Raw genomic sequence first — 144179 nt, 5'->3', positions numbered from 1 at the left:
CAGGGAGGTGTACATGCACGCACTACACGCAAAACTCACTTTCTTTCTTATTTTAAACAAAACGCAATTTTAGAATTAGTTAGTATCAGTGTTTGAAAATATACCCTCATTTTTCTAACAGTGAAAGTAGGAAGCTCACAGTAAGTGTGAAAATGTCATGCCATTATGAGGCCTTCGGTTTCCGAGCTAAACAGGCCTGAGTTATCCCCCCTTAGATTATGATGTTACAAGCTCCTTCCCAGCGCGTGTCACCTTCGTTACACTCTCAGTATAGAGAGCTCCGCGAACGGGATATCGCTGTGAGGAACTTGATGACGTTATTGTGCCATTTTAACTGGGTCACTGTCTTGTGACAACGCAAAAGATATTAAGTACCAGTTTAGGATGATACACCATGACATCCGATATTATGGCCTGATCCGAAGAAGTTCTCTTGACCCATCAAGAAATCGCAAAACCATACGCTTATGAACAAACAGAGCAGGTTCCGTGGTATGGAAACGATGAAAATCAAGTGGAAACAAGAGAAGACCCACATCACCTGATGTGTCACCCGATACCGACTCGACATCTACACAATTAGGCCTACCAGTGACAACGTGGTAAGAATAACACTTTGATGTGTGTAAACCTAAATTACCTATATGCTCATCAGGCTATTACATTTTCAGAAGCGGGAACGTAATATTCTAAAAGATTTTTGTCACGCCTGGTGACCCGCATGCTTCGTCAGCTGGCCTATTCATCCTGTCCCACCCTGTTACCACCCTATCGCCGGTATCGGCATTGTCGTCAATCTGAGTTTGTCTGTATTAGGTAGAGAAGGTATAACTATTCCCACCACCTATAGGCTACAGATCAGTGCTACTTGCCAATATCAAGAAACAAATACGAGCAGTCGCCAAACGTTGTCACAACAAGATTACACATTACCAGCTGATTATGAGAGCATATGCTTTGAGTAACACGAAAATGGGTACGTCCCAGTACGTTTCTAAAGTCGGTTGCCAAGAGGAAACGTACAATGGAAAAAAAGATTCTCTTTGATTTTTTCCCCATCCGAATTCAAATTAACTGCCATATTTTATGGATAAGTAACTGAATTCCAGCACCAGCCGAGCAAAACCGTCCCCATTTGAAAGTGAAAGGAGAGATTACTGACTCCATTGATGTGTGGGTGTTTGAAACCAGTTACTGCAGTAGGCCTATATATATTTAATTGATAATCGGTTTTTGGTTTGTTCTGACAACCATTCATAGAAAATGCATTGCAACTTTGCAGGAAAACTATTATATCATCCATTATGAGGCCAGATTTTTAAAAAAAATGTTTACAAACTAACATAAATATATATGAAAGGTTTAATATAATTAATTAGTGGGTGAGGTGGTGTCATTTTATAGATATTTAGGTATAATATTTACACCCAGACTAGTTTGGACTAAAGCACAGGTCTGCCTTGCATCACAAGCAAATAAAGCACTAATGGCAATATACAGGTATCAAAGGAGAGTAGGTAGTATTAATTGTATTGATCTTTTCAGGATTTTTGATGCAATGGTTACACCAATATTGTGCTATGGGTCAGAAATCTGAGGAACAACATATTGTAAAACTACCGAAAATGTGCAAATATTTCCTGAAAGTTGGTAAAAGTACATGCAATAGTGGTAGAGCTTCACTTCAGCTAACATACATGTCACAGGCAGTTAAGTACTGGTGTAGACTATATCACTCTAGATAGAAATAGGCCACCTCATCAATATTATTTAATGTTAAACTAATAAAGTCTCTTGATGATGCTGGCTATTGTGGGTTATTGGTGTGCATGTGTGTGTGTGTATAATAGCGCGAAGAAATGAAATCTTTATATGTCTATATTTTGGACCACTTGCCTCTATAATGTATAAATTGTCTTGTCTTGTCTTAATTATTAAAAACAGTGGGTTGTTTAATTGAGTTGACCAGATATATGTAAAATTTTTACAAAAAGCTCATTTACTGTCACTTTCAATATATATAAAATATTTAAGAAACTATGTTACACACTTGTTGAAAATTAATAAAACATATTTGAATTGTAAATTGTTGTTTGGAAATTTAGACCTCCTGACGTTTTCGGTAAATCATTTGTAACAACCACCCCCTTAAACTTTTTACGAACTGACTGGATATAATCGCATGCAGAGAAACTCCATAACCTGTGTTCAGTGTGTTCTAAATGTTAACATACCTTATATCATGTGGTAAAAATACAATTTCAATAACAAAATACAGTATGTTGGCCTAATGCAATGAGTTGTTTACACCAGTGATGAACCAGAGCTCAAATTTCATATGAAAATATAACCTGAAATCTTTGATTAAATTCTTTGCTTTGTGAATGTAATGCTGCGACTCTAAAGAAAGGTGGAAACAGATGTAAATGTACCAAAGGAATTACTTTAGAACCCCACAATCAAGGAATGGGTAAATCATAATAATAATTATTTAGTGTTGTTCCCTTCAGCAATCATCTGGAACAGTTTCAGATTAAGATAGTTTTGCATCTTCAATGAGTTCAGATATATGAAATCTGCAACATTTTTTTATATGAGTGAGTAAGTAGGGTTTTATTCTGCTTTAAGCAACAATCCAGCAATATTACAGTAGGGGACACCCCAAATGGGCTTCACACATTGTACCCATGTGGGGAATCAAACTTGAGTCTTCAGCATGACGATCAAACACTTTAACCACAAGGCTACCCCACCACCCCATTTTATATGAACACTTGAAATAAAGTAGAAAATATATAACATGATTTGCTTTCATCAATATATTTTATTATGCATTTGAAGATCTATCATGCAAAACAAACAAATCTGACATGTAAAATAAATCTCCAGTACCATAAATATTTATTTGCAAGACAGTTATGAAAACATATTATTGAAACATGTCTACAATATTTCAAGAAGTATTCAAAGCAATAGTAATAAACACATCATGTCTACATGATAGAAAACTATAAACTGTTTGGGCTATTATTGAATTATTAACATGGTATAAAAATTATGCATACATCATCAATATTAGTTGCTTCCTCTATAGGCTTCCCTCCAGATTGAATGATAAAAATATATTTAAACAGTATGATATCTTTGTAATGTTTTGTACTGTGCGACTAATAAAAGACACTTTTTTATTTCAGAATCTATCTACACCTCATAAACGAGAGGTTTACCTTTTGGGTGTGCAGAAATAGTTGAAGAATCAGAGTTATTCAATCTTGTGTTGTCGAGGTGATTCGTGAACGATTTCCATCTGATGTATGTACTGTTTTCTCTATGTTCACTAAAATAAACTTTTTTCATTGAAATTTTGTTTTATGGTCTCTGACAACAATCAGCCTTTGTCGTTTCTTTTGTTAAGTTTCTGTAATACAGGGTGGCTGATGCTGGATGAGGTAGTTTTGGGCAAGGGCGATGGCTGGGGAAAAAGACTGAAGAAAATAGCACAAGCACTGGCTAAATGGTCAGTAGCAACTTGTTAGTGCACTGGTTGACTATTTCAAAAGCACAGTTCTCTTGTTGTCTGAAGCACTGTACCTCACAAGACACACGAATATTTTATGACTTGTAGCTCTGCATGAAAATAAACACAATTTGCACACAATGAAAATGGATCTCAACACCAGGAACTTCTTCTGACACCGGTGGGGCAGGATACTCTAACCTTTCGCAAACACCTGGTATCATCACTATTTGATAGCGATTCATTAACACATGCTCATGATTTAGTCCGAATCGTAAAATGGACTGTTTTTGACAGAGATTTCCTATGAATATGGAAAGGTTTTTGTCGCTTTTATTTTTTTCCAAATTATCATTGAGGGACCTGAAAAAAAAAAAATTAAGATAAATTTGTCAAAATAATATTTTTGCTGACTAAGTGATTGTAAAAGTAGGTGGTAATAGTCATCAGCTGTGTAGGGCATGTCCTGCTCACTTTCGGCCTCACTTGGTGCTTAAATACAAATGTCATCAGTTAACTGTGTACAAATTGTATCAGATCTATACTTTTATATGTCATTCACACTACACTTTTACATCAAAAGACAATCTTGCTACAATTTAGAATAGAATAGATATACAAAATAATTCATGTTGGTGGAGTAAGTTGTGTTACGTAATTTCCATGTATTTTTAGTTTTACAGCCATTCCCATCTGGAATTGACACAAATCATCTCATTTCGGTAATTAATAAACTTCATGATAACACAGTAAAACAAATTATATAGACTCATCAATATTCAGTCATATGGAGGTTATGATCTTTAAATTATCATGTATATTCATTATGACTCAGACTGTTGAAGCAAAAAACCACAAAATTACATTGTTGCAACATGTTGTTTATTTTTATTTATTTAGGCCTTATACTTATCATATAAAGAGATATCAGGTTTTGCTGCATATAAATTGTATATGTATGTATGTATGTATGTATGTATGTATGTATAATTATACCATCCCACATACACATTGTGCAAATCATCCCCTATCTTACCATGGCATGATTGTATACTCCTACGTATTTTACTCATGAATATCATGGGGCGGTCGGGTAGCCTAGTGGTTAAAGCGTTCGCTCGTCACGCCAATGACCCGGGATCGATTCCCCAAGTGGGTACAATGTGTGAAGCCCATTTCCTGTGTCCCACGCCGTGATATTGCTGGAATATTGCTAAAAGCAGCGTAAAACCATACTCACTCAACTGAATATCATATTTTTTCTCTGTAATGCATATGCATGCAAACGACATATATCTTACATTAATCAATTCCCGCAAAAAGCATAACAAATATCCTAAGATTTTATATTATCTATACGAATCTTTTTAATCCAGAACATTTTTAAGAAATATTAATTAGAGAATAATTTGATTTCCTTTTATTTCTTGCTTTTTTAAAGAAGATTTACTATATTATTACATATATACTACTGTATCCAGAAGGAGGTCAAGATTGCTATTTTTTAAGAAAAAAGTTTCAATATTATTTACACATATCACATCCTCTATGTCTCCAGGGATCACATGTCAGTGGGCGTAGGTACATGTGTACCGAAATGTGAGCGTTGGAGATATCGGGGAGACATATATCACCACCTCGTGCATTTTGGACAAGTTTTCCAGAATATCTTGTAACACCTTTATAGTTAAATTAAAAACTTTTATGTTTTATAAAAACATATATTGTATATCATTCACATCATATATATTTTCATCTTCTATTTCATGAGAGGGCACGGATAGCCAAGTCGTCTGAAGACACCGCAATTCGCTGAGCAAAGTTGCGTCCCTTTGGCACGCCAGCATTGCAGGACTCAGACGTTTGCCACTTTGGTGAAACCCACAAGTATGGAGCTGACAAACCAAGAAACATAATCGGCGAGATTTTAACCCACTATCATAGGTTTCTGACGTGCCCAAAGGACGCAACTCTGAACAGCGAATTGCGGCGCCTAAGATTTGTTATTGTTGTTTTTTGTTGAACTCCGCACTCAGAAATATTCCAGCTATATGACCGCGGTCTGTAAATAATCGAGTATGAACCAGACAATCCAGTGATTGACATAATGAGCATCGATCCACGCAATTGGGATCGATGACAAGCGTAGTCAGTGAGCCTGACCACCCGATCCCGTTAGTCGCCTCTTACGACAAGCATAGTCGTATTTTACGGCAAGCATGGGTTGCTGAAGACCTATTCTACCCCGGATCTTCACGGGTCCACCAAATTGGGATACCATGACATACATCAACCAGGTACACAAAATTATTCAGCAACAGATTATTTTTCACAAACTTTTGCAGGAATGAGTGATGGTTAAATAGACATAATCAAATTTAACAACAGTTCTTTCAATCATTTTCAATTTCATAAAAAAAACATCTCAGTATACTCTCGTTTGACCCTCAGTTAATACGTTTTTGCTCGTGTGGTACTTTATACATATATTGTTCATAATTCCTTGATATTTTTTTTTCATAATCATCATTGTAATTAAAATGCATTAAAATGTTAAGGCGCTTGCCAACTGATTGTCGACCATCCACTGTATTATATCTCCATTCTATTATGATGAATACCGCTAAAAATTACCATTTATTATTACAAAATCATTTGCGAAATTTGGAACAAAGTTCAAACCATATTACAGAAAGGGGCGTCAAAATCATCTCTACATGGTGTGCCAATGTGGTGAATTGGTGTGACGACTCAACGCTTTGACCTCGCTAGACAAACCTCACCGCCAATGGCTTTGTCGGTTAAGATTATTTATATAAACAAATGTCAAATCAGGTTAGAAGTGTTGTATATTTCATGCAGGTGTTCACCAGAATAGTCACGTGATGTCGTGGTTTCGAGTTTAGCCAATCGGGAAATACTTCCGGTGCACGAGTTTTTCCTGCGCGTAATCTAGACTCTATGGATCGAAGCAGACGACGCTTACTACATCAAATGCACCGGTACATGTTAAATTAATTTCAACAAGCTGTTCAGAATTCATTTATAATCGAGATTACAATGGGCTTAGACCCCTTTTTCTCATGTTTACGTCATTCACGCGCTCCTTTAAAAGCTGCGTTTAAAACTTTGGTATGTATTATGAAGACTTTTCACGAAGAAACATTTTTCAGCTTGATTTCCTGCCTTGCCGTTTGTTTTCACTCTGGATAGGACGTTGAACCAAATTACAAGGTAAGTGCAGCCATATGTAATTAAACAATCTGTTGGTGAGCATATAATTATGTAAACGAAATAATCGCAGTGGCTATAACGATTCGCAGATGATGTGATGTTATATTCGATACAAAACAGCACGTAAGAGCGTTTCTCTGTCAGTGTGTGTGTGGGGGGGGGGGGGGGGGGGGGGATTGTCCCATGTTGTCAATGAATAGAGCATATTATTTAATGTAAGAATACAGCATGTACATGAAACATATTGATTCTAAATTCTGTTTATGTTCTTACACCTATGTCGTTGGTGTTTTCAACTTGACCAATTACACAATTATAATTGTATTTCAACCGCATTACGACGGGAAGACCAAGGATGGGTTTCACACATTTTCCCCAATTTGGGCACAAGCCCGGATTTTGGTCACAGGAGCGAACGTTTTAACATGGTTTCTCCATACAGCACCAGTGATGTAAACAACAGTTGCGTTGCCGTCATAACGGCTTCCTCAACACAATTGTGCAGTGTTAATATACCATTTCTAAACTTCACCCGTACGAACAAGTATATCATTTATCAGGTTTTTTAGATAATATAATGAATGAATGAATGAGTATGGTTTTTACGCCTCTTTTAGAAATATTCTAGCAATATAACGCGGGGGACACCAGAAATGGGCTTCACACATTGTACCCATGTCGGGATTCGAACCCGCGCGTGCACACTATAAACACACACTATAAACACAAAAGGAGAATTTTGTCCAACGCCTCCATACATTGTCCAACAACATATGCATACATACAGAGTATTCGCCGCGAAATGACCGTTTTAACCATTCATTGCAGCTTTATCTTGTCCAGCCCCCCTATGAAAGGTGTAGTAACATCAATACATGCCGTTTTCTTTGTGAAACCTGCAAACTGTTGGTTTAATATCAAACTTAGTATTAATTGCAATAAAACGAGTTTAGCTCCGTCGATTCAGCAGTCTTACTCCGACTAGGGTAGTTGTTTGGTCGGCTGTAAGCAACCGCAAACGTAGTATCAGTGTCTAAATAGGGAGGGGTGAATTTGGGTGTCACTTTTTTCTTCGGAATTTTTATCAACAAATCTTTACAAGGTTAGACTTTGCTAAACCACAGCACCCACTGACCGACATCTACATACAAAGATTTTTAAAAAACCCGAATTAAATTCAATGTATATGGCAATTGGGTTTTTTTAAATTTTGTCTTGTCAAAGATTAATCTTAAATATTTGGTGTATATTACAATTAAATTTGAAATTGCCGAGAATACTGTCGATGCATTATAAATGGCCTGAAGTGTACAGGTAGATTGTTTTTATATTTTGATGTATAGAACTCGAACAGAAGTTTGTTACTGTGATCGTGATATAAAGATCAGTTGTCAAGGTCGTCGGTTGTTTTGCAGTGTGTACATTGATCACTGTGGTGTTTATAGTTGCAGAGTTTACATCTGCAATGGCTCTGTGAACTTATTTTGTTAGAAAACAAATGTGCCCTTTAGTAATACTTTTAGTGTGAAGATATTTATGTCCATATAAATTTACAATTTGGAATATATATTTTGAAATTTTGAAATTAGATGCTATATTACATTAATGTTTTGATCCTCTTGCTAAGTTTAAGAGTTTTGGAGTTGGCGGCGGAAGAAAATAGGTCAGATAATATAAGTAATGTGTTGAGGGAGGTTCCAGTTCTTACCCTCAGGGCTACCTTTAAGGATTACTTAAGAAAGGACTTACACTTTGTGTGAGTTCATTGAAGTATGAACCTTCATAGAGTGTGGTCCAAACTGAATGAACGTCAGGGCTCGACTGGCGCCAGCAATGGCGGCGGGTATGGTGGCTGGGGTATGTTCCCGTCTTGTTTCAGGTGAACAGTTAACTTGCCTTGACATGTGTTTGTGACGGGTGCCACCGGTGGTGCAGGATACGCTCACCTTTTCGCGAACACCTGGTATCATCACTATTCTCGAGTGATTCATAAACACATTCTCATGACATAGTCGTACAATCGACTCTGCTTTAAGCAGAGATTTCTATTGAATGTGATAAGGGTATTATAGCTTTTATTTATTTGAAGAAGAAAGCGGGCAGGACTTTGTTGGATTGTGGTAGGGTCGGAGGCTTTAGGTGGAGACTTTAGTGGTGGAGGCTGAAAGCTGTTGGCGAGTCGGACGTTGTGCTGATGTTGATGCCGGGATGTTGCTGTCGCTGATAGTACTCTTGCTACGGCCGATTATACCATGAAATAATGTGAATGAATGAATCATAATGAGTGCGTCTTTTAATGTTTTGGCTACAGCTCAGATGCGTGAAACCCTACCATGATCAGTTCGTCTCGTATGTTTTAGTTCAATTGTGACATCCCACTTCCTACAATAACGAGTTAGTCTTTTAATGTATTAGTTCCATTTAAGACGCGGCACTTCCTATTAAAATGAGTTGTACTTTTCATGTTTTAGCTCAAGTTGACATCCATCTTGATCTCTTAGACGATGCAGATACAGACATTATCGTTTTCAATTTTATGGTTATTGAAATGAACTGGTCTTTTAATGTGTCAGTATCAGTTGAGGCACCCCATTTTTTATTGAGATGAGTGGATTTTTTTGCGAAACGATCGTAGCCCTAAAATCATCGTAAAGTTATCGTAAGGGAATCGTAGGCTATCGTAGCTTATTTTCGAAACTACCGTAGCCCTAAGAAATCGTAAGATTGTCATACATCTAAGATAGCCCATACCTGTCGTAAGTTTATGTTATCTTTATCCATACTTTGTCAACAAGTAACAACTCGGAGCTACTAAGTATGGGTATGTTGTCGCTAGGAGCAGGTGTAGATGCAACAGTAAATATTAATCCAAACTAACTTTTATCAAGCCTTCCACCGGTTCAACCGGTACGCACCCTACTTCAAATAACGAGGTACAGCGCGTTAGCTGTTTTATCACAGTTCGCGGCTCACATTCGGGTAGCAATCAACACCAAATTCCCTTTGCGCCTTGTTCCTTGCTTACTCACAGAACTTCTGCTCAATTTGACAAAAGCCCGCTGCATTCAGCGCATAATGCAATTTTGGCAGCTACCGCTGAATAAGGATATTGCGAAGCATATTATTGATATCTTGAAAAGAATTGCTGATATATTAAATTCGATTAATGATATCAAATATGATTTAAAGATATCAAAAAGTCATGTTTTGTTATGTCAGTAATTCAATTCCTGATATATTGAAACTTATATCAATATACCATTTATGTCGCAGTACACTTTCATTGAGAGTTTACCGTGGTTAATGTTTACTGGTCACCGACCAGATATTTATTTTCATGTTGTTTCTGACATATACCGTGTACAAAGTTTACTGTACCAATAACTTTTGTTTTTGTGAAACTATAAGTAAATGCACTCATTTCAGTCCGTGGAATAAGATTCAGTTGATTTATGTTATAACGTTACGATAGTGAATCAAAACAGTGGAAATGGAACTTTCCCGTCGACTTACTGCACCAGTTATCGCCTTAACAGCACGTGCCACGTGATCACGCGCACCGCTTTAGTTATACAAATTGCATTTTTTAGTATCTCATCAAAATGAATAAGAAATGCTATTATCAATTTGTCGTCTTCAAACTGACAAAAACCAATATTCCCCCAATTCGATCCAATTTAATGCACCATCAAACAAATATGGCGGATTGGTGTCCCGTATAATGCAAGTGTGCCCACATAGGTTTCAGTATTGTATTTTGGGGAAGAAATGACAGGTAGATAGAAAGCAATGACAGAACTGAAAATGCATCATCGTGTTGTTTGATTTATATTTTTGCATGAAATACTCACGTGACACAGCCCAAGCGTCTTTTCTTTAGTCGTATTTCAGCAAGGTGATTATGGTGGTTTTTTCTAATCATTTCCTCACAAGAGTCAATTTTATTCATCATTTTCGGATAAATATTTCTCTCTTCTAATGAAAACGAGCAAAAGAAAAATAAGATTGCGCGTTATAACGGGGAGCTGGCAATAATTGGTCCTCAGCGATAACTGGTCAGTACCGATATAAAATCCGATGACATTGTCAGTGTTTTTTACATCAAAACAAAACTGACGGAATAGGTCGTGATTAGTTCGTACGCAGACTGTCAAAGAGAATGTTACAATACGAATGACAGTTTGGAATGCATATCTTGAAGAAATCCCGATTACGTCCATGTAGGTTTCCTTTTGTGTTCTCTTTCATTAGTGATAAAAACAACTTCGGGGTAATTGACATAGGACATTTCAAAGGACAAAATGTGAAAGATCGCTAAAAGATTCGTCAACGTACCAATATTAAAAAAAAACGGCCCCAAATAATCTAACAGTGTTAGTCTAGTGATAAAACATACACTCATACACTCGTCGGATCAGCTGTTTGACGTGACGTCATCCACGTCACAACACGCGAGGTCAAATCACGCGCACCTGTCCAGACGACAAAATCACCGACCGTCTATTTAGCCTACACAAATAAAATTGAAGATTGTAACGTCATTAAACGAAAAAAAATTAAAGCGTTTACTCACTGCTGACTTTTCAGATAACATATCAAATAAGAGTTGAAGACTTGCAATAGATTATCATACGTTAATCGAGAGTACAGTCTACATCAATAATTTGTAACTTATATCCATGACAAAATGTTGGAAATACGAGCAGTCGTCCTATGATAATATATTCCATTTTCTGAGGAGATTTATGATATGTATTTGATGATGTATATATATATACATAATTGGTTATCAATTATCTTGCACAATCACAGCATCAACCATGACTCACGGAAAATACTATTTCAGCAAACCAATCATTGTGCCATTATCACAGTTTCAATGAAAGGAAAAACTACGGAAGCCTCTTAGGGCCATTTTAAAAAAAAAATAATTTCGATACTATCTTGAAATTTCAAGATATTAAGTTGAAATTTCAAGATACTAAGTTGAAATTTCAAGATACTAAGTTGAAATTTCAAGATAGAGAAGTCGACAGAAACGAGGGCCGAGCTACCACATGTGAAACCGACCTTAACACAATTTGTTTAGAACATTACGTCGACTAACGTTAGATGCCGTGGCCACAGTAAATCTTTCTGGCCAGTTACACATATTTCTTTTTCAAATTGGCTGTCTGATATAATTATAATAGTTACGTGTATGTGGCATTGGTGCATGCTAAAAAAAATGCGTCATTCGCATGAAGTTCAACATGGCAGAAAAGGGACGAGAAGCGCGGTAACCACTTCACTAATCTCGCCATATTTCGCAATCCGTAGCACTGTATGAAATGTGAGTTACACGATGTTAAAGCTGATTAGGGTGATGATGGTTATAATTTTGATTGTGCGCACTCAGTCTTTGACATCTTAATTTACAGTGGAAAAGTGACATTTTCACGGGACAACATGCGGTCCCGTGGCACCAAGAGGGTAAGGACGCCCTTCGACAAAAGATAATGGTCGATTAATGTCGATTTCCGTTCACTGTTGCCGTCAGATAACCAACCGCTTGATGATCAAAATCCGTTGAGGTTAGTATCGGACAGTTCAGGCCAGGTTATATTTAAACTTATGGTTTGTATTCTACCCCTTGAAAGCCATAGGTATTCCACACGCACGATGATTTGTCATTTCAGTACTGTGGAAGCAGTGTCTGAGAAGCTGTAGAGTTCTGAATATCGGTCTAGAACACTTTACATGCGTTCTAAACGTGTTACATCGTCAGGACACGATGAAACGTTCTAAATATGTTTGTAGAACACTCATGTTCTGGGTCGGGAACATCGACATTCAGACACATGGACGCGTTCTAAAAGTGTTTTACATCCATGTGTTCTGTCTAGTGCAAGTAGAACACTTAGGTTTAGAGTGTCCTGGACATGGTGCCCGTACCTGCAGTTCCTTTCGTCCAAGACAGTCAGCAGACAGCCAAGTAAGCGGCAGCAGAGGAAACAATGCAACGCCAGGTAAAACGCTAGCAGAGCACTTCATATCACCCGTGAAGATCCGGGGTAGAATAGGTCTTCAGCAACCCATGGTTGCCGTAAAAGACGACTATGCTTGTCGTAAGAGGCGACTGACGGGATCGGGTGGTCAGGCTCGCTGACTTGGTTGATGCATGTCATCGATCCCAATGCCGTGGATCGATGCTCATGATACAAATCACTGGATTGTCTGGTCCAGGCTCGATTATTTTACAGACTGCTGTCATATAGCTGGAATATTACTGAGTGCGGCGATAAACAACAAATTAAACCAAACAACCAACCAACCAACCATTAAGGATCGGGTTCAGAACGCGAAATTCCACTTATCCATTATAATAACGTAGGACATCAATTACCCAGTCAACTGTCAATGTCAAGGACATAATAACACCGCTCACTGCCATCAATCGCCTACCTACCTCGCCACCACGACTCCCCACCCTAGCGATTATAGACAAAGGCTAGGCTCTTATTCCCCTTTTCTTTCTTTAGTAAGCCCCATATCTAATTAGGGTTTATCTGTAATACTTTTGTAACTCATTATGATGTACTTTATACATATAGCTGTTGTTCTCATATGTTTCAGATCCAGTTGTGACGCGCCACTTCCAACTAGTATGAGCTGTTTCTTTTACATGATTTTGTCCAGTTGAGCGCATCACATAGACGAAGCAGATTATTTTTCCAGACAGAATCATTTTTTCATTATTATTGTTGAAACTCGGTGATACTTTAACTCCAAATAGTTTCTATAGTCACCGTGAATTTGACTGAATGTAAGCATGTCCTTCTACAATTGTACGTTATACCTAGACGACCAAGGTGCCTGGACATGGGTTACACATTGCAACTGTCCGTGGTCATGTGGGCTCCATTCTGAGAAAGCCATGCTGTGCTGGACTTTCTCTATGAAGAATGTGGTCAGTAGATATAGGGGTGTATTTTGCTGGTCCGAATGTTCCGAGTAGTAGGGAAAGTATAACCTTCCGCATTCATGGTGAAGTGTAAGAATGAGTTGCGGGTGCTGTCCACACCCAATGATACCCCAGTTACCGTAGAAAGGCAGTTGCAGTGTCAGCTGAGGTCGTCTGGAAGTCTGATCTGAAGAGCACATATACTGATAGACATTAACAAGCTTCAGGCTAAAATGAAGCCCAACCGTTTGACCAATAAGTTAGCACAATAGTCACTGCAAAGATTTGGAGATTATGGAGTTATATAACGATTTGCGTATCACTAACAAAGGATCATTGTGAAAACAAACAAACAAACACTTCATATGATGTGTGGGTTTAAAATGTTACAGCTCCGATTGTGAAAAGCCACTTCCTATAAAGAGTTGTTCTCTTATGTTTCAGCTCCAGTTGTGAGCACCACTTCATATAATGAGTTGGTCTCTAATGTTTCAGGTTCAGTTGAGATGCACAACTTTATATCAGTTGGCCTCTAATGTTTCAGCTCCAGTTGTGAGCACCACTTCATATAAGTTGGTCTCCAATGCTTCAGCTCCAGTTGTGAGCACCACTTCATATAATGAGTTGATCTCTAATGTTTCAGGTCCAGTTGTGAGGCTCCACTACATATAGTTGGTCTCTATTGTTTCAGGTCCAGTTGTGATGCTCCACTTCATATAATGAGTTGATCTCTAATGTTTCAGGTCCAGTTGTGTGGCTCCACTTCATATAGTTGGTCTCTAATGTTTCAGGTCCAGTTGTGAGCACCACTTCATATAATGAGTTGATCTCTAATGTTTCAGGTCCAGTTGTGAGGCTCCACTTCATATAGTTGGTCTCTATTGTTTCAGGTCCAGTTGTGATGCTCCACTTCATACTAGTTGGTCTCCAATGTTTCAGCTCCAGTTGTGAGCACCACTTCATATTAGTTGGTCTCCAATGTTTCAGATCCAATTGTGAGCACCACTTCATATAATGAGTTGATCTCTAATGTTTCAGGTCCAGTTGTGAGCACCACTTCATATTAGTTGGTCTCTAATGTTTCAGGTCCAGTTGTGAGCACCACTTCATATAATGAGTTGGTCTCTTATGTTTCAGGTCCAGTTGTGAACAGCCACTTCATATCAGTTGGTCTCCAATGTTTCAGCTCCAGTTGTGAAAAGCCACTTCATATAATGAGTTGTTCTCTAATGTTTCAGCTCCATTTGAGATGCGCCACTTTATATCAGTTGGTCTCTAATGTTTCAGCTCAAGTTGTGATGCTCCACTTCATATAATGAGTTAGTCTCTTTGTTTCTTCTCCAGTTGCGATGCACCACTTCATATAATGCGTTGGTCTCTAGTGATGTAACTGCAGTTGTGACGAACCATTTTATATTATGAGTTGGTCTCTACCTTTTCAGCTCCAGTGGTGACGCGCCACTTCCAACTAGTATGAGCCGGGTTTTTTATGATTCATATCCAGTTGAGATGCATCACATAGACGAAGCAGATTATTTTCCCGAGACAGAATCATTTTTTCAGTATCATGGTTGAATCTCGGTGATACTTTAACTCCAAATAGTTTCTATAGTCACGGTGACTTTTACTGAATGTAAACATGTCCTTCTACAATTGTACGTTATACCTAGACGACCAAGGTGCCTGGACATGGGTTACACATTGCAACTGTCCGTGGTCATGTGGGCTCCATTCTGAGAAAGCCATGCTGTGCTGGACTTTCTCTATGAAGAATGTGGTCAGTAGATATAGGGGTGTATTTTGCTGGTCCGAATGTTCCGAGTAGTAGGGAAAGTATAACCTTCCGCATTCATGGTGAAGTGTAAGAATGAGTTGCGGGTGCTGTCCACACCCAATGATACCCCAGTTACCGTAGAAAGGCAGTTGCAGTGTCAGCTGAGGTCGTCTGGAAGTCTGATCTGAAGAGCACATATACTGATCGATATTAAAAAGATCTCAGCTTCAGGTTCAAATGAACAAATACATTGACTCCGTTTGGTCTTTATTAAGCACAATAGTCAATGCAATGATTTCGTGTTATGGACCTCTGTTGTGCTTACCCGTTCCGGCAAGTAACGTTTGTAGAGTTTTATAACGATTTGCGTATCACTACCAAAGGTTCATTTCAAAAACAAAATCGAGAGTATAGTCTATACTGAAATGTACCACCGATGATTTAGTCTTTTAATGTTTCAGATCGAGTTCAGACGTGCAAAATCCTATTTTAATGAGTTGGTCTCTCAATGTTTCAGAACCACTTGAGAAGCGCCACTCCCTGGTATGATGAGCTGTTCTCTAGTGTTGTAGCTCCTGTTGTGATGCGCCTCTTCATGTAATGAGTTGGCCCTCATGTTTCAGCTCCAGTTGTAATGCGTCACTTCATATGATGAGTCGGTCCCTAGTGTTGTAGCTCCAACTGTGATGCGCCACTTCATATAATGAGTTGTTCTCATGTTTTCATTGCATTTTTCTTGCGATGTACCACTTGATATAATGAGTTGATCTCTAATGTTTCAGGTCCAGTTGTGAGGCTCCACTTCATATTAGTTGGTCTCCAATGTTTCAGCTCCACTATCCAATGTTTCAGCTCTAGTTGTGAGCACCACTTCATATAATGAGTTGATCTCTAATGTTTCAGGTCAAGTTATGAGGCTCCGATTCATATTAGTTGGTCACTCTCGTTTCAGGTCCAGGTGTGAGCACCACTTCATATAATGAGTTGGTCTCTAATGTTTCAGGTCCAGGTGTGATGCTCCACTTCATATTAGTTGGTCTCTCACGTTTCAGCTCCAGGTGTGAGCACCACTTCATATAATGAGTTGGTCTCTAATGTTTCAGGTCCTGTTGTGAGGCTCTACTTCATATTAGTTGGTCTCCAATGTTTCAGATCCAGTTGTGAGCACCACTTCATATAATGAGTTGGTCTCTAATGTTTCAGGTCCAATTGTGAGGCTCCACTTCATATTAGTTGGTATCTAATGTTTCAGGTCCAGTTGTGAGCACCACTTCCTATAATGAGTTGGTTTCTTATGTTTCAGCTCCAGTTGTGAAAAGCCACTTCATATAATGAGTTGGTCTCTAATGTTTTAGCCCCAGTTGTGAGCACCACTTCATATGAGTTGGTCTCTAATGTTTCAGCTCAAGTTGTGATGCTCCACTTCATATAATGAGTTAGTCTCTTTTGTTTCTTCTCCAGTTGCGATGCACCACTTCATATAATGCGTTGGTCTCTAGTGATGTTACTGAGTTGGTCTCTACCTTTTCAGCTCCAGTGGTGACGCGGCACTTCATAACACATGTGAAGTTCCGGGGTAGAATAGGTCTTCAGCAACCCATGCTTGTCGTAAGAGGCGACTAACGGGATCGGGTGGTCAGGTTCGCTGACTTGGTTGATGCATGTCATCGATCCCAATGTCGTGGATCTATGCTCATGGTATCAATCACTGGATTATCTGGTCCAGACTGGATTATTTACAGACCGCCGTCATATAGCTGGAATATCGCTGAGTGAAGCCTTAAACAACAAACAAACAAAACAATTAAAAAAGAACTACCCAAAAGTCAAACTACTGATCACATGAATCACATCGTGATTGACATCGTGAGCATCGATCCCGCAAATGGGATACGATGACAGGCATCCCGTTAGTCCCCTGACTACAAGCAGGGGTTGCTGAAGACCAGTACTAACATTATATGAATGGATCAGTGGAAAACCACAGAGATAAACATGCCATTGTAAAAGTTCAAATATACTACTACTCTGTTGTAGATGCCAGACAAGAACCTTTGGTATTTCCTGTCATCTAACTTAGACATGGCACGGAATGTATGCTAAATCATACTGCATGCATATATGTTAGGTACATGCATATCAACATGTTAGAAATGAATTGTATCAATTTACCTTCTTTTCCCTCTGCATTGTCTTTCTCTGGAAAGTAAAATGTCATTTTGGAAATGAAGTATGACGCTTTTGCGTACTAACTGGCGTAAATCGTCAAAATAATATAAACCTATTGTATTACCTACATGGACAGGCTTGCTGACTTGGTTGATGCATGTCATCATATCCCAATTGCGTGGATCGATAATCATGGTGTCACTCACCAAGTCTTGGTCCAGACTCGATTATTTACAGACCGCGGTCTTGTAGCTGGAATATTGCCGAGTGCGGCGTTAAACAACAAACAAACAAACATTTCATATAATGAGTTGATCTCATATGTTTCAGCACCAGTTGTGACGCACCACTTCATATAATATTGTAACAAGCAAACAAAACCCATGTGGGCGAAAATATGCAGTGTAATAACTTCATAATATTTGCACAGTGTGCAATTACTGATTCCCGAAGCTGATTGGTCAGTTTAACAAAGATCAATTTTCATTGGACAACGGGACTAGTTTTCTCTCATTCCATACATTCACAAATCCACGCCATTTCTTCAAGTGTTTTACGTGCTGCAATCTCACTGATTCGAGATTTTTAAGACAAGAAACAGCTTCATATCAGCAACATGACTTCACGTGATTTTTTTCCATTTATTTCACATGATTTTCTTTTTACAGTAAAACCTAAAACTACGTCTGCGTCGTTTGTAAACAAACATCGATGACCATTTGACACCTGTCGAAATAAACGACCTCGGTAAAATGGACGCAGATCTGACTGACATGAAGAGTTATTCGTATAAATACACCTCTGAACACATTTAATGTCTTTGTTGTCAAAAATGCATATGGCCAGATAGAAGTTCCAAGGTTCAGATTGCGAGTGTTGCCAGAAACTGTTTCTAGGGCGTCAAGATCAACACCACCAAGTCCGGGTTTGCGTTTGTGTTAGAATTTTTCGACCACCCGAATCCAAAAACCGGACTTAGTACAGACAGGTTTGCCTTTTGTGAACGACGATGACATCGATAAGAATCTTAACTGAAAATGAAAACACAACAAAAAAGACTAAACTTGACAAGTTGACATGAACTTAGTTCACAAAGTTTATACAGGAAAGAAAACCACGAAATTTAAGACTACTCACACTTTCAACAATGCCATCAGAATGTAAACAAACTCATTTTGCAACAACCTTTAGACATTCCGAAAGACAATATAAAGATCTATTATTCAGTTGAATTTTGTAACGCTGTGTGAAGAAATAAGAACGGTGTGGCCAGTTTTATACGGTTTTGTAACCACGACGTCAGCACAGTGCGGCACTGAGCGATATGCAGGCTGACTGACGTCCAGGCACCATGAGGGTTAATTACACAGACGTTTCAGAATTCGAACTGTCTACTATGAAGGGGATCAAAGGTAGCATAGAGCGTTACCTTAGCGACATGATTACGAACATCTCGCGAAAACGATGCGCTTTGCTGAACTCGGAGAGGTTTTGAAATAAAAACAAATATAATTAAAAATACAAGGGAAAGGAAAATTACCCCAACAAGCTGAACCTGTGTCCGATATTGAACTAAATAAACTTCGTGAATGCGGACAGCTTGGCACCTAGTCTCCAGATATAGTGTTAGTCTATCAATAGCTATTCGACCATAATGCATCGCGTCAACATTTATCTTCCAAAACTGGCTCTCACAGGAGATATCGCGTGGGTGAGATCTACATTGTAGATATCGCTGCAATGAAATCGCATCACAATGCTTTGCAGACCATTGTGACGTCTTTGTTACATGACATCACTAATAGCTCTGCTACTGAAGCTGTGAGCAGTACCTTTTACACTTAGACACTGCTTATTACTGTCTACAAACTGAAAAAGTTGGAAGAATGATGTTGGATGATAAATAAAATCTCACTCTCGAGTCTTTTGATATCAAATATATCAACTCGTGCTGATATATTTGATATCAAAAGACAATCGGGTCAGATTCTCTATATCAACAAACTCCTGTCATCCACTAGGATGTGTCCACTCCACAAGTGTGTTTGACAAGTCCTCCTAAAATCCCACATGCACATGTTCCCCATCAGTCACACTTGTCTCAAATTACACACGATGTTCATTAAACTTGTTGTCCGGATTAAACTGTAACGCCGGTTCTCTTGTCATTCCTGGTTTCGGCTGTCTCATATCTCCCGTCATTCATTCCGACACTGTGACAGCAATCGTACTTTTCTAAAGTTTACCTACTTTTCGTTACTTTCCTCTAACAAACATGACTTCTGTACATTCCGTCTATGTTCTTTTTTATAGAATTTGGCATTTTTGTCGAATGACACATGAAAAAATTGATAGGTTTTCCGTGTCCCCCGACGCGACACTGCTGGAATATTGCTAAAAGCGGCGAAGAACCGTACTCACTCATCCGTACTCGCCAAATATGATCATGTCATTGAGAGTCATCTCTAAGTTCTCACATGAAAGGCGCAGGCGGCCAAACTTGTCATGGAGAATTTCACTGTACGAAATGTTTGTGTTCAGTTTTCCTTTCTTGTTGTTTCTTGATTGTGCAAATGTAGTAGCAATTACAGGACGAACATGTAGTTTCCGGGCGACATCGCATCTAGGAAGTAGCTGTTGAGGTTCATCTCCCTGTGTAATTGTTCTTCTACTTGCGAATTGTGCCTTTCATTTCGGGAAAAAACATTATACGCCTAAGCAGATCCTCTTCCGATTTTGTATTTCCTCCATGAAATCTATCAAACAAACAGAACGTTTCCTTTGAGGGTGAAGATCAGGGGTAGAATAGGTCTTCAGCAACCCATGCTTGTCGTAAAAGGCGACTAACGGGATCGGGTGGTCAGGCTCGCTGACTTGGTTGATGCATGTCATCGTATCCCAATTGCGTGGATCGATGCTCATGATGTCAATCAGTGGATTGTCTGGTCCAGACTCGATTATTTACAGACCGCCGTCATATAGCTGGAATATTGCTGAGTGCGGCGTTAAACAACAAACAAAACTCATAGAAGATAAAGAATACCCGATTCTTTAAAATTATTGCAGTTATTATGTCATGTCTTTTGAGTAGTATATTAAGAAAACATCAATAGCATTATATTTCCAAGAATCTTTGGATACCGGTATATCTGAGGGAAATAAAGATGTAAATTCATGAACTCTCCTGCAATGAATAATGCACAGATGTGAAACACTTGATTATTGTGAATCATGTCGCTTACTGGAACTTTGACGTGTATTACCATTATGGACATTTGGATTCATTTGGATTCAGCACATGACCATATGTTGATATGAAGTTATCTGAAACAGCATAGAAGTAGAATTAATTTTAAGAATATGTATACTCTTCAATAGCCAGTTTGAATAAAAGTGACTGAATACTTATTGACTTTGAATATTATTAGGAGCCTTTCTACTGCGTTACAAAATTCATTTCTGGTTCGTTAAGAATTGCATAAATGCTGCATTCATGATTTGCAGTTCTTCAAGCTTTTTCCTTTGAATTGCCATGTTTTCATCATGCATTTTGTTTTAAATGCGTCTAGTCTTGCCTCATTTTCTTCTTTTTTTGCTGATCCATGTGTTCCTGGAACCACATGAGTGGTGTTGATTTTCGCTTACCTGTTTTTTCTAAAGGCTTTGTAGGAGTAGAGTGGATCTGATTTAAATACAACGGTGTGTGGTATTGTTTGCAATTTTGCATTTTTTGAAGCTCTTAGCTTTTGGGAATCCGACACCATGGTGCTTTTTGGTGCCTGGGGAAATATTGCATGATCATTTTTCAACAAATCAAACATCTGATCAAAATATTCCCACTTACTCCTCGAATTGCCACTTTTGTTGTTATGCGCAATATTTTTTTTAAATGACGTTTCAGGTTTCTAAATTTACGTTCAGCATCCAAAACAGAACTTTATATCCAAACTCTCGCATTTCACGAGCTATGATACGCCAAACAGATGTTTTCTTCACAGGTTTATTAAACTTGTCTTTGTGCTCCCTGTACTTCTCCAAAAGCAGCTTTGTCGATTGGCAGTTCCATTCAAATCCTGTGTCTGTGAAAAATTAGTTCATCAAAGCATAACACCAAATTAGAGCTAGAATACTGGTATTTTGTTTGTTTATTGTTTAACACAGCACCCAGCAATATTCCAGCTATAGGATGACGGTCTGTAAATAATCGAGTTTGGACCATACAATCCAGTGATTGACAGCGTATGCATCGATCTTTGCAATTGAGATACGATGACATGAATCAAACTGAGTCAGCGAGCCTGATCACCCGATCCTGTTAGTCGCCTCTCACAACAAGCATGGGTTGCTGCAGATCAAAGAATTCTGTTACCAAAAACAAATCTGATTATATGTGATCATATTCTTATCTTAATATGTTACAGTAGGTTAATCTATGGTCTCTTAGCATTTGAAATTACTTGACACACTAAATGGAGACTGGAAATTGTTCTGCAAGAGTAATGTAGACTGTTACAAGTCTCATTTCACTCACTAACTGCAGGCCTACATAATCTATTTATCTTACGTTGACAAATTGCATGTATCATTACTGGGCAAGTGTACGAGTCTTAACTAAAACCTGTGCTCAAGAAGAACTGTGAGAAAAGTATATAAACGCGTGTGTGGTTCTTTAAGGTATAAAAAAACTAAAACACACTATTCTGTGTGCATTCCAACCTTGTAATTTAAAAGATCTACAAATTGTTCACGTCTCAACCGTTTGCGGCAACTTTGCTAAACAGAAAAAAATAAAGTGAAGGCGCACCTGTCTCCGAGGCGCGTACTCGAAACGCTCGTTAGTATGCTTTAGAAAAACAGCGACTTTGAGCCGCGACGTTAACAGCTCGACAAACAGTGAAGCCATGCATGGGCAAAGTCTACATGCGGCCATATTAACTAACAGCATGTCAACGCTTATTGGAATAGCATGGTGATGCGGCGTTCTTGGTTAATGGAGAACACTCCTACACATGGTGGGTCTGTTTGGGAGCAGCGGTGTTTGGTTCGTGTATGCTCACAAGAGGAAGGCGTCGTGAACGACTGTTCGATGCTTACTGATGGAACTAGGTTTAATCCAAACTTGAAAGAAGTTAATCAATTACGCGTTTGTCCGGCCTTGAGAGATATATCGTGACTTATTGCTAAATAGAATGGAACTAGTTGATAAACTGACTCTGTCGAAAGGAAACAGACATACCACACAAATTTATATATCAAGAATTGGAAACTACAAAGTAGTAGTATTAGGAGATCGTGTCAAATTCATTTGTTATATTAATGAATGTGTTTGGAAGATCATAGAGGCCGGATTAAGGGAGACACAAGGGGAATATGTGACAGCGCTAACACAATCAGAGGCGCCCAGGTTAGTTCAATACAAAACATCCAATAAAAGGTGAGGTGTGGTGAAAAGTACTTAACGTCGCGTTCAAGATTATTGCACCCATATAGCGACTGTGTGTGTGTGTGTGTGTGTGTGTGTGTGTGTGTGTGAGGGGCCTAGCTAAATTACAATTTGAAAGCATGCATTTTTTGGAGAAAGGTTATTTCTCTCTTTTATATATAGTTGCATTGTCAAAAAAGTAAAGAAATGTGTTTCGCATCTGACTGGTTTTTAACCTTTAATGAATATTTCTACATTTGGTTGTGAAGTTTATTCATAGATTATACCACTGAATGTATCATACCTCCATGTCAAAATGATGAGATCTGATTGGTCCACATGATCTTGATAAAATACTGCGTATGCCCTTGGAGGGGAATAATTATTCAGCGGGGGAATAAATCTCTTATACCCCGCCACGAGCAAGTCAGGCTGCACGTGGGTTTCTGAGAATCAGAATAAATCCCTTATATCCCGCTTCAAAGCAAAAAGCAGCACATGAGCATCGATCCACGCAATTGGGATCGATGCATCATCAACCAAGTCAGCGAGCCTGACCACCCGACCCTATTAGTCGCCTCTTAAGACAAGCATAGTCGCCTCTTACGGCAAGCATGGGTTGCTGAATACCTATTCTAACCCGGATCTTCACGGGATTGTAGCTTATTGTAGTTGAATACTATCTCACCGTATGCGTATGACGTTCTGTAATGCACACCTTTGCAAGTAATACTATTCGTTTAACGTTCGGCTCTGTAATGCACACCTTTGCAGGTAATACAATTCGTATAACGTTCGGCTCTGTAATGTACATCTTTGCAGGTAATACTATTCGTATAACGTTCGGCTCTGTAATGAACATCTTTGCAAGTAATGCTATTCGTTCGGCATATGATATATTGACAGCAACAATTTACAGGAGAGGTGAGGCAAAATATTGCACAAGTCCTATTGTAAAATATGTATTTTGAAGCAAGCTCCGTATCGCCACGTGTATTTTCACACCTGTTAGGAGTTAAGCAAAAAGAGCGTAACACAATGCGCATTATCGGGCGACGGTGACCAGGCAGTCACACACAATATAGTCTGTTTCATGGTTCGAGTAGCTGGGTCGTATTTTTCCATTTTAAAGTGTAAATGGTATTATTTTTATTTTTCCATCAGCCCTTCGGCTAATACGCAGACGAACACAATCATATATAACTGATTTCTACAGGGTTTATTTGTTTTAGTATTGTTTAGTCACAAATACGACTGGTTCATTTTGACATACTCATTGGACCGAAAGATTCCTTCATTTCTTTCCTTCCTTTATTTATTCATGAGACTTCGTGTCGTTTTTTTAAAAGTGAGTCCTAAAAACACATGGCAGCGTAATCTATTGCATGGGACATCACTCCGCTAGTCTACGATATTAGAAACGTCCTTCAAATGGCTGATGAAAACATTTGCGAACCATACTGGACCGGTCACCTATATAATAACAAAACGACAAAAAATAACTTTTCTGAAATAAGTACGAATGTACGAAAAATACATAACATCTTTGATTAGAATTGTACATATAGCCTAAAATAGACTAGACATTGTCATCAAAGATGAATTTCTAGTCGCGTTGATCTGTGATTTTTGCATTCACTGCCCGCAATGAACCGGATACTTTTCATATCTCTGCCCATTATATATTCCTTATTGATGTCGAATAATCATCGGGAATAGAAAATAATAGCCAAACAGCTTCCTCTACGCCAACAGACAGGAAATTGGAGTCTTTTAGGCTAGGGATATCAGCATTTTGTTATACCATACCGATGAATGAAATGTACCATCTATATACATGGATGCACTAGACAATCACCCGGTCTCTGGAGGCCAGCCGTCTCGAAGTACCGGGAAAAGAACTTAACTAGCAGTATGAGTGTGCGGCGGGACGCGGAGGTGACAGTTGGGATACTCAAAGTATTGACAGTATCTATGGTATCTAACTAACGTGGAATTCTATATGAGTTTTAGTTAACCCTTTGTGTTTGGCTGTCTCCAAGGGCTCATCTTGGTGTATTTATTTATCGTAGGGTTTGCCTTTATCTACTAAAATGATCGTGTAAAATGGCTGACGTATAACGCGAGGCACATTCACTCACCCAGTAGACTGAAGTGAGTGAGTGAGTTTGGTTTAACGCCGCTTTTAACAGTATTCCAGTTATATCACGGCGTGTCAGCTTAATGTGGGAGGAAAGCCCGAAGTGATGCAGGTATCAGACGTTTACCACTTCGGTGAAACCCACGAGCACGGGTATTGTCCTGACAAACCCAGAAACATAATCGGGGCGAACCGGGATTCGAACCCACAATCATAGGTTTCTGGCGTGCCCAAGGGACGCAACTCTGCACAGCGAATCGCGGCGCCTAAGACGACTGGGCCACCCGTGCCCCCGGTGGACTGAAGATATTAGATGCGTTGTGATCATGGTTGTTGTCAGGTCGACAGGTTGTTTCGGATATTTTTATGGCATGAATGTTTGATGGTTTAACTACGTTTCGACTTTGAGGAAGCATGAAGGGTGTTAAAATTGAAAAAAAACACAAACCCAGTTTGCGTTTGTTTGTTTGATGTTTAACGCCGCACTCAGCAATATTCCAGCTATATGACGGCGGTCTGAAAATAATCAACTCTGGAGCAGACAATAAAGTGGTTGACATCATGAGCATCGATCCACGTATTTAGGATACGATGACATGCATCAACCAAGTCAGCGAGTCTGACCGCCCGATCCCGTTAGTCGCCTCTTACGACAAGCATAGTCGCCATTTACGGCAATGTACTAATCGCATTAAAACCAGATATTTTACTCTGGTTGGGTAGCTCACTCCGTCAGAGGTGACGTAACGACGTAACGTAAGTCAACCACACTATAATTGAGTGAATAAGTTTGGCTTAACGTCGTTTTGAACAGTCTTTCAGTAACATCACGGTCGAATCCGGACCAGACAATCCAGTGATTGACATCATGAGCATCAATACGATGACATGCATCAACCGAGTCAGCGAGTCTGACCGTCCGATCCCGTCAGGCGCCTCTTACGACAAGCATACTCGCCTTTACGACAAGCATGGGTTGCTGAAGACCAATTCTACCCCAGATCTTCACGGGTCGGATGGTGATGTATTTGATACAGGTATCACAGTTGTGTCTTGGACCTTATACTTGCAGGTTTTCAGCCTGTTGATATTTTGATGAAGTTTTCATCAAATCCTATAATCCAGTTTATACTTTCTTTGGCCTGCAGTCTATTACAAACCAAGCATGGTGGTCTTTTACAAGGCAGTGTTGGTGCACACAATGACCTGTATGCTACATGTGGACCAAATGTCTATCTGCCATTCTTGATGCAAGTAATTATTAAATCAGTAACACAATACATAATGGTTTGGTGGGAATGTTACCATCACCGTCGGTGCTTTGTGTCTTGGAAGTAGGTAAGGATTGGTGACATAAGAAGATTAGTCCTGCACCATGACCGTGGAATATATTTATTTTATGGAGAAAAAATATATATCTAGAAATGCATACAAAAGCAAGTCTAGCCAGCTTAAGCTAGTTCTCTATTCCACAGCATAGGGAATTTTTTTAATATTTTTAGTGTCAAGAAGGATATTGTGTAATATAAGATTTCAGAGACTAAATGTTAGTCTATAAGAAGATATCCTACACCGGATAGATTCCATAATACCCTAAAGGGAGTGTTGGACAAATGTCAGGAGGTAGGTGGGCACCCTACAGACTGAGGTCACACACACACACACACACACACACACACACACACACACACACACACACACTCTCTCTCTCTCTCTCTCTCTCTCTCTCTCTCTCTCTCTCTCTCTCTCTCTCTCTCTCTTTATGTCTACACTGAGGCCACAGACCCATAATACACAGATATTTCAGTGTAGTAGAGTCTATAAAAGAATGGTTCTCCTATACATCATGGCAGATCTACAGAAAAAATACCCTTGTAATACTTTTTCTTTTCGCAAAAGTAAAAACTATCTGAAAACGTACTAGTTTAAGTCTTGTATTGTTTGGGTTTGGTGTTATTTAAATAAATTGAAAAGAAAAATAATATAGCGACTATTAAACAACCAAAAAGTACCGCACGTTATCAAGAAATCGTTTGTAATTAATATACCTCTAATTATTTTGAAGTTCAATAAATCGGCATCTAGCGATCTGCGCCTATTCATTGTGTTTCCTCTGGTCCAGGCAGTTAAAGACACTGTAGCCGCGATAGATGAGTCCACTTTAAACAGTTTTAAAAACCTATTACACACAGTTCAGATACATTAGGAAAAAGGAAATTTAAGACAACGTGTAATTGCTTTTGCAAGTAGCTGTCTAACAGGCCCCTTTGTAGATAAATGTCATTGTTAGCAAAAAACGCGGCGGCGAAAGGAGCGCAAATTGGTTCACAGCAAAGCCGCCATTATTTCAATACAAATAACAGTTGGGTATTTCTGCCTTTTTCTCACAATTCAAAACCCTTCTTCCTTCGTGGTAGTCATCAGTGCGTGGGGTATAAATCCAGCGTTCACGAAGACGGAGATTCTGCCTGAAATCTGTAAACAAAGACGAGTCCCCCGACAACTTGGGCCATCAAGGAAACCTGACCTGCCAAATATTGTCAAATTCTCTAGACGATTCAGCGAATTGGCTGCGTTGGTTGATAATGCCATTATCAACCAACGCATGGCTGTAGACCCGCGAGCTGGTTCAATACGAGAACGTCGCCTGTGCAAACGAATTTCGTAAATGCGGATTTAATTTGGACTGTTCTAATTTGAACAGTAACCGTGAATTTAAAATGCGACACTGTTGAAGGGTTGTAGAATGTTGCTACGGAGGAAGTCCGTTCAAATAACTGATCTCCACCAAGAGAAGGAGCGACTTGAGAAACACTGATAGTATTATTGTAGCAGAAAAGCACCCACGTAAACGGAGACACTACTATCGTAGGCGGGGAGGACGTATCTGGTTAAACATGGGTTCTGCTATTTTAGACAAAGGCACTCAGGGTTACAAGAAAGGTAACAGTCCTCATATCAAGGGTGTCAGGAGAGGGTCTTTCCATCCTGTCCGGGTGTGTGTGTGTGTGTGTGTGTGTGTGTTCATTCCATCTTATCCGGGGGTGACAGGAGGGGTTCATTCCATCCTATTAAGGGGTGACAGGATAGGTTCAGGCCATCCTTTCCAGGGGTTATAGGATAGGTACAGTCCATCCTATCTAGGGGTGACAGGGGAGGTTCAGTCCATCCTTTCCAGGGGTGACAGGATAGGTTCAGTCCATCCTATCTAGGGATGACAGGATAGGTTCAGTCCATCTTATCTAGGGTTGACAGGAGAGGTTCAGTCCGTCCTATCCAGTTAGCAGGGGAGGTTCAGTCCATCTTATCTAGGGGTGACTAGGGGAGGTTCAATCCATCCTTTCCAGGGTGACAGGAGTGGTTCATTTCATCCTATAGAAGGGCATCTTCCCATGGCAAGGGAGTTTACTGACTAAAAAAGTCCAATTTCAAACCTTGCCGAACTAGGCTGGTATTATGGAGTTACATTTTGGCTGGACTAACGAGTCTATGCATAGTCCAATCAAAATCGTGCATCGAAATCGAAATCCGGTTCGTAAACTGTCCTGCAGATTTCGGTCGATTGCAGGATTTGCAAAGCATGTGCACCGCCAACTAGTTGTCAACAGATATTTTCCAAATCTTTTCATGTTTTTAATCAAGGTGCTCACGCATTGCGCGACGTAAGACCCGTTTTATCACAACATAGACCTTGATTATCGATTAGATCGTCTTGACTGGGCGCCACTGTTTTGTTTCAAGCAAATGCAAGTGACACGAGAGGTGGAATCTGATTGGTCTAAAGGAGAGGCTCAGAAGGGACATAACTCGTCATAGCCACTGGTGGCGCTACGATCGAGCCCAGGAATTCCAGCCTAGTTCGGCAAGGGTGGAAACTGGACTTTTAAAGTCAGTTAACTCCCTTGCATCGGGAAGATGATAGAAGGGGTGACAGGAGTGGTTCATTTCATCCTATAGAAGGGGTGACAGGAGTGGTTCATTTCATCCTATAGAAGGGGTGACAGGAGAGGTTCATTTCATCCTATAGAAGGGGTGACAGGAGAGGTTCATTTCATCCTATAGAAGGGGTGACAGGAGTGGTTCATTTCATCCTATAGAAGGGGTGACAGGAGAGGTTCATTTCATCCTATAGAAGGGGTGACAGGAGAGGTTCATTGCCAATTAATATACAACGACTTTAATCTAATATTAATGAAATACTTACAACATGCACATATATCACGGCACCGCCTATTGTCTATATCATAAACCATTTATACGTATAAGAATACACCTAGTCAAAAGTATCGCACGGTCATGTTTGAAGTGGATATGGAGTTCAATTCCAATGTAGAGATTTTCAACCTCAACTGCCCAACCGTGTGGGTGCTTTTATGCAAGTCGTATGCACACCTAAGGGGTCTCTATAGAGAAATTCATGTTTGAGACAGAAAGTTCATACGTCTTTACTGCTATTAATTTTGAAGGAAGTTCTACCAATTTGAAAGTCTGTCTTTGGAACGATTGTAACTGAAATGCCTGGTCGAACCTGCCAAGAACATCAGAGGTGCAAATCATTGGCGTGCACCAAACCGGCATGTCATGCCGGACTTTTGCCACTGCGTTGAACATTAATTATACTGTAACTAGTTTAAAACATACATTGAATCTGTAGCGCCAGGCCGCCTCCGTGGTCTTGTGGTAGAGCGTCCGCCAGGAGAGCGGAAGGTCCGGGGTTCGATCCCCGGCCGCGTCATACCAAAAGACATTAAAAGATGGTGCTTGTTGTTACCCTGTCTGGCGCTCGGCATTAACAAGGACTGGTGGGCTCGGAGTCAGTATACTGTGTCTGAGTGGGGTATTCATGTTAAACTGCGGCATGGTATCTCAGTGAGCTAGCACTATAAATCGGCATCAGTCCGGACTAGTACAAGCAGCAACACACACACACACACACGTGCATGCACGTCGCTATATAAGTGCAATAATCTTGGACGCGACGTTAAACCCAATTTCACCTCACCTCATCTGTAGCGCCAGCGTAGCATACCCAGGATGACCTTGACTGGACATATGTGGGACCATTTGTGACCAACTCGTGTTATTCCGGGACAAGCCGAAAAGCGACTCGTGCCCCTCTCGCGGCCATTTTTGCGACCGGCTTCCGTCCTAGCGCGAACGGGCATACCTAAAATAATTGTCAACTCGTCGCGTTATGGTTCACATATATTTCCCCATATATTTTATATATTTCAGATGCAATTTAAAGCACATCTGGACATGCGGAATTATACAGTATGATTGAACACATTTAACTGTGCCTTGGGTATATTTTTAGATGCAAGATAAACGTACAATCAAAACTTATTTCTGAGGGATTCTTTGACGAAGAACTTGAAATCATACGCGCATTCTGATTGGTTTGTCGTATTTTCGCACATAACATTCATCGATAGGGGGACGAGTCTTCTTGCAGGTTACGGAAAGGGGCGAGTGGTGACGAATGATGAGTGACTTGCCGAGATCAGGACGTCCACGGAAGACAGAGATGACAGGGTCCTTCTACGTCAGGCAAACCAGCTGCCAAATTCAAATTGCACTGTTCTTCGGCATCACCTTCTTCCCGAGGCAAGAGAGTTAACAGACTATAAAAGTCCAGTTCCCACCCTTGCCGAACTAGGTTTGAATTCCTGGTCTCGATCGTAACGCCACCAGTGGCTATTACGAGTTATGTGCCTTCTGTGCCTCTCCATTGACGTGTGTGTGTTTGTGTGGCTGCTTGTACTAGTCCGGACTGATGCCGATTTATAGTGCTAGCTCACTGAGATACCATGCCGCAGTTTAACACGAATACCCCACTCAGACAAAGTATACTGACTCCGACCCGACCAGTCCTTGTTTTAGCCCATTAATGCCGAGCGCCAGACAGGGTAACAACAAGTACCATCTTTTAACGTCTTTTGGTAGGAGGCGGTCTCTAATCTAGTAGATCAAACGAAGGATCACTGAACATAAGCGAACACGTCAAGCTATAGCGAAGTATGCGGATCTATCTATAGCTAGTCTCCATGAGCTATGTTCTTCTATCTCTATCCTATTGTTAGATATCTAGACAGGTAAGCGCTTTGTTTAATAAAAAAATTGGCGTAGGTGTATCTCTTCTTTCACCAGTTGTGACCACAATCATGTCTTGGTGAAATTTGAATACATTGGGTAATCACTAACTTCTAAAAACAAATCATATTTGGAAACAATGCTACAAAAGGGTGATATCCATCTTCCCGAGGCAAGTTAGTGAACTGACTATAAAAGTCCAGTTCTCACCCTTGCCGAACTAGGTTTGAATTCCTGGTCTCGATCGTAGCGCCACCAGTGGCTATTACGAGTTATGTGCCTTCTATGCCTCTCCAATTGACCAATCAGATTCCACCTCTCGTTTCACACGCATTTGCATCAAACAAAATGGCGGCGCCAAAGAAAGACGGTCTGATAATCAAGATCTATATTGTGATAAAACGGGTCTTACACCGCAAAGTGCATCAAATCACGCGAGCAACTTGATTAAAGACATGAAAAGATTTGGAAAATATCTGTTAACAACGAGTTGGCGGTGCACATGCTTTGTAAATCCAGCAATCGGCCGAAATCTGTAGACGGTTTACGATCCGGATTTCGATTTCGTTGCGCGATTTTGATTGGACAATGCATAGACTCGTTAGTCCAGCCAAAATGTAACTCCATTACACAAGCCTATTTCGGCAAGGGTGGAAACTGGACTTTTATAGTCAGTTAACACTCTTGCTTCGGGAAGATGCGTTAACACTGGCATACCCAAAACAGCGTGTCCCATTGTACCATCAGACACCGACTGAATGCAGCAGGATTAAAGGCCAGGTGACCAATAAGACGTCCACTCCTCTCACCCCAAAACATGCGGAACCCTTTAGCCTTGTGTCAGGCTGGAGCACACTGGAACTTGAGGTCATGGAGGAGTGAGTGAGTGAGTTGGGTTTAACGCCGCTTTTAACAGTATTACAGTTATATCACGGCGTGTCAGCTTAATGTGGGAGGAAAGCCTGAAGTGATGCAGGTCTCAGACGTTTACCACTTCGGTGAAACCAACGAGCACGGGTATGGTGCTGACAAACCTAGAAACATAATTGGGGCGAACCGGGATTCGAACCCACAATCATAGGTTTCTGGCGTGCCCAAGGGACGCAACTCTGCACAGCGAATCGCGGCGCCTTAGACGACTGGGCCACCCGTGCCCCCAGGTCATGGAGGAGGATTCATTGGTCTGATGAGAGACGGTTTTTATTGCACAACACTGATGAAAGGGCTCGTGTATGGAGGCAAAGAGGAACATATGGAGAATCTCACCCGAGTGTCTTTAGATATCAAATATATCAACACGAGTTGATAAAAGTGGAAAAATTCCGAGGCTTGACGAGGATTTTTGCCACTTTTATCAAAGATTTTATTTATCATCCAACATCATTCTTCCAACGTTTTCAGTTTGTAGCAGTGTCTTCAGTGTAAAAAGTACTGCTAACAGCTTCAGTAGCAGAGCCATTATTGATGTCATTTGATTGTGATGTCATGGTAACCAATGGTCACAATGGTCTGCAAAGCATTGTGATGCAATTTCATAGCAGCGATATCTACAGTGTAGATATCGCTTGATCTCAGCCAAGCGATATCTCCTGTGGGAGCCAGTTTTGGATATATAGAATACTAAACGAGCTCCCGTGTAATACCTATTTTATGAAACGAGTGAATAGTTGTGGTATCTGACCTCGCTTTCGCTCGTCAGATACCACAACTATTCACGAGTTCCGTGTTCCGAGAGTACATAAGCACGCGTTTTGGTATTACACAATGTGTAATACAGCTGTATGTTTATTAAACGGGTGATCTCTTCACGAGCAAGTAATAAGATAAATTATCATCAGCGCAACATCCGGGAAACAGCGGCATGTGGTGGCGGCCCACTGATGGTATGGGGATGCTGCTCCTTTGATTGTAAATTTGATTTGGTTACAGTTCAGGGGACATCAAATGGACAAAGGTACCAAGATTCCATATTGGATAACCATGCACTTGCCACACGTCCTGTCTTCATGGACGACAATGCCGGACCCAACCGTGTACGACTGACAATCCATTGAGACTCTGCCTTGGCCTTCTCGAATCCCAGACCTGACCCATTCCAGCATCTATGGGATCGGCTGAGACGTGGGGTTGGAGCCTGGCACTCTCCGGTACAGAATCTAGGTGAGCTGACCCCGGCATTGCATCTGAAATGGCAACTCATCCTTCAGTTGAGGATCAGGCGTCTGATTTTGAGCATTGGGAGACGTCTTGTGGATGGGATCCGTTAACACGGGTGCTACACCAGAAATTGTCTTACACTGCTGATCATTTAACTGTGATATGGGTACAACGTTACCAAGACACGTACGTGTTGATCTGTCCATCGCATTCCTGACAGTTACCGTACTTATACTGCCTCTATTTATCCCCGAACGCCTCCCTGGTCTAGTGGTAGAGCCTCCGCCCGGAGAGCGGAAGGTCCGGGGTTCGATCCCAGGCCGCGTCATATCAAATGACGTTAAAAGATGGTACCTGTGGTATTTTAGTGGGTTAGTACTATGAAATCGGCATTAGTCAAGACTAGTACAAGCAGCCACACACACATGCACATCGCCATATAAGTGCTATAATCTTGAACGCGACGTTAAACCGCATTTCATCCCACCTTCACCTCTATATATACCCAATTACAGTCCTTGTAGTCGCTAGCGAATAAAGTTCTTTCATGCGAATGCACATTTTCCTCTTTATTCATTAAATTACTGTCTTACTTGACATTAAGTAACACTTTAGACTGTTTTTGTTTCACTTTCCCGATTCTTTTTACCCATCTTTTTTTCTGATTATCAGGACCGCCTCCGTGGTCTAGTGGTAGAGCGTCCGCCAGGAGAGTGGAAGGTCCGGGGTTCGATCCCCAACCGCGTCATACCACAAGACGTTAAAAGATGGTACTTGTTGTAACCCTGTCTGGCGCTCGGCATTAAGGGGCTAAAACAAGGACTGGTAGGCTCGGAGTCAGTATACTGTGTCTGAGTGGGATATTCGTGTTAAACTGCGGCATGGTATCTCAGTGAGCTAGCACTATAAATCGGCCTCAGTCCGGACTAGTACAAGCAGCCACACAAACACACACACGTACATGCACGTCGCTATATAAGTGCAATAATCTTGACGCGACGTTAAACCCAATTTCACCTCACCTCACCTTACCTCACCTCACCTCACCTCGTTCTTTGTACACCACGCAAATAAGTCCGTGGGGATTAACGGACAGTTACTCTACGACTGGGGGACCATCACGCGATGTTCGAATGAATGTATGTAACAGCAAATATCATTCAAAGGGCACGCGCTCTGAAAAAGATTTTAAATAATACATACATGTATTACCCCTCGATATTCGCTGGCGTTGACGTCTTATAAATATTCAAGATAACAAGGTGCCAACTTGTTTTCCCGACAGTTTCAACAATTTACAGAATTCGAATTCGGTGCAGACGTGTTCACGTGTTTGCCAACAGACGGTGAATAAGTCCCTGTGTTGTGTTTAACGCCGCTTTGAATAGTATTTCAGTTATATCCCGGGCATGTCAACATACTGTCAGATGAAAGCCCGAAGTGATGCAGGTCTCAGACGTTTACCACATTACTGAACCCATGAGCAAACCAAGGGTGATAATCAGACCGAATCTGGGTTCGAACCAACGATCAGCGGATCCTGTATGACTGAGCGGTGACTTAGCAGAGTGGGCCACCCGTTCTCCCAGGACCTAGTTGGTTTGCGACAAGGTCGAATATGCTGCTCAAGGGTCCATCTTTATGATGTGCCGCCGTATCGGGTACTTACGTGCAAAACGTAATTTGTCTTACTAAATGCGATGAGGTAGTGAGCTGAAATGGGGTTTAACATCGCTTTCATGATTATTGCACTAATAAAGCGACGTGCATGTACGTGCACGCGCGCGCGCGCGCGTGTGTGTGTGTGTGTGCGTGTGTGCGTACGTACGTTTTGTACGGGACTAATGTTTAACGCATTCAGAAACAGTATACTGACTCCTAGCCGGCCAGTCCTTGTTTCATCGGCTTATTAAATGCCAAACCCCATGCAGGTCACAACAAACCAAGGTATTTTGGTATGACGCGGGATGGGATCGGGATCGGGATCGAACCCCAACCTTTCGCTATCCGGGAAAACGCTCGGTCCACTAGACCAAGGAGACTAAATACATTTTATATACTATGGACGCAAGGGTTGCCCAGTTCTCATAAGGCGTGATATTGGTCTTGCAGTTGTGTTTGTTTGTTTGTTTGTTTGTTTGTTTGTTTATTTGTTTAGCGATTTTCCAGCTATATGACGGCGGTCTGTGAATAATCGAGTCTGGACCAGACAATCCAGTGATTGATATCATGAGCATCGTTCCAAGCAATTAGGATACGATGACATGCATCAACCAAGTCAGCGAGACTGACCATCCGATCCCGTTATTCGCCTCTTTCGACAAGCATAGTCGCCTTTTACAGTAAGCATGGGTTGCTGAAGACCTATTCTACCCCGGATCTTCAAGGGTCGGTACAGTTGTGAGAGACAAAGGATATCGATCGGAAAAAATCTGGGATTCGAACCAATTATGAGGGGATTAACTAAAGGGGATTCAGGACTATGTAATAAATTAAAGTATACAGTAAACTACGGTTATAACGAACACGCTTATAACGAACTGACGGATATAACGAACTTACTTTTTGGTCCCGACTATTTGCTTCAGTTATGCTGTATATATGCTTATAACGAACTACGGTTATAACGAACTAAATTTAGTAGTCCCTTTGAGTTCGTTATAACCGTACTTTACTGTATAATGTATCATGAAAATGACAGTTAAGAGTGAGTAACGTAACAGTTACGGCTGGACCAGACAAACCACTTAGTCAGAAGACCAATATGTTCATCAGGGTCGTGACCAGTTCTTCTGCTGGTGGGCATGGAATACCAGTACTAATTAGAAGGTTTTCCATATTGCGAGATCCCATTGTAAACCAACTGAAACTGATTTTCGATTATACCGCTCATTTCTTAAAGGAGGCAAACATTAACCATTCATCACATAGTGCTCCTCGTCAAAGGTGCTGTGTGAGTGAGTGAGTTTGGTTTAACGCCGCTTTTAACAGTATTCCAGTTATATCACGGCGTGTCAGCTTAATGTGGGAGGAAAGCTCGAAGTGATGCAGGTCCCAGACGTTTACCACTTCGGTGAAACCCACGAGCACGGGTATGGAGCTGACAAACCTAGAAACATAATCGGGGCGAACCGGGATTCGAACCCACAATCATAGGTTTCTGGCGTGCCCAAGGGACTCAACTCTGCACAGCGAATCGCGGCGCCTTAGACGACTGGGCCACCCGTGCCCCCAAAGGTGCGGTAATTGGTTAGGCACAGACGCGTTCCAGGATCTTATGATCGTGGGTTTCATTCCCAGGTTCGCCCTGATAATGATGATTGTCTTGTCCTCGTGCTCATTTCCCCCGTTTCCCCAGTGGTGAACGTAAAGCCAATTGTCAAGGCCTGCATCTGACCCGTAGAGATCCGGGGTAGAATAGGTCCTCAGCAACCCATGCTTGCCGTAAAAGGTGACTATGCTTGTCGTACGAGGCGACTAACGAGATCGGGTGGTCAGGCTCGCTGACTTGGTTGACGCATGTCATCGTATCCCAGTTACGTGGATCGATGCTCATGATGTCAATCACTGGATTGTCTGGTCCAGAATTATTTACGGACCACCGTCATATTGCGGGAACATTGCTGGGTGCGGCGTTAAACAACAACAACAACAACAAAAAAACTGCATCACTTTTTGCTTTTCTTCCATGTTAAGCTGAACACCTGTTCAAAGCAGCGTAAAGGAGGGTGGCCTAGTGGTTAACGTCGAAGCTCTTCCCACCGAAGGCCCGCGTTCGATTCCCTTTTTGGTTAAGATTAAAAGCTACTTTTGTGTTCTCCGACTTGACTATTGCCTAAGGCTGCGTAAAACCATCTACTCACTTGCACAAACATGACACTGATTGGAAACTATGAACAGACAATTTGCGACGCCTAAAATACCGCAGTTCTTCTCAAACACAGCAGGGTGTTTTTACCCACGCCAGCGTCAACCTTGGTTTGCCTCTACCGCTGTCTCGCGCATGTCGGATATAGATATAAAAAATGCTCTCCATCAATTAAAGTACATCTGCTGCAGCTTCTAATAACTCTCTCCTTGTCCATCTCCGTCCTCCGAGACAAACACTCATTTATTGGTTCTCGTCAAACTGGGTTCAGTCAACACTCTTCGAACACGGCGGCGTGACAAGGTAAGCACGCCGCGCCGCGCAGCTGTCTAACACGAGGAAGAAATGTCTCCCTTGGCGAGCCTTGTGCAGGTGGATTCTAGCACAAAATGAAGTCTATCGGTTTTTATAATGTATATTATCGGCTCGGGTGGCATCTGATCACACGATTGCGAGCAGGACATCAATAACACGCCTGCAGTTTACAGAATAATTCAATATATTTGGGACCAAGGTTATCGCTCGATTGATCGTTTCCTCTCGTGCACTTAAGAGTTGAGATCACAGTTTCCACGACCCCACAATTATTATTTGTGATATGTGCAAGCGTTAGGGAAATATGATGTATTTGATATTTACTCATTGATTAGATGTGATTACTATGGTATCCCGGAAGGGACAGTGTCACGTTGTCGCCCGGAACAAGGCGAAGAATTTTGACGGGACAAATGTAGTGGTAAAGACAAACAATTATATTATTCAAAACGTTGCTATGCGACAACGCGACATTTGGTCAAAATGCCAGTGATTAACGAAGAAACTGTTAGCTTTCCATTGAAGAGACCATTCACTTCAACAGAGGTACTACATACAGTTAGAGCTTAAGGACGGACTTAACACTACAGGGGCGTCACTTCAGTCCTAAGTAAGCTTTTCGAAAAAAAAAGAATCTTTACAAAATCGAAAAATGTACACTCAGGAATATAGCCTTTCTTCACACCCTACAGTTTGGATTTTGGAAAAACGGCGGCTCTCACTCGCCTAGAACGTATTGCATACTGTAACGAAAGAAATTCACCAGTGTCTTGTCTCTTTGTCGATAACGAGAACACTTTGGTCGTGTTTGGCTTGACGGTCTTTTTATAAAGTACTTAAGTTTGGTATCACTGATACATTATATTGACACTCGACTATCTTATAACAGTGTACTCATGTGTCAGCTTTGCTTGCTTCAAATCTGATATTTTTCCTGTAAACAGGAGTAAGTCAGGGTCGTGTCATATCAGAATGGCTCTTGACGCTTTACATCAATGATTGACTTCGTAACGAAGCAACTCCGGTTGTGGACTATCTCTTCCTTGGCGAGTCCATGAATACTGCAGATGGCACGGCCTTGATCAGCAGTGGACCAACAGGTCTTCAAATTGCCCCAAGCCTTGCAGAAGAGTATCCTAAGGAGCGGCTAAAATATAATGCAATCCTGAGAGCTCTTCTACCTTTCTGGTGTAATAACAACATCTAGGCATTGGTAACATAAATCTTCCTTTCAAAACGTTAAGTGTTTATGCTGGACAATATGCAATGAGAATGAGAGTCTTGATTATCCACCGAAACAGATAACATGGCGTAAAGTGCGAACTACCTGTGAAATGACCTAATAATACAGCGAGAGATATAATAGCCATACAAGAATACGCTGATCAACTGATCAACAATCTCCCTTCTCCTTGGTAAACTATATGTTATGCAAATTCAATGTTATTTTCAAGCAAATGTTTTTATACTGATTGGACAGTTTACTTTAGACTAGTTAATAAAGTCAAGTGGACATGAAATCACCCATCTTCGCGAGGCAAGAGAGTTAACTGACTTTAAAAGTCCAGTTTCCACCCTTGCCGAACTAGGCTGGAATTCCTGGGCTCGATCGTAGCGCCACTAGTGGCTATTACGAGTTATGTCCCTTCCATGCCTCTCCTATGGTACCAATCGGATTCCACCACTCGTATCATTTAACTTTGCTTCTAACAAAATGGTGGCGCCCGGTCAAGACGATCTATCGATAATCAAGGTAATCTGTATTGTGAGAAAATGAGTCTTACATCGCGAAGTGCATGAAATCACGTTAGCACCTTGATTATAAACATGAAAAGATTTAGAAAATATCTGTTGACAACGAGTTAGCGGTGCACATGCTTTGCAAATCCTGCAATCGACAGTTTACAAACCGGATTTCGATTTCGTTGCGCGATTTTGATTGGCTGGACTAACGAGTCTATGCATAGTCCAAACTCCATAATACCAGCCTAGTTCGGCAAGGCTGGAAACTGGACTTTTATAGTCAGTTAACTAACTTGCCTCGGGAAGATGGAAATCACCCTTTTGTAGCATTGTTTCCAAATATGATTTGTTTTTAGAAGTTAGTGATTACCCAATGTATTCAAATTTCACCAAGACATGATTGTGGTCACAGCTGGTGAAAGAAGAGATACACCTACGCCAATTTTTTTGTTAAACAAAGCGCTTACCTGTCTAGATATCTAACAATAGGATAGAGATAGAAGAACATAGCTCATGGAGACTAGCTATAGATAGATCCGCATACTTCGCTTTAGCTTGACGTGTTCGCTTATGTTCAGTGCCAACAGAATCAAAAGAATGTATTTAGTGAAGCTTTCACTCCTACGTTGGATCTACTAGATTAGAGACCGCCTTCGTGGTCTAGTGGTAGAGCGTCCGCCCGGAGAACGGAAGGTCCGGGGTTGGGGAGTGGGGTAGCCTGGTAGTTAAAACGCCCGCTCATTATGCCAAAGGCTCGGGTTCGATTACCCACATGGGTACAATGTGTGAAGTCCATTTCTTGTGTCCGCCACCAAGATATTGCTGGAATATTGCTAAAAGCAACCTAAAAGCGACCTAAAAGCGACCTCAAAACTCACTCACTCACCCACTCCACAGCCGCGTCATACCAAAAGACGTTAAAAGATGGTACTTGTTGTTACCCTGTCTGGCGCTCGGCATTAAGGGGCTAAAACAAGGACTGGTCGGCTCGAAGTCAGTATACTGTGTCTGAGTGGTGTATTCATATTAAACTGCGGCATGGTATCTCAGTGAGCTAGCACTATACATCGGCATCAGTCCGGACTAGTACAAGCAGCCACACAAACACACACACGTACATGCACGTCGCTATATAGGTGCAATAATCTTGGACGCGACGTTAAACCCCATTTCACCTCACCTCACCTACTAGATTAGAGAAGGGGTCTCTGAGATTAGCATAAGTCCCCAGTTTTCATAGAAGGCGACTAAATGGATCGGGAGGTCAGACTCGGTGACATGATTATTTACAAGCCGCCGCCATTTAGGTCAGCCGATCCATGTCGTTGGATGTGCGGCCGGCGTTGCTGGGGACCTGTTCTAGCCCGGAATCCCCACTGGGACTGAAATACTCATCAAAACGGTATTAAACCAATTACTTGCTGTGAAATGCCGCGAATCAGTTGCGTTCGATACGTGACATCCTTGAACGTTAATAAACTGATGATAGATAATCTCATTGTGGGTCGCAATCTGGAAATATATATCGCTAATGATCTCGGAGATTATTGTATATTTCTTGTGGGATATCACCAAACAACGCAAGGTTAATGTGTCGGTTTAACAAACCGCGTTTGGGTCCCTTCAGACAAACAATAAATGCGAGCATATTTTCCGAATGCACGAAACATCCTCATTTTCACCATTTACTACCTAAATTGTTATTATGGTTATATAATTTTTAATTTTATTTAATTTTATTTAATTTATGTATCACTGGAATAATCGGTAATATGTCATATTCAACAGAACACGTTCTCAGTTGAAACCACACATGATTATAGTGCTTTTTTATTGAGGGGTGGTGGGGTAGCCTAGTGGTTAAAGCGTTCGCTCGTCACGCTGACCCGGGTTCGATTCCCCACATGGGCACAATGTATGTCCCCCGCCGTGATATTGTTGGAATATTGCTAAAAGTGGCGTAGAACCATACTCACTCACTTTATGATTGAGCCCAACTCCCAACTTTCCTTCATGAATCTGGCGATTATCTGCCCACAAGAAGTCTCAGCAGTGCATGTCATGCACGGTGACATTTACAAAGCGTGTATCAACGTTGGAAAATAATTACTTCAGCGCTTTAAAAATATCCATTGTTTTTAACATCAAATGGCGTCATCCTATTTTTGACACCTAGTCTACACAGATCATCTTGGTCTTCACACTGATGGGTGGGTGTGGTGACTGGCAGTGGGCACCCCCATGGCGTCTCGCTTTGATTAAGTGGGCTACATACTGTTTTAAACTCTCGTTGAACAGCATTCTGCTTCATGGGAATTATATTCTAACATTTGAAGGATTGATTTCCCTTCTCGTTATCACGTCACGTTTCTGGAAAATCGATACGTCAGTCTGACAGATGCATGAAATTAGATCCAGATGCCATGCGACCATTTCGTTGTTCCTTGTACACCGTGTCATAACGATGTGATTTACAGTAGACTCCGTGACACCGTGAGTGGGATGAGTCAAGTACAAGTCACAATAGGCGGTACTTGATTTACGTCGTACGACTCTTGCTCAGAAGTTGTTTGATCAAGGTAACAACATCCAAGGCCTCAGTAAAGCTTTCAAAAAGTTTTATGGTAGACATGTGGAGTATATTTCCAAGTTTGACGCATCAGTGACAAAAATGATGTCCAATGCAGTTCCCTATTTTGACTTTTACCTTATGTTCCCGTGCTTTTTCAGGTGAATAATTGACTTGCCTTTGCAAGTGGAGCAGGATACGCTCACCTTTTCACGAACACCTGGTGAGTGAGTGAGTGAGTGAGTTAAGATTTCAGTATTTCAGCCATATCGTGACGAGAAGTACATCAACAATACACATATCTATACGAAATAAAAACCTGTCAACGAAGGACAGTAAAATAACTAGATTTATCACAGATTATATCTAAAACTAGTAGTTAGCAATAAAAATATAACATCATATGAAACAATACAAGATAAAAATGAGCTATAGATCGCCAGCCACTGAAGAGATATCACCATGCTAGGGTCTATGGGGACTTACAGTACTTTTGCTACCTGCATGGACCCCAGCCGGATTTACATCATCCCTTCAGCTGTTGACGATTTTTGACAAATATAGCAAACATTAAAATAACACATATGCTACGATTAAAACCGTGGTATAAATAAATATATTTTGAAAGACGTGGTCACGAACACCTGGTATCATAACTATTTGATAGTGATTCTTAAACACATGCTCATGATATAGTCGGAATCGTACAATCGACTCTGACCCGTAAAGATTCCGGGGTAGAATAGGTCTTCAGCAACCCATGCTTGCCGTAAAAGGTGACTATGCTTGTCGTAAAAGGCGACTAACGTTATCGGGTGGTCAGGCTCGCTGACTTGGTTGATGCATGTCATCGATCCCAATTGCGTGGATCGATGCTTATGATATTAATTACTGGATTGTCTGGTCCAGACTGGATTATTTACAGACCGCCGTCATATAGCTGGAATATTGCTGAATGCGGCGTTAAACAACAAACAACAACAACAACAACAACAATCGACTCTGCTTTATGCAGAGGACGCTATTATATATGGAAAGGGTTGTGTCGCTTTATTTGCAGTAGATGACGTAAGATTTATATATGTGTTTTAAAGTATGCGATGGGTATGTATGTTATTTCATGAGTATATGTTATTTTATTATGAAAATCCTTTTGACATGGGTAAATTCTGAGAATTATGTTCCTTAACTCTGGTGGTTTACCATTCGGCCAATCGCATAAAGTATTGTCTACACAATCATTAATAATGATTGAAATTTATTTTACAAATCAACAAGGGCAAAAGTGAGCGTGGCACACTAATACCCCCGACCCGCCTAGTGTGTCAGTAGTTACAAATTAAATAGCTAGGATAGGGTTAGGGTTTGAAAGATTCATACAAAAATGGAAAATTAATAAAAACAATATTTTTCTTTTGACTGCACCCCTCCATATGACACAGATTATATGTACTAAGTTTGAGATGAATCCACTGATTAGTTTAAGAGAAATCGCGCGGACAAAGTTTTCGGACGGACGTTAGGGTTTGAAAAATTCATTAAAAATGGAAAATTAATAAAAACATTGTTTTTCTTTCGACTGCACCCCTCCATATGACACAGATTATATGTACTAAGTTTGTGATGAATCCACTGGATAGTTTAAGAGAAATCGCGCGGACAAAGTTTTCGGACGGACGTTAGGGTTTGAAAAATTCATTAAAATAATGGAAAATTAATCAAAACATATTTTTTCTTTTGACTGCACCCCTCCTTATGACACAGATTATATGTACTAAGTTTCAGCTGAATCCACTGAATAGTTTAAGAGAAATCGCGCGGACAAAGTTTTCGGACGGACAGGCGGACGGACGGACGAACGGAACATTTGTATAATAAAACATTTAGCCTTAAGCTCACGAGCACGCATGGTCATGCATTCGATGTGAAAATCCCAGTTTAATTCACTTATACCAGCAACGTACACTGATGTGACTCAAGAGTTCTTAAATGGGATACCAAAACAAATTAAGTGGTATGCCAAGAGTGGGGGTTTAGCACCCCTAAAGGATGACAATCCACGAAGTGTGATTCTTTCATCGTGATTTCCTGTCCTGAAGTGATTTTTAGAGAACGAGGGATATATAATTAAACAAACTGTTTTGGACATGTGTAGCATATTCACAACCTACCCTGTTGCAACATTAAGGTCCGAGTGACTAACGCCGCTTTCAACAGTAAATGTTAGGGACCGACCCATTCATATTCTGGAGGGTGGGGTGGGTAGATGTGATTTTCTTTGTTGGATACTAGATAATATTTTTCGGCTACAGATACAAAAAGAGATTTATAATATACTTCAGTGTCAAAGACTGAGATTTCTGAAGTTGAGAAAAGTAATATTTCCATTGCAGATATCGCTGCAATGAAATTGCATCACAATGCTTTGCAGAACATTGCGACGTCATTGTTACCATGACGTCACAATCAAATGGTGTTGGATGATAAATAAAATCTCACCCTCGTGTCTTTTGTTAGGGACCGACCCTTTCGTATTCTGGGGGGTAGGGTGGGTAGATGAGATTTTCTTTGTTGGATACAAGATAATGATTTCGGATACAGATGCAAAAAGAGATTAATAATATACTTCAGTGTGAAGTTGAGAAAAGTGATATTTCCATTGCAGTGAACATAACACTTTGACGGAACTATTGTCATACAAGAGTTACCACCCCTTTAATTGTCTCCCTTTATCAAGTGTCAAGCCCGTACACAAACTGTTGACGTCCTTTTAACGTTAGTTCCACGTTGACAAGGCAAAATAATGACAGATGGTCATTTATGGAGTAAATATCAGTTCTTGCCATTTGTTATTCTCTTGAAAATGTTTCGTTATAAACTGTAAATTTCACATTTAACTCGTCAATCTAGAAAGTTCGTTTCGCAAAGCGCCATTTTTGCTACTTGAGTAGCGTGTATTCTTTCACTTCCAACAGGGTCTCCTAGTTTTCAAAAATATATTTTGTTAAAGATGATTTTGTATAACATCATATCGAAATGTATGATAAAGAATTTTCGTGACCCCAGATATGTTTTGATCCTTTTGTTTATATTTGTCAGATTTTGCAAACACGAAAATACTGTTTTAAAGACGCAAATACAAGGGGTGGTGAACCGTCCCTGTATGTTAGGTAGTGAGAATTTACGTTTCAAGGTCTTACATTTGTAATGAAACAATATAATGTTCCGGTAGACAACTACACAAAAAGTATATAATAAATAGGATATTCCATGTGTCTCGTGAAATATCATGTTTCTCTCATTTCGTGAGGGAGAAATGAAGATATTTTCCCTTTTCCCCTGTCACGAGATGAGATAAACATGATATTTTACGAGACACATGAAATATCCTCTATATGTTTTTTTGTTCTTAAAGCTATGAGCCTAAATATTGTTTTATTAACATACCACCTTGCGACAATGTAATGCTTGTGGCAGTAAACTTCTTTTTTCAACACTATGCATTATATGCAGAGTGAATTTCTCATTGAGTGACGAGGGGAAAGGAGATATTTTCACGAGTGACGTATGACAATAGTTCCGTCGAAGTGTTGTGTTCACTGCAGTGAAAATATCACTTTTCTCAACTTTGGAAAACTCAGTCTTTCACACTTAAGTATATAATGAGTATATATAATGAGCCTAAATGCTAAATACGAAAGTGCAAAGATGAGCTGATGAGCTGTATAATTAAAACAACCGGTTTCACGAATGTGATATTCAAGAATCACGATATATTTTCAATAATTATATATGTTTGTGTGCGAGAAAAAACTTCGTGGGAGGAGTGCTTCAAAAAGCATAACAATGATGGACTGCGTTGATGGAGATGGTTGATAATATTTTCAACTAATCCTCTCCGATAGCGGATACCAATTTAAGAATAGACTTCAATAGTTTTTGTTTGCGTTTATGGAGTTAAAAACGTAGGATTGGGACGTAACTCTGCAAAACAAATTATGAAAGCAAAATCTATTAAAGTCAATTCTGAAGTAAATTGTACAGGCATTGTTCAATGTACTTGACTTTTTTTGTAAAATATTTTTCTATGTATGCTTTTGTTTGGCAATGATGTTCGACCATAACAATTGTTTTAAGTCAATTATTGGTAGAAATAAATTTGAAATCAGCCTATAGTATACGTATTTATATAACATATATTGTCCTACCTATTTGGTGAACCAGGGGCCCATCAATTCTGCGTTTATTCCTGTATATAATGTCCCATTCATGTCAGTAATATACACCGATGAGGCTTTAATGTTGGACGTTATCAACGTATTTGTATTGACCCAAATATATGTCCCAATCAAAGCCAGCTATTCAGTAAACAATGGATGTCGGTGTACAATGTCAACAGCTGGTAAGAGACAAAAGCGTACTCTTCGAAACACCGTCGTCGATAAAACCATTCAATCATAGAGTCGCGGCTAACAAGAAATATGGGCAGTTTAGGACACACAGGTTGGAATATTTTGCTAAACTCGTTCATTTAATCAATGAACTATCACTTAAGGGGATACGAATTTATCACCCAGGTAGAGGCTTTTTTCCCCGACGTATTCTGAGAAAGCTATGTTATGCTCGACATTCCCTGTGAAAGATGTGGTCAGAGGATAAAGGGGTGTATTTTGCTGGTCAGTGTGTTCTGAGTAGTGGGGAATGTATCACCTTCCGCATCAATGGTGCAGTGTACGCGTGAGTTGCGGGCGCTGTCCATACCCAATGATGCCCCAGTTACCATAGAAAGGCAGGTGTAGTGCCAGCTGAGGTCGTCTACAAATCCATGTGCTCGTACATCGTTAAATACGTAATCTCTTGGCTTGAGGCATAGAAAATTATGGTTATACAATATGGGGTTCCATTGTAATCTTTTGCACAGCAGTCAGGGCAAAGACAGAGAACTCTAATTAATACGAAGTCCTTTAACTCGATCTTAAGAGAAAGATTTGACTACACTTCTTGTGGTGTTATAAATCTCCATGTGATTTATTCAGGTTAACATGCAAATATACTATGAAATTTGGCGAAAATGTAACACGGATAAATACTTACGTAATATACTGATACCTTCTCCATGATGAATAAGTAAGATGGTGTAGTTTCATCTATCTGGATCCGATGGATATTAGTAAATGAGATTGCCTGTATCTTTATATAACATCTACACAAGTTACAGACGCGAAAGAGAAACCCCTGAGAAAGAGAAACTTTCTGATAACTTTTCCTATATATTAACATGCCGGATGCGCACCTACCATGTATTTTCAAAGGCTACTCTTGATTTGTAAAATGGAATTGGATTAGCTGCCTTCGTCGTTATTACTCTCTGAATGAAAGGAAACAGGATACGACGGCCCAGTGCTGGATATGCAGGACTGCGGGCGTGGAGTATCAGAACAACAAGGGCTTCCGGAGGCTTTAAGCTAATAAACATCTCCTTACCTTTCTCTCACATCATTGATGGAAATAATTTTCTTCAGACAGGAAATAATCAAAGAGCTGATATTAATCATCTTGAAATGGAAGGCAACAGATTGTCGTGAACCTGAATGATCTGTCCCTTGACACTAGCGCGGCTCTCAACATGGCACCAGGTCTCAACATTCGGCACGACACTGACATGACAGAATCTAACAGTTTCATGCATCCTAATGCGAGGTCCAGTCTTGTGGGCGCCTTTAGCGCTCGTAGTCTGCTGTTCCTTTTATCAAAACCAAACAAACACGACAGAGTGGAATTCAAAGCAGTTTCTTTTAAACACAATGTAAAAACATGAATATAAAGACAATGTGTGTGGTTTAGAATCGGTGTAATTTTCGAATTTGCATTGTCTTTGACGTATTATTTATACAGTCGTAAATAATCGTACAAACACGTGCTCGGGTATCCTAGTGTTTAAAGCGTTCGCTCGTCACACAGAAGAGCCGGGTTTAATTCTTACATATGTGAAGAGCTTCCTTGGTGTCCCGGGCTGTGATATTGGTGGAATATTTCAAAAGCGACTGATCACTCACTGTCAACGGAATCATCTGCACTTCCAGGCCAGGTTCAAATATAATTTTCTTCCATAATGCATTAGACGATGGTCACGTGACCCCTTTTGGAAACCATATCATATTTTTTAGACATATGGAAAGCTCTTGGAAATGTGCATTCGCCAGTATCACCAAAATAATAAAAATCACCAAAATAATGAGTGAGTGTGGTTTTACGCCGCTTTTAGCAATATTCCATCAATATCACGGCGGGGGAACACTAGAAATGGGCTTGACATATTGCATCATGTCGGGAATCGAACCCGGGTCTTCGGCGTGACGAGCGAACGCTTTAACCAATAGGCTACCCGACCGCTTTTAACAGTATTCCAGTTATATCACGGTGTGTCAGCTTAATGTGGGAGGAAAGTGAGTGAGTGAGTATGGTTTTACGCCGCTTTTAGCAATATTCCAGCAATATCACGGCGGGGTGTGGGAGGTAAGCCCGAAGTGATGCAGGTCTCAGACGTTAACCACTTCCGTGAAACCCACGAGCACGGGTATAGTTCTGACAAACCTAGAAACATTATTGGGACGAACCGGGATTCGAACCAACAATCATAGGTTTCTGTCGTGCCCAAGGGATACAACTCAGCACAGCGAATGGCGGCGCCTTAGACGACTGGGCCACCCATGTCCTCCCAGACAAGAGAAGCGGGATGTGGTTGGCGTGTGGTGCGTGTGACTCTTTGTATTTTATCAGATCTCATCATATCCTCTAGTTAGGTTTATGACCACATATATGCAAATCATGTCAAGTACGACAAAATACCATTCATTATACGAATCACATAAATGAAACACTATACGACCATACTTGGAATTGGTTCTGTCAATCAGGAAAATAAAGTAATTTCTACTCCTACGACTAAACCACTTGCCCGAGCATGAACGGAGAGAAAAGAAGTTTTCCGAATGCTGCTTGTTGGAGAGACGAGCAATACTCCCACGCTGTCGGTCCGTTCATAGCTGTTACTCTGCAAAGGTTAGTTTGTTGTCCATTAAACGATCAAACGGCCCGACAATACAGCCGGCATGACCGTCAGAGATTGATGATCAAGTGAAAGGGATTCTGCATCGATTGACAAGATGTTGACAGGCCGTGCTGACAGTTTGGTTAGGTCTGCAAAGGTTTAGACGACTCTGGTACAAAATTGGTGACCGTAATTGGCGTAATTATTGAGCGATTTTCTGGCTATATGGAGATTAAAAGCCAAAATAGCATCTACTCCGTCTGTGCGTCGTAAGGCTTTTAATGACTTAATCACAAAGTTATTTTCACTCCATACTTACTTTGGTCGCATTTCGATTCATTTCAGGGAACATTTTCACATCTCAGACAGCAAATCAAACGATATAATATTTTGTTTCTACTCAACGTCTGATTATGATATTGGTATGTGGACTTATGGAAAAAAGGATACACTGAACATACCTCACAATTGCCCGTAAAGTGAATATATCACACTTGCCTGTAAAGTGAATATATCACACTTGCCCGTAAAGGAAATATATTACACTTGCCTGTAAAGGAAATATATCACACTTGCCCGTAAAGGAAATATATCACACTTGCCTGTAAAGTGAATATATTACACTTGCCTGTAAAGGAAATATATCACGCTTGCCTGTAAAGGAAATATATCACACTTGCCTGTAAAGTGAATATATTACACTTGCCTGTAAAGGAAATATATAACACGGCAAGCATGGGTTGCTGAAGACCTATTCTACCCGGATCTTCCCCGTTAGCCAACATTGATGTATTCGTAGATATATTCAGTGTCATTCCAGTGGGGCAACGCAGACAATAAGAGATAAAAGTATGTCGCATTTTTAACTTCCAAGAATGCAGTTCAGTTGCATCTGGAATGAACCATTTTATACCCATATTGACTGTTACTTGTTATATAAAACTGTGCACATGCATGGTCGTTGAAGCTTTTGTGTTGGGTCGCTTTATCCATCACCTACAATCTTGCACTTTTCATTGTATTTAATAGTCGAGGTCCTTTTTTCCAGTTTCATAAACGCATCCCAATCAGTATGACATAAGCAACATGTACTTCAACTGTTAATCACATCGTCAACATACTCAGTGAGTGAAGTGAGTGAGTATGGTTTTACGCCGCTTTTAGCAATATTCCAGCAATATCACGGCGGGGGACACCAGAAATGGGCTTCACACATTGTACCCATGTCGGGAATCGAACCGGGGTCTTCAGCGTGACGAGCTAACGCTTTAACCACTAGGCTACCCGACCGCCCCTCAACATACTCAGACCTATTGACATGTTTTTGTTCGACACCCTACATACCTGGGTGACCCTTAATTAAAACACATCTGTGACGTCATTCTATTGTTTGAACGCTCAATTATTTTTCAGGAATGTAGAGTTGTTGGTCAACTATACATTATCTTGAACCAACATTTGAATTAATTTCCACTTTGTATGGACGGAACTATTTTTTTTTTTTTATTTTTTTTTTTTTTTTTACAGTTGACAAATGAATAATTTCATTTTTTTTCCGAAAACTTGTGTCGCCAGCGGGGTTCGTACCCGCATCATTTGATTTGAGAACGTGAAATTGTAACCTCAGCTACGGCGGTAGATGAAAGCATGGTGCGAAATTAACTATTAAATATTTTCATAATTTTGCATCATGCTTAAGAGCTCAAATAATATGTATATATTTTGTGTTGGAGCAGATCACAAATAGATAAACCTTTGATGAGAAAAAAAACAAATCAGGAAATATTTATATTCTTGTTCGGGACTCTATATTTCCTATTATTCCCGTCAGCATGTATAAACAATGTGCAAGCGATAGATAGATACTAGTTTAGGACCCAACGAAATTATGAAGAGCCGTGTACCATGCATTGTAAATGTCAGCTCGCGACGGAGCTTGGCGCACGTGCAACAGCGGCAGAGAACGTATTCCTCGTGCATCACGCACTGGCGGCTCACGCAGTCTAAATACAGGCTTCAAAGAGTTCTGGGCCCCGTTCCTCAAAGCGATCTTAGCGCCACGATGATCGTAAGACTATGCTAAAGTATGGGACTTACGATCACCTTAGTGCTAAGATCGCTTTGAGGAACGGGGCCCTGGTTTGTTTTTCAAATATTTTCCACAACAGAATATTTTCTCAAAGTAGGGATGAGTTTTAAGTAGGGGAATATCCCCGTAACTCTCCATTCCTTAAAAATAATAGGCCTCTACTCCATTATTTTTAAGGAATGGAGAGTTACTCGGACATTCCCCTCTACGTAATGACGTTGAGTATATATATGTATGACCAACGTGGGGATCTTAAGTTAAACTATGCCCCCAGGGCCCCGTTCCACAATGCGTTCTTAGCGCTAAGATGATCGTAGCTCCCATGCTTTAACATAGGCTCACGGTAGTCGTAACGCTAAGATCGCTTTGTGAAACGGGCCCCAGGACTTTGGCGTTGTTTACCGCTGCTCATGCTGTCAACCGCTGGTGTTCCCGACCCAGACTCGTATGTATCGGCCGCAGGGATACAGCCTGAATTCCGTAAACAACACTATCCGATCATACTATTTACTATTCGATCAGGGGGGCACGGGTGGCCCAGTCGTCTAAGGCGCCGCGATTCGCTGTGCAGAGTTGCGTCCCTTGGGCCGTCCCAGAAACCTATGGTTGTGGGTTCGAATCCTGGTTCGCCCCGATTATGTTTCTAGGTTTGTCAGCACCATACCCGTGCTCGTGGGTTTCACCGAAGTGGTAAACGTCTGAGACCTGCATCACTTCGGGCTTTCCTCCCACATTAAGCTGACACGCCGTGATATGACTGGAATACTGTAAAAAGCGGCGTTAAACCCAACTCACTCACTATTCGATCATACTCCTGCCGCCACCATGTGTGTTGCAGCGCACCGAGAGGCACTTACTCTATGGGGAACAGGCAACCTTTTCAAACTGATTTGATCGCGACACAAGCAGTTACTGTTATGCATCAGATGCAATTACAGATCCCGGGGGCCAGATCCCTTTTCTTTCCGAGGAGTAATTCAATTTAAAATTGCGCACAGCACGCAAACATAATTTGCAATCTTATTTACTTCACTCTGATTTTCGATAATCTCTGATATGGTTAAGAGCCTTGAAATAAGCAGGGTGTTTTGTCTGTGTTTTATGTCAAGGAAATTCAAACTGCATATGAAACTCTTTCACAATGCTTTCGTGTAAGGAGTGGGCCAAAGTAAATAATGTTGGAACTGGAAGTATCTCTTTTTAAATTTGGAAGCTTTTCAGTTAAGATCGAGGCTTAACATTGTTAAAAGTATTTTAGTCGTAAGACGGCGTGGGAGGAAAGCTGAAGTAACCAGTCCTTGAGATATTTACCTTGGTGAAATCAACCAGCGACATTGTGCTGGCAGACAAAAAAGTTTTAATGAGCTTGATCTTGAATTCGAATTCACGATCCTGGCTTAAAAAAACCAACAAGTGCAAAAGTGAGCGTAGCTCACTAATACCCCCGACCCGCCTAGTGTGTCAGTAGTTACAAATTAAATAGCTAGGATAGGGTTAGCCTTAGGGTTTGAAAAATTCATAAAAAAATGGAAAATTAATAAAAACATTTTTTTTCTTTTGACTGCACCCCTCCATATGACACAGATTATATGTACTAAGTTTGAGATGAATCCACTGAATAGTTTAAGAGAAATCGCGCGGACAACGTTTTCGGACGGACGGACGGAACCTTGGTATAAAATACTATAACTATATATCCCCGACATTTTGTCGGGGGTATAACAAAAAACGCGACTCTTCACGGTCAAGGGTACTAATAAATGTTGTGTGTCACCGAAGATAGAAAAAACAATTTTCCGGTACATTGCATCAACATTTAATTCTTAATTACAGTATAACGTAGTTCAACCAGGTCAAAGATGTGGAACGATTATTGTAATCAAGTAGACCCAAATGTCAAGAAGACACTTAATGTTAACAATTTGATCAGTCTTTCTTGAAATGTCATCACTATGAAATGTAACTATGTTTGCCTGTCCATGATAAAAATCACGAATAATAAAAAGAACGCACTGGATCAGTTTAACTATATACGTCTTTGGTTTGACCAGTGCAATGTACAAAAGCAATTATTTACTCGTGCAGGGTTGGATATTTTACGAGCGCTTCAATCTATGGTTCAGCGCTGTCGGAAAAGTCACAGCTGAAACATGCAACAGAGATGAGCAGGTTTAGTGTGAGTGAGTTGGGTTTTAACTCTGCTTTGAACAGTATTACAGTTATATCGTGGCGTGTGAGCTTAATGTGGGAGGAAAGCCTGAGGTGATGCAGGTCTCAGACGTTTACCACTTCGGTGAAACCCAAGTGTTGGTGCTGACAAATCTAGAAACATAATCGGGGCGAACCAGGATTCGAACCCACGATCATGAGCAGGATTAAGTAATTCTCTGTTGTCAACATTTACTGGGGTCAAAGGTCAGAACCGGGATTCGAACCCACGAGTAAGAGCAGGATTAAGTAATTCTCTGTTGTCATCATTTACTGGGGTCAAAGGTCGGAACCGGGATTCGAACCCACGATTATGAGCAGGATTAAGTAATTCTCTGTTGTCATCATTTACTGGGGTCAAAGGTCGGAACCGGGATTCGAACCCACGATTATGAGCAGGATTAAGTCATTCTCTGGTGTCAACATTTACTGGGGTCAAAGGTTGCCCCTTCCAGTTCTCTCTGGGTTTCATTGTGATGTTATCAAGCATACTCATCTTATCTTTCAGCTTCCTTAGCTTTGTGGCTTTTGAGAAGGAGTAAAATATTAACTGACGGAAGGCATATACTACTCAAAAGAAGTTAAAGAACACCCGTTTTCATATGACTTTAGTCACTCTTTCATGTCAAGACTTTTATAGAGTAGGATAATTCATGATGGATTAACTGTAGTAATAGAGAACATGGGGAGTTCTTTAACATGTTTTGAGTAGTATACAAAGAGCCAAGTGAGTGAGTGAGTGAGTGAGTGACTAGGGTCAACGCTTAACAGTATTCCAGTTATATCACGGTGTGTCAGCTTAATGTGGGAGGAGAGCCCGAAGTGATGCAGGTCTCAGACGTTTACCACTTCGGTGAAACCCACGAGCACGGGTATGGTGCTGACAAACCTAGAAACATAATCAGGGCAAACAGGGATTCGAACCCACAATCATAGGTTTCTCGCGTACCCAGGGGACGCAACTCTGCACAGCGAATTGTGGCGCCTTAGACGACTGGGCCACCCATGCCCCACCACTGTATCTTTTGATTCTGGTGAGTAAAAATCTGAAAACCTGAGTGATAATATACATCACTTTATTGACATTACAAAGTGTTTTGTACACATACATGCATCTTACACAACTACGATCTGTGTGACAAGTTGTGTCTGACCTACACTCCAATGATAATGCCCTGTCCAAAATGGCAACAATGGCAGTGAGACTGATCACTACTTTTTCCCTGATTTCTTCTTCCCACCCTTAGGCTTGAATCCCCCTTTAGGTTTGAAGCTGCCCTTGTGCTTGAAGCTGCCCTTGCCCCCCTTCTGTCCGCGCCGCGACTTCCAGGAGTCCCCCCTGATCCACTGGTCCCGCCGTGCCTCCCACTTGAGCTGCTTGACACCTGCAACACAAACAGTTGGGTTGGTTGGTTGGTTGGTTTGTTGTTTAACGCAGCACTGAGCAATATTCCAGCTATATGACGGCGGTCTGTAAATAATCGAGTCTGGACCAGAGAATCCAGTGATTGACATCATGAGCATCGATCCACGCAATTGGGATCGATGACATGCATCAACCAAGTCAGCGAGCCTGACCACCCGATCCTGTTAATCGCCTTTTACGACAAGCACAGTCACCTTTGACGGCAAGCATGGGTTGCTGAAGACCTATTCTACCCCGGAATCTTCAAGGGTCACAAACAGTTGGTTGAGGATACGCTACACATATAAAAATTTCACATTCGTTCTTGGAAGACAATTCTTCTAAATTTTTCAGAATTGGAGCCCTATTATCATGATGTCCTCCTAATGTCCCTTGGCCACAAAGCGATATGTTCGCTAAGGTGATCACAACTCCCATACTTTAAAAAACACTTACGTCTGTCCTAGCGCTACGATCGCTTTGAGGGAGGGGCCCAGGCTAATCTGTTCGGTCAGTTCAGAGAAAAAGTAAACTTAATTTCGGGACTCAAACACGTGAGTGAGTGAGTGAGTGAGTGAGTGAGTGAGTGAGTGAGTGAGTGAGTGAGTGAGTGAGTGAGTGAGTGAGTGAGTGAGTGAGTGAGTGAGAGTGAGTGAGTGAGTGTGTGAGTGAGTGAGAGATTGTCAGTGAGCAGAGAGATTGTCAGTGAGTGAATATGGTTTTACGCCGCTTTTAGCAATATTCCAGCAATATCACGGCAGGGGACACCAGAGATGGGTTTCCCTGTGTGTGGAATCGAATCCGGGACTTCGGCATGAGGAGTAAAATGCTTAAACAACTAGGCTACCCAACCACCAAACTGTATGAGTGAATGGCTGAGTTGTATTTTACACTGCTCATAGCAATATTTCAGCAATATCGTGGCGTGGGACACCAGAAATAGGCTTCACACATTGTACCCATGTGGGAAATCGAACCCGGACCTTCGGCATAATGAGCCGTTGTTTTAACTACCAGGCTACCCCACTCCCCAACACAAAACTGAAACAAAAAAGTAGATATATGTCAGATACCAATGTCCTCGCTAGATAGAGATAGATGCCACCTTACTTGAGTTGTCTGTGTTGGACATGTCCTGGGTGCCCCCTGCCAGCATGGCCTGACCCCCGACGGTGTCGCCCTCCAGCAGGTGGGAGAACTCCTCCGCCGCCGCGAACAGACTCCCAGTGTCGTGTCTGGAAACAGTGAAAGTACAGCAATTACCAGACATAGGCTACACGGACAAAAACTACAATCACCCTTTGATTCTCAACACGATTCTCAGTTTGACATTAATATTTTTGCCAAATCAATCAATCCTATTTAGCTTAACAATCTAGATTTCTTTCCCTTGATACACATACTCTGCCAAGATTAACTTCATTACTCTTCTATGAAAAGCCCACAATTTGTACACTAATTGAGTTCTTAATTCAAATGTGTTTTAGGCTGAGGGCATATTTCTTGCCCTCTTCAGACTTTTTTCTTTGGCAGAAAACATTTGTGATCAAGCAATTAGAAATAACAATGGCCGGAACTATGTAATGTCCTCAGATGTATATTTAATAACTTGGCCACTTAATTCGACTACTACTACAAATCATTACATTAAGAAATTCATTTCCCCAAATAAAACCTTAAATTCATCTGAAACTCACTTGGATTTGTCCTTCTTTCGTTTTCGCTGTGTGGGCATAAAGTCGTCCTCCCCAAGATCTGCCCCTCTCTTTCGACCAGACACTCCTTCCAAGCCATCTATAATACACAATACAACACTGACTGGTAGTCACCATTGCTCATCACAATTGTCAGCTTAATGTGGGAGAAAAGCCCGAAGTGATGCAGGTCTCAGACGTTTACCACTTCGGTGAAACCCCAGGCACGGGTATGGTGCTGACAAACCTAGAAACATAATCGGGGTGAACCGGGATTCAAACCCACAATCATAGGTTTCTGGTGTGCCCAAGGGAAGCAACTCTGCACAGCGAATCGCGGCGCCTTAGACGACTGGGCCACCTGTGCCCCCTCCAGTATACTAGAAATACTTGGTACTGACTGTTAAAATATCACTTTACTGGAAATGTCAAAGACTGTTTGTTAGAAACATGGTGTACCTTTTGACTTATAAGCATTATAACTGACACCCTGGAGTCTTACCTACCTCAGCATTTATCAAAGGCCCAACACATTGTAATTGTGACTACCCACTGGGCTATGTGTGAGCCTTCGGAGGGAAGACTACGCTTTGTAATAAGGATGCAAAAAGGTGAGTGAGTGAGTATGGTTTTACGCCGCTTTTTAGCAATATTCCAGCGGGGGACACCAGAAATGGGCTTCACACATTGTACCCATGACGGGAATCGAACCCGGGTCTTCGGCGTGACGAGCGAACACTTTAACCACTAGGCTACCTGACCACCCCGATGCAATAAGGGAAAATGAAACTGATTTTTGGTAATGTACAGTATTTTCTTCATTCTCAATTTTTCACTGAGCTGCAGATACAACTGCCACTGGAATTACAGCTTCATCTTGGTGACATGGATTCCACATACTAGTGGTTGATAGCATGATGAACAATCGACACAACATCAGCCTGATCACCAAAACAAAATGTTGGTTTGAATTTACAACAAGCATGAGGAACCGTGGATACATTAGGTCTCAGAATTCCCATCGAATGTTGCTTAAATCATCATAACTGCTATGTATTCTCCAATACCTTCATCTGAGAATTCTATTTCCTCTTCATCAAACTCTCCGTCTTCATCATCTCCCATCGCATCTTCCATCTCCGCCTTAAACTCAGCAGCCAAGTCATCGTCATCACCAAAATCCATCTCTTCATCTGACAGATCATCATCAGCAGCATCATCAAAATCTTCATCACTGTCTCCATCATCATCTCCTGCAGTCTTACTCTCTTTCTTACTTTTACTCTTCTTTTTGCCAAACTCCCTACACATGAAATAGAAATAGCTCACAGAACAATGATCACAGAATAAAACTAAAATCTTAAGAGGTCTCATTTTCTTCGCAAATACTTTTAAGAAATTTTAGCAATGAAAAAGAAAATGGGAAATGAGGATCTCTTTGGTGGACTTCAACCAGCATGTCTTCAATTTCACCCTCCCAAGGTCACCTTCCCGAGGCAAGGGAGTTAACTTTTAAAAGTCCAGTTTCCACCCTTGCCAAACTGGGTTGGAATTCCTGGGCTCGACCGTAGCGCCACCAGTGGCTGTTACGAGTTATGTCCCTTCTAAGCCTCTCCTTTGGACTAATCAGATTCCACCTCTCGTAACGCTTGCATTTATTTCAAACAAAATGGCGGCGCCCAGTCAAGACGATCTGATCGATAATCAAGATCTATATTGTGATAAAACGGGTCTTACATAGCGTTGTGCATCAAATCACGTGAGCACCTTGATTAAAAACAGGAAAAGACTTGGTAAATTTCTGTTGACAACGAGTTGGAGATGCACTGGCTCTGCAAATCCTGCAATCGACCGAAATCTGAACGACATTTTACGAACCGGATTTCGATTTCGGTGCACGATTTTGATAAGACTATGCATAGACTCATTAGTCTTGCCAAAATGTAACTCCATAATACCAGCCAAGTTCTGCAAGGGTGGAAACTGGACTTTTATAGTCAGTTAACTCCCTTGCCTCGGGAAGATGCTCAAGGTTGACCATCTGTAAGGATCCTGGGATCATTCCTAGCATGTGTCTCGCCAACTTTTAACAAACAGATCTAACACAGTTCTCTTCAACACATCTGATGCTCCCTGTAGTGAACACTCTGGAAGTTCCCTGCCTCCACTTACCTGGCAAAGTCAAGGTCAAGGTCCCCGAAGTCCTCCCCTTCGTCAGCCCCTGTCTCGAACTTATCTGCAGTGATGGAAAATCACACTTCACTCAAAGCTAGCAGTCTTACAATGTTTAACACAGTAACAGGTGCACTGAAGTTTCCTATGAAACTGGTAGGATTAGATGGTGGTTTCAAATGTAATAAATGTTATAATTTTTTATGAAAAAGGATGCAAATCTAATTTATTGAGTCCAGCAGTCGGACAGCAGTATTCCTTTCTTTGTTTTTTGTCTAACGCCACAATCAGCAATATTCGAACAATATGTATGCAGTCTATAAATACTTGAGTCTGGACCAGACAATCCAGTGATTGATATCATGAGAATCAATCCACACAATTGGGATATGATGACATGCATCAACCAAGTCAGTGAGCCTGACCACCTGATCCAGTTGGTTGCCTCCTAAGTCAAGCATAGTCGCCTCTTACAGCAAGCATGGGTTGCTGAAGACCTATTCTACCCCGGATCTTCACGGGTTAGCAGTATTCCTTTACAAACAGGACAACATTATTACCTGTTCATCCAAATCCTTACTGTGGGCAGGCTTGGCAGGATATCTAGTACTCAAACCTTACCCATCATTGATGGTGCAAGCTCGGACACCCTTTACCCATATACTTACATATCAAAATAACACGGATGTCTTGTTCCAATAGCAATACACAGCCCTACACAAACATTTTCTATTTCAGATTCATATTTATGTAGGTTACTAAATAAATTCTCACATCTGCCAATGTGTGTGTGTTGTGCTGTGTGGAAAATTACACACTCTCCCTACCAATCGTTGCCTGGACTATACATTCCTGACGACACATTCAATGACCACCTGCCAGCTGCCATATAGCAAGTCACCACCGAAAAAAGTCAAAACAATTTCCACTACGACTATTTAGAATATCTGTCAGCAAAAACTAATAATAAGCTTTGTACTTATAACAGAAAGTGGAAATTGTATTTAGGTTTACATGATGCCTTGAATCTAACATAGATTGCTGACTGTGTGTTATTATTATTTCCAATCACTTTGACTTTATTGCCAAGGAAAAACTACAATGTTTCTCCAATATAATGATTACAATATTATAGCTTGGTATTGTTTATTCTTTTATTATTAGCTTATCTTTCTATGATTGCCCATAAATATGGTGCTAACAACTTTCATGCCAGAACATCTTGCTTGATCCTACATGATCAAGGCCTATCCAATTTTTTACGCTTAGAAATATATGCTGTGTCAAATTGTTAATAATGCTATATGTATAAATATCACTGTGTATGTAACCACCGAAACTGGAATAAAAATGATTGGAAAAAAAAAAAATTACACGACGACAATAGTCACATTAACAATTACCAACCAACTAATTTTCTTCACAGAAGCTGCTTCCAAAGAGGTTTCAAATCGCAGACGCTGATTTTTCCTCGACCCTATTGTTTCCTGTCTGATTCCAAAGATACGGAGACAAACGAGGACACTAACCCAGATATTCATCAAACTCCCCATCACTGACACTGTCCACATCGCTGCCGTCATCCTTCCCTTTCAACTTGTCCCTCACAGACTTCTGGCTGAAGTACCTGAAGATAGGAACATAAATTAGAAAACAGCCAATGAGGTGTGAGGTATTGCTTCGTTTGTTTGTTGTTTAACGCCGCACTCAGCAATATTCCAGCTATATGACGGCGGTCTGTAAATAATCCAGTCTGGACCAGACAATCCAGTGATTAATATCATGAGCATCGATCAACGCAATTGGGATCAACCAAGTCAGCGAGCCTGACCACCCGATCCCGTTAGTCGCCTTTTACGACAAGCATAGTCACCTTTTACGGCAAGTATGGGTTGCTGAAGGGGTAGAATAGGTCTTCAGCAACTCATGCTTGACGTTAGAGGCGACTATGCTTGTTGTAAAAGGCGACTAAAGGGATCGGGTGGTGAGACTCGTTGACTTGGTTGATGCATGTCATCGTATCCTAATTGCGTGGATCCATGCTCATGATGTCAATCACTCGATTATTTACAGACCACCATCATATAGCTGGAATATTGCTGAGTGCGGCGTTAAACAACAAACAAACATGTCATGAAGACAGCAGAAGCATCAATCCACAGAGGACGACAGAATCTGTCCGGTCACAGAGCTATTTGATCCTGATTAGTCAGTTGTTCAACAAGCTGGGGTACTTGGGAGCCATTCTGTCTTAGAGGTGTGAGGTGAAATTGGATTTAACGTCGCGTCAAAGATTATTGCGCTTATATAGCGAAGTGCATGCACGTGTATGTGTGTGTGTGGCTACTTGTACTAGTCCGGACTGATGCCGATTGATAGTGCTAGCACACTGAGATACCATGCCGCAGTTTAACATGAATACCCCACTCAGACACAGTATACTGACTCCGAGCCGACCAGTCCTTGTTTTGGCCCTTAATGCCGAGCGCCAGACAGGGTAACAACAAGTACCATCTTTTAACGTCTTTTGGTATGACGCGGCCTGGGATCGAACCCCGGACCTTCCGCTCTCCGGGCGGACGCTCTACCACTAAACCACGGAGGCGGTCCCATTCTGTCTTGGACAGCCCAAGGAACCACACTTGGCCAAGGAACAGAGGCCATCCTAACTTAACTTATAGTAGTTGCTTCAGAATTCATACCACTGACATGAAATAGTTCGAAGCTGATCTCACTTCTCTCCTGTCGAGCAGTCAGACAGATTTGTGGCATTGAACATAATCAGAGATTGTCAGATAACAGAAACAGAAGCTGTGCCTTACTTGTACAAGTACTTCTCGTCTTCTGGGATGCTGCTCTCGTCTCTGTCTATGAAACTGTCGCTGGTCACAGGAACCTGGTTTTTCGGAACAGACTGCTTGGCACTCATGACACTCTTGGACACTGCAACATGGGACATTGATACTGTAAGTGTGGTAGAAACATGGCCATGCTATACTCAATGATGTCATGGTAAGATGGTTGTCACAGTTAACTCTGTATGGTTTTGGTTTGGTTTGGTTTGGTTTGGTTTGGTTTGGTTTGTTGTGTAACGCCGCACTCAGCAATATTCCAGCTATATAACGGTGGTCTGTAAATAATCACGTCTGGACCAGACAATCCAGTGATTTATATCATGAGCATCGATCCACGCAATTGGGATCGATGACATGCATCAACCAAGTCAGCGAGCCTGACCACCCGATCCCGTTAGTCGTCTTTTACGACAAGCATAGTCACCTTTTACGGCAAGCATGGGTTGCTGAAGACCTATTCTAACCGGATCTTCACGGGTAGCCAACATTGATGTATTCGTAGATATACTCAGTGTTGCTGAAGACCTATTCTACCCCGGAATTGTCACTCTGCATGGAGCAGCATTTCAGTTATATCTCCGAGAGGGTGCAAGGTGCAGACGTTTGACACATCAGTGAAACCCGGGGGTACTGGTGTGGCCATTACAATCCAAGGATCATAATCAGAGCAAATCTGGGAAGTCAGCTAAGCCAGATTTTTATTCTATATATTTGTGCCTTAGGCTTAACAACATAAGTGAGCGAGTGAGTATATTAGCAATATTCCAGCAATATCACGGTGGGGCTCTATCACCCGTGCCCTCTATTGTTTGTCGTAGAGTTAGAACATGACCATGACGTTAGCTAGTGATTACCTGGGTCCAGCTTCTTGGGGTTCTTGTACACAAATCTGTTGAGAAACTTGATGAGGGTAAAGTCCTGCAGGGGGTCGCTTGTGTAGACAATCGGGGATTTCTGGAACATAAATGCAAAGTTGTTACAGAGACAGTGGTCTGAAACACATATGTCTATTGTAATATGAACAACTAGTGTTACAAACATCCCAGGAACAACACATGTTACAAACATCCCAGGAACAAATAGTGTTACTAACATCCCAGGAACAACTAGTGCTACAAACATCCCAGGAACAACTAGTGTTACAAACATCCCAGGAACAACTAGTGTTACAAACATCCCAGAATCAGCCAGTGCTACAAACATCCTACTAACAACTAGTGTTACAAACATCCCAGGAACAACTAGTGCTACAAACATCCCAGGAACAATTAGTGTTACAAACATCCCAGGAACAATTAGTGTTACAAACATCCCAGGAACAACTAGTGCTACAAACATCCCAGGAACAACTAGAGTTACAAACATCCCAGGAACAACTAGTGCTACAAACATCCCAGGAACAACTAGTGCTACAAACATCCCAAGAACAACTAGTGTTACAAACATCCCAGGAACAACTAGTGCTACAAACATCCCAGGAACAACTAGTGTTACAAACATCCCAGGAACAATTAGTGTTACAAACATCCCAGGAACAACTAGAGTTACAAACATCCCAGGAACAACTAGTGTTACAAACATCCCAGGAACAATTAGTGTTACAAACATCCCAGGAACAACGAGTGCTACAAACATCCCAGGAACAACTCGTGCTACAAACATCCCAGGAACAACTAGAGTTACAAACATCCCAGGAACAACTAGTGTTACAAACATCCCAAGAACAACTAGTGTTACAAACATCCCAGGAACAACTAGTGCTACAAACATCCCAGGAACAACTAGAGTTACAAACATCCCAGGAACAACTAGTGCTACAAACATCCCAGGAACAACTAGTGCTACAAACATCCCAGGAACAACTAGTGTTACAAACATCCCAGGAACAACTAGTGCTACAAACATCCCAGGAACAACTAGTGTTACAAACATCCCAGGAACAACTAGTGCTACAAACATCCCAGGAACAACTAGAGTTACAAACATCCCAGGAACAACTAGTGCTACAAACATCCCAGGAACAACTAGTGCTACAAACATCCCAGGAACAACTAGAGTTACAAACATCCCAGGAACAACTAGTGCTACAAACATCCCAGGAACAACTAGTGCTACAAACATCTCAGGACCAACCAGTGCTACAAACATCCCAAGAACAACATGTTTTACAAACATCCCAACTTGCAACCTGTGCTACATATCTCCCCACCCCTTCCCAAGGCTAGTGTAGTCACCTGCAGCAGTGCTTTGGCAAACAGAGCCACAGAGGGGTGGAAGTGGTTGGCGAGCTTCTCCAGTTCCCAGACACACGCCTGGTCAGCGCCACAGTACATCGGGTTTCGGTGGAACGGGTCGTACGTCCCCAGTGTCATCTTTTCTGAAACAATCATTCACCATTTGTCACTTCATTTCTGTCTCAAGCTGTACACATATCGCAGTCACTTCCCTACACACCAGTGTGCAATTGTACAAAACAACCTTAGCGTTACTACTGTCATAGTCTATGTTAAGGTAAGAACAACGATTGTACAGCGGCACCCACCTACCCTGCTTGTGACCCCCTACGCACCAGGCCTACCCTGCTTGTGATCCCCTACTCACCAGGCCTACTCGGCTTGTGTCCCCCTACACACAAGGCCTACCCTGCTTGTGTCGCCTGCTTGTGTCTCCCTACGCACCAGGCCTACTCTGCTTGTGTCGCCTGCTTGTGTCTCCCTACGCACCAGGCCTACCCTGCTTGTCGCCTGCTCGTGACCCCGTATGCACCAGGCCTACTCTGCTTGTGTCGCCTGCTTGTGTCGCCTGCTTGTGTCTCCCTACGCACCAGGCCTACCCTGCTTGTCGCCTGCTTGTGTCTCCCTACGCACCAGGCCTACTCTGCTTGTCGCCTGCTTGTGTCTCCCTACGCACCAGGCCTACCCTGCTTGTGACCCTGTATGCACCAGGCCTACTCTGCTTGTGTCGCCCTGCTTGTGTTGCCTGCTTGTGTCTCCCTACGCACCAGGCCTACTCTGCTTGTGACGCCTGCTTGTGTCGCCTGCTTGTGTCTCCCTACGCACCAGGCCTACTCTGCTTGTGTCGCCTGCTTGTGTCTCCCTACGCACCAGGCCTACCCTGCTTGTGTCTCCCTACACGCCAGGCCTACTCGGCTTGTGTCACCTGCTCGTGACCCCCTATGCACCAGGCCTACCCTGCTTGTGTCTCCGAATGCATCAGGCCTATCCTGCTTGTGATCCCCTACGCACCAGGCCTACCCTGCTTGTGACCCCCTACGCACCAGGCCTACCATGCTTGTGTCTCCCTACACACCAGGCCTACCCTGCTTGTGACTCCCTACACATCAGGCCTACCCTGCTTGTGACTCCCTACACATCAGGCCTACCCTGCTTGTGACTCCCTACACACCAGGCCTACCCTGCTTGTGACTCCCTACACACCAGGCCTACCCTGCTTGTGACTCCCTACACATCAGGCCTACCCTGCTTGTTTCTCCGATGAACCCAGGAGGACTTGACCTTCTTCTTGACCTCCACCTTGATGTCTGGTTTCTCCTCCCCATCCTCTGCTGCATGTGACGACTCCTCATCTTCCTCTGGCAGGTCCACAAAATGCTCCTCGTCATCGGAGTCCTGATCATGTAGACCGCACAGTCAGAGAATGGACAGAGACAAGACACAGGTTAGTGATAAGTAAGTGAATGTTGTTGAATGCCAGGGCACAATGACACACAATCAGCTCACAAAGGCTGATCACCCAATCAAAGTCAGTCGCCTCTTATGACCAGCAAATTGGGTGCGGGGGCACTTATTCTGACCCGGTTCACCAAAGGGGTCTCGGTATAGAGAAGTATCAAGTACATTTTTCAAACGATAGAAATACAACATTCATCAATTAAAGACCAGATAACAAAATGATCTGAGATGAAGATCCTCAGAAATCTCACTTTTCAGACACAAGGATCAAATGCAGCAATCCATTGGGATCGCAGGTTAGAATTGGTCCCCTGGGTGCCATTGTTCAAAACAACCTTAGCGCTGCGACTGTCGTAAGTCTATGTAAAAGTATGGGAGTAATGATCACCTTAGTGCTAAGATCGCTTGGTTAAATGGCACCCAGAACCATATGCTGGTCTTAAGAGGTGATGTAATCTATTGAGTGGTCAAGCTCGGTGACTTGGTTGATTCCATGTCATGGCACCTGGACGACGTCAATCGTTGCTCACAATATCGATCACTGGAATGTCTGGGCCTCATTTGATTATTTACAGACCACTGTCATATAGCTTGAATATTGAGGAGTGTGGCGTAAAAACAAAAATACATCCTTTCTAGCCAAAAGATTATCTTACCTCAAAAGTCTGTGTAAAGTTGATGATATCAGGTCTTTTTTTAATGACCTGAAATGACACAAAGAAGTATCAAAAATATCCTGTTCACTTGAAATATCATTGTATGTTAGTTACACATGACAACCTTGCAGTGTCATATAGAACAGGCACATTCTGCCCACAGTGAGACGATATGGTTGTGTCACCCCTTGAGGTAAAACTGCTCTACCGTGAGAGTGAGTGAGTTGGGTTTAACGCCGCTTTTAATATTATTCCAGTTATATCGCAGCGTGTCAGCTTAATGTGGGAGGAAAGCCCGAAGTGATGCAGGTCTCAGACGTTTACCACTTCGGTGAAACCCACGAGCATGGGTATGGTGCTGACAAACCTAGAAACATAATCGGGGTGAACAGGGATTCGAACCCACATTCATAGGTTTCTGGCGTGCCCAAGGGACACAACTCTGCACAGCGAATCGCGGCGCCTTGGACGACTGGGCCACCCATGCCCCCCTCTTCTGTGAGAAATTCAGTCAGCTTTAACACTCCCAGTAACTGTTTTCAAATCGCAGCATGTAGAACTCACTATCACCTGAACCCAAAATTTAAAACTCTGTGTGTAAGTGCATGCAGTGGCTGAAAACAAATGCAAGATATACAATGTTTAAGAACAGATTAATTTTTAACCAAAAAAGGGACTCCCTCCCCTCCATTAGAACATCAAATGGTCGTATCAAGTCGCCCTGCCCCTTGGTGCCTGTTCTCACCTCGGACAGCATGAAGAGCACGCCACACACAAACTGGGGGCTGTGGTAGGAGCAGACCTGGAGCATCCTCTTGATGAAAGCCTGGAACACAGCATGCAAATCAATAACCACAATGAAACTGCCGCTTACAGTTTGTTTTGGTTGTTGGATTGGTTTGGTTTGGTTTGGTTTGGTTTGGTGTTTTGGTTGTTGGTTTGGTTTGGTTTGGTTTGGTTTGGTGTTTTGGTTTGGTGTTTTGGTTGTTGGTTTGGTTTGGTTTGGTTTGGTTTGTTTTGTTTTGTTTTGTTTTGTTTTGTTTTGTTTTGTTTTGTTTTGTTTTGTTTTGTTTTGTTTGTTTGTTTGTTTGTTTGTTTGTTTGTTTGTTTGTTTGTTTGTTTGTTTTGTTTGATAGTTTTTTGTTTCTTTGGTTAAATCTACAGGTAACCAAGCTCTACATTGAAAACACAGTATGTTTATCTCCTAAACGATAATCAAACTGCTGCTGTTTGTCTTGTTTGTTTGTTTGTTGTTACTGAGGCCAGACATGACAGGTCTAACAAATGTACACAGGAAACGATCATCAAATGCTGACAGCTCAGATTGAGAGAATCACAGAAGGCCACATCTTTAAAGTACACATTGGATGACCCCAAACTGAGGCTCATGATGCTGGGGATCAAGATGTATTTTATTAAATAATTTATAACACTGATAGGAAACATAATTCCACTGGGCCACTTTACTCACCTGGATGTGTCTACACTTTGAAGATATACTACTCAAACGTAATTATTTCTTTTGTTTGTTTGTTGTTTAATGCTGCAATCAGCAATGTTCCAGCTATATGACAGCGGTCTGAAAATAAACGAGTCTGGACCAGACAAACCAGTGAAGGATATCATGAGCATCGATTTACACAATTGGGATACGATGACATGCATCAACCAAGTCAGTGAGCCTGACTCGATGATGTCATATATGGGACGATATTATTTTTGAAAGGGGAGTGTCTAGTGAGTTGTTCCCCATAGATGTAGCTGTGCAATGCAGACAAATGCAATGGCCGGACGATCTCATCCAAAAGTGGGAAAGATATGACAATCAGTATTGGAAGAATAGGTACATGTAATCGATGTGAGGATTGTGCGAATATGCACTAAATATCCACCTGTGCATAAAATGGACTTGTCCGACATTGTCGAGGTGGTTGGTTGGTTGGTTGGTTGTTTAACGCCGCACTTAGCAATATTCCAGCGATATGACGGCGGTCTGTAAATAATCGAGTCTGGACCAGACAATCCAGTGATTTATATCATGAGCATCGATCCACGCAATTGGGATCGATGACATGCATCAACCAAGTAAGCGAGCCTGACCACCCGATCCCGTTAGTCGCCTTTTACGACAAGCATAGTCACCTTTTACGGCAAGCATTGCTTGCTGAAGACCTATTCTTCCCCGGATCTTCATGGGTCTTGTTGAGGTGGAATTCTATTGAAGGAGTCATAATCATTAATGGCTTATGCTCCCTGCAGCGTTTTGTCGTATGATAAACAACTCCCACTCATCGTTTATTTCTTTAAAAAAAACTAATCTATTTGCTACTAACTAACTGGTACCTTTAGCCATCACAGTAGGGTAATGTAGCTATACTACTCAACATTTGCTAAAGATAACGTTGACAAAACTATTAGACAGTTGTCTACCAATGAAAAAGGTGCTAGTGATGACACCACTCATTTAATGGTGTAAGTCCATGGGTAAACAGAAGACAGAGACATTAACAACTTATTACTGTGATACCACTACAATCTGAAACTGTACTTCAGACACCAAATGTATTGCTGGGAGGAGTGATTATCCCTGGATTCAATGGGGTTTCTATAAAAAGATGTAACATTCTGTTTGTTTTATTTATTTATTTTTTTTGTCAGCAATATACCAGCTACATGACGGCGGTCTGTAAATAATCGAGTATGGACCAGACAATCCGGTGGTTGACATCATGAGCATCGATATGCGTAAATAGGATACGATGACATGCATTAACCAAGTCAGCGAGCCTGACCGCCCGATCCCGATAGTCGCCTTTTACGACAAGCTTGGGTTGCTGAAGACCAATTCTAACCTGGATATTCAAGGATGTAACAGAAAAAAATCCAAAAACAATGAAGTCAACAGTTGACCACTTCAATGATAAGTGAGGAAATCAAATGGTTCATTGATTGGAAATTGTCTTCAAGGAAAAAAGACAAAAATAGAAAAGAAAAAATCCTTAAAAGCAAAAGGCACCAGTTTGAAGCTTGATTGATGTAGGTGCAAACTTTGCCAGAGACAAGCAATAGAGAACTGGAGACATTTCTAATCCATGCACAAACACGTTTAGTCAACCATAGGTTCCTGAGGACCAACAGTACCACAGAATCCCCACAAGTGACAAGACCTGACAATAATTTGAATCAATTTGCTAAAATGTGTGTCCTGCCTGTTTGTGACCAATGGCATGGATTGTTTCCCCAGCTTTGACTGGTCTTATCCAGACTTACTTGATGTGATAATACAGCTCTCATCTACCATCTCATGCTTAGTACCAGAATTAAATCCATTTGGATTTGCCAAACACAGCCAGATACCTGTGAGTGAGTGAGTTGGGTTTAACGGCGTGTCAGCTTAATGTGGGAGGAAAGCCTGAAGTGATGCAGGTATCAGACGTTTACCACTTCGGTAAAACCCACGAGTAAAGGTATGGTGCTGACAAACCTAGAAACATAATCGGGGTGAACCGGGATTGGAACCCACAATCATAGGTTTCTGGCATGCCCAAGGGACGCAACTCTGCGCAGCGAATCACGGCCCCTTAGACGACTGGGCCACCCGTGCCCCCCCCGATACCTGTGAAAGTATACGGAGCATACCTTGATTCTTTTCTGCGACGTGTCCGTGCGCAGTGTCTTGAAGATGAGATTGAGGAACATGGCTTGTTTGGAGGATGTCTTCAGGGCCGGGGCAGCCAGCTTCTTGTACAGCGCCACATAGAACCTGTCACTCAGTGCCTCACTGTAACAACGTAATGGACTCAGGTGATACCACACTGTGAGTGAGTTGGGTTTAACGCCGCTTTTAACAGTATTCCAGTTATATCACGGCGTGTCAGCTTAATGTGGGAGGAAAGCCCGAAGTGATGCAGGTCTCAGATGTTTACCACTTCGGTGAAACCCACGAGCACGGGTATGGTGCTGACAAACCTAGAAACATAATCGGGGCGAACCGGGATTTGAACCCACAATCATAGGTTTCTGGCGTGCCCAAGGGACGCAACTCTGCACAGCGAATCGCAGCGCCTCAGACGACAGGGCCACCTGTGCCCCCCTTATCCTGTTACAAAGCTAGTGGACAAAATACTATTGAATCATGTACTATAAAGCCGAACATGATGCAGTTTCACTTCAATATCAGATACTATTTGTATGGCAACACTTCCAAACAATCGGTCTTGTTCAGCCCCAAACAGGACACTCAGAATTAGTCAAATCTAAATATTTTTTACATTTCTATTCTTATTCTGCATTACTCAAAACACGAAATACTATTGAATCATGTCCTTCTGTTAAAGTTAACTTGAGTGAGTGAGTTGGGTTTAACACCGCTTTTAACAGTATTGCAGTTATTTCATGGCATGTCAGCTTAATTTGGAGGAAAGCCCGAAGTGATGCGGATCTCAGACGTTTACCACTTCGGTGAAACCCACGAGCACGGGTGAGGTGCTGACAAACCTAGAAACATAATCGGGGCGAACTGGGATTGGAACCCACAATCATAGGTTTCTGGCGTGCCCAAGGGATGCAACTCTGCACAGTAATTGCGGCGCCTTAAATGGCTAGGCCAGCCGTGCCCCCCAAAATTAACTTGAAATGAAGCCAATCCAGTGATTAATATCATGAGCATTGATCCACGCAATTGGGATCGATGGCATGCATCAACCAAGTAAGCGAGCCTGACCACCCGATCCCGTTAGTCGCCTTTTACGACAAGCATAGTCACCTTTTACGGCAAGCATGGGTTGCTGAAGACCTATTCTACCCCGCAAGTTTCACGGGTCTTAAAATCAGTCTGGAAGGACCCGTACCCAGGGTTTGGTTTGGTTTAGTTTGTTGTTTAACGCCGCACTCAGCCATATTCCAGCTATATGATGGCGGTCTGTAAATAATCGAGTCTTGACCAGACAATCCAGTGATTAATATCATGAGCATCAATCCGAGCAATTGGGATCGATGACATGCATCAACCAAGTCAGCGAGCTTGAATACCTGATCCCGTTAGTCGCCTTTTACGACAAGCATAGCCACCTTTTACGGCAAGCATGGGTTGCTGAAGACCTATTCTACCCCGGAATCTTCACGGGTCTTAAAATCAGTCTGGAAGGACCCGTACCCAGGGTTTGGTTTGGTTTAGTTTGTTGTTTAACACCGCACTCAGCAATATTCCAGCTATATGACGGGTCTGTAAATAATCGAGTCTGGACCAGACAATCCAGTGATTCATATCATGAGCATCGATCCACCCAATTGGGATCGATGACATGCATCAACCAAGTAAGCGAGCCTGACCACCCGATCCCGTTAGCCGCCTTTTACGACAAGCATGGGTTGCTGAAGACCTATTCTAACCCGGAATCTTCACGGGTCTGGAAGGACACGTACCCAGGGCACTGGGACCACTCACCTGGAGTCTGTGACGTGATGAAGCAGCATGAGAGCCTGGACACTGGTGTTGAAGTTGACCAGGTGGACGATCTTGTACAGGCTGTCCAGCTGCTCATTCAGGGAACTCTTCTCACCTGGACCGGATTACATTCACATTAGGACGAAACATCATCAATGGCTTACACAAAAGTCTCCATGGTTATAAAGTCTAGTCTTTGTAGTAGTCTGCATTTTCAAACAACCATCTTGCTGAGGCAAGAGAGTTAACTGACTATAAGAGTGCAGTTTCCACCCTTGCCGAACTAGGCTGGTATTATAAAGTTACATTTTGGCTGGACTAACGAGTCTATGCATAGTCCAATCAAAATCGCGCAACGAAATCGAAATCCGGTTCGTAAACTGTCGTGCAGATTTCGGTCGATTGCAGGATTTGTAAAGCATGTGCACTGCCAACTCGTTGTAAACAGAAATTTTCCAAGTGTTTTCATGTTTTTTTATCAAGGTGCTCACGTGATTTGATGCACTTCGCTATGTAAGACCCGTTTTATCACAATATTGATCTTGAATATCGATCAGATCGTCTTGACTGGGCGCCGCCATTTTGTTTGAAACAAATGTAAGTGATACGACTGGTGGAATCTGATTGTTCCATAGGAGAGGCTTAGAAGGGACATAACTCGTAACAACCACCGGTTGCGCTACGATCGAGACCAGGAATTCCAGCCTAGTTTGGCAAGGGTGGAAACTGGACTTTTAAAGTCAGTGAACTCCCTTGCCTCGGGAAGATGTCAAACAACTTACAATGTGTGGTGAGGTGAAATGGGGTTAAACGTCGCGTTCAGGATTATTGCACATATATAGCGACACTTCAAACCCCAGACCTGCTGAGCAGATACTCCAGGCAGTCACCTACAGTGCATGCTCCAAATGATTCATATCATACAGCGGTATGCCATGTGTCAAGATATGCCATGTTCCAAGGCCTTCTTTTCAGTCTGTATGACTCTTGAAGACTCAATTTGTCGTGAGGTGAGATTTATTGTCGCTACCATGCACGTGGGAGGCACGCCTTACTGTATTGTTATTTGATTGCTGTTTTATAATGCAGTCAGCAATATTACAGCTATATAACAAAAGTTTGTTAATAATTATGTCTGAACCAGATAAACTAGTGGTTGATATTATGAACATCTGGTGACAGATAATCAACAAAGTCCATATATACGTCTAGTCATGTCTAGTCATAACCTTATCTGACACTGAGTCCCCATTAAGAACTGTTCAAAACATTTTAGAATCTGTATTCGTGTATGGATGTTGATTTAAAATAAACTATTTTGTCCCAAACTCTAACGTGAGTTCAGCATTTGGCACAAGTTGAAAAAAATGTGTTGACAGAGGTGGACAGACAAATCAACATGGTGTCACCAGTAATTACCATTTTTTTACCAGTAAAATTAGGCATGGACCGGTAATTTATGTGACTGTCAGTCCCTGTGGACCGGCAAATAAAGTACCTTATAAATCTTTGTTGTTGAAAAAAACATCGGTGATATTCATGTAAGTACATTTTTCGAACAAAGTCAGCTTGTCTGTTACCATCAGGGTTTCCCCTTGTCTATTTCTAGGTTAAATATCCAGTTGTAGTGACTTAGTGACTGAACTTTATGTGAATGACGTACAGATCTAACTAAGTTACTTCAGAGATGACATCTTTTCATTGAACATGAAGTTGAAAGAATTAAAACCAAATAATTTTCATTTCCATTTGTTGAAAGTTGGGACTGTCAAAAATCAGGGGGGACTGGTAATTTTTAGATATACCATGGACTGGCGGGAACACTGCAACAAAGTTGCTACATTCACCCACCGTGACTGCAACACCTTGTACAGCACTGTAGTTTACCCAAGATGCATGATGACGTTTGATTGTTGAGGTTATTAGACAAACCTAATTTCTAGAATTCAAATCTAATAACGATTTTGTACTGGCGAATCTAAAGCCTCTAGATCTACTACTTCATTAGTACGCGACAAGCTCGGATCAAACAGCTTGTAAACAGTCACACGTCCACTAGCAGCAAGAATGTACAGGGTGGTCATTGGTCTCACCTCTAGCGTATGGGAAGGCCCGGTGGACTCCCGTCAGCAGGGCGCTCATCATCTTGCTGTCAATCTCCCCTTTCTGGACAAACGCCTGGAACACACACATAATGCCATTGATCTTGCATTGACATAGAAACAGGTACACGCACATAGTGAACAAGCTTGCAGCATCATCATGGGATGGAGTGACTTGGGTTTAACACCGCTGGGAACAGTATTATAGTTATATCACGGTATATATAGTGCCAGCTTAATGTGGGAAGAAAGCCCAAAGTGATGCAGGTCTCAGACGTTTACCACTTCGGTGAAACCCACAAGCACGGGTATGGTGCTGACAAATCTAGAAACATAATCGGGGCGAACCGGGATTGGAACCCATGACAGGTTTCTGGAGTGCCCAAGGGACGCAACTCTACACAGTGAATTGTGGCGCCTTAGCCGACTGGGCCACCCGTGCCCCCCGTTGCGAGTCCAGGCTCACAATCCATGAGTGTCGATAGTTATGCAATCATGAGCCATGATGAGTGAGTGAATACTGCTAAATGCTGCATTCAGCATAATTCCAGCTAAACCATTGTCCGTCAAATAATCAAGATAATCAATCAATAACATTTGACCAAATATGTCAAAGGCGTTAGTGTTCGAAAGCAATTCCGAGCTAAGAAGAATTCCAGTGACAATGGGCACTATTAACGTTTCAATCTTGTGTAATAATTTAACAACCATTCAGAAAATATACTTTATATCTGTGTTGAACAATGTACCCTATCTTAGGCAGAGACTTGCATCACAAGTTTTCATCAACAAAACAGTTGCTTCTGGCACAACAAAAAACACACACTGACTAGGGAAAAGACTTCATCGTTAGGACTATGAGTGACTTCAGAGAGGGGAGGGTGCACAATATCTGTTTTGTTTGTTTGTTGTGTTAGGTGGCAGGAAGCAATATTCCAGGTGTATTATGGCGGGTTGGTATAAACCATGCCCTCAGTCAGTCAGTGAGTGAGTTGTGTTTAACGCCGCTTTTAACAGTATTCCAGCTATATCGGGTGTGTCATCTTAATGTGGGAGGAAAGCCTGAAGTGATGCAGGTCTCAAACGTTTACCACTTCGGTGAAACCCACGAGCACAGGTATGGTGCTGACAAACCTAGAAACATAAACGGGGCGAACCGGGATTGGAACCCACAATCATAGGTTTCTGGCCTGTCCAAGGGATGCAACTCTGCACAGCGAATTGCGTCGCCGTGCCCCCAATGCCCTCGGGATGTGATGACATGCATCATCCTGAATACCCAATCCAATGCCGTTGCCTCTTGCAACAGTGTGCCGCTCTCTCTTCCATGTGTGTGAATAGCTTACCCTGAAGAAGGAGAAGTATATCTTGATGAGTTGCGAGGCCAGCTCTTCATCCTCTGCATCCAGGACGATCTGGTTGAGGAAACACATCGCATAGTATCTGAAACAAACAATCATCTTCAACATTTTGTCTGTGCAATTTTATCCTCAAACAACTCCTTATGTTTCGCATAAGGAGTTTGTTTGTTTGTTTGTTTGTTTGTTGGCCGTAAAACACTGCAATGAGCAATATTCGAGCCACATCAATGTGGGATGGTTATTTCGAGCTTCAAAATAATTCTCTTTCCATAAAAGGAAATAAAATGTCGAAACTATTAAAAGATACACTGTTAATGACTTGTAAAGTCATCTAAATCCTTGTCTATTTAGTGAGTAAGTGAAGCGGTACAGTTTCACGCCGCTTTTGGCAGAGGACACCAGAAATGGGTTTCTCACATAGTACCCATGTGGGGAATCGAACCGGGCCTTGACCTTGAGGAGCGAACACTTTAACCACTAGGCTACCCCACTGCTCCTATTGAAGATCTTCCCGTGAAGATTCCGGGGTAGAATAGGTCTTCAGCAACCCATGCTTGCCGTAAAAGGTGACTATGCTTGTCGTAAAAGGCGACTAATGGGATCAGGTGGTCAGGCTCGCTGAGATGGTTGATGCATGCCATCGATCCCAATTGCGTGGATCGATGCTCATGATATCAATCACTGGATTGTCTGGTCCAGACTCGATTATTTACAGACCGCCGTCATATAGCTGGAATATTGCTGAGTGCGGCGTTAAACAACAAACCAACCAACTATTGAGACAAAGTAGCGATAATACTCACTGCGCCCTTGCGGAGATGTTTGGTCTGTACAGGATCACCTCCACGGCGTTCACCACCACGGAGTTCATGTTGGGGTGCTGACTCACTGCACAAGTGGACAAGAACAATTGACAACATCTCACATGTGAGTACATGATGAGGCTGGAAGGCTGAACTGATATTATTAGTTATGGTGTCTTCAGTTGCCGTATACGTTGTCGTATAACACATCGCCTAATATTTTCCTGCTTACCTAATATGACACCATATACGGCAACTAACTAAAGACACCATAACAAATTTATTATGCCGAAAAGTTTACACTCTCTGGCATCCATATCACATATGTCATATCAAAGTGAAAACTTGACACTAACAAGGGTGCATTGAGGGTCAAAGGGAGACTACTCTTCAAACCTTAGCGGCCAAACCTTGTTGAATTTTTTTAACTATAATCTTTATCAATAAAGTCACGAACATGATCTAAAACACAGATTAAAGTCCTTGCACATCACAAATTATGATAGTAAACCACAAAAAAGTGTCAAATAACAAATTTCAGTACCAGATTTTCCATGTGAGATATGTGAGGTGGGTGTTGGAAAATCAAAGATGGCTGTTACTGATAGTATACGGTCTCATATTAGGTCAGTATCATCTTGGATTTTTACTGACGTTATTCAAGCTCGTGTGTTGTCAGTAGATCTTATCTCTGATTGGTCAGTCTCACTTTGAGGCATAACAGAGCTCCAGATAAGCTGCGTATCTGCGTAAAATACGCATCAGACATGCAGAAATACGCAGTAAAATAAAATCCAAGCGTATCAAATACGCAACAAACATTACAGATATGCTACAAATATAAAATATTGTGAAGTAACCCTGCGTATTCGATTAGCAAATCAGCAACTTATTTTGAAATTATAAACGGGCATTCCGACAACCTTGCCAAACTCCACGATGACAGTTACATCATGATCATTTGCCATCACACTTTCTTGTGGAAGTATCGTGGTATTTTTGAGTCCTATAAAGCTCTCAAACCCACACGACACCAGTTTGCAGGGACTTGATGAATAGTGTTTTTAAATATTTAACTTAAATACCCACATGTGTAAAAACTAGTGGGTAACAGAAATTTGAACACCCAGATAGAATTACTGATACCCAATGATTTTAAAATGCATGGGTAAAATACCCACAACACCAAAAGCTTATCTGGAGCTCTGCATAATAAAGCATGACATTAAACACAGCTCCATATCTGATGCACTTTATCCTGTATTCGCACATAATCCGTGACATGATCGACCGGCGAATGGCCGAGCATCTAGGGCTGGGACGAGTCCTTATTTACTACCCGGGTACCCACATCCCTATTACCCAACCCTACCCGGGTACCCGTTGTTGGTGTCAAGAGATAGGTATAAAATGTCCGAATGGGAATAGTTTGACAGTAGCCCTGGCGGAATGTTTTTAGATACATGTATAAAACGATGTGGTCATGCATACACTGAAGTTGACTGAAGTTTTAGCTTTGTTCAAACATATGAAAAGTCAGAAGGAACGTGTTCATAGTCATGAAGAAATGCGAACAGTAGAGACTTAAAATTGTCGTGTAACCATGTAGTTATAAGTGAATTTTTGTCATGAAACAATATATCACGTGACTAACCACGGGTCCGGGTAGTCCTGTGGGTACACGGGTCCTACTCAGTCCCCACCCGACCCGAGTACCCGAGTTACCCATCCCAGCCCTACGAGCATCATATTGTTAGTTTGTCAGGCATTTCTTAGGAGAGAGTACATTCCATATCAAAGAAACTTTGGCAATGAATTAAGCTCCTTGGGTTCCAAAGCTTCTGACATCTCTCTATGTGAGGCGTAGAATTTATCAATCAACCGTTGTTAATCTACTGACACCTGTCATGATAGCGAGAGACCACTCAACATGTACTGTTCACATCATACAGTGATATTGGAGTATTCTTACAGCTCTAAAATTATCTCCCCTTACCCAGTCAACCAGCAAGCTCCTTCCCAGTATGTGACACCTTCGTTACACTCTCGGTAACATCGCTGCCACCAGTGTGGGCGCAATGGCCATTACAAGATTCTTGATATTTGCCCTCTAATCCCAAATGTAGTAACGTTCATACTTTTGTTTATGTCATGGGAATGCCAATACAGTTATTTTTTAAAAGGTTTACGACTAATCATATTTCCCAGATGAATTTAACATTTTGTTTGTTTGATCAGATTCGTTCGAGAATGCAGACGAACAAAAAATCACCCATATTCCCCCTTACGTTCTTACCATATCAATTACATGATAGTTGAAATGAAATAGAAATTCAGATTGATTAAATTTAGTTAGGGTAAGAGTATTCGGTGTCACGGCAGTCATCGCTTGTTTGTAAAAATAACGGTCCGTTGGTTGCGAGTTCAACTCCAAGCATGGTTGTGACCACCTATCACAGTGGGGAGTTTTGACTGGTGGCAGCGATAGTATAGAGAGCTCCGGGAACGGGCTATCGCTGTGTGGAGCTTGAGTCAACCTTCTTTAATTAGGTAGGCAGAGCTAGTGACATCTACAATTATCTAAGTTGCTTAATCATCAGCTTATCAGATTCAGAATTAGAATCAGATTGCTCAAACATACGCTTGTTTTAGACAAAGTAGAGAAGGTGTTACCATGGTTACTGGTTCATGCTAGATGTCAATCAGAGATGTCTGGCCAAGATGCATTCAATGTCAGACTGCTGTAGTTTGCTTACCCAGTTTGGTGAGGAGGTGAGAAGCCTTGGCGGCAATCTTGTAGTCGGGATCTCCCAGCTTGTTTGCCATCATAGGCAGCAGCTCCTACAGAAACATGGCAAGTAGTGCATTCTTTAACCAACATTCAGTCTGCACAACATACCGTATCATTTTCCAGGTTGGAATGCTTGGGGATGTGTCATCTTCCCGAGGCAAGGGAGTTAACTGACTTTAAAAGTCCAGTTTCCACCCTTGCCGAACTAGGCTGGAATAACTGGGCTCGATCGCAGCGCCACCAGTGGCTATTACCAATTATGTCCCTTCTAAGCCTCTCCTAAGGACCAATCAGAATCCACCTCTCGTATCACTTGCGTTTGCTTCACACAAAATGGTTGCGCCCGGTCAGGACGATCTGATCGATAATCAATATCTATATTGTGATAAAATGGGTCTTACATCGCGAAATGCATCAAATCACGTGAGCACCTTGATTAAAAACAAGATTTGAAAATATCTGCTGACAACGAGTTGCTTTGCAAATCCTGCAATCAACCGAAATCTGCACGACAGTTTACGAACCGGATTTCAATTTCGGTGCGCGATTTTGATAGGACTATGCATAGACTCGTTAGTCCAGCCAAAATGTAACTCCATAATACCAGCCTAGTTCAGCAAGGGTGGAAACTGGACTTTTATAGTCAGTTAACTCTCTTGCCTCGGGAAGATGGCGCAGTACTTTCTATGGGTATTTATCCCTTCGAGTTTGAAATGAAAATTAACAAATCAAAGCTGACAACCTTCTTTGTACAGTGTCTGAAACTAGCCATCTTCCATTTGATTATCAACTGATATCAGTTCAATCTTTTGTGACCATTGTAAGACTTGCAGTGGCAGGTCCAGGGTCCACTTGCACAAAGCGATCTTAGCGCTAAGATGATCGTAACTCCCATACTTTAACATAGGCTTACAATAGTCGTAGTGCTAAGATCGCTTTGTGCCAGTGGGCCCAGGAGTTGAAAAAGGAGAGTGCACATAATAGCCGAGTCATGAAGTGACTTGGCCGAGCAAACCCCCTGCATCCCCCCTCTGGATCCCCCCCGTGTCCTATGATCCCCACTCACCTTCTCCCCCTCCGGCTTGCTGGTCAACAGCTGGTATATTGTACCTGTGGCAGGAAACATCACATAGTTAAATGGGGGACAGTGGCATGATGGGTGTTAACCACCAAAGTCAGGTTTATTAACAAATTTCTCTCTTGTTTTCTTACTGACCGCCTCCGTGGTCTAATGGTAGAGCGTCCGACCGACCGAGAGCGGAAGGTCGGGGTTCGATCCCTGACCGCGTCATACCAAAAGACGTTAAAAGATGGTTCTTGTTATTACCCTGTCTGGCACTCGGCATTAAGGGACTAAAACAAGGCATGGTATCTCAGTGAGCTAGCACTATAAATCAGCATCAGTCTGGACTAGTACAAACACACACACGTACATGCACATCGCTATATAAGTGCAATAATCTTGGACGCGACATTAACCCCCATTTCACCTCACCTCACCTTGTTTTCTTACTCAAGTTCATTTTGAATGGAAAACAAGCTTGTGATAAGCAGAATATTTTTCTGCGGAATCCTTCAGCTACACTTAACATATCACATTTGTATTATGATTTCAACACCATATATAACTCAAATAGTCAGTGTTTATTGTTTAGCCAACACTCAGCAATATTCCAGCCACTTGACAGCAGCCTGTAAATAATCAAGTCTAGACCAGACAATCCAGTGACTGATATTATGAGCAATGTCCGTGCCTTTGGGGTAGGATGAAAAGTGATTAAGTGAGTGAGTGAGTGAGTTGGGTTTAACTCCGCATTTAACAGTATTCCAGTTATATCACGGCGTGTCAGCTTAATGTGGGAGGAAAGCCCGAAGTTATGGAGATCTCAGACGTTTACCACTTCGGTGAAACCCACGAGCACGAGTATGGTGCTGACAAACCTAGAAACATAATCGGGGCGAACCGGGATTCGAACCCACAATCATAGGTTTCTGGCGTGCCCAAGGGATGCAACTCTGCACAGCGAATCGCGGCGCCTTAGACGACTGGACCACCCGTGCCCCCCAAAAGTGATTAAGCCTGACCACCCAATTCTGTAGTCGCATCATTTGACAAGCGTAGAGTGGTAGGGACCAATTCTAACCCAGAATTCCCCTGAGGGGAAGGAAAAAGTCACTGGCATATGTGCACATTACTTACTTAAAGCTTTCTGTTTGGGTGCTGTCAATATATCGTGTGACATCGTCTGAAATATAACATCAATTTCAGGTGCATCAAAAAACATAATCTATGATCAAACGATAATTACTTGCAACAGTTTCGTCTTTAGACAAGAAGTCTGTGTACACATTATTTATAAACCTATTTATTGGGATCGCTATTAAGTAAGAGACTTCTTTCAATAGGCATTAAAACCTATTGTGAGGTTTTACTTTCCAGTCGGGTTAAATCTCATAAACTGGGACTTTCTAATGTCCCTGGGATTTTATATAATATCCCAGGGATTTTATAGGATATTCAAGTCATATTTGCTATATAATGTGTTATAATATCCCAGGGATTTTATATGATGTCCTGGGTATATTATTAATATAACTTCCGTTCAGATTGTAACATGTAATGAAATGTAAAATCAAATGACAAATGTTTTCTTTATATTCCCGAGGATCGAACTCGCAACCTTCATATCTGTAGCCCAGTGAGTGTACCACGAGGCTACAGAGGTGTTGATAAGCCACAGTTTTTTAGAATGTCTTTTTCAAGATCCGTACGCCAGCAACAGATATTTTATGCGCGTTTCCTAAAGTTCATGGAAAGAATGTTCGAAACATAAAAATGTTGATAAATGTTGTTTTAGGTTTCTTTTTTCGGTTCATAAGTATGGAAAAACACTTTCTCTCGGTTTTGGTAGACAGAGCATGCCCTGGGGAGAGGGAAAAACCAAGGGGGCAAAGCCCCCTTGGTTTTTCCCTCTCCCCAGGGCATGCTCTGTCTACCAAAACCTCGTAAGCGTGTTTTCTCAAATACCTCAACATGTGTTCAACAGTTATTAGAAGAAATCAAAGGCTAAGAAGTTATCTCACATCAACAGCTTTGATAAATGCAGCATATTTCTCCTTCAGTTGATCTTCAAAACGCCACAGCATGAGTATCTTGTCAATGGTGTCCTTGTTTCCACTGGCAAATCTTTCAAGTCCGGGTAAAGATTGCTGCAACACATACACACAACTCTGAATTGATGTGCAGGGAACAACAGATATGTAACACTTGAGTTCCCTGACCTTATTCATGTTTCCCTTGACCACATCACACAACCACAACAGTGAGTGAGCCCCTTAATGCCAAGCGCCAGACAGGGTGACAACAAGTACCATCTTTTAACATCTTTTGGTATGACGCGGCCGGGGATCCAACCCTGGATCTTCCGCTCTCCGGGCGGATGCTCTACCACTAGACCACGGAGGCGGTCATGAGTGAGTGAGTGAGTGAGTGAGTGAGTGAGTGAGGTGAAATGGGGTTTAACATCGCATCCAAGATTATTGCACTTATATAGCGACGTGCATGCACGTGTATGTGTGTGTGTGGCTGCTTGTACTAGCCCGGACTGATGCCGATTTATAGTGCTAGCACACTGAGATATACCATGCCGCAGTTTAACATGAATACCCCACTCAGACACAGTATACTGACTCCGAGCCGACCAGTCATTGTTTTAGCCCCTTAATGCCGAGCGCCAGACAGGGCAACAACAAGTACCATCTTTTAACGTCTTTTGGTATGACGCGGCTGGGGATCGAACCCCGGACCTTCCGCTCTCCGGGCGGACGCTCTACCACTAGACCACGGAAGCTTCATACTCACCTGATTGTACACACTCAAAGAAATATCAGCAACTCTCAATGACAGTCAAGTCTCCTTAAACCGACACTCTTTAATCCGACACTCGGCTTTATCCGACACAAATGATGGGAACTGATTGATTCAGTGCTATTTAGTCCCTTTAATCCGACATTCTCGCACTCCTACTCCGACACACATAATTTGCAACGAATTACCGAAATCACTCATTAATCAGTCTCGTTAATCCGACACAGTGGTCAGCGTACCCCGTGGTCATCTGCCCGCGAGTACACAACCCCGTGTTTTGACAGGCACTGGCTGCAGAGATTAACTTAACAATTAACAGGAAAAGCTATTCAAACCTGTATGCAGAAAGCTATACAAATGTAGTTTACAAATTGAAGCCAGATAAATGTGCATGAAGCCAGTATAAAATACGAACAGGTATATAAAACATGGTCGACTCACCAAAGTATTACAAGGTACACACGGTTATTATCTATCGTGAAGACGTCCGATTTTCGATCACAAATCACTTAATTTCGTTAATCCGACATACTCGTTATTCCGACACAATCATGTGCAACCAACAATGTTGGGTTAACGAGACTTGACTGTACATCATGCTGGCTAGTTCAACAGAATACTGAAGAGTCATTAAAGTCATACCTGATGAAAACTTTTCAGTTTTCTGTGGCTTGGCAACAGGTCAGACAGGAACAGATCCCTCAATGCATCTAGCAGACAAGGGAGACAACGTGATTAACACACCATCAACACAATGTGTATACTATAAGACGCATTGGACAAATACTAGGGCTGTCACGATAAATCGAAATATCGATATATTGCTATTGGTAAGCACTTAAAGTCAATAAATCGATTGTTAAATCAGTTTCCGATCAATAGCATCAATTTCAGTTAGGAATATCGATAGTTTCGATTGTATTTACCATATAAATAAAATACATGCAATTTCTTTTTCTTTTGATCATGTGTGGTAGTCATTTACACATGGTAATGTGAAAGTTGTTTTTTTTCGAAATTATTAGGGTAAAAAAAAAAAATTAAAACTTTACTTTTTATTTGTTATGGTTATCACAAAGGAAACTTCAGTTCCAAGGTTTAATTCAACTCTAAAATCCATCTAAAATGGTACACTGAAAACTTTCGATAGTTATCGCAATAGTTTTTTTCAATATCAATAGTTATCACAATAGTTTCTTACAATATCAATAGTTATCACAATAGTTGCTTGCAATATCAATAGTTATCGCAATAGTTTCTTACAATATCAATAGTTATCACAATAGTTTCTTTCAATATCAATAGTTATCGCAATAGTTTCTTTCAATATCAATAGTTATCGCAATAGTTTCTTTCAATATCAATAGTTATCGCAATAGTTTCTTTCAATATCAATAGTTATCGCAATAGTTTCTTTCAATATCAATAGTTATCACAATAGTGATTTCCAGACCAATAGTCACCCCTAACAAATGCTGACTGATTCTGTTTCAATGACGAATTTGTCAATCAAAAACAAAATCCCTCACCAGCTCCTCAGAAGATTATTACACTAACATAGAGACGTGCAGGACTAATGCTGGTTTTATATGCTAGCCCACTAGAAACCATGCTGCAGTTTAACGTGAGTACCCCACTCATACCCGACAGTATACTGACTCCAAGCCGACCAGTCCTTGTTTTATTCATTAATGCTGTGTGCTGGAGAGGTTGGTTGGTTCGTTTGTTGTTTAACGCCGCACTCAGCAATATTCCAGCTGTATGACGACGGTCTGTAAATAATCGAGTCTGGACCAGACAATCCAGTGATTGATATCATGAGCATCGATCCACGCAATTGGGATCGATGACATGTATCAACCAGGTCAGCGAGCCTGACCACCCGATCCCGTTAGTCGCCTTTACGACAAGCATAGTCACCTTTCACGTCAAGCATGGGTTGCTGTAGACCTATTCTACCCTGGAATCTTCACGGGTCCCGCTGGAGAGGGTAACAAGCACCATCTGTTAACATCTTTGGGGACCCGTGAAGAGCCTCAGAATTTTTCCATTTTTATCAACTTGTGTTGATATATTTGATATCAAAAGACACTCAGGTGAGATTCTCTATTTATCATCCAAAACTGGCTCCCACAGGAGATATTGCTTGGATGAGATCAAGCGATATCTACACTGTAGATATCGCTGCAGACCATTGTGACTTCACTGGTTACCATGACGTCACAATCAAATGACATCACTAATGGCTCTGCAACTGAAGCTGTTTTTTTACACTGAAGACACTGCTAATTACTGACTACAAATTGAAAAAGTTGGAAGAATGATGTTGGATGATAAATAAAATCTCCCCCTCATGTCTTTTGATATCAAATATATCAACACTCTTGATAAAAGTGGCAAAAATCCCCTTTTATCAACTCGTGTTGATATATTTGATATCAAAAGACACTAGGATGAGATTCTCTATATATAACCATAGTCCTTTTTTCTCAAAAAAGAAAAGTTAGTGGGTTTCCCGATCACAGCGTAGCCGCCTCCGTGGTCTTGTGGTAGAGCGTCCGCCTGGAGAACGGAAGCTCCGGGGTTCGATCCCCGACTGCGTCATACCAAAAGACGTTAAAAGATGGTACTTGTTGTTACCCTGTCTGGCGCTCGGCAATAAGGGGCTTAAACAAGGACTGGTCGGCTCGGAGTCAGTATACTATGTCTGAATGGGGTATTCATGTTAAACTGCGGCATGGTATCTCAGTAAGCTAGCACTATAAATCGGCATCAGTCCGGACAAGTACAAGCAGCCACACACACACAAACGTGCATGCATGTCGCTATATAAGTGCAATAATCTTGGACGCGACGTTAAACCCAATTTCACCTCACCTCACCGATCACAGCGTAGTTAAAGACAGGTGGAGATAAATGCTAATTACCAACTGCAGCCATTGCTTCCCTTTTGCCTTTCTTCTTGGCCATGTTGACCAGACTCTCCATGCTGGTGAGATTGTGTACTGGGGACTCCCCAGCCAGGAGGGTGAGGGCGGCCATCTTGTCCGACAATGTGCCGGACGCCAGCACTGTCTTCATCCACTTTGTGTCGGATCGTTTGCTGTTTTCACGTTCTGGAGTACAATAAGTCATAATACAGTCATGATGATGTAACATGTGGTAAATTGCTTTATTTTAATGTTGCATTTAAAAAGGGGGGCCCACAAAATCTAATAGTTCGTCACTCAGTTACTGCAGCTTTGGCATTCTTTATCGTGTCAACCGTGGTCAAAGGGGAAGCAACTCTATGTAAGCACATCCTTATATGGTATTTCAGCTAAGGGGTTCTCATCTTTGCCTTCATGAGACTCGCCATTTTTGACAGTAAAGCACCGAGAGAACATCAGCTATTAGATTTTGTGGGCCCCCCTTTTTAAATGCAACATTAAAATAAAGCAATTTACCACATGTTACAATGAACATTTTGGTGTAAACAGCATATTGATATCTTATCTTGCACTATGCATCACTATGCGGGTAAAGTCAATATGACATAGGAGGGAAATCCAGCCAAAAAAGGAAATGTATTCTCTGAACTCTCAGTGCAAGTTTCCACAGGGTGGCAATGAGAAAGAGAATGACGTGACTGGGGTAATCACGTGATCAGGTCATGTAGGTTGCTATGCACAAAATTACAGTGCCATGACCCATTTGTTTGGGTGGTGACCTTGGTGATGCTGGGATGTGTTTCGGTGATTTGTTTTAAAAGCTGGAAACTTTGTTCAAGTGCATTTACACATAGGATCAAAAGAAGAATGAAGAAACGTATCGTATGAGATAGGATAAGTTTAAGAATTAAAGTTTGTGAAAGTTATTCCACGTATACTGAGGGCATTATCATTACGGAGGCCACTTTAATATGATCAAAATTTTAACGTGGACGAATTTGAGTGTTTAGTAAGCTAATGTAATGTAAACATGAATTATCATGACTATAGGGGGGGTCGGGAAGCCTAGTGGTTAAAGCGTTGCTCGTCCTGCCGAAGACCCGGGTTCGATTCTCGACATGGGTACAATGTGTGAAGCCCATTTCTGGTGTCTTCTGCTGTGATATTGCTGGAATATTGCTAAAAGCGGCGTAAAACCATACTCACTCACTCACTATCATGACTATGAATCAGAGCCAGACAGTTGTTGATGACACAACAAGGGACATTTTGATTGTCGCACCTACGTATATTGTTTGAAAGCCTTGAACATACTCAAGGTGAAGGATACCGTAGTGTCTAAATGACCCATGGCGTTATGGCAGTACAGTCGGCTGGGGCTAAGTGCTATCTAGGGCTGGGACGAGTCCAAATTTACTACCCGGATACCCACCCCCCTATTACCCGACCCTACCCGGGTACCCTTTGTAGGTCTCAAGAGATACAAAATGTCCGATTGGGAATTTTTTTTACCAAAGCACTTGCAAAACGTATTTAGATACATGCATTAAACGATCTGGTCATGCATGCACTGAAGTTGACTTAAGTTATATCTTTATTCAACCATATTAAAAGTCAGAAGGAATGGGTGCATAGTCAGAAAGAAATGCGAACATTATTGACTTGTAGTGTAACCATAGAGTTCAAGATCATTTTTGTCATTAAACAATATATCACGTGACTAACCACGGGTCCGGGTAGTCCTGTGGGTACCCGGGTCCTACTCAGTACCCACCCGAATTACCCGTCCCAGCCCTAGTGCTATCTATCCGTCACTGATGATGATGGTTGAAGCATTTAGCATCGAACAAAAGTTAATGATACTCTCCTCATGTTCTCACGTTTTGTGTAGAGAGCCACCTCATCAGCCAACAGCTTGGATGCAAAGTCCTCCATCTGCTGTACTGCAGACTCGGGGGTCTGGCCGATGTTGACGGTCTCATCCTGACCAAAAAAAGTAAATCTATTATTAAAAGTAAAAAAGTAAGAATAAATGAATGACACATCAAGGGAAATTTCATTTTGGTTTGGTTAATGCTGCTATGAACAATATTTCGGTTTCATCACATTGTGTAAGCATAATTGGGAGGAAAGCCCATAGCAATGCAAGGAATCCAGAATCATCATTACAGGATCCTGGCCTGCCTAAGGGATGTACTCTACAGAGCGGTCTGTGACCTTTGTCCCAGATCTGTAGTAGCTGCTGAATACTGACAAAGAATGACATTTTTTGACCTCTCAAAACTTGCTTCAATGTTGTTGTTTACTGATCATGTTGTCCAGTTGTGGTGTTGAGGTGCCGTAAAGGTATGTAAACAGTTCAACATACCTCATCATACCATCTCTCTGCCCCCTTGAGGACGAGGTACTTGCGAGGTTTGTAGGTTGCGATGTGCTTATCCCAGTCCACCCTGATGCTCCTGAGTGAGCTGTAGTCCGCCATCACGGGATCAGTTGAACTTGAAATTTCATCATCCTGGACTTTGAACTTATTTTTCTTCTTTTTCTTTTTTGTTGAACTGGAAATGGCCTGCGTCTGTTCCTCTAGAGTCACAGTTTCTTCCTTGTCTTCATCTTTCGGAGATGACACATCTTCATCATCCGCGTCGTCTTCATCAGGAATGATGCTGCAGGCAACAAATTGATTTCAATTATCCTATGTTCAGGCTCAAATGATGCACTGGCTTTGACTTACCCCAGCCTATGGACGGTTAAAGTTTCAAAAACCTAGTGAAAGGAAGAAGGTAATTTAGCATTGCCTAGCTTATGGCTTATTCAACCACAGTGTTAAAATAATTTCTGAGCTCCTATGAAACTGTCCTTGCACCTTCAACAGCAATAAAACAACAAGCACATACCTTTGCTCTCTGTACTTGTGTAGTTCAAGTTTCTTGATGAGATTACGGATCTGGACAAAAATTACAATCTCATTAGTGAGTGAGTGAGTAAGTTGGGTTAAACGCCGCTTTTAACAGTATTTCAGTTATATCACAGCATTTCAGCTTAATGTGGGAGGAAAGCCCAAAGTGACGCAGGTGTCAGATGTTTACTACTTCGGTGAAACCCACAAACAGGGGTATGTTACTGACAAATCTAGAAACATAATCGGGGGGAACCAGGATTGGAACCCATAATCATAGGTTTCTGGCGTGCCCAAGGGACGCAGCTCTGCACAGTGAATCGCGGCGCCTTAGACGACTGGGCCACCCGTGCCCCTACAACCTCATTAAGTGCAGACACATTACCATCACAAAAATCATGGCTGATATGACACATCTATACCAGGGGATGATATCAATGACAGTGACTGAAATGACAAAATGCTTCAGGCAATCAACTGATCATCATTTTCCCACCGGATCACTTATCACACTGAGTGACAGAAAAGGGAGACAACCACTCCTGAAAACAATGGAAAAGAAAGTCATACCTCATCATGTTTGACTGGTTCTGTGTCAAAGTCCTCCTCAAAGCCCTCAATGTCCTCTTCATTGTCCTCCAACTCTGCTACTAGCTGCAGGTCATTCTGAACAACAGCAAAAACAGTCAAGCCTTTCATGTTTTGAAGCCGATTTATTGAAAAAAGTAGGACAATTTATGGATTACAACTTCTTTATTTACTAGGGGCGGTGGGGTAGCCTAGTGGTTAAAGCGTTTGCTCGTCACACCAAAGATCCGGGTTCAATTCCCCACAAAATCCAATCAACCAATCACGCGCCAGATATTGCAGTAAGCATGTCTATTTCAAAGCTTTACAATAAAGCTCTTCACAGTGACACTTCATTCCCTGAGGGTAATGAGTGTGTGAGTGAGTTGGGTTTAATGCCAATTGAAACAGTATTCCAGTTATATCGCGGCGTGTCAGCTTAATGTGGGACGAAAGCCCGAAGTGATGCAGGTCTCAGACGTTTACCACTTCGGCGAAACCCACGAGCACGGGTATGGTGCTGACAAACCTAGAAACATAATCGGGGCGAACCGGGATTCGAACCCACAATCATAGGTTTCTGGCATGCCCAAGGGACGCAACTCTGCACAGCGAATCGCGGCACCTTAGATGACTGGGCCACCGGTGTCCCTGAGGGTTATGAAGGTGGCACGAATGAGGGAGCTGTTTGTATACACACTGCATGTAATGCTCATCCTGTGGTATTCGGTTTGATTGCACCTAACTGCAATGAGTAGGTGATAATTCTTGCGTCATAACACAGTGTCCCACACTAGAATAATTACCACCTAGGAATTTCAACAGACGTAAATGTAGTTATTCTTCATTTAAGAATGGAACCAGGGGCTCTATCACCAAATAATTTGTGCTCTTCACTGAGTGATCAGCTCCTGATAGTTTACCTTATTGCCCATGCGCGTTAGTCATGTATCTCCGCGAATTTCGAAATTTGTTAAAAATTCTTAGGATATGGGTAAAATGAAAACCCGTGGCAGGAATTTGCCCCCAAACCAGGCAGTATTTGAAATCGAGGTTATGGCTGGAAATCTTTGCACCATATGATTGTAAAGGGTAGGGCGGGGACGGGTAACTCGGGTAGCCGGGACGGGTGGGGGGTTATAGCGAAAACGGCACCTCAGCAAAACGGCACCGATTGGCGAAAACGGCACCTCGACTCAAGCGAAAACGGCACCTCGACTCGAGCGAAAACGGCACCTTATTTTTTTTTTTTACCTTGGTCAAATGAATGATATTAAACTTACATTGTAACTTGCAAAGGCCAATAATTGTGAGATGTTAAAACAAGTTTACATTAGAAATTAGCCTCTGCTCCAACTATAATCCAACTTAGCTTATACGCAACTCAACTTATGGTGAAAACATAACATGCTTTGACGAAAGATAATAGAAATTAAACTCACATCGTCTCTTACAAACACAAATATTTGTGAAATAAAACAAATAAGAAATTAGCCCCCTACTCCAATTTAATCACTGACTTTTATTCACTATACGCTTTGAAGTTTTAAGTACCTTTACTCAATTTAAGCTGAAACTGTATTTGAGGCCTAACATGGTGCTGTCAGATCACAATTATTCACAATGGCCTTTCGATGTGTTGCATGCGAGAAGAATGACAGAAAAAAATCAACATGCTGTATCATGTGATAACTGTGACAACTGGAACCGGACTTTCTATGGCCCGTTATAGAGAAATTTGGCGTACTGACTTCCCTTTCCGCTGTGTGAAATGCGTAGCTCCCGTCATTGAAGAGGTGATCGGTAACTTTCATGTCAGTTTCCAGTCAGAAGATGCTGAAGAAATGAGAGTACCAAACCTATCGGAAATTCACATTACGGCCTCAGATGTACTCAATACATCAAATACCATGTAAATAAACCCTATATATTACTACAAAAATAGTTGTTTATCGTTATTAAACATAGAGGTTCCGTTTTCGCCCGACACATAGTAGCCGTTTTCGTCAAATGCGGTGCCGTTTTCGCCAGAGAAATCGGTGACGTTTTGCTGAGGTGCCGTTTTAGCCTGCACCCCGGGTGGGTACTGAGTAGGACCCGGGTACCCACTGGACTACCCGGACCCGTGGTTAGTCACGTGATATATTGTCTAATGACTAAAATTATCTGGAACTCTATGGTTATATTACAAGTCATTAATGTTCGCATTTCTTTCTGACAATGCACCCATTCATTCTGATTTTTCATATGGTTGAATAAATATGTGACTTAAGTCAACTTCAGTATATGCATGACCAGATTGTTTAATACATGTATCTAAATACGTTTTGCAAGGGCTATGCTTAAACAGTTTCCAATCAGACATTTTATGGCATCTCCCGAGACCTAGAGTGGGTACCCGGGTAGGGTAGGGTAATAGGGGAGCGGGTACCTGGGTTGTAAATTTGGACTCGTCCGAACCCTAGTAAAGGGGTACATATAACTCATAAGGATCATAAATGGTTATTTGATTGATATCGGGTGCTGTTCCTTAAGTGAGTAAGGTTTTACGCAAGTTTTAGCAATATTCCAGAAATATCATGACAGGGGTTATCAGAAATGGCCCTCACACAATATACCCGTGTGGGGATCAAACTCAGGTCTTCGGCGTGACGAGCGAATGCTTTAACCAATAGGCTACCCCACCTGCTCATCCTTAAGGATCGTGGTTCCTGGAAAGGTTCACCTAACCCAAAGGATCGAAGAGAAACACAAGATCAGTGAAGTGACAGTCTCAGTCTGCAGCCGGAGCAAGTTAGCGCTATAACCTGCGCCCTCTCCAGACTTTTGGCAAACGACTCATTTCTCTAATCGACTAAATATTAAATTAATTCTCTCATGAATACACAATGCCATTGTGGCAGGTGTGGTTTCGAATCCCGGACGGGACTCAACCCAAAAAAGTACAAGAATCTCTACTTTACTAAGAAAGTGTTATCCCAAATATAACATTTGTTAAATTCTCTCATGGTTGTCATGTCATTCGCACATTTGCTGGGAGATAAGCTAACAAAAATTACCTTATTGCCACCAAGTGAAACAATTGTGTCTAATGTTAATTTTTCTTTGAGTTTTTTTGGCACAGCCACTGGCTCGGTTTCCAGTTTGGAAACACGTGTTTTCTTCTTCGACTTTCCAGCCATTTTACAGGAAGTGGTGAAGCGGAAGCTGTTACATCGGAATTATATCGACAAAGTCCGATCGGGAAAGTTCCGAATGAAAACGATGTCAGCAGCGACCTCTATTGTAAAGAAACAAAACAACCGGAGCGATAACTCTTACGTTTGACACTGAATATTCGTCCTTGAAAACAAGGGCAGGAGCTAGACGCAGTCAGTGCACGGACAGAACACTTTTGACAGGTTGACTGAATCGCTCGGCTGAGGTCAATCGAAAAGCATGGCATCAGCTCCTAAGACCGACCAGGATAAGAGAAAACAAATTAGTATTCGGGGGATTGCGCCAGTAGAAAATGTATCAAACGTGAAGTCCACTTTCAACCGGCATCTTCACTACACCCTTGTGAAGGATCGAAATGTTGCGACCCCCAGAGATTATTATTTTGCTCTAGCGCACACAGTGCGTGACCACCTTGTAGGAAGATGGATTAGAACCCAACAGTATTATTATGAAATGGACCCAAAGGTAAGATTTTTTAGCACTTCAGGTTAGGTTATAACAAAACCGGCAAATTGACACTCAGCTGATTCGGTAATGAAAGGTCGAACCGAATAATGTCAAGGATAGTGACCTTGACAGTCATAGTGATCGCAATATTATCATGATAATAATACTGATAATCATGTAGATGCATCTGACACTACTATTTTAAAAGGCCTTATCAGCAACCTCTATATATCATGTCATATGTTTTCATAATGACTGACTTTACCATGTTCTTCGCTAGTTAATAGATCTAGTTTCTAATGCTGCATACTCTCGTCATCCTATCCAAATCCTTTAAGCTTTGGATAATGCACAGCCACACTTACTCTGTTTTCTAGACAGGGGTTAACTTATGTATTAAATTGTAAATTATTAATGTGATACACATGATAGATCTAACCCTACTTAAGTTTAAAGTTGTCTTTTTGTCAGGCAGAATTTCATTTGTTTATTGTTGTATGCCACACTGAGCAATAGTGTAGCTATAATGTAAATATGAAACAGACAATCCAGTGATGGATATCATGAGCATCTGCCCACGCAATTGGGGTGCAATGATATGCAGCCAGCGTTAACCAAGTCACCAAATCTGTCCACTGGATATATTTCATTGCCTCTTGCAGCAGACATAGGCTGCTGGGACTTATATTCTTGAATATACGGTCCGACGAAGTATAATCGACTAGCCACAACAGTATAGCTTGTTTATGTGCAACATATGTGCAACACAACATTTGGTAATGATAGTAGACTTTGGTAATTTGATGTGTATATTGATCCAGATGATGAGTGTCTGAGCAGATGCTGAATGGGTAGGGATGAGATGCTGTCTGTAGAAACATTTTTCGTTTCATGAAGAAAAAACAATGCAGTCTGAGGTCATTTTGCAAGTTACTATATGAGTTGATGTGGTGCTATTTCACATAATGTGGCGCAATGTTTGAAACATAATCATGCTGATAGACAAGAGAGACTGGTGCACATTTTCAGTCGTCATTATTGCAGCCGTGTGTGTAATTATAGGGGAGTCATTAACTGCTTGATCAATATACGTCCTGAAATTGTAACTACCGTATTCGACGTAATAAGCGCCCCGTTCTAATATATATATAAGCGCCCACGGCGATATTTGCTAATATATTGGCTAGTGAACAATCCCAATTAGCACCTCTTCCAATTGATCAATGTACACAAGACTTATTTATTCGTGTATAATACACACTCGTGTGTTATATGCACCTTAACTATGGGCAATTAAATTCTTGAAAAATATATCTGTCGTATATAAACATTTTAGGCTGTCAGCATAAACCACGAAATTAATCTTTCAACTCTGTTATTTTTCACCAAAATAATATTCTAATAAGAGCCCCCATATTTCTAATTTTGAGAGCGCCCTGGGCACTTATTGCGTAGTAGACAAAACCTGTTTTGATATTGTTAATTTGAGATTGCATACACTATGGACTTCTAGTACCAAACTAATGAAGCTAGTCAATCTCAGCCTCCATTTACTCAGCATTTTTCACCTTGAGCCACTAGTTCAAAGCTCACTTTGAGAAAATGCCTTTCCATGTACTCATTTAAGTCTAGTAAGGTGAATTTGCCAATGACTTTACTATTTGTAAAGTGTAAGATCTATTGAAGTAAAAAGTTTGCTGAAGGACAAATGTTGGATCCAGAGCTCATGATAAGCTGCGTATCTGCGTAAAATACGCATCAGAAAAGCAGAAATACACAGTAAAATAAAATCCAAGCGTATCAAATACACAACGAACATTACCATGATTACAGATACGCTACAAAAATAAAACTTGTGCGTATAATCAAAATATTGTGAAGTAACCCTGCGTATTCGATTAGCAAATCAGAAACTTATTTTGAAATGATAAACAGGCATTCCGTCAACCTTGCCAAACTCCACGATGACAGTTACATCATGATCATTTGCCATCACACTTTCTTGTGGAAGTATCATGGTATTTTTGAGTCCTATAAAGCTCTCAAATCCACGCGACACCAGTTTGCTGGGACTAGATGAATAGTGTTTTTAAATATTTAACTTAAATACCCACATGTGTAAAAACTAGTGGGTAACAGAAATTTAAATACCCAGATAGAATTACTGATACCCAACGATTTTAAAATGCATGGGTAAAATACCCACAACACCATGAGCTTTCATATAGTACATATAATCTGTGTCATATGGAGGGGTGCAGTCGAAAGAAAAAAATTGTTTTTATTAATTTTCTTTTTTTTTATGAATTTTTCAAACCCTAACGTCCGTCCGAAAAATTTGTCTGCGCGATTTCTCTTAAACTATTCAGTGGATTCATCTCAAACTTAGTACATATAATCTGTGTCATATGGAGGGGTGCAGTCAAAAGAAAAAAAATCTTTTTATTAATTTTCCATTTTTTTATGAATTTTTCAAACCCTAACCCTATCCATTATTTAATTTGAAACCACTGACACACTAGGCAGGTAGGGGGTATTAGTGAGCCATGCTCACTTTTTTTTCTTGTTTTATCCTATGTTGGAGCTAGATTACATATATAGAGGTTATCACGTGAGAGTGTTTGGGGATGTTGAATATCCTGCATTAGGAATAAACAGTGTATTTAGCGAGCCTTGAGGGTTCCCTCAATACTTGTGTGTCCATTGGAGAATAATTTTTATTTAACATCTTGCATAACTTTATATCAGGGACTATATATATATATACATGTTAGTCTGATGACGCTGTCTCAGTTACTAATCTGATTGTACATTGTAAGTAGCCTGACTCTCTGACCTTGCAGATACCGAGATAACAAGGATGTATATTAGGTGCATTTGACATGATGACCTTCCCGTCCTTAGTTTACTAGCAAGTCTATCTGCTGAATGCATTGTTCAACAAGTTGTGCTGTCAACATGATCAAGGCCTAACTGAATAAACATTTGGCCTTGTTTTCCCAGCTTACTTCCTGGTAGGATGTTGTTGCAACCCTGGTCTTAAACCACTGGAAGTAACTTAAGCTTCACTGGCATCCAAATCTATTCAAAATTCGTCCTGAACATCTAAAGTCACAAGATCATTTAGTACTGTACTACCATGTAAATTAGGATTTCTGAAGTAAATGTTACTGTTCTACCATGTAAATTAGGATTTCTGAAGTAAATGTTACTGTTCTACCATGTAAACTATGATTTCTGAAATAAATGTTACTGTTCTACCATGTAAACTATGATTTCTGAAATAAATGTTACTGTTCTACCATGTTAACTAGCATTTCTGAAATAAATGTTACTGTTCTACCATGTAAACTATGATTTCTGAAATAAATGTTACTGTTCTACCATGTAAACTATGATTTCTGAAATAAATGTTACTGTTCTACCATGTAAACTAGCATTTCTGAAATAGATTTTACTGTTCTACCATGTAAACTTTGATTTCCTAAGTAAATATTACTGTTCTACCATGTAAACTACGATTTCTAAAATAAATGTTATTGTACTACCATGTAAACTTGGATTTCGTAAGTAAATATTACTGTTCTACAATATAAACTACGATTTCTGAAGTTAATATTATATTACTGTACTACCATGTAAACTTGGATTTCTGAAGTAAATGTTACTGTTCTACCATGTAAACTTGGATTTCTGAAGTGAACAATACTGTACTACCGTGTAAATTATGATTTCTGAAATAAATATTTCTTTACTACCATGTAAACTATGATAATGATATCAAATATGAGTAACGAGTAGTATGCAATGTTCAAAATAAAGGGGAACCCTGAGGTTTCTATAGTATTTAAATACAGGGCAGGGATAATTCTAGGGTGGGGCCTTGTGCCCCTAAATTTGAAAAAAGGTCCACATTTTCAAATATAATGGGGCATTTTAACATTGTGATGTATGGGCAAGTGTAGGTGTACCTCTGAAGTATTTGAAAATTTTACATAAAGGGCCCATGTCAGAAAATTCCTGGAGTGAACCCTTAGATAGGGACTCCCTTAACTTTAAATTTCCGAAAATAAAAAAGGAGCCTGTCCCCTCTGGTCAGTGTCCGGTGCCTTTCCATGTACTCATTTAAGTCTAGTAGGGTGAATTTGCCAATGACTTTACCATTTGTAAAGTGTAAGATCTACTGAAGTAAAAAGTTTGCTGAAGGACAAATGTTGGATCCAGAGCTCATGATAAGCCGCGTATCTGCGTAAAATACGCATCAGAAAAGCAGAAATACGCAGTAAAATCAAATCCAAGCGTATCAAATACACAACGAACATTACCATGATTACAGATACGCTACAAAAATAAAACTTGTGCGTATAATCAAAATATTGTGAAGTAACCCTGCGTATTCGATTAGCAAATCAGCAACTTATTTGGAAATTATAAACGGACATTCCGTCAACTCCACGATGACAGTTACATCATGATCATTTGCCATCACACTTTCTTGTGGAAATATCATGGTATTTTTGAGTCCTATAAAGCTCTTGAACCCACACGACACCAGTTTGCAGGGACTACATGAATAGTGTTTTTAAATATTTAACTTAAATACCCACATGTGTAAAAACTAGTGGGTAAGAGAAATTTGAATACCCAGATAGAATTACTGATACTCAATGATTTTAAAATGCATGGGTAAAATACCCACAACACCGAAAGCTTATCTGGAGCTCTGAGTTATGAAGGTTATGACAAGTACCCCTTGACTTTCATGCTAAATTTTGAACATTGGATGCTAAAAATTTTTTTTAAATATTTTAAGCTATCTCTGTCCTATCTCTAAAAAATGTTTTGACAGGAGCGTTTTATCTACCTGTACATATACATGCAGTCAGACATGTCCCATTTGAGGGAAGATTGATGATGTGTGACTGTTTGTTCCATTTAGCCTCGCTGTAGCTGAAAGATAGCCTCTTAAGGGGGTGTCCATGCTACAATGACCAGCTTTTGATCTTCTGAGAATGCTGAGTGGAGAGAATGTATAAGAGACTGTAAAAACAGAGGACGATCCCGAGCACAGTCTGGCCCACTCTTGTAGACTGCAGTCAATGCCCTGTCCTTGATCATGTTGAGTGCTGTTGATGTTTCGTTTCACTGCTTGACCAAAACAGGTTTCATTGCAAACAATTTATTTTTATGTTAGTCACAGAGGATTGTGCTGACTCAGGGTGTTTCTTTCATGGTGAAGTAAATATGACTTAGGGATCATGTCTTGCAAGAAACTGCCACATCATGCTGACATGATCTGATTTGAAGTGTTCAGCTATCCTTGTCAAAAAGAACATCAATCGGTGCATATACACACAGTTTGTGCAGGGGTAGTGTATTACAGTGAACTACAGTTATAACAAGCTGAAAGGGACCACAGTTTGTGCAGGGGTAGTGTATTACAGTGAACTACGGTTATAACAAGCTGAAAGGGACCACAGTTTGTGCAGGGGTAGTGTATTACAGTGAACTACGGTTATAACAAGCTGAAAGGGACTACAGTTTGTGCAGGGGTAGTGTATTACAGTGAACTACGGTTATAAAAAGCTGAAAGGGACCACTTATTTTAGTTTGTTATAAAGGTAGTTTGTTATGAGCATATATGCAGCAAATGTTCGTTACATCTGTCTATCAGTTTGTTATATGGGTGTTCATTATGAACATAATATTTTGCTATAGTCAGAGTTTTGACTTGTCGCGCTGAAGATCTAAAAGCAGTGTGAAACACTCACTCACTCACTCACTCACTCGCTCCTTGTCTTAAAAACATCAATCGGTGCATGTACACACAGTTTGTGCAGGGGTAGTGTATTACAGTGAACTACAGTTATAACAAGCTGAAAGGGACCAGAGTTGGTGCAGGGGTAGTGTATTACAGTAAACTACAGTTATAACAAGCTGAAAGGGACCACAGTTTGTGCAGGGGTAGTGTATTACAGTGAACTACGGTTATAACAAGTTGAAAGGGACCACAGTTTGTTAAGGGGTAGTGTATTACAGTGAACTACGGTTATAACAAGCTGAAAGGGACCACAGTTTGTGCAGGGGTAGTGTATTACAGTGAACTACGGTTATAAAAAGCTGAAAGGGACCACTTATTTTAGTTTGTTATAAAGGTAGTTTGTTATGAGCATATATGCAGCAAATGTTCGTTACATCTGTCTGTCAGTTTGTTATATGGGTGTTCATTATGAACATAATATTTTGCTGTAGTCAAAGTTTTGACTTGTCGCGCTGAAGATCTAAAAGCAGTGTGAAACAACACTCACTCACTCACTCACTCACTCACTCACTCACTCACTCACTCACTCACTCACTCACTCACTCACTCACTCACTCACTCACTCACTCACTCACTCACTCACTCACTCACTCACTCACTCACTCACTCACTCACTCACTCACTCACTCACTCACTCACTCACTCACTCACTCACTCACTCACTCACTCACTCACTCACTCACTCACTCACTCACTCACTCACTCACTCACTCACTCACTCACTCACTCACTCACTCACTCACTCACTCACTCACTCACTCACTCACTCACTCACTCACTCACTCACTCACTCACTCACTCACTCACTCACTCACTCACTCACTCACTCACTCACTCACTCACTCACTCACTCACTCACTCACTCACTCACTCACTCACTCACTCACTCACTCACTCACTCACTCACTCACTCACTCACTCACTCACTCACTCACTCACTCACTCACTCACCAACCCACCCACTCACCCACTCACCCACCCACCCACCCTCTAAAATGTGGACATTTTTTCAATGTTGACAGAGACCAAGATCAACTTACGGACATGACATTGTGCACACATTTCAGACATGTAATGTCTGCAAATAGAGACATGATCGTGATGGTGACTGTGGTTAACACTATTGGCTTCTGTTTCATCTAGTATTGCACTGGCATCCTAATGATGCTAAAGCAGGTATTGCAGTTGTGTAAACTGTCAAGAAAACAGTTTCTCCATGTTACATTGGTTTTCTCATATGCCTATCTCTTTTCTCAGTTGAATTGAGCTACCTAATGCAAGTCCCAGGACACAGTGTGAATCTCCTTACTAACAAAATCCAGAACATTTCCAAGTATTGATCTCAACCAAGGAATGCATATGTTCAATTGAATTTGACTCTGTCTTCGGGTCGTTCCTAGTGCTATAGGAACACATTTATAGTTGAGCTATCGTAACCTATCAAAAAAAAATCAAAATGATTGACCAATTAGAAATCCAGAAGTGATACGAATCTGCTATTTTGGGCTACATCTGAATCAGATTTCTTCATCTGATTCACTGAATTTCAAATGGTTGTCATTTCTACATATCAGCTTATCAAAACATCTGCGGCCACGCGCGGCTGTTGAAAGCAGGAATAAACAATTGAAGGAAAGTGATTATCTGGATTAAGTACTGACACCTTTTCCTCATTTTACTCCCCCCATTAACAATAGTAAAAACGTGATTAGGCTATAGCCTTTGAGGTTAATATATGCTGTATATAAAATGCGACAAGAGTGAGGAACGGACTGCAGTTCAGTGAACTAAAATTAGTGGTCCCTTTGAGTTTGTTATCTGGTTATAACCCTAGTTTTTACTTTTAAATTTTACTTTTAAATTTTTAAATTATATATATATAGAAGTGAAATTCACTGAATATTTAATGGGTTGTCATTTCTATATATTATCATGGTCGTGCAAGCATTAATTATGTTTAACTTATTGCTTATGTAAAGCTTGTCAGTTTCTTGGTATTTTCATTGAATGTGAATAAATTAACTAATATCATGATTATCACGTGGTTATTGAGAACTGCAAATGCTTCTAGAAAGAGAGGTTATTGCTGTTATCATGGTTATTGCTTTTATAATAAAATGTTATTGCTTTTTTTGGCAACTCTCTTCAGCCTGACCATTCTGATATACATATGATATACACAGAGCTCCAGAAATATTTTTGAGCTATTGAGTTTTTACTCACAGGTTTCTATTTTAATTGGGTTATTACATTTTTCATTGAGTAACCAATATTTTTTCACTTATCTATTCATCACTCTATTGGATTTTTCCCAAAATAGGTGAACATTTTGAGATGTAAAAAAAATTAATAGTGTTTTAGATGTATATAACGGTTCTAACTATAGGAACTGGAAAGTAAATTAGCTCGTAATTGTGTTTTGGAAATTAGCTCTGTTGTATGCATGCTGAAAAAGCTTCATTGGGTATTTACGAGTGGTGTTTTTATAATTTTAGTTTTTCATTTAATCCATGCATTTCTGTATGCAAGTTAATTGAAAGTAATAGGGTTTTGAACATTTTTAGGGGTATTTTACGCAATACGCAGCTTATCTGTATCTCTGTATACAAGTATACAATGTGCCATTCGATCAGCTTCTGTCATGTAGGTCTTCATAGTAGGTGTTCATTGTTGGTCTTCAGATGGCAAATGGCAAACAATCAATATTTTTGACTTTGACATTTAACATTCAGGTAGATACAACATCAATGTCTGGCAGTATGGACTCTTTGTCAGTGCCTCAGTTTGTGATTTCTAAGTCACTCATTCAAAGCCTGAGTCTAGTAAAATTACTTCTGTCTTGTAAATATGGTTTTATGTACGTAAGGGGCGGTCCGGTAGCCTAGTGGTTAAAGTGTCCCCTCGTCACGCCGAAGACTGGTTTCGATTCCCGACATGGGTACAATGTGTGAAGCCAATTTCTGGTGTCCCCCTCCGTGACACTGCTGGAATATTGCTAAAAGCGGAGTAAAACAATACTCACTCACTCACTTTATGTCCGTAAAATTTGAGCATGGAGTAAATAACATGCACTATACAGAGCTCCAGATAAGCTTTTGGTGTTGTGGGTATTTTACCCATGCATTTTTAAATCATTGGGTATCAGTAATTCTATCTGCGTAATTCAAATTTCTGTTACCCACTAGTTTTTACACATGTGGGTATTTAAGTTAAATATTTAAAAACACTATTCATCTAGTCCCTGCAAACTGGTGTTATGTGGGTTCGAGAGCTTTATAGGACTCAAAAATACCACGATACTTCCACAAGAAAGTGTGATGGCAAATGATCATGATATAACTGTCATCATGGAGTTGCTGATTTGCTAATCGAAATACGCAGGGTTACTTCACAATATTTTGATGATACGCCAGTTTTATTTTTGTAGCGTATCTGTAATGTTCGTTGCGTATTTGATACGCTTGGATTATATTTTACTGTGTATTTCTGCATTTCTGATGCGTATTTCACGCAGATACGCAGCTTATCTGGAGCTCTGCCTATACATCCAAATGGATGCAAAATTACTTCTGGATCGTTATAACAAAGTAATTTACAGCAGGCACAAGATATTAAATAACATTTCTGTTTTCACATGTCTGATAACACTGGTAAGTTCCGACTGTCCATTTCTGTTTTTCATCTCTTGATCATGTTGTTTACTGAGTTTTGTTTAAAACAAGGAAATCCTCATTAAATAATCGCCAAAGGACTTCAGAGGATGTGCAGTGTTATGATGTTATTAAAATATAGTTTGCCAGCTTTAGACTCCCATTGAAGGGCTAAGACTGAGATATTAACAGACCCACTTCAACCCCTGGACCATTATTAGGCATAAAGAAGATGGGAAATGGGTCTGTGCTCAAGTTTGTCATCTTGATTCATCAGTGGGATGGGTTAGCTCATTAACTCATGACCAGTTCATCTTATGCCATAATAATTATGATAATAGTCATTTCTCATTAAGGTGACACAGGTGGCTCGGTCGTCTAAGGCGCTGCGATTTCGCTGTGCTGAGTTGTGTCCCTTGGGTATGCCAGAAACCTATGATTGTGGGTTCGAATCCCAGTTCGCCCTGATTATGTTTCTAGGCTTGTCAGCACCATACTCGTGCTCGTGGGTTTCACCGAAGTGGTAAACGTCTGAGACCTGCATAACTTAGGGCTTTCCTCCTACATTAAGCTGAAACGCCGTGATATAACTGGAATACTGTTAAAAGCAGCGTTAAACCAAACTCACTCTAAATTAGAAATAGGGGTCTCTTGTTAGAATATTATTTTAGTGAAGAAAACAGAGTTGAAAGATCAATTTCGTGGTTTATGCTGACAACCTGAAATGTTTATGTACGACCAATGTATGTTTCCAGAATTTATTTGCCCATAATTAAGGGTGCATAAATAAGTCTTGTGTACATTGATGAATCGGAAGGGGTGCTAATTGGGATTGTTCACTAGCCAATATATTAGCAAACATCGCCGTGGGCGCTTATTAGAGTGGGGAGCTTATTACGTCGAATATGGTATATAAAAATGGTGGTGATGGACAGTTGGTGATGTAAGCTGTAAAGGTGGCAAGGATTATGCCATTATATAAGTGATGAGGGCGCTGACTGGGGAGACTTTGTCTGCAAGTCTGCTATTGTCTAACTAGTGCACCACCAGAGGCAGGTGTAGTCCAGATGTTGCACTGTTACCATGGTAACAAGGAACCATGGTTTACCATGCTTTTAGTGTCATTGTTATTTTTTAGGCCAGTGTTATTTAAGTTCTTGGTCAACATGAACATGATGAAGGAGCACAATATTCAAGAAGAAATTTCCTTGAAATTAGAGTTTAAAGATATAAACAAACAACAAAAGATGCATATTTTCAATCAATTATTATTTCGTTTTACTTTAAGAAACATTTATGGTAAACCTGTCATTAAAAGGAGAATATATCATGATCTTGATTGTTGATCCGATTTCAGTAACCGTATTCGACGTAATAAGTGCCCAGGACTCTCTCAAAATTAGAAATGGGGGAGCTCTTATTAGAATATTATTTTGGTGAAAAACCACCCATACCCATGCTCGTGGGTTTCACCGAAGTTGTAAACATCTGAGACCTGCATTACTTAGGGCTTTCCTCCCACATTAAGCTGACACGCCGCGATATTATTGGAATACTGTTAAAAGCGGCGTTAAACCAAACTCACTCACTCACTCACTCTAAATTAGAAATAGGGGTCTCTTGTTAGAATATTATTTTAGTGAAGAAAACAGAGTTGAAAGATAAATGTTGTGGTTTATGCTGACAGTCTGAAATGTTTATATACGACAAATATATTTTTCTAGAATTTAATTTCCCATAATTAAAGGTGCATATAACACATGAGTGCGTATTATACACGAATAAATAAGTCTTGTGTACATTGATCAATCGGAAAGGGTGCTAATTCGGATTGTTCACTAGCCAATATATTAGCAAATATCGCCATGGGCGCTTATTACGTCGAATACGGTACATTTGATATTTGTGGGTAAGCATGGTAAAGCAATCTTGGTATAAATGAGTTATTATTGTTTGTGTTAACTTAATAGCGAAAAGACTGATTGCACTCTAAATATCTTCAGCAATTTCAGTGTTACGGATGTCTGAGCAATCTGCATTTTCTGGATGGTGTATATGAAACACTAGACTTGTTAGGCATATGGCATTGTATGGCAGACAGGTCAATAGATGGATGATACTGACACAGCTGCTGATAACTGTCATGTTGTCACAAGTGGTCAATTTCCTGTATAGATAATACTTCATGTATTTTATACAGACATAATATCCTGAAGCCACAGACCTATCAGTCTGAGACATAAGCTATTCAGAAAGATAGAGTCTAGTACAATTCATATTAGGGCTGATTCGGTGAATCGAACCGTCATCATTCATGAATTGAATTCGTTATTCGTGGCCACTAGAATTGAATATTTATGAATATGCAATCATGTGCATTCACATACCCTGTACCTAAAAATATCCATAAGAACATATTATATGCATAGATTTCTTCAAAGATAACGCTCATATAATATGTAATTTGACAGTATTGTGATCACTGGTCATTGTCGCATTTGAGCACATGCTAGTACCTGGATAAGTGCAGTATATAAATGTATAATATATTAATAGTTAACAAACGATGTCAAATAATTTTTGTTGTCGTTTCACTGAATACAACAAATAATACATCAGCTGCTGACTTGTTATTGTATTCGTGAATTAGTATTCGTATTCGTTACCCTATATTCATGATATGAATCATATTCGCCTCATAGTGTATTCGTTGCAGCCCTAATTCATATTAGTTTTATCAACTTTTTTGAGTAAAATAAGATAAATAGGTGTCCTTGATGAAATCTCGTAGATTGCCGACAGCTGGATGATCGTATTCAAGGGCAATTCCTAAAAAAATCATGAACAGCAAGCTGGTGGACATGTTAATTTAGTGACAGATGAAAATCAGATTACCGTATTCGACATAATAAGCGCTCAGGATGCTCTCAAAATTAGAAATAGGGGGCACTTATTAGAATATTATTTTGGTGGGAAAAAACAGAGTTGAAAGATAAATTTCGTGGTTTATGCTGACGGCCTGAACTGTTTATATACGAGAGATAAATTTTTCCAGAATTTAATTGCCCATAATTAAGGGTGCATATAACACATTAGTGCTTATTATTCGCGAAAAAATAAGTCTTGTGTACATTGATCAATCGGAAGGAGTGCTAATTGGGATTGTTCACTTGCCAATATATTAGCAAATATCGCGTTGGACGCTTATTAGAGCGGGGCGCTTATTACGTCGAATACGGTAATGATGTATAAACATGATAAGGCTGAGTCAGGATGACTTGCTGTTACCATCCACCACTTGAAGGAGACAATCCTTGTGTGGGTGCAGTGTGCAATGTTATCTGTAGATTTGACACTGCTAAATTAGATTCGGAAACCAAATGCACCGAGGTTTCAGTTGATATTACAATTAGCATCATCAAATCTACATAGTTCAACATAGAAAACTCATGTTTATCTCAGTTCTACCAGACCTGTGAAGATTTGGGGTAGAATAGGTCTTCAGCAACCTTGCTTGCCGTAAAAGGGCGACTATGCATGTCGTAAGAGGCGACTAACAGGATCGGGTGGTCAGACTCGCTGACTTGGTTGATGCATGTCATCGATCCCAATTGCGTGGATTGATGCTCATGATGTCAATCACTGGATTGTCTGGTCCAGGCTTGATTATTTACCATCTGCCGTTATATAGCTGGGATATTGAGTGTGGCATTAAACAACAAAGAAACAAACAATCAGTTCTACCAAGGCACAATGAAGCATAAACTCCTTGCAGGAAATGATAGTAATGAGTGATTCTGTATGGGTTTTGTGCGATATAGTCCAGGATTTTTCTTAGATGGTTCACCAGATTGCTTGAGACAACATGTGTCCTATATATATCATGGTATATAGTATTCTCAAATACTGTTTTTACATCAATACCCCTGATATAACTTAATAGTCATAATGGACCCGTAAAGACCCGGGGTAGAAAAGGTCTTCAGCAACCCATGCTTGCCGTAAAAGGCGACTATGTTTGTCGTTAGAGGCGACTAACGGGATTGGTTGGTCAGGCTCGCTGACTTGGTTGATGCATGTTATAGATCCCAATTGCGTGGATTGATGCTCATGATGTCAATCACTAGATTGTCTGGTATATAGACAGGTATATTTTCCCAGAATTTAGTTGCCCGTAATTAAGGGTGCATATAATATGTATAACACGAGTGCGAATATATGCGAATAAATAAGTCCTTTGTACATTGATCAATCGGAAGGGGGCGCTAATTGGGATTGTTCATTAGCCAATACATTAGCAAATATCGCCATGGGCGCTTATTAGAGCGGGGCGCTTATTACGTCGAATACGGTATATATATATATATATATACACAGGGTTAGAAACTAACAGTTTTTGTCCACTAGTCCTTATAATGATAACATGTAGCAAAACCCTTAAACATGTTAAAGTGGGCCAATTTCTACTAGTCCTTAGGATACCTTTACTATTTGGTAAGGACTAGTGCCAATTTCTAACGCTGAATTATATGTACACTTCTATGTCTACGAGTTTGATGGTGTTACCTGTCAGTTGTTTGCTTGCAGCGTGTGTACTACCTCTCCCTGGAGTTCTACATGGGGCGCACCCTCTCCAACACCATGGTCAACCTAGGCATGCAGAGTTCCTGCGATGAGGCCATGTACCAGGTAACACTATATCTACCAATCTCACTGGTTCCTATATTACCCTACCTATATTACCCTTCAATGTATCACTCATAATTAATTGGGGGCGGTCGGGTAGCCTAGTGGTTAAAGCGTTCGCTCGTCACGCCGAAGACCCGGGTTCGATTCCCGACATGGGTACAATATGTGAAGCCCATTTCTGGTGTCCCCCGCCGTGATATTGCTGGAATATTGCTAAAAGCGGCGTAAAACCATACTCACTCACTCACTCATAATTAATTGTAAAGGCGGAAGTAAAGACTTTTATAACACTCTTCTACACCCAAATTTCGTAATCACCCATGGTATGCTTAAGTGGGAAAATGTTTTACAAAAAAATTTTAGTAATGAAGAGTGGGAAATATATAATCATGATAATTTGATGGTTTACAGATGTACGCAAAGTGTAAGCCTAATTTGGTTTCACCTTAAGATACTACACTATATTCTTGCAACAAATAGTTATTTATTTAAGATTGGTTATGAAGATTCCCCCACATGTACTCTTTGTAAAACTTGCCCAGAAACCATTATTCATATGTTTTGTGAATGTCAATATACAATTCATATTTGGGAGGATTTGAAAGATTGGTTAGGGACAACAGTGGAAGGAAGTATTGATTGTAGTAACCAAAATCTTTTATTTGGATTTAAAGGAAAAAATAATAACTCATTGAATATTATATTTTTAATTGCAAAATTTGTAATTTATAACCAAATGAGAAAGAAATCAATTCCACATTTTAAACAAGTAAAGTGGGAAATAATTAAATATTATGAGGCTACAAGATCTATTGCTTTCTCAAATTGTAAACAAGCTAAATATTTCTCTTTTTGGTCCTCATTCCACACATTATTCAAGTATACCAAGATATGATTTAATATTACAATTTGTCTGTTATTCTGTATAGAAACCTTATATATAGATCTACCAGATGTACTAGAGAAACAAACTACTGAATGTACAACAAGGCGATTTGAATATATACCAAGCTGATCTTAATGTAACATGTTCCATGTATACTTTGTATTTGAAATGATGGGAATAAAAAATTAAAAAATTAAAAATTAAAATCTCACTGGTTCCTATGTAAATCTTAAGTCACCAACGCATAAAATAAATATGCCAAAAGTAAGATAACCTTAGAACCTGAGACTTGTGAATCAATATATTAAGGCACAAGGATGTCAGTGCCCAATTGTTGAAATGGTTTGTAGGCGGTACAGTCTAGGGCTGGGACAAGTCCAAAATTACTATGCGGATACCCACTATACTCAAGCCTTCAAAATTACATTCATAGAAAAGTCAAATAGTAAGGAAGAGAATTTATGGATGTCAACTTCTTATTATGAGGAACATCAACCTGGGCTTGCAGAAGTTGACATCTGTAAATTCTCTTCCTTACTCTGTGTACCTCTCTCATTAAAATCAGATCTTAGTTCTTGCTACCGCTACCGCAAAACAAAGATCTGAGGATATCCCATTAGGGGTCACGTCAGAACGACCTTTCACCCGACCAATCAGAGCGTTGCTTACAAGATCATGAAAGTGACAGTTGGAATGTGATTTCTTATCATGCAACGTCGAAATCTTTGACACGGGGTATTCCGGACGATAGTTACGGGCTAAACGACTGAATCCATACAATATAGACAATCTATTAGCCATTCCAGAATGTTCATTTGTTCAGGTTTCAAATTTTTAATCGAGTATTTGTCAAAATATGTTTCGAAGCGTAGTCGCCAATTTGAAAATAGTGCCGTAAAGCACGAGAAAGCTGCCTTCTGATTGGCTAATGTCGACTACATGTCAGTTATTCCATTGGTCGGTCAAAGTTCGGAAAAGGTCGGTCTGACGTGTCCCTTAATGGGATGTCCTCAGATCTTTGTTTAGCTGTAGCGAGAACTAAGATCTGATTTTAATGAGATTGCTGAATGCCTTTCAAAGACTTTAAGTCAAATAGTACTGGCAATTTCAAATTGGTCACTAAACATGCTAGGTGGATATTTGGTGTGATTAAAATAAATTTAATTATTCTATAACAATGTCAGTCTACCAGATCAAAAAAAAGTAAAATATTGTTTTATTTACAACTTAGCAAAATTTGACATGCTCTCGCCTAGATGCATACCCTTTTTGTCTTTGATATTCATTGTTCACATTCCATTGTAGTGAAATACTGCTTTCCTAGAGGAGTCTCATATTTCAATAGGGTTACTTCTATTGCACAAACAATGCAAATAACATCCTGGATCCCGTTCCACAAAGCCATCACAGCACTACGACTATCGTAAGCCTATGTTAAAGTATGGGAGATACGATCATCTTAGCATGCTTAGCGCTACAATCGATTTGTGGAACGGGGCCCCGGTCATGTTAACATTCTACAAATGTAAATATCCTGACACTGATTGAATCGATAGCTCAATAGGACACCTTAAAATTTGTCCTTATGGGTTGTATGCATGAAAATTATATCCAGTGTAATTTTTATCGTTGTTTTATGACGTGTCCTTTAATTCCTGTACGCAACCCTCTACCATCATGTCCATCGCTTGTTCCTTTAGCTTGGCCTTGACATTGAGGAGCTTGAGGAGATTGAAGAGGATGCTGGTCTGGGAAATGGCGGCCTCGGTCGTCTGGCTGCTTGTTTCCTGGACTCGATGGCCACCCTAGGACTTGCTGCCTATGGCTATGGTATCCGCTATGACTACGGCATCTTCACACAGAAGATAAATGATGGGTGGCAGGTCAGTTGGACCTCTTTACAGAGTTCTGGGTCGTGTAGGGAGTCCAAGAAGAATAGGCCCCCATTGTAACCAGTGTTAGTTGCAAGAATGGTTAAGATGAGGATTGGGTGGTCACAATGTGTGATGTGGTTTGTGTGTCTTCACTTCCTGATTGGGGGGTGGGCACGGGTGGCCCAGTCGTCTAAGGCGCCACGATTCGCTGTGCAGAGTTGCGTCCCTTGGGCACGCCAGAAACCTATGATTGTGGGTTCGAATCCCGGTTCGCCCCAATTATGTTTCTAGGTTTGTCAGCACCATACCCCTGTTTGTGGGTTTCACCTAAGTTGTAAACATCTGAGACCTGCATCACTTCGGGCTTTCCTCCCACATTAAGCTGACACGCTGTGATATAACTGGAATACTGTTAAAAGCGGCGCTAAACCCAACTCACTCACTCACTCACTTCCTGATGGCAGAGATTGTTGCTAACACTGGTTTGTTGGCAGAGACCTTCTTTCCACGATGGACTTTCAGGCTTCTGCGATAAAGTGGAATTCTGCTAACATTGAAAAACTATTCATTCCCATCTTTTATCAAATACATCGAAAAAGAAGCTTGGATCTTTTACAATGTTTTGGTTAAGAGTCACTGTCTCTCTTTATATACTCAGACACTTCGGTCCTTGTGCAGGTACCCTGTCAGAATCCCCTGATTGTGGTTCTATCTTAGCTCCATCCCAGTGATGCTCCTGTGTAGGGTTTTTTTGTTTGTTGTTTAATGCCGCACTCAGCAATATTCCAGCTATATGATGGCAGTCTGTAAATGATCGAGTCTGGACCAGATAATTCAGTGATTGACATCATGAGCATCGATCTACGCAATTGGGATACGATGCCATGCATCAACCAAGTCAGCAAGCCTGACCAACCAATCCCGTTAGTCGAATCGTACGACAAGCATAGTTGCCATTTACGGCAAGCATTGGTTGCTGAAGACCTATTCCCTACCCAGATCTTCACAGGTCTCCTGTATAGGTAGCCAACTGTGCATGTAGGGCTTCACCACGATGGTTATCAAATGAGACCTGTTCAGTTTTGAGTTTTCTCTTCCATTATAGACAAATATTAAAATTTGAGTTTTGTTTGACACTTATCATCATTATTAGGGAGGATGGGATTAGCCTCGAGGGAGGGGTCATTAAATGAAATTATGACATAACTACTATTCCCAAGGTCTAGGGAAGTGATCTCTGTGAGACGGACATCTTTGTTTTAGCATAGGGAAATAGGGAAATTGTTGAATAATATTACACACCTTACATTTGATGTTTATTGGTACTCGATTCGTGCAGAAATTGGAATAATATCGATGCTAGTGGCAACTATGCTGCCATGTTTTGTTGCATTTAATGTTTTAACTATATAACCAGGTGAGCTACAGTGGCGTGATGCTGTTCATTTCAGTTGGAGGAGCCTGATGATTGGCTACGCTATGGCAACCCATGGGAGAAAGCTCGCCCCGAGTACATGCTGCCTGTGAACTTCTACGGTCGGGCTGAGGGTAGTTTGGCAGATGGCAAGTGGGTAGATTCACAGGTCAGTGACGGAAAAAACATTCGCTGTTTATTCATTTCAACATATGCATGTTTTGGACCATCTTCCCGAGGCAAGGTAGTTAACTGACTTTTAAAGTCCAGTTTCCACCCTTGCCAAACTAGGCTGGTATTATGGAGTTACATTTTGGCTGGACTAACGAGTCTATGCATAGTCCAATCAAAATCGCGCAACGAAATCGAAATCCGGTTCGTAAACTGTCGTGCAGATTTCGGTCGATTGCAGGATTTGTAAAGCATGTGCACTGCCAACTCGTTGTAAACAGAAATTTTCAAAGGGTGTTTTCATGTTTTTTTATCAAGGTGTCCAAGTGGTTTGATGCATTAAGCGATGTAAGACCCATTTTATCACAATATAGATCTTGATTATCCATCAGATCATCTTGACTGGGTGCCGCCGTTTTGTTTGAAACAAATGCAAGTGATACGAGAGGTGGAATCTGATTGGTCCATAGGAGAGGCATAGAAGCCACATAACTCGTAATAGCCACTGGTGGCGCTCCGATCGAGCCCAGTAATTCCAGCCTAGTTCGGCAAGGGTGGAAACTGAACTTTTATAGTCAGTTAACTCCCTTGCCTTGGGAAGATGGTTTTGGACTTATAACAACACTATACATGGTGTAGGGAAGGCTAATATTTTTCAGAAAATCTAATTTTAGTGATTTTCAGTAAGTGATTTTTCAATATTTGAACGTGAGCAAGTCATTTTTTTAGATGACAACTACTTAATATTTGCGAGTTGCTGTGAAGAGTTGCGTCCCTTGGGCACGCCAGAAACCTATCATTGTGGGTTCGAATCCCGGTTCGCCCCGATTATGTTTCTATGTTTGTCAGCACCATACTCGTGCTCGTGGGTTTCACCTAAGTGGTAAATTCCTGAGACCTGCATCACTTCGGGCTTTCCTCCCACATTAAGCTGACACGCCGTGATATGACTGGAATACTGTTAAAAGCGGCGTTAAACCTCACTCACTTAACATTTGTTAGGGATAATTAGATATGTTGCATATGTTTAAATGTACACTTGACATATGATGAGAATCCTTTGATATGGAGTGGAGTAGTATAAATAAAGGCAAACATGGGGTCTTCAATTTTGTGTAGAATCATGGACTCATAATTAGATTTTCTCATTGGGGTAGAAACATTTGACTTTGGCATTCATACCTGTGAAGATCCAGGTTAGAATATATCTTCAGCAACCCATGCCTTTGTTACCCTGTCTGGCGCTCGGCATTAAGGGGTTAAAACAAGGACTGGTCGGCTCTGAGTCAGTATACTGTGTCTGAGTGGGGTATTCATGTTAAACTGCGGCATGGTATCTCAGTGAGCTAGCACTATAAATCGGCATCAGTCCGGACTAGTACAAGCAGCCACACACACACACGTACATGCACGTCGCTATGTAAGTGCAATAATCTTGGACGCAACGTTAAACCCCATTTCACCTCACCCCACCAATTGCGTGGACCAATGCTCATGATATCGATCACTGGATTGTCTGGTCCAGACACGATTATTTACAGACTGCCGTCAAATAGCTGGAATATTGCTGGTGAAACGAAGGGAAAGGCTTATCAATATGATCAGCCACCCAAACATTCCTGTGACCATATCTTTAAAATGTTTTTTCCATTAGGCCTAAAAAGGGCCCTAATACTATCGAATTGTTTGAAGAGGTCCAAGTTATGCTTTGCACTGTAAGAGGCTGATCCTGGGGTAGGATGCAAGTTGATGGTGTAACAAGTGAGGCTGTGTTTGCAGGTCGTGTTCGCCATGCCCTATGACAGCCCTATCCCTGGATACGGAAACAACACAGTCAACACACTCAGGCTATGGTCGGCAAAGGCACCCAACAGCTTCGATCTCAGATTTTGTAAGATTTCATTGTCTTTGCTTCAAATAAAACACTTATTTTTAAAATTTGCATACAGTTATTGCAGGGGTGTTCAATTAGTATGTCCGACTTGCTCAGCCCATGAAAATATACTGCCGGGCAAGTGGGAAAATATTTATTTAAATTTGAATTTAAATTTATTTATTTTATTTAATAATTAGGTATTTTAGCAGCACCATGTAAATGTTTTTTTTACTGTTCTTCCTGATGCAAGTATATCCAGTCACTTGACTTTGTGACTGGCATTTTTCTGGTGTCCCCCGCCGTGATATTGCTGGAATATTGCTAAAAGCGGCGCAAAACTGTACTCACTCACTCACTCTGACTGGCATTAAACAACATTCACTCACTTACTGTCTCAGTTGCTCCTGGGTGTGTTGTTCTGAGGGAATTACCTGTTAAATGTTACTGATAACCCTAGGAGTCCAAGAACTGCAGAGCTTAGGTTTTGAGGAAACAGTTTGATAAACTTGTCTTTGTTTTTCAGTCAACAATGGCGCTTACATTGATGCTGTCTGTGACCGAAATCTGGCTGAGAATATTTCTCGTGTTCTGTACCCCAATGACAATGTGAGTTGCTGTGTTGATTGTGAATATCTCGTGTGCATTAAACAACAAACGAAAACTTAAGCATTGTACAAATATGTAAATAATCACCCATAGAGCTTGTTTGCTTTTTGAGATTGAATGTTTTAGGTACTGATGTAGATGAAAATCACAAATATTCTTACTATCCATTGTGGAATTCATTGCACTTATCAGGATCTACACCAGCATTCCATGTGCATGAAGAATGTAGTCTGGAGAATATTGAATGGCAATAGGAGTTGTTTAGTTGTTACACATGTGCGCCATAGTTGTGCTTTCATGCTGTGTGGACAGCCTCAGTGGTCTAGCGGTAAAGCTTCCGCCCGAAGAGCGGAAGGTCCGGTGTTCGACCCCCAGCCACGTCATACCAAAAGACGTTAAAAGATGGTACTTGTTGTTACCCTGTCTGGCACTCGGCATTAAGAGGCCAAAACAAGGACTGGTCGGCTCGGAGTCAGTATACTGTGTCTGAGAGGGATGTTCATGTTAAACTGCGGCATGGTATCTCATTGAGCTAGCACTATAAATCGGCATCAGTCCGGACTAGTACAAGCAGCCACACACACACACACACGTGCATGCACGTGGCTATATAGGTGCAATAATCTTGGACGCGACGTTAAACCCCATTTCACCTCACCTCACCTCATGCTGTGTGTAGGCTATTCAAGTCATTAGACACTAGGTATTATCGGTATATCGGTATATTGAGGTTCATTCTTTCCACAATATGTATCACAATATCATTTTTTCATGCTTGGTATTGGGTGATTTCAAATACCGATTTTTATCATGTGTTTAATTGTTATATGCTTGCCAAATGCCTGCACTCCCTCGGACCATGCATCCAGGGCCCCAAGATGGCTGCGTATTATTGACGGAGTAAACATTATGTTGTACCAGCATCTTGTTTTGTTCCATTTATGAACTTCAATTCATACCTTAAGCAGCAGTAGAAACTAACAGTTGTCATCCACTAGTCCTAATAATGATAACATATAGCAAGACCCTTAAAAAGGGCCAATTTCTACTAGTTATGATACCTTTACCATTGGGCATTTTGGCAAGGACTACAGGACTAGTGCCAATTTCTAACACTGCCTTATTGTATCAGATTGCTTCTGAATTCAAAATTAAGAAATATACATTATATCGTGATACATATTGCAATATGTCTTTGTGCATCACAAAATATTGTGAAACACTTCGAACCTCCATTACCCATCCCTATTACGCACTGGTATATTGGGACTTGTATCTACTGACAATGTATTGTGTTACCAGAAACTGACTTGAGAAGCACCTCCATATTGTTACTGATATAAAATTACTACCATGGTATTTCTGGTGGATGGAGAGTATTGGAGACACTCTTTTTAGTTTTTGCTTTATATATTTGACTGAATAGGGCCAAAGCCACTATTTTGTAGTTAAAATTAAAGTTTAACTTATACTATTTTTATCTGACTGCTCCGTCTTTCATGGGTAAGAAAAAACAAACTATACAACTACAATATCTATACAAACTAACTATTGACAGTCAAATACATTGTGTGTTTTCTATGGCCACTGCAACCTCTTGGAGGACAAAGCCTTCTCGTGATATAATATGTGTAAATGTTACCATGGTTACTGTCAAAATACTATACAATCCCACACTTAAGACAGCACTTACATTTATCTTTTTCCCAAAACACTTCATGCCAAATAACATACACAATAAAAACAAGGGTTTTTTTATACTTCATTTTACTGAACCAAGTTAGTTGGTTAGCAATATGTAAACAATACCAAAAAAAAGACAAAGAGCTGTTGGTTATCAAGTACATTGTCAGGGAGAATGTTGGCACCTAACCAGGTGAGTCAAGCGCCACGGTACTGTATGACAGGGATGCTTTTCTTACCTCTCCTCATTCCTCACTTCTCATTCCTAACTCCTCACTCCTCATTCTTCATTCCTTACTCCTCATTCCTCACTCCTCATTCCTCACTCATTCCTAACTCCTGTGCAGAGTTGCGTCCCTTGGGCACGCCAGAAACCTATGATTGTGGGTTCGAATCCCGATTCGCCCCGATTATGTTGCTAGGTTTGTCAGCACCATACCCATGCTCGTGGGTTTCACCGAAGTGGTAAACGTCTGAGACCTGCATCACTTGGGGCTTTCCTCCCACATTAAGCTGACACGCCGCGATATGACTGGAATACTATTAAAAGCGGCGTTAAACCCAACTCACTCACTCCCTTGCCTTGGGAAGATGGAGGGACCTGGCGGTCCTCAAGATTTACTGCTAGAGTATTTTAATCTAGGAACCCCCTACGTCTTTACTTCGTCACAAAGAAACCTTTTGTTATAGATTTCCAGCCCTTATTAATGTCACTGTCCAAAGTAAATCATGTTTCTGGTATTTTGATCAGAGCTGTTTGTGTTTGTAGATGTGATTCCTGCACCAGGTGACATTTTGTTGATGTAGCGTGTGTTTATGTTGAAGGTGTTTGAGGGCAAGGAGCTGCGTCTGAAGCAAGAGTACTTCCTCGTCGCTGCCACTCTACAGGACATTGTACGCAGGTTCAAGTCTTCTAGGTTTGGTTGTAGAGACCCAGTCAGGACTTCCTTCGACACATTTCCAGACAAGGTCAGTGATATTAGTGGTTTAACCATCCCTCAATGCCTCAATGCCTTGAAAACGTGAATTAGGAGTAAGTGCATTAAAAAGGCCTTGAATATGATAGAAATAGAGGCTTTGAAAATGCTGTCTGGTACTTTACTATCTCTTTACCATGTTTTGAAAGGGTGCCGTATTTATTGATGATCTCTCAGTAATTTTGTATTGGATTTGTCAACATCAGTTTAGAGTTACCTCCCCTCATCTCAGTTACAACAAGCTCCTCACAGCGATAGCCCGTTCGCTGAGCTCTCTATACTATGGCTGCCACCAGTTAAAACTTGAAAACAAAAGTATGAATGCGACTACATTTGGGGTTAGAGGGCAAATTTCAAGATTCTTGTAATGGCCGCGCCCACACTGGTGGCAGCGATGTTACCGAGAGTGTAACGAAGGTGTCACGCGCTGGGAAGGAGCTTGCAGTTACAAGAGGGAAACCTCATGCCCAGAAAACAGCAAGGTTGTGTTGTGTCTGATAAAGATTCTTTTGTTAACATCAGCATTATGGTGTATTTTTGTCCTTTGAAACTGTAGTAAGAGCCTTGAAATAAAATTAGGTCACTTAAACTTTGTATAACTTTTTATAGAAATAACTCACTCATGGATGCCAGTGTATTATTAGTACAACTCCCTCCAAATGTTGAGCTGGTACATTCGTAACCAACTCGTGTTATTCCGGAACAAGCCGAATAGCGACTCGTGCCCCTCTCATAGCCATTTTTGCGACCGGGTTCCGCCTTAGCGCAAACGGGCATACCTAAAACAATTGTTAACTCGTTGCGTAATGGTTCACATATATTTCCCCATATATCATATATATTTCAGATGCAATTTATAGCACATCTAGACATGCGGAATTATACAGTATGATTGAACACATTTAACTGTGTCTTGGGTATATTTTGAGATGCAAGACGAATGTGAAATCAAAAATTATTTCTGATGGATTCTTTGATGAACAACTTGAAATGAAACGCGCATCCTGATTGGTTTGTCGTATTTTCGCACATAACATTCATCGATAGGGGGACGAGTCTTCTTGCAGGTTACGGAAAGGGGCGAGTGGTGACGAATGTAGCTGGTTGTGCTAGAACTATTCTTGAGTGAAGAATTTAAAAAAATTGAATATCTCAATTCTCATATATCTGTCATATAAAATATTATTTTGATAGATTTTCATCACCCTGCCTCACTTCCTCATGAAGAAGTCAACAAAATTACTCATATGAAAAATTTGATGTGGCCTAATCTATGATGTATTACCTCTTTGAATTTGCTAGACTTTATGACTGGCTTTCTGCTACAGGTGGCTATCCAACTGAACGACACTCATCCATCTATGGCGATCCCAGAACTCATGAGAATACTGGTTGACATTGAGAGAGTTCCCTGGGAGAAGGTAAACTGACTTGTGTTTCATGTAATGGTTTCAAGGAAGGACATTTTTGGAAATTCTGTGATTTTTTTCAATCTTTTTACTTTGTGTCTTGCCATGAATACCTTCAGTTGATGTCTCATTGAGCCATGTCGCACTCACTGGCTCCCACAGGAGATATCACTTGGATCAGATCAAGCGATATCTGCACTGTAGATATCGCTGCAATGAAATTACATCACAATGCTTTGCAGACCATCGTAGAGAAATCGTAATTTGATGGACTTTGCGATGTAAGACCCGTTTTATCACAATATAGATCTTGATTATCGACCAGATCTTCTTGACTGGGCACCACCATTTTGTTTGAAGCAAATGCATGTGATACGAGAGGTGGAATCTGATTGGTCCATAGGAGAGGCATAGAAGGGACGTAACTCCTAATAGCCACTGGTGGCGCTACGGTTGAGCCCAGGAATTCCAGCCTAGTTTGGCAAGGGTGGAAACTGGACTGTTAAAGTCAGTTAACTCCCTTGCCTTGGGAAGATGGGTATAGGTATGAAGCTGATTCATTTTAGAAAAGTAACCCCTGATGGGTGCAAGAACATGTACGTCATTCACTTAGGTTGGGCAATCAAAGTATTGGAGTAAGGCTTAATGGAATGAGACATTTTTGCTTTTTCAAACTAGTATGTTACCAAATAAACATTTGTGTACCATCAACATGATCAACCTGGGAGAGGGCCTCCCTACATAAACAAGCATACAAACTCCTATTAATTTTAAAAAATGGAAATACAAACAAAACATGCAGCAGACTTTATGGTGATGTTGGCGGTGCCTGAGAACCAAGACTATTTTTTTTTAGCTTAACTGTTTCAATTGTAATGAGATTGTTAAAGACTCCTTTGATGTTTTATCATTGACTGAATGTAACAAGATACAATAGAAACGCACAGGTTATTAAAGCCAGTATTTGCCCCTCCCTGCAGGCGTGGGAGATCACTGTAAGAGCATGTGCCTACACCAACCACACTGTGCTGCCCGAGGCCCTGGAGCGCTGGCCGACCTCTCTCCTCAGTAACGTCCTGCCCAGACACCTGCAGATCATGTATGAGATCAACCATCGTTTCCTGCAGGTAGGTTTATAACTCCTTCTTTTGGCTTCCTCAATCATCCAATGTTTTATTTCTCCATTCAGAGGGGGCACGGGTGGCCCAGTTGTCTAAGGCGCCTGGATTCGCTGTGCAGAGTTGCGTCCTTTGGGCACGCCAGAAACCTATGATTGTGGGTTCGAATCCTGGTTCGCCCCGATTATGTTCCTAGGTTTGTCAGCACCATACCCGTGCTTGTGGGTTTCACCGACGTGGTCAACATCTGAGACCCGCATCACTTCGGGCTTTCCTACCACATTAAGCTGACACGCTGTGATATAACTGTAATGCTGTTAAAAGCGGCATTAAACCCAACTCACTCACTCACTCACACTCCATTCAGATTTGATAAATATCCAGGGTCCATTTGCCAGCAAAGCTTCGTTTTGGAAGTGACGTTACCATCTCCATTACTCTTATCACCAACTTAGCTCAGAATTTCTCTGGCTCATGAGCTTGAAGTCCACAGCCAATCAAAGAATCCATGCCATGCCAAGAAGCAATTATTTTGTTTATTTTTTTATGAATGCTAATATCAATTATTCAATATGATTAATCCAGTTTTCAACTGAACAACAACTTACTGTGCAGAGTTGTTTCCCTTGCATGCCAGTGACCTTGGGTCAATTGAGCTCAACCCTGATTATCATTCATTGTTTGCGACCACCATGCTCGTGCCTAGTCGGTTCTATGTCGGGCGTTACTCATACATTGAGCTTACATTCACAGTTGTATAAGGCCATAATAATGTTTGTTTATTTGTTTGTTGATTAAAGCCGCACTCAGCAATATTCCAGCTATATGACGGCAGTCTGTAAATATTTGAGTCTGGACCAGACAATCCAGTGACTGTCATCATGAGCATTGATCCACGCAATTTGGATACGATGACATGCATCAGCCTAGTCAGCTAGCCTGACCACCCGATCCCCCGTTAGTCGCCTCTTACGACAAGCATAGTCACTTCTTACGACAAGCATAGTCGCCTTTGCCATAATAATGTAATTATTAGGTTTTTCACTTAATATAACAAATAATAAATCAACCGCTGACATGTTATTGTATTCGTGATTTAATATTCATATTCGTTACCCTATATTCATGGGGGCGGTCGGGTAGCCTAGTGGTTAAAGCGTTCGTTTGTCACGCCGAAGACCCGGGTTCGATTCCCGACATGGGTACAATGTGTGAAGCCCATTTCTGGTGTCCCCCGCCGTGATATTGCTGGAATATTGCTAAAAGCGGCGTAAAACCATACTCACTCACCTATATTCATGATTCGAATTGTATTCGCGTCATAGTGTATTCGTTGCAGCCCTAATATAAACATAAAATGCTTTTTGTCATACGTTTATTTTTCAAATTGGATGAAATTCTTGTAATTAGTTTATTGTGGCCTAGCTGAAGTACTTGAAACATGATTAAAGCCAACACACACTCACTGTCCACAGGAGGTGAAAAAGAAGTGGCCGGGTGACGAAGATCGTGTCCGTCGCATGTCCATGGTAGAGGAGCACGGAGAACAGAAGATCAACATGGCCCATCTGGCCATTGTGGGGTCTCATGCTGTCAACGGGGTGGCTGCTATACACTCTGAGATCATCAAGAGAGAAACGTGAGGCTTGGGAAGAAAAACATGTTTCTCAAGCATTTTGCAGACCTTTGTACCTGTCTATCATATATATTACCTTGTGTCATTAGTGTTCACAGTTTGAAACTTGTTAAGCCATTTATAAAAAACAAGTGGGGCACGGATGGCCTAGTCGTCTAAGGCACCACAATTCGCTGTCCCTTGGGCACGCCCCGATTATGTTTCGAGGTTTGTCAGCACCATACACGTGCTCGTGGATTTCACCGAAGTGGTAAACGTCTGAGACCTGCATCTTTTCGGGCTTTCCTCCCACATTAAGCTGACACGCCGTGATATGACTAGAATAATGTTAAAAGCGGCATTAAACCCAACTCACTCACTATAAATAACAGCCATTCTGGCAAGCTCAACGCATTGCGTGATACACCTTTCCCTGTTCAAAGGACCTTCCTTTGATCAGTGTTTCGAAATTGTGTTAATGTCCTCACAGGAAAAAATGCTTTATTGAGCATGTTGAGAAAGAAAAAAAGGAGCTCAACTCAGTCTCTACTTTTGATTTCAATAAAAAATAGTTAAAAATCCATCCTTCTTCATGATCATGATCAATGTAAAATGAAATAGTGCCCCACCCCCACCCGCAACCCCCAAAACAAGCAAACTCTTTAAACAATATGCTACCCACTGGCCCCACACTTTGAGAACACAAATTGCTGTAGCACATGACCCTTATATATATCCTTTATAATGCAGATTATTGTATAATATATTAAATAAATGATTTTTCCTAGGCTTTTTGTCAACGACAATTAATTTATTAGCATCATTTTAATAATAAATGGCCAGTTTAGGAAAAGTTATTTTGGGTCACCCTTCGAGCATGATTACTTTACCCCGATCAGCTACTGATGGTGTATCAAATGTTTCTCCTCACAGCTTCAAGGATTTCTATGAGATGTTCCCAGAAAGATTCCAGAACAAGACAAATGGTATCACACCCCGACGCTGGTTGCTGCTGTGTAACCCCGGCCTGTCGGATGCTATTGCTGACGTGAGTACCTTTTCCACTAACCACAGTCGGAGGGGCCTTTGGAGGTTTAGGTATGACTAGTTTGAGAATGACATTGTTTTTGATCATTTTTGTCCTTCTTCACCAGAGGGGGCACGAGTGGCCGAGTCGTCTAAGGCGCCGCGGTTCACTGTGCAAAGTTGCGTCCCTTAGGCACGCCTGAAACCTATGATTGTGGGTTCGAATCCCGGTTCGCCCTGATTATATTTCTAGGTTTGTCAGCACCATACCCATGCTCGTGGGTTTCACTGAAGCGGTAAACGTTTGAGACCTGCATCACTTCGGGCTTTCCTCCCACATTAAGCTGACACGCGCGATATGACTGGAATACTGTTAAAAGCGGCGTTAAACCAGACTCACTCACTCACTCTTCACCAGAAATATGGGATGTGTTCGATAAGAAAGGGTGTAGTGATTAATCGAACTATCGATACATACAGGTGTACATTGCCTGGGACAGTACGTCAGTAAGTTAAAACATAATCAAAAGAAACTAGTTAACATTGATATCATGCTACAGTATACAGGGATAGAAGTAATCAGGTAGTGTTGTATTGGTTTTGATCCTACATACCACCTCCGTGGTCTAGTGGTAGAGCGTCCGCCTGGAGAGCGGAAGGTCCGGGGTTCGATCCCTGGGCGCGTCATACCAAAAGACGTTAAAAGATGGTACTTGTTGTTACCCTGTCTGGCGCTCGGCATTAAAGGGCTAAAACAAGGACTGGTCGGCTCGGAGTCAGTATACTGTGTCTGAGTGGGGTATTCATGTTAAACTGCGGCATGCTATCTGAGTGAGCTAGCACTATAAATCAGCATCATTCCGGACTAGTACAAGCAGCCACACAAACACACACACGTACATGCATGTCGCTATATATGTGCAATAATCTTGGACGCGACGTTAAACCGCATTTCACCTCACCTCACCTTTGATCCTACATATATCTTGCTTGAAGAGACACATGGGTAGCCATTTAGAAAACATTCATAACTTTGTATCAGTTAAGAGTTCTCCTGTTGCATTCTGCTGACTTGGTAAATATCTCAGGCTTCGACATCATGACAAATAATGCAAGAAAATGGATTGTAATTTTCAAGCAATGCTATTGCAATAGTATCACAATAGTGTTATGCAATAGCCCTAGTGGTTAAAGCATTTGCTCGTCACACTGTAGCCCCGGGTTCAATTCCACATATGGGTACAGTGAGTGAACCCTGTTTCTGGTGTTCCCGCCGTGATATTGGTGGAATATTGCTAAAAGAAGCTTAAAACCATACTCAGTCAGTGTTTTGCAGTGATAATAGTGATTTTACCCATCACAAAAATATTGCAATAGTGAGTATGATTTTATGGTCATCCCCAATTGATAAGGATTTCAGTTCTGTTCAGTTCACCAAGTCTGGAATCTCAGTATAACCACCCAATGTCCTTCTTTGAGTTTAAGGGGCGGTCGGGTAGCCTAGTGGTGAAAGCATTCGCTCATCACGATGATGACCCGGGTTCGATTCCCGACAGGGGTACAATGTGTGAAGCCCATTGCTGGTTTCCCCCGCCGTGATCTTGCTGGAATATTGCTAAAAGCGGCGTAAAACCTGCAGTGAACATAACACTTGATGTTTCACTGCAGTGAACATAACACTTGATGTTTCACTGCAGTGAACATAACACTTGATGTTTCACTGCAGTGAACATAAAACTTGATGTTTCACTGCTGTGAACATAACACTTGATGTTTCACTGCAGTGAACATAACACTTGATGTTTCACTGCAGTGAACATAACGCTTGGTATTTCACTGCAGTGAACAGTAGATTATCTAAATGTATGATAAAGAATTTTTGTGACCCTAAATATTTTTTGATACTTTTGTTTATATAGTGTTTAAGATTTTGCAAACACGAAACTACTTTTTAAGTCGCGAAAAGAAGGGATGGTGAACCGTCCCTGTGTGTTAGGTGGGGAATATTTACGTTTCAAGGTTTTACATTTGTAATGAAATAATTCAATTTTCCTGTAGACTTACGTAAAATGTGTTTAATAAATAGGATATTCCCGATGTCTCGTGAAATATCATGTTTCTCTCATCTTGTGACGGGGGGAAAGGAGATATTTTCAGTTGTGTCTACACCACTCACGAAAATATCTCCTCCCTCCCCCCCACCGTCACTCGACAACAACATATTTCACTTGTCACATGAAATATCCTCTATATATGCATGACTGATTTACACTCCCTGACTTGTGGACACAGAAAATCGGCGAGGGCTGGGTTTCTAACCTGAATGAACTGCGTCAGCTGGAGCCGCTTGTGGACGACGAGAGCTTCCTGAGAGGAATCATGAGGGTCAAGCAGGTGAGAACTGGACAACCCTGCCACTAGCATCAGAATACTTCCTGGGTTTGTAGACACAATGATCCTCAATCACCCACGACACGGCCGCTCTGCAGGGCTGTAGTGACGTGCGTCTGTTTTGGGTCAATTTATGGAACGAGGCTGTTTGTAACTTTGCGCGAACTGTGCCATTGCCTGACACTGAGAGACTATCGTACATATTAGGGCTGGGACGGGTAACTCGGGTACCCGGGTTGGGTGGGTACTGAGTAGGACCCGGGTACCCACAGGACTACCCGGACCCGTGGTTAGTTACGTGACATATTGTCTACTGACTAAACTTATCTAGAACTCTATGGTTACACTACAAGTCATTAATGTTTGTTTTTCTTTCTGACTATGCACCCATTCCTTCTGATTTTTCATATGGTTGAATAAAGATATAACTTAAGTCAACTTCAGTGTATGCATGACCAGAATTTAATACATGTATCTAAATACATTTTGCCAGAGCTATGCTAAAAAAGATCCCAATCGGACATTTTGGGACATTTCCTGAGACCTACACTGGATACCCGGGTAGGGTAGGGTAATAGGGGGGGCGGGTACCCGGGTAGTAAATTTGGACTCGTCCCAGCCCTAGTACATATTGCTATTACATTAAGTAATACGTTACCACTGTTATACCGAGGCTGTTGTCTCCCACAACTGCTGCTATAGCGAAATCTACCACAGAGATCTCAATTACCTCATGCAGCACGTGCGTAGCCACCTAGCTGCCATGTGACACCCTTCACTCTTGTCTCCTTCGTCTGCTTAGCAAGACGTGTTTTCTCCTGCTGAAGCGTTCCTTGAAGATTTGGTGATATTTATTATAGTTTATTCTCTAATAAACTGTGCTTTTATGGGGCGTTGCGGTAGCTACGCTTGGTTATAATTTTCCCGCCAAACGGAAAATTTTTCCCGCCCTTTTTTCTATATACTTGCGGGGTTCGCGTATGCACGTTGTGTTTTACGTTTCCCCTGTTCTTGTATGTTTTGGGGGTTAACATAACTTATTTCTTTAATAAAAGTTATATGTGTATGTTATATGTTCACATTGCTCGTTTATTTTCTTGTGAAAATGTTCGTTTGTGAATCATTGTGGTGCGTGCGTTGTAACCATGTTTTGTTCTTTGTTTATAGCAAACAATCAATGTCTGACATGGATATGTCCCCAGTATCCACCCCCTCTACCCCTGCTCCTCGGAGTTATGGGGTGTGCAGAAAGTTTTTGTCGTCCCGGGATCCCCACGTTCGTTGCCCGCGGTGCAGGGTTCCTTGCGGGGACACCCGGTGCATCCTGTGCGAAGGTCTGGGGCCTGCGGATTTTGAGCGGTACCGGCTGTACGTACAGTCCGTCTCCACCCCTGTGGTGGCCGGTTCGTCCGGTCGGGGTCCCCGTGCGGGTACCACCTCCTCGGCTGCGGCGGATCCCCTTGCGGCCCTCGGGCTGTCTGGGGATTCCGTCGCCGCATTGTTGTCGAAACTTGTGGATTCCATGCTGGCGGCCTTATCGCAAGATAGGCCGCTGGCTGTTCCGTCCCCGGCCTCTTCGGTGGCCGCGGGGTCGGACGCGGGGTCCACCGGTAAAGCGGCGGATCTCTTGGCGGCCCGTGTGCTGTCCGGGGATTCCGTCGCTGCATTACTTGCATAACTTGTGGACTCCAAGCTGGCGGCCTTATCTCAGGATAGGCCGCTGGCTGTTCCGTCCCCGGCCACTTCGGTGGCCGCGGGGTCGGACGCGGGGTCCACCGGTACGGCGGCGGCTCCCGTGGTCACCGGTCCTTCCCCCGAACCGTTGCTCCCGCTATCGGTTTAGGACCGCGTGGCCATGGTTTATGACCTCTTTGAGGACATGCCCCGGCCGGTACCGCGGGGAATCCACGACTGTGGGTTCCTCCGAGGTATACGATGAGTCTTCCGACTCGGCTTTCCCCGCATCAACCTTGCTGCGCGGTTTCAAGCCTTCCTTGGAGAACGCCTTCACGGCGGCCTCCGGTCGGGGTCTCCCGTTGCCTCCGACGTCGTGGAGAAAGGGTTTATTCCCGGTACATGACCTTGCCTTTCCCGAGGCTGGTCCTACCGCGGAGGCCCATGTTGAGCGGTTGGGTGTCCGTGCCCCACCGGCTGCTACGGTAACGCAAGCTACCTTGCACCAGCTGGACGCCCTCGCTCGGCACTCCATGTCTCACGGAGACACTTACTTGGCTGCAGCGGCCCGTCTGGTCGAAGGTTCTCCCACGGACCGTGACCAGCGCATTTACAACTGCCTGCTCAGTTTAAATGCTTCCCTGGAGTACGTTGCCGAGGACTCTCGGCACACACTTGCTCTTGTTGGGTCCCTGCATAGGCGCCTGGGTGCCGCTCCTAACCGGAGCGCGCCCCAGGCTGCTGCGGCCGGTAGGTCTAAGGGGTCGGGTTCTTCTTCCTCTGGGAAGTAGCCCCGCCCTGAGGGCTCCGGTATGGGCAATCAGCTGCCCTTTCGCGGGAAAAGGGGAAACTGGGGGAAGCCCAAGTCGTCGACAGACGGCAAGGGCCCCTCCAGGTGACTCTCATTGGAGGGGTTCGTATGCCGACAGCGCCAACTTCGGTTGGCCCTTAGGCGAACCCGAGTCACTTGGCCCTGGACAGTTGCGCCTGTCGCAACCTGTCAGGGCCCCCTCTCCTTCCCCAGTGGGAGCCAGACTCCAGACTTACTGGGAGAATTGGGAACAAGTGTTCGACGACCCGTGGGTGGTCAACACGATTCGGTACGGCTATCGGCTTGATCTCAAAGCGAATCCGCCGCTCACCGTTGCCCCGTTGGCAGGTTTTGATTCGGAAACCGATCTTCCCATCCTCGCCGATGCCATCGGCAGGTTGGTGGAGAAGGGGCAGTACGGGAGTTAGCTCTACCAGAAATAACACCGGGGTTTTACTCCAGGATATTTCTCGTTCCCAAGTAGGACAGTGCCGAACTCAGAATGATTCACACGTCCGCTCCCTGGCTGTTCACCCGGTTAACCACCCCCATAGTGGGGTTCCTCCACAGGAGGGGTGTCCGGTACTTCGCGTACCTGGACGACTCGCTAGTAGCAAATCGAATGACGGACACCCTGTCACGCCATCTCGATTTCGCACGTCGGCTCTTGGAGCAATTTGGGTGGATTATCAATCTCCCCAAGAGCGAGTTAACCCCTTCTCAGAACTTGCTGTTCATCGGAGGTCGGTTCAACACGGTGTCCCATCGCCTCTTTGTCCCCCCAGACCGGTGGCACAAAATTCAGGCGATGATTGCCAAAGTCTTAGCGGTGCAACAGACTGTTCACTTTTGGGAACAGCTGTTAGGGCTACTTGTATCAGCCCAGGACTGCACCGCACGGGGTCGTCTCCAACTCCGCCCGCTGCAACGGTTTTTAATCCAGTTGTTAGCGACGGAGGTGAACAGTGCGACCGTCGCCCTCCCGGATCGGCTCCGACCGCATCTGGAGTGGTGGACGGTCCCTTACATTGTCTTATCAGGAGTCTCTATGCGGCCCTACCGGGCCACGTTGACCCTGTATACAGACGCCTCTCTAGTGGGCTGGGGCGCCCATCTAAAGGGGGAGGTGAGCTCGGGGCTGTGGTGCTTAGACGAACTAGGTCTTCACATCACTTGTCTCGAGTTCAAGGCAGTGATCAACGCAGTCAATCCCTGGAAGCATCGTCTCGTCGACGCCCGGCTCATGCTGGCGACCGACAACACGACGGTAGTGTCCTATGTGAACAAACTGGGGGGAACCCACAGTCACTCGCTACTCGATCTCACGTTCGAGTTTTACGCTCTGGTGGACAGTGTCCCGTGCCAGATACGCGCCCGTCACATCCCAGGTGTGCGGAACGTACTGGCCGATGCTCTATCGAGGCCTCAGGATCCGAGCCCCACAGAGTGGATGCTGAACCCAGTAGTGTTTCAGTGGCTGTGCGAACGTTTGGGTCGTCCGATGGTCGACCTGTTCGCAACGCGGTTCAACAATCAACTCCCGTTGTTTGTATCACCAGTCCCGGTCCCGAGGGCCATCGATCACGATGCTCTCGCGTTAGACTGGACGGGCTTGGTCGCTTATGCTTACCCGCCGACAGCGTTGATACCACACATTCTAAGCCGGCTCCGAGGAGTTCGCTGTCGAATGTTACTGATCGCGCCCATGTGGCCGAACAGATCGTGGTACCCCGACTTGCTGACCCAGGTCACGCAGTCGCCACTTCCACTGCCTGTGAGACCGGATCTCTTGATCCACCCTCACACCCGTCAGCTTCATCCAAACGCAGGGCAGTTCAATCTGCACGCGTGGATGTTGTCACCGAGCGTCTGAGGAGTAAAGTTTTTTCTCGCCGGGCGTCTCGGGCATACGTTAGTATGCATCGTGATTCTACCCAGAAGGTGTATAATGCACGTTGGGTTATTTTCACGAAGTGGTGTTGTAAACATCACATTCATTCGCCAGATAAGGTATCTGTGCAGGATATTGCTCGTTTCATGTCTCACTTGCGAGAGACCCGGAAACTCTCCGGGGGTTCCATTGCCAACTATGTCTCGTCTGTTGCTACGGTACGGGACGTTGCTATGGGTACCAGTCTCTCCAAAGAGCCGGTGTTACGGGGTATTATCAAGGGTTTCAAACAGCACGATCTTAAGAAGGGCCGCCTTCGGGCACCGGCCTGGGATCTTTCCCTAGTGTTGCAATCACTTACGGAAGCTCCGTATGAACCCTTGCATAGTGCTTCGTTCCGGCATGTGACTTGGACAACAGCATTTCTCCTCTCCTTTGCCACGGCGGCACGTGTATTCGAAATTCATGCACTCGATGTCGCCAAGGTACGATTCGATAGGGGTGACGAAGGAGCGGTCCGCCTGGGCCTGCTCATGGGCTTCGTCGCCATGAATCAGAGAGTCGGGCAAACGGAGAGAGAATTCACTGTAAGATCACTCAAAGAAATCTTACATCCTGCTGATACTGAGGACAGAGCGCTGTGTCCGGTTAGGGCCCTTAAGTATTATCTTAAGGCTTCGAATGAACGTAGACAAGGGCGTGACCGTCTGTTCATATCGTGTAACCCTAATCGCACGGTTGACATACCTCGCAACTCGATTGCGTTGTGGCTTCGTTCTGTCATCAATCTGGCGTACCGGTCTCGGGGGTTACCGGTAGCGGGGTCAAACCCGCACGAGATCAGGGCGCTAGCGGCAACATTTGCCCTACACTCGAATATCTCTGTTCGCAGAATATTACGAGGTTGTTACTGGCGTTCTGACTCGGTTTTTGCCAATCATTACCTCAAACAGGTCGCTGATGCCGTCGTGGAGAGTGTGCACCGTCTTGGCCCGCGGATCGCGGCGCAAGCGGGCACCTAAGGGGTGTGCCCAGCGCAATTCCGAACTCCTCAGGCGTCTGACCTTGCACGGTGGTCAATCTGGGTCTACTCCAATGTTCCCACTGCCGTGGGTACAGGAGTTGGGGTCCCGCAAACCAGCGCACTCACACCACAGGTGAGGGCGGCTTTTTGTGTGCTTTGTCCTTATTTGTATTTTGACAATTATGTCTTTAATTGTCTGTCGTGTATCCCAACCTTGTGATGCATGCTTACAAATACTGGAATTAGGTCACGCGCCTAATGCATACTTTAAGTAGGCTTGCTCTGGGATATACGGTCTGAATGAAATTAATTTCCCTCTTTTCGACTGTTTAACCTGATCTAAGATTAAGCTCACGCGGATACAGTGTTCTCATCCGCTGCGGCGATGAAATACCTATCCAGTGGGGCCGTTTGGAGTCACCAATCGTTTTGGCAATGACGATTGAGCCTTACGGTATGCGCTTGACAGTGCTTTGGTATTCCTATAGGGTAACGCCTAGCTAGGTGCATGCGCATCGAGTGCTTCCGCCTTGGTGTTTACTTCCGCTGGTCGGAAGGAACGCTAGCAGTCAGGATTCGGGTTGTAGGTGCTCCCCACCGCCTACTGTGGTAGTCAGCCTCGGTATAACAGTGGTAACGTATTACTTAATGTAATTTGTAGAATTTTCCTATTCGGAATATTCTATAAGTAATACGTTACCACTGGGCTGCTGCCCGCCCGTCCGTCCCCCGAGCACTTGCTCTCGCAGGAGACAAGAGTGAAGGGTGTCACATGGCAGCTAGGTGGCTACGCACGTGCTGCATGAGGTAATTGAGATCTCTGTGGTAGATTTCGCTATAGCAGCAGTTGTGGGAGACAACAGCCTCGGTATAACAGTGGTAACGTATTACTTATAGAATATTCCGAATAGGAAAATTCTACAAGTTTGTGTGATTTTGATTGAGCACTTGCTGGTTTTTCCCTCCAGCTTGAACTAGGCCTGTCTTGATTGTTGTGGGGCGGTCGGGTAGCCTAGTGGTTAAAGCGTTCACTCGTCACGCCAAAGACCCGGGTTCGATTCCCGACATGGGTACAATGTGTGAAGCCCATTTCTGGTGTCCCCAGCCATGATATTGCTGGAATATTGTGAAAAGCGGCGTAAGACCATACTTACTCACTCACTCACTTGATTGTTGATTGTTAATAGCAACAACACTGCCAGTCAGACGTGTATACAAGAGTGATGGAGGGATGTATTGTGTACAAAACCTGTGAAGTATTGACAGTGCCATGAGGTGATTATTTGTTTGTTGCAGTTTGCTTTTTCGCTGAATTTTATTTATTTACCATTTTATGATGGGGTTCAAACGATCATACTTTGTCAACAATAAGTTGATTATTCAAAAGGGAAGTTAAGGGTGGGGCTGGGGTACTCGGCGCGGGTGGGATCTGAAATTAAGATATACACATAAAACATCTGGACCAACTTGCACAAAGCGATCTTAGCGCTAAGATGATCGTAACTCCCATACTTTACCATAGGCTTACAATAGTCTTAGCGCTAAGATCGCTTTGTGCAAGTGGGCCCTGGTCTTGCATACACTGAAGTTGACTAAAACATTATTTCTATTATACCCCCGACGTCGCTATATATAAGTGCAATAATCTTGGACGCGACATTAAACCCTATTTCACCTCACCTCATCTATTATACCCCTGTCCTTTTAGTATATAGTTATACCAACGTTCCGTTCGTCCGAAAACTTTGTCCGCGCGACTGACCTGTGACACTACAGTATATCCACTAACCAGGGGTCTGGGTAGTCATGTGGGTACCCGGGTCCTACTCCGGAGTACTCGAGTTACCCGTCCCAGCCCTAGCGGAGACACTGACACAGTCTACATCGCATCACAGAAGTAACTAAGCTGGTCAGTTTTTCTGTAGAATACATTTGACCTTTCCCCGATGTTTCTTTAGGAAAATAAGATCCGCCTGGCCGCCTACATCAAGCAGGAGTACAACATCGAGGTGAACCCGGCCTCCATATTTGACATGCAAGTGAAGAGAATCCACGAGTACAAGCGCCAGCTGCTCAACTGTCTCCACGTCATCACCATCTACAACCGCCTCAAGAAGAACCCCAGCATGGAGTTTGTGCCCCGGACGGTCATGGTTGGAGGAAAGGTAGGGAGAAACATTCCGTAATTGTTGACTGACCTGTGACTGTCAATCTCATTAAAGTCAGATCTTAGTTCTCGCTACCCCAAAACAAAGATCTGAGGACATCCTTTGGTCACGTGGGAGCTGCGTGATGGGCTGGCCTCTCAGCTAGTTGGAGCAACTTCTTCAAGCAAAGACCCTCAAACAGCTCTTTTCTCTGTCAAGAAACAAGCAGTAATATGCATTAAGGAGTAATGCAGGATAAGTATACAAATATAAAAAATATCTAGGATTTTACTAGGTTGTTTGTACATGTGTAATGTTCCCTAGGAATCCGTTATGTGAGAGTAGGATTTTGATGAGTAACAGTGTAAGCAAAACGTTTAATGTTCTTGATTGATAAATTGTTATCTATAAATTGTTGAGATAAACTAAAACTTCGCCCCATCTCCAGGCTGCTCCGGGCTATCATATGGCAAAGCTCATCATCAAGCTCATCAACAATGTTGGGAGAGTTATCAACAATGACCCCATCGTTGGCGACCGCCTGAAGGTGGTGTACCTCGAGAACTACCGCGTGTCCCTGGCCGAGAAGATCATCCCAGCCGCCGACCTCAGTGAGCAGATCTCCCTGGCAGGCACCGAGGCGTCGGGCACAGGAAACATGAAGTTCCAGGTAGGAAGGACTCCCTATAGCTGGAATAATGTCACATTATATGGGTCATGGATGGCCGACAGTAAACCAGTTACCGTATTCGACGTAATAAGCACCCGCTCTAATAAGCACCCATGGCGATATTTGCTAATATATTGGCTAGTGAACAATCCCAATTAGCACCCCTTCCGATTGATCAATGTACACAAGACTTATTTATTCATGTATAATACACACACGTGTGTTATATGCACCCTAAATTATGGGCAATTAAATTCTGGAAAAATATATCTGTTGTATATAAACATTTCAGGGTGTCAGCATAAACCACAAAATTTACGATCTTTCAACTTTTTTTTTTTTTACCAAAATAATATTCTAATAAGAGCCCCTATTCTCTGGGCGCTTATTACGTCGAATACGGTATGTATGCTGTCCTGTGAATTTATAAGTAATCTGTTTTACAAGGTTAGGCTTTGTAAAGAGAAACATGTGCTTGTGTTTGGTGCTCTACTAAGGCCACGAATATTCAAGTGACATTTAAAGAGTTGTATCAATGAAGACAGCCTTGGCTTGATAAAAAAGCGGGATAATGGTACTTGCATCTACTGAAAATCTGCTTTGAAACAATAAGATAGTGAAATCCATCGGTCAACTCTGTCTTCATTCAACTTAGTAACTAACTCTATGTGTTTCTGGAACTTGAGCACGTTGAGCAAGTATCAGACCATCTTCCCCAGCCAAGAGAGTTAACTGACTATAAAAGTCCAGTTTCCCTTGCCGAACTAGGCTGGTATTATGGTGTTACATGTTGTCTGGACTAACGAGTTTATGCATAGTCCAATTAAGGATTGACTGTGTATTTTTTTCGGTTCATTGAGGTATGAATCGAAAAACCAATGTGCAAACTGTATGAATCCGCGTAGCGGATTCTTACAAAAGTTTGCACATTGGTTTTTCGATTCATACCTCAATGAACCGAAAAAAATACACAGTCAATGCTTATAATTAAATTCGACATCATAAAACATGTTTTATCTACAATAGTTTAACCAAAAACAGTTGTATATATAAAAACAGACACAAATTACGACGTTGATAAACATTCCAGGTGTAGGAACACATACTGTGGCGTGACATGAATCAGGTGATTGTTTAATTCATGCACATAAATTGACACGCCTTCACTGTGAGTAGCCAATCAACGGAGAGCAGATCAAAACAATGTTCATTGGACCTGTCAGTTAAGACAAGAGGCGAAAAGAACTGCAACAGTCAGACTGTAACGAACTGGAAGAAATATGTCCGGGAGAAGGCGGCTGTTTCAAATTACATGGTCAGTTACCGCCAGATTCAAACATTACTTCCCAGATTACGGTAAAACACAGTTGGAAAAATGTTAGTTAGAAAGGAAACCCGAAGACATGAAAGTTGTGGAACCGAGGCGAGCGGGAAAAAAACAGGTGAGCGAGCCTGCACGTTTGCTGTTTCATTCATTCTCGGCCTTCGGTTTCAAAGGTTTGTTTGGACAATGAATATGCATGAAAGTCGCTAAATGTCCTGTGCATGACGATACACGTGAGCAGAAAGGGAATTCCCTCGGCTGTAATATTGGGATTCCCCGACATAAAAAGTAGTGCGCCTCGGTGGGCGTGGCTTAATTTTTTACATTCATTGGGAAATGAATGCAATAACACGTGACCAATTCAGCTAATCAGAATACAGGAATTTCAATGAACACAACGAAAATTTAATTATTCAAAATTGTGCACCGAAATCAAAATCTGGTTCGTAAACTGTCGTGCAGATTTCGATCGATTGCAGGATTTGCAAAGCATGTGCACCGCCAACTCGTCAGCAGATATTTTCCAAATCCTTTCATGTTTTTAATCAAGGTGCTCACATGATTTGATGCATTTCGCGTTTTATCAAATATAGATCTTGATTATTGATCAGATCGTCCTGACTGGGCGCCACCATTTTGTGTGAAGCAAATGCAAGTGATACGAGAGGTAGAATCTGATTGGTCCATAGGAGAGGCTTAGAAGGGACATAATTGGTAATAGCCACTGGAGGCGCTACGATCGAGCCCAGTAATTCCAGCCTAGTTCGGCAAGGGTGGAAACTGGACTTTTGTAGTCACTTAACTCCCTTGCCTCGGGAAGATGGTATCAGACAAGATTGGCCATTAGTTTCTATATCCATATACTTTTGACCGCTTTCTCTCTTCTCATATTTCCTAACAGACTTAGCAGGTAAATATTGTAAAGATTTGATTGTTTGATCTGCATTTCTTAGAAGTTGATGGATGACAAAGTAGACACAGTTTTTGGATAACAACTTGTTCATTTAAAATATAAATAAAGTTGTTATCCATAATTTGTGTCTACTTTGACTGTAAAAACTGTTCTTACAATTCAAGTATTATTAATACACGTGTGAAATGTATGATTGGTAGATTTATAAGGCAAGTGTACAGAATCTGGCCGTATTCAGTTATGAACAAAACTACCATTAAGGGGATTTGTAGCTCACCTTGACTTCGTGAAAGAGAGCTATGTCATGGGATTTAATTTTAGCCATTGTCTGTCAAACCATCTGTTAGCACTTAATAGCTATTCTTCAAAACACCTCAACATTGCAATATTATGCTCCATTGTAAACATTTTGCTTCACAAACCCAAATGGCCTCATTGCCCCTAACAGCCATTGAAAATATTCCATTAGGATGTGTGAGGATGTTCAAAACAGGGGTCCGGAAAATTTAAAATCCCAATCGGACATTTGCATTTAGGCCACCGCCAGTTAGGTTAGGAGGAACTGTACACTTGTCACACATCGACAGGACACAGGTAAACACTTGATGATATTTATTGGCAACACTCGAAACGAACCGCAAAACCCAAGCGAGCCTCCCAAGACAGGCGAGCTACCAAGGGGAGCTAACTCTGCTTACATTAATACATGCCAAGCAAACCTGCGTTGGCGCACGCCCCCTTCAAATAGCTTATTTTTGTACGACTTTTCACACACATTGCAAGTTGTTACGTACAGTGTTCCCTCGTTATTGAGAGCTTCGGTTATAACACGTGGTAAAGCATAGCTCCCAAAATTTACTAACATTTTTAATAAACTCAAGTTTTCCAATGACACAGTGTTTTCCCCATCTCAGAAAACATTATCAGCTGATCACCGCGATCACGTAACACCGGAAATACCAGTCAACAAATCCGAACTGAAGTACGCAATTTAATCCTATTATTATTATATCTGATGATAAAAAAATTGTTCATTGTTTATCTGGACTAGAGTTTGCGATATATTTTATTAAATCTATTCAATATTTCATTCAATAATTATAATGATGTTTACAATAATTTTGGCGAAATCGTATGCGAAGTGATCGGTAGATCGCACAACTCATCGTTATTTAAAGCAACCACGATCAGATTACCGCCATTGACGCCTTGAAACAAACTTTTGTTGCAAGAGAATGGATACACATATCATAAATGCCGTACCATGACTCGCCATACCACGACAACGTAACTTTTTCGCAGTCGAAATACATGTTGCGCGGGAAACTGCAACTTAAATAAGACGATATTGGAATATATTATTCCTGATAAAATAATAATTTCAGATACAATTTCTTCCGACCATTGCATGAAAATTGTTTGAAGTTGCATCATTGGGTATGTTTTAACTGAATCACCGGTAGATGGGAGGAAACGTGTGCACAGCTGATTGCTATTTCCGGCTTACTTTACGAGAAAATTCACACAGTAATCTTAATCTCTGCATATAAAACAATGCCTTGGAGAGCAGGAAATACATTTTAAATGGTAAATCATCATGTCTAGTGATGTTTTATATCAAATTTCATACTTTTATTGGTATTCACCTGAATTCGCTGAAGGGATACGATAACGCTCATCAATTATTTGGACCCTGAAGGTAGCGTTGTTTGTTTTTTAAAATGTCCGGACAGAAAAATTTAAATGTCCGGAAAGCAATATTTTAAACCGGACATTTGAAATTCCCAATCGGACATGTCCGGCGCATATGACCGTTCCTGGACCCCTGGTTCAAAATAACCTTCATTAGAATGGAGTATTGTTTAATGTCAAAAGAAATCAAAATGGCCACCTGGCAGTTGTCTGAAATACGATGTGTGAAATCAGTGGAATATCTAAATTACGTGCTAACAGATGGATGGACAGTGGGTAAATCCCATGACATAGTTCACTGAAACAAGGTGAGCTAAAAATCACCTTAAGGGTAGTGTGTTAAGAATCTATGTGTTTTTTCCATGGACTTTTAGTTCAGTTGAATGCAGGATAATGTTTCTGTTGCAGCTGAACGGTGCACTCACTATTGGTACCCTTGATGGAGCTAATGTAGAGATGAGGGAAGAGATGGGCGCGGACAACATCTTCATCTTCGGCATGACAGTGGATGATGTGGAGGAGCTGAACAAGAGAGGGTGAGTCTCTTTCCACCATCAGCAACTAAACTCTGTTCATTGTGTCTTCTGTACCAACATTCAGTCTCGACAATAATCTATGTGTTGCTAAGACAAGGGATCATCTTCCCACCATCAGCAACTAAACTCTGTTCATTGTGTCTTCTGTACCAACATTCAGTCTCGACAATAATCTATGTGTTGCTAAGACAAGGGACCATCTTCCCAGCATCAGCAACTAAACTCTGTTCATTGTATCTTCCGTACCAACATTCAGTCTCAACAATAATCAGTTAGACTCTGTTGGGGATATCTGATCAGTTGTCCTTGAGACGGACCAACACAAATTGAATGACCAACACCATTTGATGTTCAGGAAGGCCTGGGATTGTCAATGAGACAATTTAGTCTATTTGGAACACATGCAATTTCAGTAGCAGGACCCTGTTCCACAAGACGATCTTAGCACTACGACGGTCGTAAATCTATGATAATATTGGAGTTATGTTCATCTTAGCTCTATGAACGCTTTGCGGAACTGGGTCAAGAATGGATGGAACAACTTTATGGCTTTCCACAGAACATTTTCGCTTAAGCTTGGAGTGAAAATATGTTCCCTAACTGTACATTGATTTATCATGTTGCTTCCTCACTGTCACTGCTGTGGTTATCTGACAGCTATTGCTTCTTTGTTGCAATTCATTCAAGTAAAAATATTTTTTTAATGTGAAGTTTACATGATATACACTTTTCCATTGGATGAGTGGTTGGTCACATGACCGCGAAACTGATAAGTGTATGAACGACTCACTTTGACGTTCATACGTTTTTCACGAGATAACATTCTTGAAATGTCGTAAGCACTACTTCCACATTCCTGGGGGAACCCTTGGAAATTCCCAAGCACAAATAAATACAGTAGCGTTGTTTCTGATCATATAGACCCTTTATTCTTGAACTCGGTGTTTTAGCATGCATTGGGATACGTCAGAGAGTTTTCATTGCATGCACGTTCAAGAATATCCTCGCTATGACCCTTCGCTCATCACGCCGAAGACCCGGGTTCGATTCCCGACATGGGAACAATGTGTGAAGCCTATTTCTGGTGTCCCCCACCGTGATATTGCTGGAATATTGCTAAAAGCGGCGTAAAACCTCACTCACTCACTCGTCACGCCAATGACCCGGGTTCGTTTCCCGACATGGGTACAATGTGTGAAGCCCATTTCTGGTGTCCCCCGCCGTGATATTGCTGGAATATTGCTAAAAGCGGCGTAAAACCATATTCACTCACTCACTCGCTATGACCCATCCTAGTGAACAAAATGAAGAAATGCACATCCAAACTATCATAGTATCGACTCGATCCATGTCTAAACGGACAGGTGACCGTCTACAGAAATCTATGAATTTACCTTTCTATCTGTTTGACACATCTTTACAATCACCTTTTATTGAGCAGCCAATTGATCAATGATGAATGTCACTTGTAGTCACCACAGGTTCATAAACAACTTTTAAATCTCTCCGTCACGTTTATCGTTTCTGACATTTTGACATCTTGTACTTCATGTAAATGTAGTACGCTGCCATTGTGACTGACTTACTGGGGTAGTTCTTAACAGATCTTTCTCTTCTGGTGGTATTATTTGAATATATTTGTTGTAAACAAGCTACAAAAGATGTCACGGTGAGTAACATACACCCATGTCACCCTCCTTTAGAAGAACAACTTCATTCCGGGATACGGCTGGTTGTTGTATGGCTGTCAGTGTGAACAAGAAGTCACACGTACTAAAAAAAATTGTGTATAGATCCACATCCTTCGAGGTAGAAAATAGTGATATATGGAGAATCTCACCCGAGTGTCTTTTGATACCCAATATATCAACACGAGTTGATAAAAGTGGCTTGCCGAAGAGTTTTTTTACTTTTATCAATGAGTGTTGATACATTGGATATCAAGACACAAGAGTGAGATTTTATTTATCATCCAGCATCATTCTTCCAACTTTTCCAGGTTGAAGACAGCAATAAACAGTGTCTTAAGTGTAAAAAGTACTGCTAACTGCTTCAGTAGCAGAGCCATTAGTGATGTCATTTGATTGTGACGTCATGGTAACCAATGATGTCTGCAAAGCATTGTGATGCAATTAGATATCTCTTGATCTCACCCAAGCGAAATTTCCTGTGTGAGGACCGACTCCGTGGTCTAGTGGTAGAGCAGAAGGTCCGGGGTTCGATCCCCAACCACGTCATATCAAAAGACGTTAAAAGATGGTACTTGTTGTTACCCTGTCTGGCGCTCGGCATTAAGGGGCTAAAACAAGGACTGGTAGGCTCGGAGTCAGTGTACTGTGTCTGAGTGGGGTATTCATGTTAAACTGCGGCATGGTACCTCAGTGGGCTAGCACTATAAATCGGCATCAGTCCGGTCTAGTACAAGCAGACATACACACACATGTGCATACACGTCGCTATGTAAGTGCAATAATCTTGGATGCGACGTTAAACCCTATTTCACCTCACCTCTCCTGTGTGAGCCAGTTTTGGATGATAAATTATGAGTGAAAGGCAATTCTTAAGAAACAACTGCATTATAATTTGTTAACTTTGTGAACTTTTGCATTAGATGAGTTGGATAGTCTGAAACAAGGCCGAGATTATGTGTTGGTGACTGTTGTTTGTACATTGTTGTGAACAGGTACAATGCCAGATCCTACTACGAGAGTAACCCAGAGCTGAAGCAGGTTCTGGATCAGATCAACAATGGATACTTCTCCCCAGAAAACCCAGATCTCTTTAAAGACGTCTTCAACAACCTAGTCAACGATGATAGGTCAGTCTACAGCACACACAAACAGGTTGATGGCCAAAGCCACTGATCTGATCATATATCCATGCACTGCTTGACTGGAATAATTTGGGCCAATACGATTCAAATCAGTGTTTTTACGGAGTTATATCTCACTGGCAATACATGGCGCTAATCATTGCCAGGTCATCAGACAGATGATTATTTCAGGTCATTGGCCTCATCTTTTTGTTGACGTTTAATGTGTTGATGATGAAATTATACCATTTTTATTGATTTTCAACTCCTGTTCATTTTCAGGTTCCGTCTGTTGGCTGATTATGATGCATATATAAAATGTCAAGATGAGGTTAACGACCTCTTCAAGGTAACCATCTATATGCATTCAACCTGTCATATTGTTCCATATTTCCAACTTGGGTATTTCTTTCACGATATTCAATGATGCATGCTTTTATTGTAAGACTGTGATGAGACGTCTTGTAATGCCGGAAATGCATGTAGGGATGCAAAGTAGGGATGCATTGTAGGGTGCAATGTAGAGATGCAAAGTAGGGATGCATTGTAGGGTGCAATGTAGAGATGCATTGTAGGGATGCAAAGTAGAGATGCATTGTAGGGTGCAATGTAGGGATGCATTGTAGGGTGCAATGTAGGGATGCAATGTAGAGATGCATTGTAGGGATGCAAAGTAGGGATGCATTGTAGGGTGCAATGTAGAGATGCATTGTAGGGATGCAAAGTAGAGATGCAATGTAGGGTGCAATGTAGGGATGCATTGTAGGGTGCAATGTAGGGATGCAATGTAGGGATGCATTGTAGGGTGCAATGTAGGGATGCAATGTAGGGATGCATTGTAGGGATGCATTGTAGAGATGCATTGTAGGGTGCAATGTAGGGATGCATTGTAGGGATGCAATGTAGGGATGCATTGTAGGGATGCATTGTAGGGTGCAATGTAGGGATGCAATGTAGGGATGCATTGTAGGGATGCAATGTAGGGATGCAATGTAGGGATGCATTGTAGGGTGCAATGTAGGGATGCATTGTAGGGATGCATTGTAGGGTGCAATGTAGGGATGCATTGTAGAGATGCATTGTAGAGATGCATTGTAGGGATGCAATGTAGAGATGCAATGTAGAGATGCAATGTAGGGATGCAATGTAGGGATGCAATGTAGAGATGCATTGTAGGGTGCAATGTAGGGATGCATTGTAGGGTGCAATGTAGGGATGCATTGTAGGGTGCAATGTAGGGATGCAATGTAGAGATGCATTGTAGAGATGCAATGTAGGGATGCAATGTAGGGATGCAATGTAGAGATGCATTGTAGGGTGCAATGTAGGGATGCATTGTAGGGTGCAATGTAGGGATGCATTGTAGGGTGCAATGTAGGGATGCAATGTAGAGATGCATTGTAGGGATGCATTGTAGGGATGCAATGTAGAGATGCATTGTAGGGATGCATTGTAGGGATGCATTGTAGGGTGCAATGTAGGGTGCATTGTAGGGATGCATTGTAGAGATGCATTGTAGGGATGCATTGTAGGGTGCAATGTAGGGATGCAATGTAGGGTGCATTGTAGGGATGCATTGTAGGGATGCATTGTAGAGATGCATTGTAGGGATGCATTGTAGGGTGCAATGTAGGGATGCATTGTAGGGATGCATTGTAGAGATGCATTGTAGGGATGCATTGTAGGGTGCAATGTAGGGATGCAATGTAGGGATGCAATGTAGGGTGCATTGTAGAGATGCATTGTAGGGATGCATTGTAGAGATGCATTTTAGGGATGCATTTTAGGGATGCATTGTAGGGTGCAATGTAGGGATGCAATGTAGGGTGCAATGTAGAGATGCAATGTAGGGTGCATTGTAGGGATGCAATGTAGAGATGCATTGTAGGGTGCAATGTAGAGATGCATTGTAGGGTGCATTGAAGGGATGCATTGTAGGGATGCAATGTAGAGATGCATTGTAGGGATGCAATGTAGGGATGCATTGTAGGGTGCAGTGAGAGAATTGTTCCACAGTGCCACCATGCTCGTCTAATGAGAAAAGAGTGATTATTCACAGACTGACTTGATATTGCTGGAATAGTCTAACTGTGGCATTAAGAAAAATATGTACATTCATTCATGTCTGCAAGACCAACTACACAAGGTTTTGGAGTTGTCCACATTTTGGCCATTGACAGACTGTAGTAGAATGCCAAAAACAGTACATTGGAGTGATAAAAAGAAATGTCGGATAAAAAATTCAAATGAATGAAATGTCATTAATGTCCTAAGGCTGTTTGTCTCAAAACAGAAAATCTGTATACATAGTCACTTGAGATCAAACTCATTTCACCATATGCATTTTTTGGGATGAAAAAATAACTTTCTACTTCAATCCCCAGAATCCACTGGCATGGGCAAAGAAGGCATTATTGAACATCGCGGCCTCTGGAAAATTCTCCAGTGACCGCACAATTTCTGAATATGCTCGTGAAATCTGGGGCGTGGAGCCAACCGATGTCAAGCTGCCAGCTCCCCACCAAGCCAAGGACGGGTCAGACAGCGGAATCCCATCAGTTTAAGAACAGGCATTGAATTAGGAACACCAAGGTTCAGTGGGCCGAACATATGATCGAGACAGTGACAGTACGATCTCCACTAGGAGACAAGCAGATCTGTCTGTTCCATGAAATCCCAAAGATCTGAATATTCTTGAAAACAGCTTTCAGTTAGAACTGTGAGTGATTAATGCTTGTTTCTTTACTCATGCTGCTAAAACTTCTCTTCACACAATAATCTTGCTGTTATAAGTATCAGTGAGTTTGCAATATTACAATGGTATTTGTTTATATTGATGTTTATATCTTGTTAACAACAGTAGAATTATTTAGATATTCTTGTTATGGATTCAGAGAAATAAGGATGACATTTCTATCATGGAACTCCTGAAGGTGAACTGCATACATATTCTATTCAAATAGCATAGTCTAATTTCTAGTATTTATTCCTTCAGCATTTCTTTTTAAACCAACATTACGGCTTTGCTTGTAGTTGAGATCGCGTTATTTCAGTGTAGATGAAAGCTATGCAGATTAGGGTCACGCAGTGTAAAAAAAACTAATTGTCTGTTAGAAAGAAAATTTCTTAGGTAGGTTGTAAAAAAATGATTGAATTTATGACTTGAAAATACTGACTTGCCGTTAACATTTGCTCAATATGTGCTGCGTCACAAGCACCCCAGTACTGATTCGCGTCCTGAGTCTCGTAGTCCTTCCGTCTTCTCACTCCTGCATCGTCACAGCTTCTGTAAATGGTTCATTTGAGATTAACAGTTTGAAGCAGTGGAGTTTGTTGGTTTGACGAGTATTCCAAAGTGTTATGGGATTGCGGTTACAGGGGCTAGCATCTCATAGGACATAGCTTCTGATGAATGATATACCTGCTTGTGATAGTGCTAGGAAGTAAATCTTTCATCTTATCTTCCAACCTGTTATTTACCCAAAGTTGTTTGTTTTCCTGTTGCCATGGTTACAGAACCATTGTTGTTGAAGTCATGACATCTTGACAGTGCTGACTATTGGACAAAGTACTTACAATGGCTTGTGTTGATTGATGAACAAGAGTCCGATGAAACATCTGTGTCTTGGTTGAAGATTGCACGACGATTCAATCTCATTCAAATAAGATCTGAGTTCTCACTGCCGCTAAACAAAGATCTGAGGACATCCCATAACGGGTCACGTTAGAACCATCTTTCGCATACTTTGACCGACCACTGAAACGAATAACAAGAAGTCGATATCAGACTTGAGAAAGCAGCTTTCTCGAGCCTTACGGCACTCGTTTCAACCTGGCAACTTCCATTTCACACTACACTTGAGAAATTCGTTGACACAGTTCTCAATGAAAATTTTGAAAACTGAACAAACAAATTTTCCAGAATGTCTAATATATGGTTGCAATTGTATGGCAGTACTTCCCACGTACTGTGCAACGCCTCCTCTGTTCAAATGTTTATCCTAGGGAAGCAAGAGACAGACGATAATTTAGATGGAATCAGTCCTACTGACCGTTTCTGTCGTTCGGAATATCCCGTTTTAACATTTTTGAGGTTGCACGATTAGAAACCACATTCCAACTGTCACTTTCATCATCTGGTAAGCGACGCTTTGATTGGTCAGATGAAAGGTCGTTCTGACATGACCCGTAATGGGATGTCCTCAGATCTTTGTTTAGCGATAGCGGGAACTAAGATCTAATTTTAATGAGATTGTACGATGATATGACATTACTTGGTACATCATCAGAGGTCAAGGTCAACTGTGATTACTTGGGAACTTCCCATTCATCATGCATGTAAGTGGTGGTTTTATCTCGTTAACCTGTTGCACAAAACTTGTATATAAATAAGTCATGAATGGCTGTTTTTGTAACTGTTCAAATCTGTTTTCATTTTGACAGTTGGTTCAGCATGTCAATACCACAGAAGGAAATGGTCAGATTAGCAACTGTAACATTGTCAACACTTCCAAACTTAATGTTACAATGAAGTTGTTATGCACACAAATTCCAAATCCACCACTTTGTCTAATATGGAGGTGTTTACTCTTTTCCGATGTACATGTTTGTTGTTTTTCCCAGTGATGTTACTTTTTGTTTTCTTGTTTTATTTTCCAGCAACTCTCTATTGTGTTCTATAATGGTGTTACCATGTGTATTGACCCCTCTCATGTGTGCTACTTACAAGCGTATTGGAGCTAATATTGCATGCATTTTCTACTGGCATTGCATATGACGCATCTGTAGCTAGGGCAAAGTGGATGTCCAGTTCCGATGCTTGCAGGGATGTTGACTTAGAAATTCATGTTGTCAAAGAACAAAATGTCATTAATAAAAAAAATATTCATATCTCAAAGAGTTTCTGTTGTGTGTATTACAAACAAGTTCCTGCATGGATCGTTGACCTATTTTTAAGGTGTTCACATTGGAGTTTGAGTGAGTTGGGTTTAACACCGCTTTGAACCGTATAACTGTTCCAGTTGTATCACGGCGTGTCAGTTTGATGTGTAAGGAAAGCCCAAACTGATGCAGGTTTTAGCTGTTTACCACTTAGCTGAAACTCACGAGCATGGTATGGTGCCGACAAACCTAGAAACAAAATTGGGAGAACTGGGTTTCGAACAAACTATCATAGGTTCCTGGTGTGCCCAAGGGAGGCAACTCTGCCCAGCAAATTGCAGTACCTTAGACAACTGGGCTAACCATGTTAACTGTGCTCTCCATTGGAATTGGAATTGT

The 144179-nt window shown here is 41.6% G+C and overlaps 2 protein-coding genes across 2 annotated transcripts; one reads left to right on the top strand and one right to left on the bottom strand.

Moving 5' to 3' along the window:
• Positions 1-54351: 54351 nt before the first annotated feature.
• LOC124151117 (CCAAT/enhancer-binding protein zeta-like) lies at positions 54352-91769 on the bottom strand. Its single transcript, XM_048403159.1, has 28 exons — positions 91593-91769; positions 88537-88632; positions 87965-88014; positions 87436-87733; positions 86948-87050; positions 85065-85253; positions 82780-82847; positions 81354-81479; positions 80470-80515; positions 79336-79379; positions 78235-78319; positions 75479-75563; positions 74661-74757; positions 73306-73390; positions 71213-71327; positions 69406-69547; positions 66512-66592; positions 65767-65814; positions 64897-65047; positions 63653-63795; positions 62273-62372; positions 61386-61506; positions 60093-60190; positions 58564-58627; positions 57459-57694; positions 56395-56491; positions 55808-55932; positions 54352-54677 (listed from the first exon to the last, which is right to left on the bottom strand). The coding sequence occupies exons 1-28, from the start codon at positions 91713-91715 to the stop codon at positions 54505-54507; spliced, it is 3189 nt and encodes a 1062-aa protein (XP_048259116.1). The 5' UTR covers positions 91716-91769; the 3' UTR covers positions 54352-54504.
• An 87-nt stretch (positions 91770-91856) lies between these two features.
• On the top strand, positions 91857-143796 carry LOC124151118 (glycogen phosphorylase, muscle form-like). The gene is made up of 18 exons (XM_046523443.2): positions 91857-92217; positions 106258-106359; positions 108946-109128; positions 110571-110702; positions 112484-112595; positions 113104-113186; positions 115695-115838; positions 117175-117267; positions 118236-118382; positions 119849-120012; positions 120922-121036; positions 123307-123408; positions 130764-130970; positions 131401-131622; positions 135960-136087; positions 138771-138905; positions 139182-139248; positions 141284-143796. Exons 1-18 carry the CDS (start codon positions 91972-91974, stop codon positions 141461-141463), a joined length of 2562 nt encoding a protein of 853 aa, XP_046379399.1. The 5' UTR covers positions 91857-91971; the 3' UTR covers positions 141464-143796.
• The last annotated feature ends 383 nt before the right edge of the window (positions 143797-144179 follow it).

Source organism: Haliotis rufescens, unplaced genomic scaffold (genome assembly GCF_023055435.1).
Source record: "Haliotis rufescens isolate VD_foot unplaced genomic scaffold, xgHalRufe1.0.p SCAF_3, whole genome shotgun sequence".
Lineage (NCBI taxonomy): Eukaryota > Metazoa > Mollusca > Gastropoda > Lepetellida > Haliotidae > Haliotis > Haliotis rufescens.
Note: the sequence above shows the minus strand (reverse complement) of the source record. Positions and strands in the feature narration are given on the sequence as shown.

What these genes read in the sequence shown, in the direction of transcription:
- LOC124151117 (XM_048403159.1), bottom strand. Translation starts at nt 91,715, where the DNA reads ATGGCTGGAAAGTCGAAGAAGAAAACACGTGTTTCCAAACTGGAAACC. An exon ending in CATCACGTCACAGACTCCAG is followed by an intron (nt 69,548 to 71,212) that starts GTGAGTGGTCCC and finishes ACGTTGTTACAG; the next exon opens with TGAGGCACTGAGTGACAGGT. An exon ending in CGTCGCAGAAAAGAATCAAG is followed by an intron (nt 66,593 to 69,405) that starts GTATGCTCCGTA and finishes GCTGTGTTCCAG; the next exon opens with GCTTTCATCAAGAGGATGCT.
- LOC124151118 (XM_046523443.2), top strand. Translation starts at nt 91,972, where the DNA reads ATGGCATCAGCTCCTAAGACCGACCAGGATAAGAGAAAACAAATTAGT. An exon ending in AGAGAGTTCCCTGGGAGAAG is followed by an intron (nt 117,268 to 118,235) that starts GTAAACTGACTT and finishes CCCTCCCTGCAG; the next exon opens with GCGTGGGAGATCACTGTAAG. An exon ending in CAGGAAACATGAAGTTCCAG is followed by an intron (nt 131,623 to 135,959) that starts GTAGGAAGGACT and finishes TTTCTGTTGCAG; the next exon opens with CTGAACGGTGCACTCACTAT.